Genomic DNA, 122,988 nt, shown 5'->3' on the forward strand with positions numbered 1-122,988 from the left:
TTAGTGCATCACCAATTACCAAATGCCATTACTTTCAAATACAATGAAATGTTTTGGTACCACAAGGTTAAAGAGAAAGCCTATTTGGAATGAATGAAAGGGCAGAAAATGTCACATACAGAAACAGAAAGACAGATTGAATAGTTACAGCAGAAGTCAGAGGTCCAAAGCATAGATGAGCTGGTTTCCCCAGCCAGACTGCTGGCTGTGAATGAAAAGGGATATTCACCTGAGATTCAGGAGAATCTGCACAGTAAAGGATGTTGAAGCAGATGCTAAATGCTTTATGCAGGCTTCTGTGAAGGAGGCAAAAGGTTTGCACTTTTATGTGCAATTGTGTTTAAAACATGTCATAGAAAAATCTTTCACTTGAAAGAGTTCTGCTGTGTCAGTTCAGTCTTTCCATATTTCAATAGTCTTTAAATGTATGGATATTGTTGGGTTTGGGATTGTTTGTTTGTTGCACTTTTTTTCTTTTTCTTTTTTTTTTTTTTATGAAACAACTGTGACAGATTTACACATTTACAGATTTATATTCTGTAATGTCAACACTGCAGTCTGTAGGTAAGAATTACCTTCAAGAAGTTTGCCTTCTGTTGTGTCACATTTCCCTTTCACAGAAGGCATTTTGCAGTCTAAACTGAAATAATTTCAGATTAAAAACAGTTAAAAAGTCTGGAATCCAGTTTCCATGAAAAAGAGTTTCAGCTTGAAGAAGAGGTATAAGGCTGGAGCACACAACAATCAAACTGACTACAAAACAGCCACTATCTTCAAAACAATGAAATTATTAGATATATAGGAAGTACTGGTTTTATGTAGGTATACACATTGCCTATCAAATCCTAGAAACTTCACTGACGTCAGAAGATAATTTCCAAATATGTTCTCCATGATCTGTCCACAATTGTGAGTAATCACTAGCAAAATAAAAGTAGCAAGCATGTAGGCAGAAATCAACCGTCCAAATTATTAAAAATAAGTAAGCCAGGATATTTTGTTTCTCTCCACCCACAAATCTGGCTCTGTAAAATAGCTATAGATTTTATGTTTTGTTGTTATGGTTGTCATTTTAAGCTGTACTAGTGTGTATTCCCCAGCACTGCCATCTATTTGTCATTTCATTTCCCTCCAGCTAGTGATTTATGCTTTCCCTTCTGGCTAATGGTGTCTCACTTCAATTACTTCACTTCCTAAGTCCAGTTGCTACAATGAATTGAAAATGGATGTTTTCTTTATTACCCTGGGCAGTTTATTTTAACACAGCATTCCCTGTATCATGGCATCTCAGAAAGCCTTGTACCTACTATCTAAAATTGTCTTATCTGTATATTTTAGCATTCACATTCCCTTTTCTGTTTGTTTTCTCCCTCTCAGACTCTTTTGAAACCTCTTTAAAAACTCTACTTTCAAAAACAGCTTTCTATGGTACATTAACATGTGAAAACCTTTCCAGGTCAATTAAAAAGATACTGGGACAGTAGAAATTTAAGACCAGAAGAGATCTTATAACCTGCAAAAATTTGACTGTGCAGTGGTAGGCACAGCCACATCCATGGAGTATCTATCCCCTCTTACTCCTACACACCATAAAACATTTCTGCAAACTTCCCTAACAACCTTAAACATCTAATAAAATACACACAGGCACAACTCAAAAAAAAAAAAACCAACAAAAAACAAGATTAAGAGAGCAGGTGAACTCAAAGACATTGTTAATGCTCCAGGTTCTTTCCTTAGCAGAGAAATTGTATGACAAACGAGATCCAAGGCTGTGATCTCATCCCACACAGCCATGCAGAAAACCAAGAAGACATGAAGCATAGACTGGCCACTCTGAGCAGGAGAAAAAACTTCCCATCAAGCTCCAGCCACACGAAGGATTTGTTTAATTAGTTTCTTTTTCAAGTTCACGTTATACTTCCAATCGTGTGTATGAAATTTACTAATTAGAGAACTAGTTTATGCACTGTATCATATAAAGTCTAATTACCCTGCAGGTAGTGCTGGGCATTATTTATCCCTGTTGCTGAAGGTGTATTTTACTAACATACAGTTAAATAGGAGCCTTCCCTGGAAAAAAAAAACAATCCCTTGGTATATATGTGGAAACCTGTGACGCAGGCTAATTTAGTTGACTGAAGGAGTATGTTCAAGCAATGCTGCAGTGCTACTTACCTAGAGAGCAAACAGGACTACCTTCATTCAGAACTAGTCCAGTTTGCAGAGGTGATGAAGCTAAGCTAACTTTGAAGTCCTTTCACTGTCCATACCCTGGATTCTCCCTGAAAGATAATTTTTCCACCAAGTAACACAACTGGCTATGGGAGAATATTTTAGCATGGAGAAGCAGATAGAAATATAGATATGGTAACTGAGGGATCTGCATGGGAGGTATTCAAAGAAGAATGATGTGAGGCCAGTGCAACTTTTCTGTCCAGTTAAACATGTAATGAGGCTATATCTTATCAAGTAAATCCTGCTTACCAATGCATCACTTAAAACAGCAGCTAAGAGCTTATTTTTAAAACCTTACACCCATGACAGTGGCCCTCATAGCTGAAGAAGGAAAAAGTCAAGGAAGGTATTCAATGACATGAGTGATTCAAGGGGTGTAAAAAGATTAATATTGGAAAGATCTGGGATGAGACTCAGTTTCAAACACACTAACAAGTCTGCTGTATGTGCCTTCTGAAAGCTGACTGACAGCTCTCTCAGTGGCCAGCCTGCCAAGCTGTGAAGAAATGGAAACAAAAGTACTGCCTTGTATAACACCATCAGATCTATAGCTAAAAAGAATTAAAACCAGGAATGAAAGGTTTCAAAAGCCCAATAATTTGTGTTCCGAATTCCTTTATGTGCTTTTGATAATCTTCCCCAAAAGACATTTCATATTTCTAGAAGTAGATATATGTATATGTCTAGGTTTCATCAAGCTTTTAAGAGTGTAGGGCAGCTAATAATTTGAAAATGTAACTGAAGCAAAATAAAATTAAAAAATAAAATTACTGGCATCATCCCTTCCTTACTAGAAGGAAAAAGAAAGAAAGGTACTGCTGGAGAAGGCTGGGCTTCATCCCTCTTAAATAGAAGTCACTGCTTGTTGTGTTAAATATTTACATGCTAAAGACAGGCTCCATGTGATCAGGACTGAAGTCCGGAATCAAACATTAAATGAAAACTGCCAGTGAGATGCAGAGCTGTTGTTGTTAATGGCTCCTGAGCTGCCAACCATACCATCAAACCCCCTGCTGTCATTTCCAGCCACTCTTCCTTCCCCAGTGATGAAAACTGGGAATACTCTCCTAAAACCAAATAAACAGCAGGAAAGTGAATGCTAGAGTAATGACATGGCACATCAGGCCTGTCTTTCAAAGGGCTGTTCCAGAGAGACAGCAGCTCTGAACTGTAGCATGTAAGGTGAAAAAGAACAAAACCTTTAAAAAGAGTAGAGGGAACAAAGTAAACCACAGGCAAAGCGTATTTCTCTCTCTGTAAAATTACCAATTTTTTAAACTTGCTCTAATATGAAAAAGATCTTTTGAAGCTTGAATTAAAAAAAAATATTAAAAACAGAGCAACAGTTTTTGCTTTTTTTTGCCAATTATTTGCTCCAACTTGATTTAAGCTTGTTTCACAGTGTTCTCTACAAAATAATCCAAAAGGATAGGAAAAGTACCTGTAACTGAATCAGAGCTTTGAACCAAAAACCAAAACCAGAAAGATATAACAGTTTCCTTATGCATACAGCAATCATTAAAGGAAAATGAGAGTTTGATCACAGGAAGACAGCTGATTTTGGTTTTACGAAGAATTAATTTTTTCAAAGAATAAGAACCTGTCCTGTTTGCTAGATCAAAAGATACATCCTGATACATCAGGATAAAAAGATACATGCTAGATACATCCTATAATGCATCTTCTCTGTAACTATTCCAAACCTAAAATCCATTGGAGCCAGTGCATGTTTAAGAAGTATATTCAGTCTGAGTCTTTTCTTTCCATACTCACTGCTGATATTGCTGGTCATTGTAGCAATCTTCTCTAACCTTTGCACAGTTTTTAAACAATTTCAGGAGCGTATCCCTGCCTCTGTTTTTAATGGGAAAAGAGAGATCATCATGCATCGGGAAACATCACTTTAAGTAACCAGGAGAAAATAACGCACCTACCTAGCTTTCAGTTAATCAGTGGGAATATAATCTGTAATGGTTGCACAGAAATCCTAATAATTTCCCTTGTTTCTTTCCATCCTTTATGAGGATGGCAGCTGAACAATTTGACAAGCCCTGAGTATATTAACTGATATCCTTGGAAACTGAAGGGTGTAATGGCCGGGGTGCAGACAGCTGGAACCATTAGGCCTAATTTTTATACTGTATCACATAAACCTTCAGCACTCCCAGTGCCAGCTCACTTCATCTCCCTGTGCATTTATATATACATTAATTATGGGAGCAAAATGGGAGTAAAATATCTCATACGGGTGCATTGAAACTTAATTCATTGGTGTTTATAAAACCATTTGAGACATGCAGATGACAGCTTATACATTAAGTGTATAAATAGTTATTATTTTCGTAACCACTTTCAAGGGCTGACTTCCCACTGCCTCTTCAATTACATTTGTATTTCAGCTGCTTTCCTAATGGTCCTCAGCAGATGCAGTCTCAGCCTGGTTGCCAGGTTCCCATGTGTGCCAGGACAGACACTCAAACAGTGGGTATTTTTCCATGGCCACTATGTCCTTTTCTTGATGCATCATATTGCTGCCATAGAATTAGATGTTCTGTCAACGACAGATTGACAGCAGCAAGGGTTGGGTTCAAATTTAAAGCAATCACTAGTAAAATACTAGCTGGAACATCTCAGAAACCTCTGGAAAACAAAACTCAATTTTCTGCCTTGACTTTCTCTTAGGCAAGCAAATCAATTGACTTGACAATATTATCTTATTACCTTAAAGGGAGGAAAGAAAGGGGTAAAAATAAAGGAGATAAGGAGAGCAATGCACAACATCTAATTCCTGAAGTACAACAGTATCAGGTAATATCAGGCACCTGTTTGGCCAGTCTACAGCTTTCTTCCTGCAGCAACACTGCCACTCCAGCCATCTACATTCACAGCTCTTTTCTTTCTGTAGGTCTCAAAGTTTTGGAGAGCTCAAGGTGAAAGCATTTTTGGGTGCACACAGTAGGACTGTATTCTGTTCTGCCCATCTCCCAGGACAAGCGCAGGCTAAGGGCAGCTTTAACTCACTCTAATGGAAAGTCCACACACCATGTCCTACTATTTTCACAACCTTCCTGCTAAAGTAGCTAATAAAAACACCTAAATCTATTTTTACTCAGTAAAACACCATAATTTGCAAAGTGGGGGGAAATCCTGGTGTGTATTTATCTGATGGTGAGTTGCATGTCACCGAGCACATTAATGCATTCAGTTAAAGAATAGATGAGAGAAAATGATGGACAGAGATAGGTATACATAATCCTTCCTCATATTGTTTTATCTACTTTAGCTTGATTTTTAGCCTGTCCTGAGGTTGTTAGCTCTTTTCTCATTCTTCCACACATTCTTATGAAGTGCCACAACAGTCAAAATAATACAACTAAGTTTATTCCATAAGGTACCCCAAAACTTAGTTTAGCCTGATTTCTGGTCCATCATGGATCAATCTGCATTTGAACCAGAATTAATTTGAACCAGTGAACTGGCAGACAAAGACTTGTTTTCTAGGTATTACTAGTCTTTTGAGTCATCTGCCTCCTGGTTTATCATGGAAAATATTTATTCATTGTCACTATAATTTTTCTGATCCATAATCAAGGAAAAGCAATCCTGGCAGATGGTCTGGGACTGTCTAGGTACAGATAAACACCACACACAGGATTGTGAAACTCCCTGAGCTGTAACCTTTTGTATTATAAAAGGATTATTCAAAATTTTATAACTGTTCAATAAATAAGAAAATGGGACTCCCCTACACATTACCTGCTACCAAAAGAACATATTAAAGATACTGAAGAGCTCAAACAATCTGAAATTACTGAAAAATACTATGCCTTTCTGGACAAGTAGTCTTCAGAGTAAAAAGGGTAAGGAATCATTTCTTAACACAGCAAAAGCTCATTGAGAAAAAAATAATGTTTGAACAAAGGTTACTTGGTGCCAGTAGAAGAATTTAGAGTTTAATTTTGTGTTTTGTGCACATGCTAACACTTTTTCGGGGTCTTCTTTCTAGAAAGTAGCCAGAATACATCTTGTCACACTCAACTACAGTCCTCCCTAAGATAGGTCTGAGACGGAAAATCACCAAGAAAAACTGCTGAAGACCAAGATCCTATCAAAAGAAAAATTTAATTCATGAGCTGTTGAAATTCTAGCCTGCTTTTTCAGTTCTTTACAAAGTGGCATTTTTGCTTAATATGCCTGGGTTTGGCTTGTGATTGATCTTTCAGCAGAAAAATTCTGATTTTCAGGAGTGTCCAGAACTCCAGCTGGGCTCCAACAGAGGTGAACTATTCATCCTTCTTAGAAAATAAGTGCTTATTTGAACCAATTGTGTGTCATTGCTTCTTTCATTTCAGCATTCTGAACAACCTAACCTATGTGGTTAAACTCTGACGCCCTGAAGGTTGTACCAATATTTTACTGGAAAGGTAATTTACCCCGGATTAGGAAAAAAAAGGTCTCCTTTTTCTCCCGTGACCTTTCCACCACAACATCTTAGCCCTGGCTGTGCAGGGTAAGTTACTGTGTGGGGCTGGGGGCTGAGCAGGTGAATCGCAGCTGCTCCAGACCCCAGCCCATGCCAATGGGCAGCAACATGCCTGACTTTACATAAGCAAAGAAACCTTGGCATATTAAATGTTTTAGATTTCTCCCTGCCTTTGTGCTAAAAACTCGTTTCCTAATTTTCTGTTTCTGTGGAAAAATTATAGAGTAGGCAGGGGAAACAGAAGGGAAATCAGATACCCTTTTAACACACTCCAGTGGAAACTCACAGGCTAGTGTGTCAGATTTGAATTGTATAATGAAATTAAATGGTAATGACAAAATAGCAGCCTGAAACACAACAAAACACAAAGAAAATTATATTTATGTAGCCATTTCTTTTCTCCACAATCACTGGTGCCTGAGTTGGATTTAGATAATATGATCAAATATTGCAGTGAGGAACATGAGGGGAAATCCATAAAAGATGGGGAAAAAATGGATTGCAGCGCTCCCAAAAAACGCGCAGGCAACTCCTGCTTAGAGCAATAGAAGGTTTTATGGATAATGAGAGATGGATAAGGAGATCTCAGTCCATCTTCTAGAAGTCAAATATCCTCATGACAGAGCTCATGGCATCATTCAGAACTATTAGGACAAAACTGAAAGGACAAACTTTTTATTACTGCAAGTATTTCTTCTGCTTCAAGTGTAACACCAGTTGAAGAAAGCAGATGTCTGTGCTGTTCACCATCTTTACCTGTATGTGTCCTGCCTGTACTACAGGTAGCCAGGAGAACTAGTATTAGGTCTCAGGTCTGTTGACTTCTGTGTCACCTCCCAAATAAAATATCTCTAAAGTTTTTCAGATACAAGTGGTCACACAGGTCTCCTAGCTCACTTCCCAAGGACTGAATACTTGCAGCTCTTACTGAAACCAAGCCTTCAACAGTCAAGTATTTCCATTTGGATTAATTTTAGCCTTAATCTAATTGCATATCACTTCCTAGTTTTGCATCTCAAGGATGTGGCACTTTGCAAAATGGAGACCTTGAGGAATTTTCAACTCTTTTAAAAGGCACATACTTTGTGCTGCAAGAAATATAGAACTATTGAAATAATTTGAGCTACACTGATTTAATATAGCTCCTTAGGCCAAATAATAAATTTTACCCTTCACTTTCACCCAAGCCTAAGGACTGTTTTTCAATAAACATGAAATTGATATTGTCTTGCTAAAACATTATGAAGTAAATTTCATCCAAAAGCTACTTTCATAATGGATGTTTCACCCAGCTCTCCTTTCATAAAACCTATGCATAGCTAAAAAAGTATCTAAGGTGACCGAGGAAAGGGGTGGATTTTGTTCCTCCTTAAAATAGGGGGAGTGGAGTAAAAAACCTTTATAAAGTGTTGATACTTCTGCATTCAAGCATTTTTGACAGGATCATTCTTATTGTTTCTTATCCTCAGTGGATTAAGTGACTTCCCATATCCCTTATATTTCTTTTCAACTTACTCAATTTCTAAATAATGATGCTGTGGCTACTAATAATGCCATGAAAACAATTACTAGTTTGATAATATATATAGGAATCTGAAAATCTAATTAGCTAATAAATGAAATTATTTAGCAAACTCATCTGATAGGTTTTTCAATTTTAGCTTAAAACCGTGTCTTTTCCTCTCTGATAGGAGGAGAACTTTAAATATTTTTCTTCTTTTATTCTGAAGTGACAACTTCAAAAGGTACCTATATTGTATAATGTACCATTAAAGTCTTGATCTCATGCTTGTTAAAGTTCATACGTCTTACTACTGAATTCAATGAGATTTATCTCTGACTATTAATCTATAATGGTTGTTACTAGCTTATTTTTTACCAGTTCATTTAACGTAATAAAGCATAGTGGAACATTGCTAAAAATATCATAAAATGCAAAAGTATTTGATTTTCCTACTGCTGCCACGAAACCCTCCCCTGTAAGCTAGCAGTCATTACAAACAAATCATTGATACATTCTTCTCTGTTTATCACATTCATTGCTTTTAAACAGGGAGACAGAGAGAAGAAATGACAGGGTGATGTCTATGATGATCTTCAGGCTTTCTGCAAAATCCCTGCCTCCAACACTTCAGTAACTGAGCTCTGTGTCCCAGACTTCATGAAAATCTACTATTACAATCCATTGGACATTTTGCTGTGGATGTAAAACATCATCTGCAACTACAGAGCTGTAGGTGAGGATGCTGTTGTTCAATTGTCTTCAACTGCGTCCAGAGGAGCTGAAGTCACTGGGAAACTTGCTATCAAATTCAAGTGGGCAGCTTTGCCCCAATGGTTACATAGATTTCCTTGCAGAAGTAGGACCTATTACAGTTTAACAAGAGTGATTTACATGCAACTAATTTGCAATCATGTGACAATCTATCTTCTAGTCTATCAGACACTTCCTCCCCTAACAGGATTTTCTCCTCAATTTAAATAGAGGGAAATTGAATATTTCATTACTTCTTTTTTTTTTTTTTAATGATTGCTATTTTTAGGCAAAGAAAACTGAATTTTAGTCTCTGGTGCTCAGACAATTGAGTCATCTGACAATTTCAGGAGAAAAAACTGCTGAACTAATGCAATGCTGCAGATTATTCAGCTGACTGCTTATGCATTTGCAAGTGCCAGTACCACAGAACGTATTGTGCAGCGTTCAGATCTAAGACCTATTCTTCTCTTTAGAACTTCACTATAAGAGGGCTGGTTGTCTGTTTACTACCAGGAATGTGTCTGTGAGTAGTGCCCATTTCCATCTTCCTTGAAACCTGTCTTGCTGGCTCATTGCACTGTCAGGAGACAAATATATTCAGAACTTGAATATAAGAAGGGGTAGAAAGAGAGCATTCACATCCATTCACTGTAGATGGAATTTTCATAGGAGAAATAATTACTTTCATGTATCTACTAAAATATATTTCTGCTCTTGCTCACATTACTTAGTTTCCTGCCATCTGAGCTTTAAATTAAAAACATTTCAGCTTTGCCTGAGTATTTCACCATAAACAAACACTTGGTCACCATGACAACCATGTTACTTATTGCAAGGCTTTAACTTTCAGAGTTGGCCAGGAAAAGCTTCATTTGCATTCCAGAATTTATTTAATCCTTTTGTTATTCAGTTTTGCAGTGAATCAAATTTTTGAGGCCATTTCCATTTTATTCCAACTCCACTGCAACAACCCTGGTTCTACCAGAAATTATACTTTATCCTTTGTTTTCAATATGCAAAAACAAAGCAAAGCTATTACAAAGCAGGAGACACACAGTAAATCCATTAACATCTTTTGTTACTCTATATTAGTAGTCTGGATGCTCCAGCTTTAAGCAGCACTGTGGTGCCATGGCTGTGACTCAGACACAGCTCACACGGTGAGCAGCCTTGGGATGGGTCACTCTTTGATGGAGCTCCAAGAAACACCTACATGCTGCAGGAAATGGTGAGTCAGGTGTCAGTGGCTTCCTTCTAAAACACCACAAAACAAATACCTTAGTATGGTGCAAGGGTGATGGATTGAAAATTAAATTAAAGCTTGAGCTAGATCATTTCATACCCCATTGCAGCCCAAGGTGATAAGCTGCCTATGCTGTAGGCTGTTATACAGCACCTGGATCAGTAAGAAGTCACTTCTAGCCAGTAATGTCTCTAAAGCCCTTTGGCTGATGAAGTATTGTGGGGCACAGTGTGCTTGGGTGTCTTGGTGTGACTTACTAGGTAGTAGCCTATGTGTCATCACCACATAGCACATGAGAGAAGCAAGAATTCAAGATTTTAAACCTGAGGTTTACGAAGCTCTGGTGATGGTGGGTATAAGGTGATACTGAGGTATGAGGGCCTTGGTTTTGACCATAGATATTTTCACCTAGTATCTCCTGCATTTTTTGCACAAATGTAGGTGCACCCACGTACACGCCTGTCCACTCCATAAGCAGGAATAACAACTTCGGTGCCTGGAGCAAGCTCCCACTCTAATTCCTCAGATTTCCCCTTACAGTTGCAAACTCTTGTATCCTTGCTCACAGCCTGCCAGGTGTTAGGCCATGTGTCTCTTCATCCTAATTCCAAAAAGTCTGAAAATGGGTCCAGAACGAGATTCAGTTGCAGAGGTTCGAGAGACCACATTTCACAGCATCACCTGCCATTACAGACATGGAAGAACCATCAAGCTTGATTTCTGTCATGACCTTCACAGACTCCAAAAGTGAGGGTGGCAAGAAATGATACTCATTTATCTGAGAGATAAAGAGGCCCTGATTTCAAGGGTCTTTGACACTGAGGGTCTAGGAGTATCTGGGCTCCATCCTTCACATGTTTCTGCTCACATACCCTCCACACTGCAGCTATGTTTACTGTAGTGATTTTCTTTTGATCTCTGAGACAGAACATTTCCCTGCTTTACTGTAGTTAGGATGAGAGAAAGCAAGAGAAAAGACCACATTTAAGTATTTGTATCAAATAATCCAACTGTTTTAGTCTGCTGGTTTAAGTATACTTACTATTACCTAGAGACTTTCTGGTGACAAACCCTCCTTTTAGCAGGCTGTGGTCTTGTCCTTAGTAGCATTTATAATGTGTGAAAAGATAACTGTCAGCCCAAGTATTATCCAAGGAAATACTTCATATATTGCTGCTTTTGCTTGCACTCTATGGCAAGATATACTATAAATCTCATGTTATGTATGTAAGGACAGAACATGACTCCCATAAATCACCTCGCTCACTCAGCTGCTTATTTATTGCATTACACATCAATTGCAGCCTTAGAATTATTCAGTAAGTAAATTCACAAATCTAATAATTAACAGATCCAAAACTTTTGCAATCTGTCAGTCAACAATTCAGGAAAAGTGGAAATCCTCAAATTACCATTCAGTGAAAATCCTGTTTCCTCCATTGCATACAGGAATGTTTTAGTGTCACACAGTTTGTATGGAATAGTAGCTACTTTCATTCCTTACACATGTACCCATTCCTTCTCATGTACCCATTCAGTATGTACCTGTGCAAGCCAGTCTCCAAATGGCTGCAGGGAAAGTGTTTCCTCAATATCAATGTTTTGCTCTAAGACTGTGCAAAAATGATGTGGAGGTGACAGTGAGAGGGGTAGATTAGAGCTAATACTGAGAAAAACAACATGTAAAAAATATGCAAATGCCTAATCTTTGTAAACAGGAATTATCCTAAGTAATTCTTTTTCCATTGGTCTCTTCTATCAAGAATAGATGTTTAAAAAAAAAAAATCTATAAACAAAAGTATCACCTAACCACTGGCTATGCTTTTTTTTTTCCTCTAGTGAGAACATGCACGAACAGTTTAATGTGTCTGTCACAGAATATTTGTGTTTAATGTACCGTTGAAACATATTGCAAGATTCATTCATAAAGTCAATGTATTCATGTGGACTGTCTCTTGGGTCTTTCATTACCTGAATCTGGTACATCTTGTCTAAACACAAATGTTGTGTAACACTTCTGTTTAGAACTGCAGGTGAAACTCCCGATTGCTGTGCCAAACTCAACTTGAAATAAACATAGTTTTAAAATAAATGTAAATAAAGATAGCCTTAAAATAAATATAGCTTTCAGTTCACTTCCTTCTGACTTCAGACATGTTTGCTTCATGATTTCAGGATACTGGAGTCTCAGTTTTGGTCTTGGTCTTTACAGAATGCCTGTCTATAACTGCTTGTGCAGTAGAAGCCAGTAAAGGGATTTCCTGCATGGTTACTGTTCTTTAATTAGCTTTAATTTTCTTTAAATTAATTTTCATCAGAATACCTCTCTGCCTCATGGACCACGCCATAAGGATTGCTCATCTTGACCATTCTGTCCACAGTTCAGTCTCTGAACACCAAGAGAGCACCAAATCTGCTAAGTCCTATACAAAAAGGGAGAAAGACAAAAGCGTCTAAAACTCTCATTAAGGAAAAAAATGAAATTAAGGAAGCCAGAATTCAGGTTTGATGAAGTGAGCAAGGGAAAAAGTGCTTTCTCAAGATATCCATTTGTAGATCTCAAAGACTCTCGGTTTCCCTTGGATTGATTCTCCAATTCTCCATTTGCCCATCACCCAGGAGGTTTTAAAGAGACTACCTTCAGTCTGGCAGAAGCAGGCATGTATGGGCTGTTTCCATAGCCATCTCCTATAAAATAAATTCTCACAACCATCTTCTTCTTACTCCAGATTTTGTTGTCTCAGAAGTCATGCAGAACCGTTGTCATTCCAGACACCAGACGGGTTACTGTTGACAGGGGATGTGAGTGGGAGGGATCAGGACAAAACAGCTAAAATAAAACAGAATGAACTTTGTAAGCCAGCCATATTTGGTAACTGCACATTTGTGGTTTTAATATTTGTTAGGAACACAGTTCAGCCTTCTACTAAATGCTGGCAGTTTAGTATGTGGAGTCTCATAACAGCTTTAATCATGACCCAACTGCTTTAGTCATACAGGAAGTTTCAATCCATGACTTCTACTGCTCATTTTGTTTTCTTTTGAAAGCAATGTCAAGAAGACATACAGCTGCAAAGACATCCTTCTCCTCCCACTGCCTTTATGATTTCCTTTGTCTGGAAAGCCCAAGAACTGCTGTGATTCATCAGGTTTTGAGTACTTATTGTGTGTGTGCATCCTTCAAATCATTGTAACGTTTACACTTGACAGGGAATTAGGTGGTACAAGGTTGGCTATCAGTTAGAGGTCCTGTTAGGTTCCTGTCACAGAACCCTTGTCTGCTAAAATCCCTTTTGACCAACATCATTACCATAAGTAGTTCTTTTCCTCTGAACAATTTAAATAACTGTCCCTTGTCTGCCATATATTTTTGCACCCTAGGAAGCCATCAAAATGATTCCAAATTTCTCAGAGTAAAAGCAGGAAAGCAGTTTGGATGGGCAATGGAAGCTGGACAAGCATTCCACTAAATCAAAAATGCTTCTACTACATGATGTTGAAAAGCAGAAACAGGTTAACTATGACTGTATTTTCCCTTAGTGAAGAAGAATTATGATAATTCACATAGACAATTTCAGGACAAAGCTTACTTTTATGTCCATAATTTAGAGAAGAGGAGGGAAGAAAAATAGAAAACTAAGATAAAAGCTTTGATCTTATATTATTAATTGAAAACAGATGAATAAGTGTCTCAGTATAAGGCTGGATATTGAAAAAACCAATTTATTCAAAACAAAAAACAAGTGCTTTGTGATAACAGATCATGGAGTGATTATTTGATTTTATTAAAAAGGCATTAATCATAAGCACTTCAGGTATCACACAGCCTTCACAGCATATAAAGTAGTAAAATAGTCACATAGTAAATTAGGAGGTAGCCTGATTTAATAGCAAAGTAACAATGCAATACATAATTGACAGTAAAGTCTGTGGACAAGATATACAATTGATTGTTTCTGAAAAAAGATGATGTTCCAAACTCAAGCTAGTCAACAAATGCCAATAAACTCAGGACTTCATGCCTCCTGTCTGGCAGGCCTACCATCATTTTCAGACTGAACACAGCTGTGGAAAGTGTGCTCAAAACAGTCAAGTGTTTTTCTGGAATTTGGTTGTCCCTCCTATCAATTATTTTTGATTCCTTCTTTCTGTAGGAACCCACAATTGAGGCCACACATGAAAAATGCTCTGCAGGGCAGATACCGGACATTGAGCATGACCTACCTCATCCAGACTTTTTCTATCTGTGTCACTGCATGCTTAAGTGGAAAAGAGGGCCCTTTCAGTGGCTATTGACAGACTGTCTCTAAAATCAAAACTTTCTAGAGGAGAGACTGGACGCAGTCAAAGCTCAGGCAGCTACTGGTAGATGAAAGAAATTGCATCCAGTAGATGAAAGAAATTGCATCCCAGGAAGATATTTGCCCTACCTCCTGGAAGGAAAGATGGGGTAGAAGTTGAGGAGCTGCTCCCCATGAGGCCTCCTGGTTCACACAGGCCCCTGAGATGGGCTTTTCCATCTCTGTGAGAGGCTGTACCCACCTGTCAGTAGTGGCTGCAGTGCAGAGGGGACACGACCTAGAACTGACATGGTTGATAGCCTATTTTATCAGGTCTGTTGGAGAGAGACAGACAGCAACCAGCTTCATTCAAAGTAGGCAAATGAGGCATGACCAAGTCCCAAGAAGGGCATACTATTAGAAATGCAAGGTTCAGTGGAAAAGGCAGCACTAGAATGAATGGTGGATACAACACTTGTGCATGGCTTGCAAATCCAAGTACAGGCACAGACAGCATTTCCTAAGGCAGTGTAGATACAGCTTCCAGCATCATCTAGAGTTCAAAGAGTACCCAACCCAAATTATTTTTATTCTACATAGATTTTATTCTATAGTGGCATTACAGTTTTTCAAAGCTGTAATTTTATGATTCATCTAACTAGACTGTTACAATAGCAATTTTTTTAATTAGTACAGTATATTTGCACTAAAGAAGTGGGAACCATCGTGTGAAGTAACTTACTAGCACAGTATGGCATTTTTCCTACATTCATGCCAATTCAAACAGATGTATCAATCCCATTAACATTTTAAGTGACAGAAGATATCATTTGCTGACATAGAGGGAATATATAATTAAACAGCTGGCTAGTAAAAGAAACAGCTCACTGAAGAACATATTGAAAATAAACTGCTAATAAATACATTTGGAAGCATACAGTAGTATATTAACTCATTTATATGATCCAGAGGGAACTCTGATTTGCCATAATGAGATACCTTTGGGGAGTTTTGGTTTGTTTTAATTTACCTGCCACACTACTGCAATCAAATGGCATTAAGGAGGACTTCAGAATACAAATTCCTGTCCAACTGAACAGTGTTTTAATCATGAACTTGACCACACATTTATTAAAGTTTCGTCCCACCACTGCAAGCTGGCAAGGCAAAACTGTCTTCCCTCTTATATGGTTTCTGTTGGGAGACAGATATGATTATTAGGGATTGTGGGGAGGCATGAAATCCAGCAATATATTACGAGCAGAGAAATGAAGATCATTCATCAAATATCTTGGAATAACTTCATGAAATAGCTATTCCATTTGCAGTGTTTTCCATTAGAAAGTCAGTATTTCCCCTAAAATATTCCCCTGCACCTACAGGAGATGCTGACAGATATTGTAAGGGCATATCATATAGGTAAGAATAATTTACATTCTGGATAGCAGGGGAAAATTACTGTATTATTTAATTCTGCAAAATATTAAGAATGTATACTACATTTAGAATTTGTAAACATGTGAAAAGACCTCTGTTCAGCAATGTACTGATTCTTAAGTACTGTTGAAAGTTGGTCTCCACTACACGAGTTCTCCAGCAATAGGCCAGGCCCCACCTTACGGAGAGAGTAAATATCCCCTGCCAATATAAACCAGCTTTGATACTGAAGAGGAAAGCCCTCAAGAGACAACAAAAATTAAACATTATTTCCTGCTACAAGTGCAGAATACTAATTGAAATCATGGCTGAGTATTGCTGCAATGCACAGCCCAGAGCAGAACAGCACCATATACCTGCAGTAGCCACTGAAACCTGAAACACTGTTTATTTCTCAATGATCTTTCAACCAAAACTATAGGAGTGAGTTTGTTGGAACTTCCCATTTTCCATCTTTATCTATCATGGAAGCACCTGTAATTTCAATTAAAGTTTTACTAATATGCTTTTCCTATGTTTAGTCTATGTTTAAGAATCTGTCTGTATCAGCTGGTATTTCTAAATCTTAGTGATGCTTTCTAACAAGCAGTGTATTGGATTTCATAACCTGTTTCAACATGAAATATCACAAAAATATCCTTGTTCTTTTGTCTTTTTTCTGCTAGCTATAGATATTTGGGAATACTCTGCTGTCTTTTCTTCTGCTTGTCACAGAATTAAATCCTTCAAACAAAACCAGCATGACTTATACAACAGTGATTATTATTCACAAGAAAATTGGCCCACACGGTACGTATTCATTTTTGATGTATAAATGGGGAGTTTTTGAGGTTTGAACATCACTGTAGAAAGACAGAATCCTAAGCATCTCTGAACTCAGTACCCAAAACTTCTGCAACTTGGCCTTTGCATACATTCAAACCAACAGCAAACCTTTTAAATCTGGCTTGCCTGGTGGTCTCCAGGTAGAGCTTTGAAGAGTGAGGTAGTGAATAACCATGCTGTACATGTCTGCCACATCAACATTGTGGCCTGCTGAAATAGCCATCTTTGGATAGGGTTGGAACAAAGTGAGAAAAGGTGAAGCGTAGGAGAAAATATCTGAAGCCTTCACTGAAAAACTAAATACATTGAAGATTGCAAATAAAAATGGCACTAATAAAAAGTGAGATTCAAATATGTCCAGCATCAGAGGACATTTGCAATCACTGCTACACTATGCTATACATGGCTCAAGTTCACCTCACCTTGAAACATAGCTTCTCCTGAGCTTCCAACCGTTGCTGTAAATTTTATTCCTTATACAGGAGATTGTGTTGATCTGAAGAAACCAGAAAGTATCTTGGAATAAGTGGTCATAGCAAAAGAAATTTGCCACATGTAAGCAGACATCTAAAAAAGATTTTAAGGCATGTTTTCTCTTCTTATTTCCTGTACAGTCTCAGCTAAAATTACAACCATGACAAGAAAGTAAGGAGAAGAGTGAGCAGTATTTGTTTTCAGAAAAGGCTGTTGAATGCAAAGGTGTAATCCTTTGTTTGGAGAAAGAGAAAATTTAGGAACAATCTAGGCATCACTGCAGTGTTTATTATTAAACCATCCATCTGAAACATGGAGATATTATAAAGTAATGCAGAAAAATGGGGTTACTGCAGGAACAACAGTAGCCCAACTGTCCTGTTCAGTGATGGATGAAGAATGCCTCTCAAGAAGCTGATCAAGAGCTAGCTATTGCCATAGACAGATGAATTATTTTTCAAACAGAACTTAGGGCAAAAAGGAGCCTTGAAATACCTACTGTGCATTTGTTAAACTGTTGGCTTTACCTAATTCTAGAATTGTTCTTATCAACAGAACAAACTATTTGTTAAGGATTGCAGCTGGAAGAACCTGGTAAAATATGTCTCCACAATCCACAGGCATCAGTGGTTAATAGGGCTGAGCAACTTCATTTTTCATCTGCTGCTTCTGGCTAGGAGAAAAGAAAAAATCAGTCAAGAAACATCATAACCTTCATTTATATCAAACTTCCATTAAAGTCACTATTACCTGCCAGCAGATATTCAAGACTATTACACTGACATTTATCTTTAATGCTTTCTACATTTCTGACATTGTTCCAGTCCTGTATTTTTTTAGTTGTAGGCAGGTGCTCCTTCTCAGCTAGAGCTTGAAGTTGAAAACTCTGCCTACATATGTGAGCAACATCAGCTGAGAACATAGTTCTAAATAAATTCATATATGATTGTGTGCATATGAATTGTAAGACATGTCCATTTTAGGATTGACATATATCAGCACAGATAAGCAGACAACCAGGGAGAACTGCACTTTGGAGAGCAGAAGATCCTTTATTTCCAGTCTTAGGGAGAGTGAGAATTCTTGGTTTCTGCTTCCAATGCAGATGAAAAAGGCAGTTCAAGAAGGCTGTTAAAAATTAGACCAACTGAATTGTTGGTCTGAACTTTGGGAAAATTTACCCTGAATTTACCTTTTAATTTCATTGGATTTTAAAATATTTGTTGTAAGACACCAGCATTCCTTATTGATGCTTAAGAGGATTTTTTAACCTCTTTCAGTGTTGACTTAGATGCACTTGAAATAGTTTCTAAAGGTTAAAATTTAGCAAGGCTTGTTAAAGAGCCTCTGATTACTCAGATCTGTTTGAACAACCCTGACAACCTCGCCTGCTACACTTATGCTCCATTTGGGACCTTGATGATTGAAAGCCAGCAACTACTGGTGGGTGAAGAAAGAAGATAACCTGCTCCTTTACCTGGAGAAGTGGCTGTGCTGGAAAGGTGATCCTTCCGTGTGGCTAAATGCAAAATTTCTTAGGGAAGGAAGCAACAGATCCTGTTCTCAAAAATAAAGCAATTTGTGACCCAAGCAAGTCAATACTAGCAGGGATTTCACTACTCTCTGTGGTAGTTTTTCAGTTGGCTCCTTTTCTCTTCCCGTTCAGAGAGAAATATCTGTAGTTCTTGTAGTGCCCTTCTGAATCAATCTTTGTCACCACCCTGGTGGTCCAGAACTGAAATGGGATTAATCTCTTTTCTGCAATAATATCCCTCTGTTCCACTGGAGGAGAGGCACAAGCAATTTTTTGTCTGTGTTGTGAACAACTTCACATCATATAATGAGGAGAAAATAAGAGATTATATAAAGAACAATGGGCTATGATCGATGCTTTTTTTTTGCGGGGGGGGTTGGGGGAAGAAACTGTACAAGCAAGAAAGAACACATTTTTTGAAGGAGGGAGAAAGAATAAATAAGCATCCTACTTCTAGAAACTTTCTTTCCAAAGATGTATCTATAAAAACTACATCCACTTCAGAGGCAGTTTTCAAGTTCTATGTAACATCCACTAATTAAGACGGAAACTCCTTTACCATATCACCTCAAAATATAAATTTAATATGATGCTTTTGATACCTCTAAAAAGCCGCGCATGACACAGAGGAGCATTAGCAAGGTCAGAGAAGTGTCTGCACAACACAGTTCCTGTTGGTTGAGTTAAACAAGCGTAACCTGTATTTGAGCTCTTACATCATTCTAAAACTGACTGTTTTCCCTAAGCTTGTAAATTTATGAAAATGTCAGCCACAATAACAAATCTGTGCTTTGCAGGTATGCCAGGAGCACGTGCTCATAACTTTCCAAATGAATCTTTGGAATGCAGTTCAGCTGGACTTGAGCTAAGGGTAGCATATTCCCACAGTCACTCATGTTGAACTAGGTTTCTCAAAGTAATTTAAATTTAAATTTTATATGACTACTGTTTAAGTACCATGGATGCACTTCCTGGGAATTAATTACCAGTTTAGATGAATGGACAAATCATTATCTCCACAAAATAATTAATTCCCCCCAAAAATCTTCTTTTCCTGGTCATGGATAAAAGCAGCATACATGCTCATCAAAGTAAATATAGCAATTAATCACCATTCAGGAAGGTTTGGGGACTGTGGTTTTTTGTTTGTTTTCTGACTGGTCTTTCAAACCCTTGTTTCATAAGAGTTTGGTCAAAACTGCTGTTAGTTTTGCAACGTAATGGTCTTTTATGTAACCAGTTGATGAAATTGAGAGAGAAATGATACCAAGGCCTTATTTTGGACATTCCTACACGCACATTAAGGAAAAAAAAATCATAAACTGGTTTTAATGTAATTTATTAGGCACATAAGAAACATTAGTTCTGCATATATATCTAATCTTGTTGGCAGCCTAACCCTTCTTTGGGTCTGAGGAATAGCTTGGAAAAAGGATGGGCAGGAATAGACTGCTTCCATCATGGAAATCCATTAAGGAAATATATTTCTGTGCACTTGTCTCAGGGCTCCTCAGTTCTGATTTGTATGTCAGTTTTTCCAAGAGCACAGGACTAGGAATCATACCCAGACTGAGGCCCTCTTAGGCTACTATGTGCTACATACAAATCTACTTGGAGAGAGTCAAGGGGAGGTCTACGACATATTCCACTGAACAGCACAAGCCATTTCCCAACACCTTCAACAAAATTAAAATCTGTGGTAAAGATCAAAAAATTACAGCTATGATGTACCATAGGAAATGGTAAGGAGACATCAATATGACAGCTGATGCCCCAGGTCTCCAAATCAAATTTTTGCTATTATAAATCAAGCTGTATTTTGAAGACCCCAAGAATCAAGAGGCAAAAAACACACATATAGTTTTCAGGTCAGAAATATTAGTGCTCTAAGAGAAGTTCACACAAAGAAACTGACTCTAAAAAATAACTCCTCTCACATATTTTTCCCCCATCAGATTTATCATCTGTGTCACAACTAAAATGCTTCTCTTGCTTTAAACATTATTCTTCTTCCATCAACTCATCTTGTCCCTGAAATACCATTACAACAACTCATTCTAGCCCTCTCTCTGGCTAATTAGGCTAAATAAAATGGGCTATCCTTCAAATACAAAGTTCCCCAAATCACCCTAGTGGACTTATCTACATCTATTCTAATTTAAATCCATTTTTCACACAGTATGCAGTATTCCAAGTCAAAGCTTACTGCACAGTAAAAGCATGTACATATCAGCTAAAATTCCTTTTCAGAGATGAACCAGCTGAACATTTCTTGATCATACCACAGAATCACAGAATACGCTGAGCTGGAAGGAACACACAAGGATCATCAAGTCCAACCCTTAGCCCTGCACAGGACAATCCCCAAGAGTCACACCATGTTCTCGAGAGTATCATCCAAATGTTTCTTCAACTCTGTCAGCCTTGGTGCCATGACCTGAGGAGCCTGTTCCAGTACCCAACCACCCTCTGGGGGAAAAACATTTTTCTAGTATCTGACTTAAACCTCCTATAACACAACTTCAGGCCATTCCCTCAGGTCCTGTCACTGGTCACCACAGAGAAGAAATCAATGCCAGCCCCTCCTCTTCCCCTCACAAGGAAGTTGTAACCGCAATGAGGTCTCCCCTCAGTCTCCTCTTCTCCAGGCTGAACAGAACAAGTGCCCTCAGCTGCTCCTCATCCAGCTTCCCCTCAAGGCCCTTCACCATCTTCACTGCCCTCCTTTGGACACTCTCCAATAGCTTAATACCTTTCTTACATTGTGGTGCCCAAAACTGCCCCAATATTCAAGGTGAGGCTGCCCCAGTGCAAAGCAGAGCAGGACAATCCCCTCCCATGACCGGCTGGTGATGCTTTGCCTGATGCCTCCCAGGACACAGTTGGCCCTCCTGGCTGCCAGGGCACTGCTGACTCATATTCATCTTGCCATCAACCAGGACCCCCAGGTCCCTTTCCATGGCACTGCTTTCCAGCATCTTGTTCCTCAGTCTGTACATACATCCAGGGTTGCCCCATCCCAGGCGCAGAATCCGGCACCTTCCCTTGTTGAACTTCATGTGGTTGGGGATTGCCCAGCTCTCTAGTTTGTCAGGGTCTCTCTGTAGGGCCTCCCTGCCTTCCATGGAGTCAACAGCTTCTCCAAGCTTTGTGTCATCTGCAAATTTGCTCAGTAACCCTTCCAGTCCTGTGTCCAAGTCCCTTATGAAGGTGTTGAATAGCACAGGGCCCAAAATGGAGCCCTGCAGAACCCCACTAGTGACAGGTCACCAGTCTGATGTCATCCCATTCACTATTCTGTGCTCGACCCGTGAGCCAATTACTCACCCACTGCATGTTGTGTTTATCCAGCTGTTTGCTGGACATTTTGAGAGACATCATCATCCAGTCAAGCTACTCCCCAGACTTTTCTCCTATTCTTCAAATTGGCAAGTCCACAATTTCAGGTGAAAATTGTTTTTCTCAGTGTACTTATTACGTGATCTGTCATTTTATGCAGGTGAGTTCCCGTTAGAACTCCATCTAATTCTGCTTATACAAGTCCCTCTTTTGGGGCCAAAACCTCCCTAATTTGTTTCTTTCTGCCCTGAACAGCATTAGCAGACAAAAAGCTCCAGAGTTCACACTTATTGTTCATCTGCTCTACACTTTTGACAGAAATGAGGGGTCCAGGTCACAGGCTAGTGCTCTGTGCAGGACTTATCTAGAAGAGTGCTGCTACTAATACAAATAATAAATAGGAAATGCTACAGAGTAAGCAGCACTGATGGACTTCTTAAAGCCTTTTTTTTAGGCTGCTTTATAAAGTAAGGCTTAAGAAGACTCTTAAGCTTGAGCTTTATTACCTCCTTTTGACCTGAGATGAAGGGAAATGTTCTCAAGCAAGAGGAAGAACTAGAAGTGAACTTTTCACCTACACATTAGATAGGATTCCAGAATGAGATCTGACTAGCTTAGGTAACCACAGATACAAAAATAAACCTGAAGGTTAGAACTAGTTTGCTTATCAGCACTTTGAAAATTTAGCTACACACACTCATACCTGTAATGATGAAACTCTCCATTAGAAGTCAGGTAATAATGATGGGCCATGCACAGCATCCCTGTGCCCTGGGACTCACAGTCAGCCATGCTGAGGTTCCTGCCATTGCTACCTCTCAACTTTGCAAGCCCAACAGCTTGGATGGGTTCAGCACTAGAGGCCTAGACACACATTAGTACTTCTCAATATTGCAAAACTTACAAGGATTCTAGCATGAAGATGCTTATCTTCATGTGTTAAGTGTGCGTGTGATTCTACCTCAAGCATTTCTTTAACGTAATATCAGCTTTACAGTATTTCAATTCACTGTTTTCTATTATTAACATTTTCCATAAACTTGTCATAAAATCAGATCTGTGGGGTTCTTCAGAGGAAAAAGGACATTGATTCCTTTCATTTTGTGTCCCCAGCTCATTTCTGGGATCAGCACAGTATTTCAGCTTTGACAAACAAACAGAAAATGCTTGCAAGTGGGTGAATATCTGCCTGTGGACGAGGGGGAAAAAAAAAAAAAAAGAAAAAAGAGAAATCAAGATTTTGAAATAAGCTGTTTAGCAACCATGAGACAAAAAAAACCCTTGAATGTCACAGCTATGAACATTAATCTGAAACTACAGGCCCACAAATTCCTTTGGGTAGGTTATCTGAAGAAAATCGGTTATATGTATGTAACTTCAAGCATAAAAGTTTTTTCTGAATTGGTTTAAACTAAAAACAAATACAAATAACATTTCCTCCCTTGTAGTGTTCATATTCAAGCAGAATTCATCTGTCCTAGATTGAATTTTTAAAAAAAGATTGTTTCAGTACATATATTTCCTTTTTAATGGTTCCCTCTTCCTATAAAGCAAGAGTTTATTATGTTTCCACAATTCTCTTGGGAGCAATATGGAAGTTTTTTTCTTTTATAATACAGCTGTACCTTCTTCTAATAACTTGCAAAACAGCTAAACTCTATCTACACTGGAGTCACATGAGTTTTCTCAGGTTGCGTCATTACTCTCCTGGGAGAGTCAGGTAGGTGTATCCAAAATAATTATTGTTTACAATGAGTTTCTACATTTCATAAAAAATAAAATCTTATTTTCTGTTTATGCAAAAAGTCCCACTTACATGAAAAAGGTGGAGATAAACAGTGTTTAGGAATAACAGAATTAACTGGTTTCATCAAAAGCATCTGCATCCTTAAATGTTTTTTGAAAAATAAAAAAGATGATGGGACTATTGTCTCCCAAATCCTTTATCTTCATATTCTCATCTTTTAAAAAGTCCCTTAATTATATATTGTGAGGTTTTGCATTCAGCCATCAGCCCTGTCTAGACTCCAGTTGTAATATTATCTCTCTTTTTGAAATAGATTCTCATATCTTTCCTCCATCACCTCCGTGGAGGATGAACATGATAGCATTTACCATTCCAAAGTGACCACCCTTTTATCTCTGCTCACAGCATTGGAAAGTGAATTGCTCATAGCTTCTAGCCTCTTGTGCACAGGCCAGGGCAGAAGACAGTTATGAAATCACCATCCACTCTGGAAAAAACACTCCACCAAAAACATCCACACCCTACAGTCTGACTACTTTGTACAGTAGTACCTTCTCAGATGCCACCTTTTCCATCAGACAAGGTATAGCTGTCTTGCAGCCTTACCAGCATTGTCCCTCCTTGCTCATTTGAGATGCCACATTAACTGACTCCTGGGTGCCTTTCCCTCCTTCCTGCCACTGCCGCCAGCTCATGGCTCTGATTTCCCCACGACCATATGCTCTTTCTACTCTGCACCACCCACACACAAGAAACATTTGAGAACTGCCATAAAAGAGCTCCTGAATGTTTTCAGGAGAAAATAAAAAAAATGGAGAGAGAGAGCAGGGAAAGACATGTCTTTAACTCACACCAGGGGAGCAAAGAACTGCCCTTCCTGCCTTCCCCCGGACCGGCACGCAGCCCCGTGCACCGTCGCAGGGGAGGGAAGGACGTCAGCCAGCGCTGTCAGAGCTGTAAGTGCAGGAGGTCTCTCCCCGTCCGCCCCAGGGGCAGCGCCAGCGCCGGGGGGTGAGTGGGCTGCAGCCACGCTGCTTCTGCAGCCCTGCCCTTCCCAGCCCGTAAGTGCAGACAGGCAGCTCGCCGAGGCAAAGCAGCCCTGCCTCCCTTCTCCCTTTGCACGTGTGAGCACCCCTGGTTTTGGAGAGCACATGGGGGAGCTGCCTGGTGTGAAAGTTCACCGCAGCTGGTGAGAGGCTGCCTGCCGAGCCAGCCTTGATGGTATGTGATGCCTCAGCCAGCAGGTCCCCATCGAGACACCTACCTTTAGGTGTGTACTGAAGCACTAAATATGTTATGGCCATTGGATACCCAGCAAGCACAAGCAATGGAGCAGTTTATATCGCCAAGACCTAAGCAAACACTCAGAGCCCCTGGAGCATGAAACACGATCTGTGTGTCTAAATTCTCACCTAATGAAAGGTTCTAACCACTGCTGTCCCAAGCTTGAAATGAATCCCCCATCTCACTTCCCTACCTTTCAGCCATCTAATGCTCTTACAGTGCCCCTTACCTCTTAGTATCTTGCTATTCATAATACCCCAAGGGATGTCAGAGGCATAAAAAAGTAAAGCAAAGTTGTGGCAAGTTAAGGAATTGCACACAGATTTACCCAGTGGCATGGTCAAGTATGGTTCCAAGGACTATTGGGCCACTGCAGGCTTTCCAGGCTGGAATCTTAGCAGAGCAGACAGCTCCTTCAGAATCTGGGCAAGACCTAACATAAAGAATAAAATCAGAATGTTTAGATATTTATGACAGTCCAGATTGATGGAGGCTGAGATTTCAGGTGCATTTTATGTTTTTCATATATCTGGCTTCAGATGGGATCATCACAAGCAGAGACAACTTCCCACATGGAAGACAATTTCCACAGAGCAGCATATTTATCTGTTCTCATAATTTGTTTCCCTTCCCAAGGAACCAGATGCATCTATCTCTGATAAAATTTTGGCTGAGGAAAAAGAAAAATGTGTATTAAAATTGATTCCATATGTCATTATAATAAAGGATAAGGGAATGTATCTTTATAACAAGCTTGTGCAAGACACATGGAGACTTAGGCCTGCCTGAGAATGTCCACACACGCGACTAAAGGTGCATGGCAGCAGAAATATGTGTCCCACTGCTCTCACCTTGCAGCACAGATAAGAGCAGGCATCAAGGACAGTGCAGACACATGCACTCCCACACAGCTTTGCAAGCCAAGCAGAGTGCAGAATTCCAGAGTTGGAGTTGTTTTCCTTGGCACCAGTTAGCTGATGTATATATTGAAGTCTTCTGTAACAGAGCCCTCACCTTCATTTTCTAGGTCTGCTCCTATTTACTTGTGCTAGCTATTATGAAGCAGCTACAGGGATGCCTAGCTCTTCTGGAATTGCTTCTGCTATATTGTTTTAGCACTAAAAGTTCCACTATCACTGTGTTATCTTCCAAAGTTCCAGCTCCTGCTACTTGCGGTACTAGAATAAAAACGCTTCTTTGTTAAATCTAGCAAGGAACTAATTTATTTTAAATTCTTTAACATTGTATTTTACACTCCTGCCCTGAGCCATCTGGATGATAAGTAATAATATAAATGATTGCTTCAATTATTAACACTGGTGACCTTTGCTAAAATGCAGCACAGAGGAGAAAATTATAGTCAGGCTGCTTTGCTAATAGTAATAATCAGCCAGGAGGTCTCAGTGGGAGAGGGAAAACGTGGAGCTATATTGTCTAGTTGTTTGAGGAGGGAGGCAGGAGAGAAGCAGAAAGCAGGAGGATTTGATGCATGTTCCACTTCTACCTCTGTATCCTGTGGTACCGTCATGTAAAATGTTACAGTGAGTTTAGTGAGACACTATGGCACAAGAGAGACACTTGGTCTGGCCCAGCACAACAATATTCTTACTTGGTATGGAGAGCTAAAGCATATTTCTAAAATGCTCTAAATGCTATAAATCCCAAATTGACAACTAGCTTCTGCAGTATTTATTTTCCTTGGATTGAACCTCTGAGGACTACACACCTTTACAAACCACTGGAGTCAAGATTATTTCAAGGGTTTGGATTTATGACAATGCTCAGCCAAGGGACTGAATAGTTAAACTATCTTCTCCCTCTGGGAATGATGGCCTTGGTTTGTGCAATGTGCAGTGTTCCCTCTTTTCTTCTTCTGATTTTAAACTCCATGCTGAGTGGCAGGTGGGGGAGATAATGCAAAGGAGAGAACAGCAGGTTTCCCTTCCATATCCAGCTACATTTACTCCACTTTGGGGTGAATGCTGTAACTCTGTCTTAATCTCAGTCAGAGAACAGCCTGAAAAACACCAGAGAGTGAAGATTAATAAAATAGGAGCCCAATATGGCAGGTTGCTCAGGCAGAGTAGCTGCTCTTCTCCTCAGAGAACTTTGTAATTTACCATCTGGTTGTTCTCTAGTTCTCAGTCAGTTTCAAACACATGATTTCCCCAAGGAATATCACAGCAATTAATGGTGATTTTCTCAAGTGTGGATATTGCTATACTGTTATCACTCATGGATGAAGTCCTGAGTGCTAGCCAGAGCAGCAGTGACTTGGGTGAGCTCTATGCACTGGCCCTAAGCAGTGGGGTGAAAGCACAGCTTTGCTTCCCTGTGCATGGAGCCGTGGTAGCTCAAACACAGAATAATGTGAGACTACTTGGATTTTCAAACTATCTCCAGTGAATATTCTGGTGAAATACAGTAAAGAGATAAATTAGGGGTTTTTTACTGAATTGTGAAAAAATCTCTCTTCTCCTGTTGAGAAGCTTTGGTTTTGTTGCTACCAGAGACATCATTGCTATAAATAGCTGTGCTAGAAACAGTGCCCAGGGCACTTGAGCCTCTTACCACTCGCAGCTAGAGCCATCTCACATTCTTGGTTTCTTCCCCTGGCTTGTCCAATTCCCTGGCACGCAGCTCTTCCTAACCCAGGGGATGGGGAGATTCTCCTCATGACCATTCTCCCCTTCCACTCTAAACTGAGGGAGAAGCACCCCAATGACTAGGATGGAGTGTATCAGATGGACCATCCAAGCTGATCCAAGCACAGCAACTTTGGGGAGAGCAAATATAACAGCACACTCAGCTGGTATGGATGCTCTGTGCTGCTGCAGTGGCTCTGAGGTACTTGGTAGCAGTGGAATCTCCTCAGCTGAACATTGTGGGTTGGATTTCCCAGATAAGAGTTTTTATTAATTCAGTCTTCCTAGTTTTTAGCAGGCAAAACATGAGACTTGATTTGAAGTGCTAATCCTGCTCCCCCCAGTATTAGTTTTCTTCTTTGATGGGATAGCTTAAACTGCATTTAGGGCCTTTGAGTCTGGGGCAAATATTTGATGGATGCTTATCACTCACAAGTCAGTCTGCTGTCTGGAGGAGAGATTCCACTAAATGCCTGACAAAGACTTTCACTCTTTTCCTCTCCTGGAACAGAAAATCTTGACAATATTGACTTATGATACCAAGGCTCTCCCTCTCCTATAGGCTTCTGAATTAAAGGGGTGATGACTGTCAACAACACAACGGGTTTTGCCCATGATGCCCACAAGCATGTCCTAGCAGTGCTCCCCCCCTTCTAACCCCAGCAGGATCTCTGTCCAGACACCAGTTGACTGATCAGTGACCTTCCCTAGAAGCAGGTGGCAGCTCTCCTCGGCTGCACTTTATGCAGCACCAGGCACTGCAATTAGCTGTGATGTAATTAGGAACAAGGAGCAAAACATACAATGCAGAGATGGTTTGGGAGCCTGAGGCAAGAGGCTTTTGTCCATCGGCTGGTGGCCTGAGTAATTTAGAAATTCTTAAATAAGTGGTGCTGGGCTCTAGCAAGAATTCAGATGAACAGAAAAGGAATTTAATCTCTGTCTCATCTGAGAAAACAAACAGTAAAGGGTGGTAATAAGAAGTTCCCAGTGGCTTCTTTTAAAATAATTTTATCATGAACAACATGAAATAACATCAAAAACTTGTTAGAAAAACCCACACAATCAATCTACATGTGCATTGACTAGAGACTTTCCTCTGATAACACAACAGTAGAAAAGCTATATTAGAAGGAAGTAAGTACTCTAAAAGGTAAGATCCAAGGAAAAATTACTTCATTGCTATGCTTCTAATGAGTTCAGACGATGACTGTGGTTTTCCCCACATTGAAAAATGAGGCATTTTTCAAATGACTGGAAGAGCATCTGCTATCCTCTCCCTCCTCATTGTTGAAGTCATGAGGACACAGCATGGGAAGTGCAGGTGAGGATGAGCTGCGGTGCGGAGGAGCAGCCACCCCAAGGAGGGTCAGGGGAGAGACACCAAGCAGCCACACGGGATCACCCTCGCCAAAGTTGGCAATAAAGCCCAGAACCACCCCAGTACCTGCAAGGGCATATTCATGCAAAAATTGTCATCTCATCTTGGTGAGTAGATTCTGCTTTCCTTTCATCTGTTTGTTCTGTATGTACTGTACGGTGATGACTGAAATGTATTAGAATAAGTAAGCAAAAGACCAAGCCATATGGGTCCTTTGAATTGTCTGCAGGCTCATCAGGAATCACTCAACCATCTAGCTGAACACTGAGACCTCAAGGAGCCAGTGACACTTCTGCAGAGACAATTCCATCTCTCTCCCTCTCTCCTTTGGGTGCCCAGCGCATAGAAGGAAGCCAGTTTATTTCTTCGGTGTTGGGGAATCTCATGCATCAGAGCCACAACTAATCACCACTGCAGAGCGGAGGGGGTACCAGACAGGCATGTACAGCACTAAGCAATGGAGAGCAGAACAGCTTTCTCATCTCCTTGTTTGCATAAAACCACTTTACCACAAAGCATCTGGCATGACACAGAGGACAGCATGTCCCAGGTGGTATACCAGGTTCATGGTCAAATGGAGAGCTCATCCCCTCTCCTGCTTTTTACTGCCTTCAGACCTCACTTTCTGGATACTTTGGTCCTCATGACAGACAGTCAACACCTGCCAGGCACAGTGACAGTACAACCCTCTGGATGAAACAGCACAAGCCCTTTTTGAAGTTAATCTTCAGTAAAAATGTATGAAATCCCAAGAGGGGGAGGGAGACAGGCAGCCTCCTGGGTCTGGTTGAAAGAGGCAGATGTGAACACCTCTAAGTGACATATTTGAATTTGGTTCCTTTCATTAACCAAAGGTCTTTGTTGCCTTTATACCTGCTTAGGAGACAACAGAAAGGAGGCATTCTTGTCAAGCCATTCTGTGCAGCAGGAATCCACATTAATCACTCCATACTGGCTGCGGACAATCTCAGACAAAAAGGGCACACCCCACTTTGAACTAGCATAATGGTTAGAAGCCACTTGTTAATTAGCACAGATAACCTCAGATGACTATGACTGGCTAACACAAATGTGGTGAGTCCAAAAATGAAAAAATAAAAGAAAAATGTAATAAATAATTCAGAAGATTTCCTGAATGAGATATGATGCAGTGAATTCCAAACTCTCAACTCTCATCTATTCTCTTTCTCCTTACAGCTCACTGAAGCCAGTTAAATATTTTTTGCTCTCTTTCATGCATATATAAACAGCTACACATTGAAGTGGCATGACATGATGACATGTATTGATGATGCTGGACATGCACAGCCCTATTTTATTTATCTATTACCATTATCAAGTGTCCTCAGAGACATACTGCCATATTGTAATGAAGTCTCCATCCTATCCAAGACACAACACTGTATACTTATACTGATATGTAAATTCAGCATCGTAATTTTAGATTTACATACTTAAGAGTATGCTAACTACTCTTTACACAGTATTCCAGGACCTCACTTCTTGAAAAGAAGATTTGATTCAAATATTTCATTTTATATACTGTAGAGGCTATCTACTTTTCCCCCAGTCCTTATCCTTTAATCCCACAGAAATATTTTTGGAAATGTGATCAAAAATCTGTATTTAATTTCCTCATTTTGAAATGTTTCCCTGTCACCATTCCTACTTCTAAACTCTTCAGTGGAATGGGTATATTACTGTTACCAGAAGGAATAAGACCTGAGAACACTGGGCCTTGGAGAGAGGCACCTAGTTAGTAGGATTTTTCCCCAGTGCCTGCAGGGCCTGTTCTAGCTCAAGCTATGGGAGAATATGCCCTCTTCCCAATTTAAATTAATCTGACTCCCAACATAACCCTGCAGGTAAGCTAAGCAAAGTTGTTGTGGTTTTCCTTCAACCTCAATACCTGTCTTCATCTCTGCATGTTCCAGTTCATTGATAATAAAAGGTGTTAAGTCAAAAGACACTGCAGCTAGAGTCCTACTAAAAGCAGCAAAGAGAAAATGCATAGGTACTAGTGGCCCAAACTTCACTGCCAAATCCCTGCAGTTTTGGTGAATCATTAGTCACACCAGAGACAAGGAAGCATCTGAAAAATCCTGTCTCTTCAGATGTTTAGATCTCCTGCTTTGGGTTCCAGAGAGAACTCACTGCATTAGGGGGGGAAAGTAGAGATGAAGATTCCTCTGAAAATAGATGTCTCTGCCATCTATTTTTTCTCCACAAAACACAAGGAGGATGGATGTATACTCAGAACTTCACTGCTTACCTTGAATCCATACATATATATAGCCCATAGTTAATCTCAGCTGTGTGATATAACTGGAAGGAATTTTATCCCTCATCCCTGCCCCTCTTCCATTCCCAAAACCCAAATACCCTGCCACTCAATTTTCTAGAATAGGGTTCTTTCAATTGCTTTTTTTGTATAGCACAAATTAAGTATTGTCTGGGTCAGAAAATGGATGCCTAACTCTTTGGTCTAAATGAGGCAGCAAGGAGAGATAGGTCCTGACCAGACCCCATTCCTGACAAGTGTCACATTGTCTCTGCCATGCTCAGTCATCAGCTAAACATGAAAATGCAATGCACAAAGAGGTCTTTGAAAATGCTGCTTCAATGTCTTTGCAATTTATGGCTGTAAATCAGAATATTTCCTGATGGTACTGAAGGGTGAATTTCCCTATCTCCATTCCTTTTTGCTCACTGACGTCCACAAATGTTTACATTAAACTTAAACAACTTATATAAGAAGTAAAATTCCAAAGAAATTTACTCCCTTGCTTCCTCCATGTTGTTCATAAAGGATTGAAATGTCCTTTGATAATACTGTGTCCAAGTCATTTCCTCGATTTGAAATTGAACCAAACATTTACTGTATAGAAATTTATGGAACATAAATCAGAACTCTTTGAAAAGCTTTCTCTTCCATGATTAATAGACTCCTGGATTCAGAAATAAAGGTTTTTAAAACGCAGTCTGTTGGAGCTGGGCAAGAAGGCAATTACTTTTTTATTTCAAATCCTTTAAGTTACAATATTTGTAATAAACCTTTAAAAGTTACAGGATGAGCCTTGAATTTTTCTCCCTGCAATTTTACAGGTGATACATGACATGTTCTGCCCTCTTCATTTTAGAGAATATTTCTGCCCTAGAAAGGACTAAACTGATGCATAAGTGACTCAATCTCTGCTATATAAAACTGGTAATTGAACTTGTTCACTTTGCGGTGTATATTCCAAGCCATAGCAAAGCAGTGCCAAAACTAAATAACTTCTGCTTCTTATTCCTGTTCTCCCAGCACAATTACTGCAGCTCAGTGAGGGGAAACTGGACTCAGGCTTTTTTGTATTTTACTTGAACCTCACTGAAATCAGTAGAGTGGCTCAACCATCACTGGAGTTTCAGCTGGAAGAGGTAACAGCCTCTTAAGGCTGATAGATGTCTAATAAGCAGACCTTCACTAGGCTATTGAAATAAAGAAATTACTCTGTGTGATGCTCCAGATCAATGACTTCAAGATCCCTCTCTGACAGAGCCATATAAAAAGCAGAATTTTCTACAGAGCTGCCAAAGGATGAACTGGGGCATTTTTATGACAATTTAAAACCAACAAACAAACAACAAAAGAATAAGCAATCACAGATCATAGAAAAGGAGATGCACTAAAGAAAAAAACATAGATTGCCACTATAGACTATATAATGCTTTAGAAAGAATTACGTATGAATAGAATGAAATACAATGAAATATAAACAAGTGAGGCCAAGCAATAGATTTCCAGCTTCAAAGCAAAATGCTGCTACACTACTTAAAGTCTTTATTGCAGATTACAGAAGTGCAAACTAAATCCAGTTCTCACCAAGATCTGTGATGACAATTGATTTGGGAAAGAAAGATACTTTCCCTGAGACTTTAATGCAATTTTTTTCTTCTTTTGTAGAATGAAACAGCAGAAATGTTATTGGGTTAAGTCCATCTGAACTTATAAATAACTAAATAAATAAAAGGAGGAAAAGAAAAGGAGACTGCTACTCAATGTAAAGCTGTTGCCATAAGGGTATATGCTCATAAAGGACTTCTCTGGGAAGGACGAAGAAGGGTAAGGATAGGTCTAGTTGATAGGAGGGGCTTTCAGGAGAGGTTTGAGTATCAAGCTTTGAGGAAAGTGTACTACACAGAAAGCTCTATAGAAGGACAGCATGAGAGATGAATATGAGGGTCTCCACTTCCTGCAGGATTGTTCCATAAGCAGCAGAAGAGGCACTGGGGTGCACTGAAGAGCCCAGTCCCTACCTTGAGTGATGGGCCTGACTGATGCAGGAGGGCACTTCTGTTTGTCATCCTTTCTTCCGCCGGAAGCTTGTGTTCTTTTCCAATTGACAGGACGACTGACCATGTAAAATCAAGGTCTTATATCAAAGTCAATACATCCCTCATCTTCTAAGGGTCAGTTTCATCAGATGGCACAGTTGAAAGGAATACTTTCACTCTGCACTGGTAACATCTGATATTTACAAAGATTTGGGGAAGGGGTGACGAAAGGGTACTTCAAAAAATATTGCTCTTGGCAGGACAAAAGAGGAAAAGTGTTCGAAGAGGCTGGACACTTGTGTAGTAGAATTCTCTGGAGAAGTGTCCTATTTCAGGATCTCTCTTGCTAACTACTCACTTACTTCTCAGTTACTACCTTTGCAGGTCACAGAGATGTACTCATGAAAAGATGGTAGCGGCAACAGAATGTTAAGAAATGAGGGCTCAGTGTATTGACTGTGTGGGAGTTCAACAGGCAGTTCCAAAATTGAGTCATTGTTTCCACCTTTGATAAAAGAGTAACTCAAAATCCATGAGCAACTTGTGAAACATTTCTGTGGGGAAAAAACCCCCGAAACATAGTGCCTTGAAATTGCAAAGACAAAAAGAAAATTCTACTTGAAGAGAGAGGAGTTCACTCTCATTCCAGCGAAATATTTCCATTATGCTACTATTTTTCAAGCAAGAGAGTGAAGCAATTTTTGTAAGCCCTCTACACTGTATTTCTTTCTTACAGATGAATTAGGATCTTTAGGCACTGATATTCTTCTTTCCCCATTGCTCGGTCATGGGTCAGGATAGATAGGGCTTTTTATCCAAATATCTTTTTGGAACTTGAAAAGAACTTCAGGACAACTCCAGTAACTGTCTTTGGCATCTAAAAGGTTGGTGCTATAATATCAAACAATTTTTATGCCTTACCTAAAACTAGGAAGGAAAGAGTAAGTCTTGAATGTCATTCCTCAAGGATTTTGCTCAGAATCTCATGAAAACATTGGCACCCTTTTCAGGATGTGATATGGAGATCTTTCTCCTTTGAATATGAAAAGTGCCTCAATTTAAGGAACATAAGAAAGCTTGCTCTTTAAAGCAGGGAAAGATTGTATTTGAAGTATCCGCCCTCACTCTTAAGGAAGAAAAGGAGGCACTATAAGGAGACAGAGGACTTGAGAAAATTAGAAATGGAAGAGAAAGGAACATGGCACAGTCTTCTCCAAAGTTTCTACTGCAATGAATCTTATTTGGGCCACAGAACAGTCCTAGGGATGAGTAAACACCATAGAGTAAAGAGGACTATTGTCTTCAAAATCTCTGATGCAGAAGCTACAAGAGGCCTCTTGGTTTAAGAAATTAAATGCCATGATAGAAAACTGTATCTTTCTTTTATCTCTTCTTGGAAATGCTGAACAAATCACATAACCAGTATTTTCTAAGGTGATCAGAATTTGTTTCATCCTCATTTCCTGGGCACTTACCCCTGGGGCTGTTATATCCCAAGGTCTGAAGTACTACGTGGTACTACAGTAAAATCTCAGGTTCCCAGCTCCTCAGACTGAACACATTGTATTAATGGAAAGACGCTTTTTGTGCTTCATCCTCCCCTCTGTTCAAGTGGAGGAATACCGTCTTACCTCCCTGTAGCACCACAAAAGAGCAGTCAATACTTATGAATCATTCCTGATACACTAGTGAATCATGCTACCAACAAGCCCATGAGAAAATATCAATCTGCAGAGCATGGGTGGAAGAACTTTCAGTAAATAAGGCCAGGGTTTATACAGTAAACAAGAAAAAAAAGATAAAATACTCAATAACTGAGCATAGTGCAGAACACACAGCATGAGACAGAAACCCCATTACAAGTATGTGATGATACAAACCAAAGATTGTCTCATAAATCAGACATGAGAGGAATTAAGGTGCATAAACAATCTTAATTCTGACATCTCCTAGTTTTGTGAGTGCCTACCATTTAGTAATGAATTAAAAAACGAAACAAAACACCTCATAAAAATAGTACTATTGAAGTTTAATCTGGCAGTTTATTTAAAGGGAAAGCTGTGCCAGAGGCATGGTATAGTCAAGAAAGGCTGGCTGGCCATCCTTTAAAGAGTCACAGTTAAAACTCTGGCTCAGGCATAGGTTTCTGTGTTACCTGAATTGTCTAATTCATTTCCTAGTAGGAATAATGATATTTCCTCTGTATTTTTATTTTTATAATTTATAATTAATTTTTACTTCCCGGTACATGAGATCTGATAAGGAAGTGTTCCATTGGGAAAAAAACCACACAAAATGTAAATAAATAGTACTCATCCCATCACTAACAACACTACAGTTTGTTTTGTACTTCCCGTTTTCCTCTCTTACTGCTTCATGAAATATAAAGCTGAAACAAGTAACTCAAGGAAGAAAACATCCTCTGCCTAAAGTTAAAGTTAATAATCAGGTAGAATTTACTATGCTACCAAAATAATTTAGATTATCAAGATTTCATACATGCCCTAATCTTAGCATTGGCTGTTCACATGAAGATTGGCTCATTAGATAAAACTCCTAATGAGAAAAGACTACCTTTCCAAAACACTAGCTTGTTTTTCCTAGTGATTTTGTTCAATGAATACTGAGCTTCAGAGCTGCTCAGAGATTTAGTGTACAGCAAGAAAGAACCAGCCTGCTCCTACTTGAACCATATATGCCTCCTGCTGGCTCAACTGTCCAGCTCTTCTCATTTGGGTTGACAAACCAAATTCAGTTGGATAATATGTTGATTTTTTGGAGGAAAAAAAATTTGTGGACCAATGTTTTTTTCATTTGAAGTAATAGATGGTTCCTTTAACTTTCGGGGGAAAAGTACATTTTAAATGGAAATATGACTCTTTTTTTCAGATTGAAAAGATATTTAATACCAACTGAATTTGACTGGAGTTTTTTTACTGCTTTTGTGTTTCACTGAGAAGACAATACTTCATTTTGGTTTGACCCACAAATTGTTTTTATTTTTGTCTTCCAGAGTTTGTCTTTGAACTGAAAGATCAGTAATTCTGACCTGCAGTTTTACCAAGATGTCATCTCTTTTCCAGTCTGTCCTTAGCCCAGGTTTTCCCATAGCATCTTGCTAACCCTGTGCAATTTCACACCTAATATTTGACCCCTGTTTACAGTCTGACCCAAATACAGCATCCCCTAATCCAATCCATTCCCATTTTACTTTCCTAAAATTAAAAAAAAAAATTAAAAAAAAAAATTAAAAAATCTTATTTAGCAGAGTTTGCTTCTCTGGAAAAATATTCCCAGTACTTGTCAAGATATAACAGAATTTTTGTTACAATTTAAAAAAAAGGTAAGAGTTTTGGTTTTATGGTCATTAAAACACTCAGAAACAAAGTGAGTATTTCTGCCTTCTAAGTGGACCAGAGATGCCAAAGAAGGGCTCCTAATACAGTAGAAGAAACCCTGCTTCTGCCTGCTCTGCACTACTTCTCATTTAATGTTGGCACTGTAGTGTCCTGATCTCCGCCTGTGTCATGGCTGATACCACGTTCAGACCTTTGCCTGGCCGAGGGACACTGACGTATCCAAATTTACTGCTTGACAGGTTGACATTTCAACCAATGTTTTCTGACCTTCTGCACTCCAGATACATATTGATTGTGACACAAGTGATTAATGACTACATTAATGGACATGAAAACCTCCTCCAAAGAGTCTGCGTATTCTCTCTACAAGCCTTTTTTCCTGTCCAGACCACACAGTATTCTTAAACAAAGTCCCTTTTCTGGGTCCATAAGCACCTGTAGGTCTCCTTCTAATTCTTTGTACAAACTGACCAGCAAGCTGATTGAATAACTAAGCAAACACAGAGAGGAACAGATTTAACTATTTCCTCTTATTGAGCTACAATTTTTGACATATAACACTTTATTTCTTTGAAACTTTTTTCAGCACCTGAGAGCATCCCCAATGTACTCATTTCCCCATCATCCAAATGCTCAATGGGCATTTACTACCCATATTAATAACAGGTAAGATCCACACAGTGTAGAGATCCACACAGCATACAAGATGGTCACTGCTTAAAATAAACAGCCTTGGGACCACAAATATGATGCTCACTATCATATTGATAGAAAGTACCTTAGCTTTCTTGGCCTTCACATCTTGACCTTACACATGAAAAAACATACATCAGGAACTACCTTGCAGACAGCTTAGATTAAACTTAGGTGGGCCCCTTGCTAGGGGTGTTAATGAGGAGCAGACAAGCAGGAATCGGAAACCCAGGAAGAAATGTATGAGTGATGATGGGCAAGAGAAATTGCCAAGCACAGCCTGAACCTCTTTTGCTGTTGCATTAAATTGGCTTGTTTGGAAACTGCCAAGTAAGATCTAATGAGATCAGATTGCTTCATGTAGTATTGGAAATGTGCATGGCTAGTTTATTAATGCTCAGCCTGAGGGAAGGAGGTCCAATCTACAGAGAGGAAGCCACCTGTTTTCATAGATTAGAGCAGGCTTAGCAAGGCAGGAAACTTAAGCAATCAAAAGCAGAAATTAAATTATTTAAAACTCTTGTTAAGCTGTGAAAGATAAAATAAGATCCTGCTAAAAAGGAATTCACAGTTGCAGGGTGAGGTAGTAAAAGTTTTATTTTCTAATTTGTTTTAAGACAAGCCTAGATTTCGGGGGGATTGAGATTCCTCCTCTTTTCCTTCCCATGAGAAATCCAGTCATACACATTTCTCCAAACAGCAATCTTGTTGTTTGTTATAAATCATTCTCAGCAGGCAACTGTGCAGAAGGAATCCAAGGGGAAAAAAAGTGACAACTGCAGCCTGTAAAAGGGTATTTATTGCTATTTTGTGGGGGTTTTTTGTTTTGACAAAGTACATTTAGTTTGTCAAACTGAGCTCCATCAGAATGAGAAATGGAAATGATATAATTGGCTTCACAGCACAACATGCATTCCCCACAAGATGGACTCTAGGAAAGAGTCTGGGCTAAACCCTTGAGCAGGTTGTTGTCTTTGAGACCCCCCCGGTTGGAGGGTTAAACATTTCTGTGCAAATCTGACAGCACAACTTGTATCTTTCTGCACCTAAGGCACACCAGAAATCTTGTTGTTACTCAGATAATGCACATTTCCCTTGTTACAAAACATGCAGTCATCATAAGATATTAAACTCTTAGAGAGCATCCAAAGGAGGGCAGCAAAGATGGTGAAGGGCCTTGAGGGGAATCCGTAGGGGGAGCAGCTGAGGGCACTTGGTTTGTTCAGCCTGGAGGAGACTGAGGTGAGACCTCATTGCAGTTACAACTTCTTTGTGAGGGGAAGAGGAGGTGCAAGCACTGATCTCTTCTCTGTGGTGACCAGTGACAAAACCCAAGGGAGTGGCCTGAAGCTGTGTCAGGGATGGTTTAGGTTGGATATTAGAAAAAGGTTTTTCCCCCATAGGGTGTTTGGGCATTGAAACAGGCTCCCCTGGGAAGCAGTCATAGCACCAAGACTGAGAGAGTTGAAGAAGCCTTTGGATGATACTCTCAGGCACATGGTGTGACTCTTGGGTGCATTCCTGTGCAGGTCAGGAGTTGGACTTGATGATCCTTGTGAGTTCCTTCCAACTTGACATATTCTATGATTCATTTGTGCTCAATCCCTCAAAAGCCTGCTGCACACTGTGGAGGAGTATCACACCGACTCCAGCCTCTCAATGCACTTCAGCAGATGTGACAATGATTGCAAGGGCTCATGTTTTTTCCTGCTGCAACATCTTAAAGTCATTCCCAGGTCTGTAATACAACATCATAAATATGAGGTTCCTGTCTGTCTCTAATGACTCTTTGCAAAACAGCCTCAGTTTATGTGCTGTTTTGTTTCTTTTTCAATCATTGCATTCCCAGCTTGCGCCCTGGAACATGCTGGGTATTTCTTTCTCACAAACCCTTGCAGGAAGAAGAGATCTGCAAGCCAAACTCTGTCATTTGTAGAATTTTCTGTCTGTTCTTCAGCCCAGATATTCACGAAAGGGGAAGCAATTAACTTGCAACTGTTAGATCTGTGCATAGTATATACAAGGGATTAACAGCCAGGTGACTTTCTCCTTGCTGGATTAGCTCTGAAAGGTTAACAAGAGTAAAATGCAGCCTGCATGTATTAATTTTCATTGATGCCACCCGCAAAAGCATGAAATGTATAGAAGACCAGATATGTTCAGTGAAATACTGGCATAGGGAGAAGATTTTGGTCTGGGTTTGTTCTTGTTGGTTGTTGATTGTTGGAGGGAGTGCTTTGGTTTGGTTTGTGGTGGGTTTTTGGTGGTTTTTCTTTCCCCCAGGAATTACAATAGCCATATTTTGCCTTGACTTTTGGTTGCACATGAAAGTCAGTTGTTCACCTCAAGAAATATTCATATTTCTGCCAAAAATTAGGACTATGTTGCTCATTTTACAGTCTTCTTTTTTTTTTTTTTTAAGTTATTCTCATGGTTCTAAATCTGAGAGGACTGCAGTTTTTGACTCCCACCAATTATTTGTCCCACAACTTATTTGTCACATTGTGGTTTAGTGTAATGGAGTGGATAACATAAACACGTTCCTCATATGCACAACTAAGATTCACAGTCACAACATGCTCTGGAGTGTAATACAAGGTTAATTTACTGCTTTATTCTTCTTAGTCTTATAATAATACTTAGAAGGAAATAGCGGCACAGGTCCATTTAGTTAACTGCTTTGAGTCAAACCTATGGTGTCAATCCATCCTGTTTAAATTGGGTTCAGTAATGACATTTACATTGCACTGCCTCAGAAATGGCACTGCCAAAAGATGTTCAAGAAAAACATCAGCACCTTGTGCCAGAAAAAAAAGAAGGGATGATCCAGAGGCAGCTCCTACACTGGAGAAGGTCCCCTGTGGAAATGATCTAAAGCTTTGCTGGAAAGCAGTGAGACCTGCCAGGCTAAACAATGTGTTGTGAAATCTCTGTGAGATACTCCTTCCTGCACTATTCACTTTTAGTATGTTAGTTTATTATTATATAATAATTTATTATTTTTAAAGCAACTTTAATAATTTTTTTACCATATAACAATTTGTTTCAAAAATAGTTGATGTTATTCAAAACAGCAGTCTGTACTGAGAAAATGATGCTTCAGCAAGAATTTTGGTGCAACCCTCAGCATCCTGCATACAGATTTTGGAGCACAAAAAGTATTTCACAACTTTTCACACATCCACCCTTTTGCTTTTTGTTGTTTTGTCAGGGGTTTTTTCTTATTTTCATTGTCTTTCTCAATCACCTCTAGGAACAATGACTTGGGTCAGCTAGCTAAATAGGTCAACTTGCTGGAGGACTCTAGAAACTACAAAGCTGTCTGTATATCCCAGGCAATAGGTCACAAAGTCAGAGCAAACAGCTGTAGCTTGATAAAAATCTGGCCCTGGAAATGAAAATCAAGTGAACAAGCAGAATGAGGATGTGATAAACCCAAAAATGCAAATAACCAATTTTGCACAAAAAACCAAGAGGGATACAGAATAGCTAAAGAAGGTCCAATTAAAAGACTCATGCTCCTGAGGGAAAAGAAATAATTTTGGAAATGGAGGTGGACTTTGGAGAAATATGTCTTGACTTACACAGTTAATACAGAGTAAGTAGCAAGAACCAGTATGGAGCATGTAGTATAAACAGCATATAAAAATACCACATAAACAGGAGTTTTTTTGCTCAATCCAAAGAAGGCTTTTTTCTTATTTTTTCTTTTTTCCCCAAAGTCAAGTGAAGGCTCAGTTACAAGGGGTCTCTATACAAACTATACAGACATATGAACCATGCTTGCTGGAATTTTTATCACCCCCATCTGCTGACAAAGAAACCATACTTCAAGAGTTTGCACCCTCTGAGTACACTGGCCTGTGTTGCAGTTTCCCAAGGTGATGGAAAAATAATGAAGCAAGGAAAACTGAGGCCTGACATAGAAGGTAGTCAACATGAAGACATCAAAAAAGCTGCAAAAAGACAAAAGATTTCATATTAAAAGAGAACCCCAAGCTTGCTTGTGGTTCCCAAGGTCAAAAAGCTTCACCTCCTCACTCCTCTCTGCATGAATAACTTCTTCCAGTCATCCAGGCAAATAATTTCCATGGGAAGAAACTAGGAACAAGAGACAGAGCCTCCTCAAAATTCTGTTTCTTGCTTCCCTACTGACTGGTCACTAAATGCAGAAATGGCTCAGTATGAGTAGCGGTATGGCTGGAAGTTTGTGCCTCTCTTGAAACCAGCCCAGCACCATGGCTTCCCAAATCAGACACCCAGAAAATAAGGCAAACTAGATTGTCAACTAAGGAGAAAAACAGAAGTTTAATTACAGTTCCTTTACCCTTTTGGATGGTAGGGTAACAGAGAAAAAAAAAAAAAAAAACAAACAAGAAAAGCGAGTTTATCCAGACAGTCTTTGTTGCAATTTTTTTTTTTTCAATCTTTGCAAAACATTACATCATAAAATAAAGACAATAGCAGCAAAACTTTTCAAGATGGTACAAGCACATTCTGCTCTGTACCCTGGTAATGACATTTAGGAAATTGTCCTTTCTCTGAGAGTTCCTTTCTAAAGCACCATTAAATCTTACAGAGAGAGTGAAAGAGGGACAGAGACAAGAAAGTAGATAGAACATCCTTGCAATTGGATTTGCTGATTGCTTATAGTATCATTTGATCAGGAAAAATAGTTGAACAGCATCCCAAGAAAATGTTTCCCCAAATTTTGAGAAAGTTCTTATTCAAATGCAAAGCTGAAAATTACTAATAATGGCTTCTCGGTCCTGTCCAAGGTCCAAATCAAATTCTATTAGAACTCGGAAAAAAATCAGTCTGAAACTACATTGAAACACTGTCTTGAATAAATTTAAATTGTTGGGAAGCTGAGATCTAGACATAAACCCTGCCTTTGTCTAATTATAGCTAATACATGACTCTAGGATCTGAGAAACTGCTAAATGGTAGGCTGAAAGCTGTTATGTTTGGCTTACATCTCACAGTAGACATCATAAGCTTTACTCTTTAAGCACCCAGCTCTCACAGGAAAAAAAGACTGTGAAGGTAGAATATATTTGGGAGACAAAAGTATTCTCTCTCACATGCGAAGTATCACCTGCCTGTGGTTTGCTCTAAAGATCAGCCACAGAAAGCAGATCCTATTTGCCTCAAAAAGCCACATGCTATAGAAATGTCCACTTTCCCCCAAAAGCAGCAGCACTGGTATTTCCTGGTAATAAGACTTAGCTCCTATGTGACCTGTAACCAGAGACAAGGGAGCACAACAAGTTCACATCTACCTGAACGGAGCAGGGAGGCATCACCAGTAAATCTGTGTGCAGGAACCAGTTACTTGTGCCATGCGAACGCTGGGCATGCACACGTTTGCACGGGATCTTTCTTCAGCTGATTCCTGAACTCAGCAGCGTTGTGGATAAGTCCTGCCTTCTGAGTGACCTTCCCAACCCACCATGATCCAGCTCACAGATCACGTGCTGGTTACATCAGGACACCCCAAATTAGCTCTCTCAACTGCAGCAATGGTATTAAAGAGAGTAACTGCTACTGGTAGTAAAGGAGATGGGGACCTTGGGAAAACTTTGGCAACCTAAAGGAATTTTCAGATCTACACTTTTTTGCTGATATATTTCAGGCAACCAGTTTCATACATTAATCTACAAGCCTTTGCTTGAGTTCCACAGATTTGTGTTGATTTACCTTGCGTTTTCATTGATATTTAAATGCCTAGGGAACTGTTTCTGAAGCTGAGCTAATTTGTATTTAGTATTGATATAATGCCATTCCAGTAAGTATAAATGGCACTGTAGAGATGAGTTAAAACAGCAGGACTTTGCTATAAAAAGCTTAAAAATAACAAGCCACCTCCACTTTACTGCACAGACTTGATGGGAGCAGATTTTGGCCTTAGATAGACAAAACATAGTTCAGAACAAGCAAATGTACAGGGAGGACTGAAGCATTTCCCAGTTAGCTTTAATCTGTTTAGTAGAAGACTTCTTGTTCTACTTTAGTACATAACAGTTGGTCTTTGCCTGTAATTTATTTCTAGTGGACGATGGAAAAAGTGAGAGCAGCAGACATCATGCAATCTGACAACACAAATAAACCCCTGAGAAAATGAAAGCTGGCAAACAAACAGGCCATGTACAGCATAAACACAAATTCTTCAGGAAAATGCAGGGTTTTTTTAAGGACAGGGTTTTTAACAGCCTGAACTCACAGACATACACTTTCATTTATTATGGGTTAGAGAATCTTATAGAAAGTCTCTGGCATAGTCCATTAATGGCTTTGGAAGAAGCAGACTTGTACTAGAGACATCATAAAGCCAAACAGCAGAAGCTCAGATGATTTATAATGTCAAAGCAACAACCAAAATCAGATTTTATGAATATAAATCACTGGTGTTTTTTAAATTTTATTTGCTATTACTTCTAATAAGACTTATTAGAAATAATGTTCCCTATTAAAGGGTAATGTAATTCACAGACTGCCACATGGATGAAGTTACACATCTTTTTGAAACCACTCATGCAATATCTGCACAAGTTCAGTGATGGTTAATGGTTCAGGAGGATCACCAAAGTGGCTTAGCAGAATTCTCCTGCACAAGGCAGTGGACAGTGGGACTGCAGAGCTGAAAGCTGCGGGAAAACAGAAGCTGAGTTGTCCTCTGTGTGTGAGGGCTGTGGCTACAGAAAAACACGTTTCCTTTGTTCTTTCAGGTCCCAGTCCCCATGTCAAGTTATGTTGTGCTCAGGGCACGATCTCAGTGCTAAAGTCGGTACCCACACTTTTGTTTGACTTCTTATTTTCAGGCTGCTGTGAAAAGCCCTAATTTAGAGCAAGGAGTTTTGGATATGGTTCAGACTACTTTTGCTAAAACTTTCTATAATGGTGGAACAGCCTCACTAGAAATAACATAATAAGTTTTTTATAGGTATTACTAAATGCCAGAAGATGAGAATTTTATTCATAAAATTCTTGATGTCTGAGCTGAGATTCTCTCCCAAAATGTTGCATATAATTAAAACAAAGGGATGTCCTTTACCAGGGGAAAAGCAATTTAGCTCATTAAAATGCCATTTTAGGTGTCAGACATTTCTGTCTGGCCCTCCATGCAATACACCATTTGCACTTCTCATATTATAGTAAAAATTATGCATATTGAGGTATTTAATAGGCAATCATATTATAGAAAAAAGTATTTACTCTGGTAGCAGCCTGGCAGCTTTCTCAGCAAGTTTCAGAAATGGAGATGAATGAAAGAGAGCATTTTGCTTTCATACAAAAGGTCATCAAATGCTCTGCTCAGTATCTCACTGAGAGTTTATTCAGTATCACCCTTTGTCCTGAACTATTATATCCCAAACCAGGAGGTGCTGAAGAAACAGCTGATAAAATGTCAGCCAGGGGCTCCTGCATGGCATGACAAGCAGACAGTAGAATGAGACACACATGCACCATCAGCTAGAATCTGGACAGGGAACAGGCTGAGAACTCAGAAAGTTTAGATTAAAACTATGACAAGATTTCATTGACCTTCTATCCCACCAGAGCAAACAGTTCTGAATTTGCCCACCAAACTTTGCCTCCTCAATCACTTGTCCACACTGACTTGTTTTCCATGATTTGCCCGCTGTCCAACTCCCTGCTCACAGAGACAAGTCCTACAAGACAGGGTTTACTTTCCCTGATCCTAACCAGCAGAAATGCCCTGGCTATGACTAAGTCCTATGTTTCACATATAGAAAATGCATCTCCATATCATTACATCTGTCTGTGCGACTATGCAGAACTTTTCCATTGCAGGCAAGCATTTCTCATGAGAAGAACTCAGTTGAAGGAACAGGTAACACCGCGTGCATGATATTGGTCTTGGCATGTGGTAACCAAGGAGAACTGTTAGCACTGTTGCATGCTTTCAGAATCAGATGGAATGCTTTTGGGTGCCTGATCCTTCATAGATGCAAAGCATAGAATGATGTAACGAGGTGATACTTGAATTCCCAGAACCCAAATCACATGTCTGAGCACTTCTGAATCTTTTCTGGAATTAAAAGCCAAACCTAAACTGTAGATTTCAATCCTAACCTCCCACCACCACAATAAAACCCCAGATCTGAACATAAAACCTTAGTGCATCCAGGTATGCTTTATTCATCCTGGCACTACAGAATTAGCAAGTGATGCTCTGTGCTTCTGCATGAGACTTCAGAACATTTGCTCATATGTGATACTCAAGGCCTGCCCAAAACCAGGAGCAATAGGAAGGCTGAAGAACTGTGATGCTTGAACAGACCTGCATCTTGATGGTGTATGCCTGTGGCTTGAGGAAGATGGGATCTGAGGGTGGCCACAAGTTGCCATTTGCACGTTTATGAAGCTGAGCACAGGGCTGCCTGGCATAAAAGTCTCCAGAAGCCATGGCAGCTCTTGAGTCCAATGAAAGCTCCTCTGGAGACTGGGCTTACTGCCCTCCCCCTGGTAAGATAAAGCCAGGGCACAGCCCTGCACCTTAAGAGATTCATTGGGGAACTAACCAGAATTCAATTTCTGTTGGATCTGACTGAGTTAGAGCAATCCCAAATGACCTGAAACTTTTCAAACATTGCTTTTTCATCCTTAATTTTCAGACAGATAATGAAATTAGAAAGACAATTTGACATTTCAAGAGAAGTGAACCAGCAGACAGAACGTACTACGAACTTTCCTCCTCTGCACTAGTGGAATTCAGCTTACTCCTGCAAATCCTGCAGTCATTAGATATGCAAATAGGCATAATCAAAATTTGCATTTGCATAGCCATGCTTCCATTCATAGCCATGGCAATCATGTATCGTGGTGACCAGTTTGATTTTGAGTTGGCTCATTGTGCATAAAATCTCAGAAACTATCACAGAATGACACATGCATTTTGGGGGGCATGCAATTCCAAAAATCCATGTCTGTATGATCTGCAAGTATCCGTATGTTTGACTAGCTTGCAAGAGTCAGTATGTCTCTGAGATCAATATCCATGCTCACCTTACCTATAAGCCTACAGTTTGAATTGTAGGAATATTTAGGATTTTGTGAAAGCACAGAGAAAGCATTGCTGGCACAATCATGTGTATCTCATTTCCAGCATGCAAAATCTTCTGTCTGAAATGGCACACACAGTAGCCCACAGGCTGAGGCTATAAAAAATTTAGTATGTTTTGCAATTCCCATTAATTATTTTGCAGCCTTTTCTTTGAATATTTACTGTGAAGTCTAGAGACAATTCTATTTCTTATATCCATATGTCCAGACAGCACAAAAGATTTTTAAAAAATGCCCACAGTTTGGATATATTTCACTTTACTCTAGAAATGCAGAGAGCTCATGTTTAGTTTTTATCAGGAAAAGAGATAGCAACTGTCAAACAAAGAGAGTACCTGAAAGGAAATAAAACAAATAATTCAAAGTACTTGTTTAAAAAGTTACAAAATATGATAGCATTAATGGCACTTAAAGCTATAAGCACTTAAAAGTTTACCACCATTTCTTAACTTCTTCTCCTAAATTTCCTTTTTCTTTTCTTTTTTTTTTTTTTCTGAGATTATGACAGCAGCTTATGTCTAAACCCAAACCCAGCAAAAGGGGCAGAGAACCCTGAGATTCTATGGTAGCCCTGGCCCTCATTTGATTTGTGTATATGCTCTTATGCCTAAAATTCAGATTCAGCTACAGAGAACAGCAGTTTGCCAACACACAAAAGCTGTAGCTTCCCTTCTGTCTTCATAGTCTTACAGCATTAAAATTGAAGGGTTTTTTTCTGCGGTAGAAAGTGTGACTGAGAAATTCTTTAAAAAAACCACTTGGCCCACTGTTTTATACACTTAGCCAAATACTAAATTGATGTTTCTCTCCTTTTAAACAACATAGCATGAGATGTTGCATTTTCTTCATATGCACTTTCTTGTGAGAAAAAAATCCATTTTTCTTTTTTTTTTTTTTGTCACTGCTTAAGATAAATACCTATGGAGTTTTTTCTTTTCTTTTTTTTTTTTTTTAATGAAAAGAGTAATCCAACCCTTACATACACCTGTGTTGATTTTTCAAACCAGCACCCAGCTGGTGGTTGCGTCCATAGACATTCTTTTGGAGTTTAGAAAGGTAATGCATCTGACTCAAAAAAAAGGAAAAAGAAACTAGCTTGTATCACGTGCCAAAACATAAACTAAGCCTTACTGAAAGTTTTTAGTTCACTCCAATCATTTCTCCTTTTTTTAATCACCAGGGGAAGGCTTTATGGATGCATAATCCCCTACAAAGATACACTCTTTTTCATCCATTTCACAGGCTCTTCTTGCATAGCTGCCCTTTGTCTAATATGCCACGGCAGGAGCACTCTGGTGATATTGCCATGGTTCAATTCCTTCCCTTGTATCTTGCCCTGGTAATCTTATACAGGCTGAAATTTCCATGTGCGTAGCTTTCTGTTGCCATTCTGCAGTGCTGTGTTCCTGGTTTGTTTTGGCAGAGCAAGCTTGAGTCTTTATGGCACAGTGAAATATTCCTCGATGCTATATAATTGAGATTGAATAAGGAGTCTGTATAAGGCACGTGTCTCAATATATATATACATATAAAACCACTAACATTGTTAATTCAAGTCAAGCATCTTTTATATTTAATTTTTGTCTTCAAGTAATGCTTTGTTTTCTTGTTCCCTTTCTTTGGTTTCATTGGGAATTTCTCCATTTTCCAGGTCTGAGTGCTGCTGGATACAGTTGGTCAGGACTGCAGTGCTAGAAGAGATCTCGGAATTACACATCTTCTCTGTCTCCTCTTCCTTTTTTTCTTCATCCAAAGAACAGTTTCTGAAGGTCTCATAAATTTTACGCACATCCTCAGGGATGGTCTTTTTGAGGTCTTTGTTTTTCCTTTTGGTCATCTTAGCGGATGATCCAAACTTGTTAATGATGTTGTCCTCGGATGCCCCCTGCCCGTGCTTGTTAAGCTGATCTGGCCCTTTAAGGCGCAGGTTGTTGGGCCTGTTGTTGATGCTTTCCTGAGAGGAGGCCTTGAAGCGCCCTGTTTCCAAGGTAGCAAAGACAGAGCGCTTCTCTGGGGAGAGCATGTCTAAGGAGTGGGCTCGCTGGTCCAGGCCCAGGCGTCTGCGCTCCATGCTCCGGATGGTGGCTGCCCGTTGAAGTTTGTCATGGATCTCCACACTGAGCCTCCTCCGTGTCTCTCTGAACTCAGCCGTCACATTTGCTTTCCACTCCGCTGCATGGGCTTTTATTTCTCCAACCTTTACAGAAGAAGAAAGAGAAATTAATTTTTAAAAATTAAAAAAAAAAAAGAAAAAGCAAAATGAAGCTACAGTCTTTCCTTTAGAATAGCAGCATAAACACTTTTTTCTCTGGCACAAAATCAGAGAGTGGTCCCGTCTCCACTGCATCCATCTCTAAACACACCATCTCCATCCATCTCTAAACACACCAATTAGTGACTAGCTGATGGCTTATGGGGCATATAACTTGTCTGCCTGTGTCACACTTTGCCACCTCATGCGTTTTATAGCTGTGTTACATGATGAGAGTTGTTCGTGCTAATCCCTCCTTGGTAAAGAACAAAATTCCTGATTCATAAGGTCAGCAGTAGATGGTCTGGAGTGGGCAAAATTAATCACATATAATTAAACCAATATGCTTCAGAGCAGCACAACAACCAGTGCAGCAGTACAGTAATGTATCTTCCCATATTGATTATGGATGGAGCTGTTCAGTCCCACCGAAGGTCCTGTTCAGGGCCACAGAGTCACAGAGCAGTTATCATTGGAAATGCCCATTAGATAATTTCAACTGGCCCTCTGACTGAGCCAGTCTAGAGTTCTCAGGGGCAAATGCAGCTCTCTTTAATGGAGGTTTGCATTGCACAACTGTCCAAATACCACTCAAGTCACCTGGAGGAGTTTTCAAAACACATTCTGAGAAATTACTAATCATTACCTCTTCTTGTGTCTTCTTGGACAGGACTCTTAACCAGTCTCCAATCATACTCAGGACAGCAGCAAAGTAAGCAAGGCCGACAAGAATCCAGAACCACACTAAGGGTTTGTACCACTCTCGGTAATGTATGTCAGCATTTCCTCCTGAAATAAGCATATACTTATGCTTAGGAATCATAAGATGCCAAAATTATGACAAAATATCTGCAATTCTGAGAAATGCCTGAAAGTATTTAACTCTTGACAACATCACTGTAGTTCTGATAATAGACAAGAAGCCTGTCAGATGGGAGGAACACAGTCTGTTCTTAATTTAAAACTCTTCAAAATTACCTATTTTTCTGCTTCTGTGTGACCTGCCAGAGCATCTAGTAAACACTTTTCTTTATACTACTCGTACTCTGAAGCAAGTCTGAAATTTCCGCTTTGATAGTACTTGCAACAGCACAAACACACGTCCAAGAAAAAGGTTATATACAGCTAATCTTCCTTATACTGAAGTGCCTGCAGCCTGGTAGTTGAGAAACTTTACAGATCAACCCCTTTAGGTTATAGAATTTCCAGACTTTTTGGTTTTAGCTACAGGATTAAGAGACCTATGTGCAGAAGAAAGATATGTAGCTTTGTATCCCTTCCAAATCAGGATATCTAACTGAAAGCCAACCATGCATCAGACCTGAAAATAAGGATATACAGTATACAATCTGCTTGGGTATCATTTAGAGGGGTGCATTCTCTGGCCAGTGAATTGAGAGGAGATATGGATCAAAGCAAGCAACAAAGATCCTGTATGTTCTTCATGCAAGTCTCAGGATGAGCTGGCAAAACAAGAATGAGACATTTGGCAAATTTAATGGACTACAAAGAGCCTAAAATAAGTGCAGTAGCAGCCAAACTGCTGCCTACCACAGAATAAAATAAACTTTTCCAAAAGACCACCACAGCCTCACTTTTGAGACTCTCAGTCCTACCACAGTGCTATGTGCACTGCAAGAATGAGAGCCAGTGATAGCAGGCACAGCCTTGAGTGGAAGAGAGTCAGCAGCAAAGAGTCTGCACAGCCCCATGGACACCACTGTATTCCTCAGTGCAGGTAAACAAACACCACCTTGGTGGTACTTGTGTAAATCTCTGCCTGCACAGCCAGCCTACCAGGAGACTCAGGCAGAGGACTGCATATTTCCTGGACTCCAGGCCTGGTTAGATAATAGCTAGATACCTACTGATACCTCTGCATGACTGCAGAGAGATTCTAGGATTTTCCCCTGTTAAAATCACCATACAACACAGTTTGGCATTTTACTCTTTCCTTTTTGCAATCTGAGACATTGCTATGACTCTTTAATTTTATCAAAACTCAATATAAATGTAGGTATGGTATTTGAACATCCCCATGGAAGGTCAGACATTTGAGAATTGGCAGGGACCCAAATATTGGTTTTGATGTTAATCTCTCTCCATATACTGCCTGAATCACACTCTTTTCTTCCAGTCTTTAAGAGGGTGAAACAATGGGAGGCGGTAACTGCTGTTGCCATGGTACAAGCCTCTTCTGATCATACGTGTCCCTGAGGAAGCTTACTAGGAAACAGATTGTCTAGGTCTATCTTACAGAATAATGAGGTGATCGAGAAAGCATGAGACCACTTTTTTCAGCCTATCAGATATTCTGGTTTTTTCAGGTTTCATCTACAATTATATTTCTGATAATAGTACGAAAACTTACTATTTTACCAAGAGCTGGGAAATGTTCTAGGTGGAATAAACCGGCATAGCTCCATTGATGTTATTTTACCCATTACAATGTAGTATTTTTGATTTGATGTTGAAGGGACAGAGATACTGAGAGATTAAAGTGACAGAAAATAAAAGGGACAGAAAATCTCTCTCAAAGCCAACAATAAAACCCAAATCTCCTGGTGATCACCTGCCTTAAACTCTTATCATGAAATCACCTCTGAAGTTTTCCTATCCAGGGTCTTCCATTTGATTTTTGAAAAACTGTGCTTGTTAGTAGCCACCCAGCTGTGGATTATATTCTCCTAATCATGTTGCATATAGAACAATTTAAATTCAGAACTTTTTTACTATTATATTATTAAAGAAAACAATACTGAAGTGTGATATGATTAAGAAAAATATGGTGAATTATTTTTATTTCACAGCATGATACCACAAAGACAGAATTTCAGTGAGCTTCTCTACACATTTAAGTGGTTAAAATGAACCAAGCTCATACAATCACTTCTGTAACTGAATGCTCATTAAACATTTTTTTCTTCACATCTGAGTCTTTCTTTGTTCTGTGCTTTTTCTTTTCCTCAATAATTCATGTCTTCTATACCACTATGTCATAAAAAGAGGAGGATTAGTCTTCTCTACAAACAGACTTGTCTGCAGTTCTTCAGCAAAGAAAACTTTATATATCCCTGTAGTTTTATTTGATGTTTTTAACTCATTCATGCTTTGTTGATTCATAGAAAGTAAGAAAACAGTCGCATATTATGACTGTTTGTAACATAAATATCTTAATGCCTTTAATTAGGACTGCTAACAGGAATGAAGAGTAGAGATCATGCACTGATGGGAAAAAAAAACATTTATTTTAACTACCTTTTTGTTAGCAAAGCAGTTGTGTGAAAAGAAAATATCGCTCGTCTCTCTAGCCGACTATCTTGATTCCCTCTTTCGAAACTGATAAGGGTGGATATTTACAGTTTCTGCTGGTACTGTTTTAATCTTGGAGAGTATCCTCCAAGCACTAAAAAGCATACCCCATTAGTCCTTCTCTTCCACATAAGCTTTCCTTAACAATTTTTGCCAAAGTTAGAGAACAAAATGCAGTTTTTGAAATGCTGCAGCTCCTGTAGTAGCGACCCACCACTGAGACCTGGGGCTCAGCACTACTTTGTAAAACCTTCCTCCATTCATCATTTGAGCTACTTGCTTCTGTAGTCAGCCTCAGATTGAACCCTAATGGACTAATACAAATCTTGACCTCAATGGGAAAGTAATTTGACTTGTGCATAATTCATTGCACAATAAAGGGTAATCAGGATTTCCCAGGCTCCTGTTATCTACGCTGCTGAAGGCTTGTAATCTGCAGATGGCAAGGCACCTGGATCTTAAATCAACCTGGTGTCCTACTGCACAATAACCCCAACAAAAACAACTGGCATCATTTCACTGGAATAGAACACATTGTGAAAAGCCTCCTCTCTACACCAGAAAACAAATTCTGAGAGCCAAGGCCCTCCTGCACAGCATCTGGGCTTGAAGCTGCTCACCTGCTACAAAGTCACCAAAGCCAATGGTAGTCAGAGTAACAACCACAAAGTAGATGGACTCCAGCGCTGTCCATCCCTCGATGTGTTTGAAGATGAATGCAGGAATTGTCACAAAGACAATGCAGCCTGCCAGGATGAAGAGGATAGTAGAGATCACCCGGATCTTTGTTTGACTCACTTGCTTTTTCTAGAAAAAGGAAATAACAGAATAAGAATTTTGAGTGGATTTTTGGTCTCTATACCTTGTGAATGGCAGACTGATGGTGTCACCTGGTAGGTCTTTTTCTGTCTTTTGTGAGCTTGTTAGGTGGAATACAACCCACCCTCCCTGTTAGTCAGAATCCTGCCCAGGTAATACTGAACATCTATGTCTGGACCCAGAATATCACAATTTTCATTTTCCATGCACTAGGCAGTGACTAACCTACCAGAAACACCACCTGGAAAAACATTTCTGAGCTTCAGAAAGGTTCCAGTACACTCCAGTTCAGGTTCAGTGTTTAAGAAAAAGTGGACATTCCCACCTCCATACACGTATGTGTACACCCCCATGGGCTCACCAGCACCAATCATTCAACAAGCAAGATCAAGATTAAAATGAAAATAAACCCTTTTCCCCCCTCTAAAAGGCTGAGATTTTATGTAGAAATAATTCGTGGTTTGGGTTTTCTAAACTCGGGATTTCCAGCTTTCATTCACAAATATGAAGGTTAAATCTGCTTTTCAAAAATAGAAAGCCGTATTATTGGTTTACTCCAGAAATGAAGGATTTATGTCAAATACCAAACAGTGTGAGATAAAATTACCTATGTAAATCCACATTGGTAAGATCTTGAACAAAGAGTATGGGTGGTACTGGCAGCTATAAACTGAATAAAAATTTAAGCAGTGTAATTGCAATATTTTACACTCCTAAGTCATATAAACTCCCAGTGTATTTAATATAAACTTAGATTTCGTTGCTATTAATATTGATGAAAGCCTGGATTAATAGAATTGACTCTGGCAGATTTATTTCAGATTTTCTCTGCTATAAATAAACTCAACATTCAATAAAGGTTCACAAAAAACCTGGAAATTACTAGAAATCTTAGTGTGGACTAATTACAGTGGCAGTGCAAATTGTCTATTTATCCTGGAAAAGCAATGTGGAGTTCACTGTAAGTCACATATATCGAAATTAGTTTTCCAAATCAAGCACCTCAACCCAGAAATGAGATCTCATTTCCGATTAGGGCATTGCCTAGACAGGAAATAAGATCTCAGAAGTTATCTTTTCAATATACAGAAGGGATATTGCCTGAACTGGTTTATATCTAACCAGCTTGGACTGTGCTTCCACTAAAACTTGAGCATTTCTGTTAGAGGCGCAATGTCAGACCATCACTAGGCACTTCTCTGATCTAGGATGCATTTAAAACCAGGTAGCAGCATAAATATGCCATGTTTCATAGATACTTTTAGTTCTGAAACTGTTTAAGATGATCCTTACACTTGATTTTTTTATTTTTGTGTCTATGTATTGTTTTCTGTGTCTGGATGAACACAAATAGCTAAACAGGATTTGTAATATAACACCATAAATAAGAATAATCAAATACAAGGCATGGAAAAAACAGCCACTGAAGTATCAAGGGGAAAAACAACACAAGAATATAAAACTTGACTTAACTTCTAATTTCCTCTTTTTATGAAGAGTCATTCTGAGCAATTTCCTAAAATACTAACAGATGATTTAGTTTCTTTACAGGTATGGACACGCATTGACAATGGCAGGATTTCAGACTTACTCTGTGTGTGGTGAAGGGAAAACAACTGATCACACAAATGTTACATGGTATTATAGACTGGCACCCTTGCTTTTTGTCATTGTGGATGACAACTTAACCAAATTGTTGTTTATTTATTACTTTGGCCGAGGTGACTTGTCTACTTCTCCTAAATGCTTCAGTCTCCTGATATATAAAAATGAATTGTCAGACAGCTTGCTACAGTGGAAGTTAGGAAGCAAGTGTCACTTGGGAATCCTTGGACAAAAAGTATTTTGTAGCTGCCTAGCACTACTAGTAGAAAAAAGTTACACATAATAATCCTTCCTCCATCCTCCATATAGTAACATTAAAATGCGTTTCAGTGTGTGTCAGGATTGTCTTGCCTCATGAGAGAAACAGAAACAGAAAGAATGGCCTGCAAATCTATACCAAATGTTCAGGACATCCCCTTGTTCATGAGTGATAAATTCAGCCAAAGTTTGTTGGGTTTTTTAAGTAAAAATGGTAATGATGTTAATGAGAGGATCTGTAAAAAGGCCTGACTCACGGTTATTGTGCACCTCTGTCACTCACACAAAAGCAGAGCAGCTGAGGGTCTTTTTTTTTTATTATTCTTTCACTGGTAAAATTGAAGTTAGAAAGTAATGGTGAATCAGGCACAGCATTTTTAGAGCTACTGAAAAGAGCAAAAAAGCAGGACTCAGAAGAAGAATTACTTAATGGACAATAACACATGAAATGCAGGACACGACTGAAAAGAGGGGTCTTTCTACAGTTAGACATGCATTCAGAGGACATTCACAGTAGTGTCTAACTGCTACAGATAAAAAAATGCTAAGGCATAAATGTAATTACTCACAGAATATGTACATTGTAATAATGACACATTACAAAAATGTAAGCCACTGCAGTGTTACAGGAAGTCATTATTTAAATAAATAAATCAGTATATATAACACTAAAGGCTGAGAAGTCTGAATAGGTTCATACAAATCTCTCTTTTAAATAGTATTTTCAGTCTGGACCCAAACACTGACAAATAGCTAAGCAACTTCTGCCATGCTAACACATCCTCTGAACCCATTTTGTGGGGTAAATACAGAATTTTCTATAGATGTCAAAAAGAAATAGTATTTTTCTCCAGAAAAAGTAGTTAATCTTAGAGCTTCTTAAGTAAAATGAAAACATTTTAAAAAGAGATGTCTTCTACCTTTTTTTTAAGTTTGTTTACCAATAAGTTCTCTCCACATTGATGAAGCAGATTATTTATAAGACATTCATCAAATATAAATAAATTAGTGCCTGCTAATTACAGCAATTTAAATTCATCTACAGCTAATCTGGAAAACATTAAAGAAGGAATCAAGAACTAAAACTAAGAGTTTTCTGTGATATAACCACCTATCAGAGGTCACTTCCATTTTTCAATGAAGGTGCTGATTTTACTCTTAAGGTGACTAAGTGCTAAAGTGACAACATCACTGATATCATGTTGCTCACATTAATTCAAACAACCTACTGTCAACCTGCTCTAGTGCCAACAGAGGTGAGGACAGGCATTCTCATGAAAACACCTTTATCAGTGGAATTTAGTTCTTAAGCATCTTTCCCATGAGAAAGTGTGACGCCACTTTCTCCTTATTTTCTATTGCATAGTGGTTTTGGTCTTATCCAATAATTTCAGAAGTTAAAATAAATCTCTTTTTTCTTTCTTTCTTTCTTTTCTCTCTCTCTGGTCCAATAGATCAAAGCTAATGTACTAGATTATTTTATGTCTCCTGCCCTTTTTAGGTGAATAAACTCAGGTACAGTTTTTCAGACCTGATGGTTGACCATAGAATAGAAGGACCAAATGACACTTTTAAGTTCACAAAATGAGACCACAAGGATGATACATATTCCTCTGAAAAGGGAAAAGGAGACATTAAGTATGGAATCAAAAGATGCTACAGTCATTTATTAGACTAGACTAAATGCTAAATACATGGAATATATATATTTCCATGAACAGCATATTTCAAACATGCTTATTCCAAGACTCTGTAGTGTCACCTCTCATTTCACGGAAACTCCCCCAGTATACAGTACTACTTAACCAAAAATAGCACCGGAACATTTGCTGCTTCACAGTGAGCTCAGATGGTTTCTCCATCTTCCAAACGTTTTCTTTTCTGAATTCCTGACAAATATCCCCAAGACTCTAGGCGAGTTGTTTACCTTTTTGGCTAGATGACCAATGGCATATTTTTAGAGATAGTATAATGTGGCTGCAATGGAGCATGCTGTCCTCATCTCTCCACAAGTCTCTGCATTTTGGAGCAGAGAAAACACATTTCAAAGAAAACACATTTCTTTAATATTTCTTTTGTTCCATTCACCTACTCTTAACTTTATGCCCTTTCCCCTGCTGCCAATCATTCTTGGAACAGATTGTCTCTGCTCATGCACTAATTAAACAGCTTGTCTTCTAAATCACCTTCTCCAGATCAAAATGTTTTAACAGGAAACACAGCCATTGTACTCAAACCATAAACCAGAATATCACATATATTGGTTCAAAAATGTTAGCTATGTCCTTAGTCAAAATGTTTGCTGAGCTAGTGTAGATGGTGCAGATAGTCATAGGCTCACACTGCTCGTCTTTCAGCTCAGCCAAATGCAAGCCAGTCCTGGTCCAGAGCCTGGCACATACCTCAGTAAGGTGTGCTGCCTTTCTCAACAGGCTCTATGGAAAGACTGGCACAGCATCACGCTCACAGAGCTCCTGGTGATCAGCGGTATGGTCACATCAACCTCCTTGCTGCCTATACCAATCACTGTGGATTCCATCCTAGGTCCTTCACATTCACAGTCAGACTGAAACTAAGTATATTTTAAATATCACTGACTTGGAGATAATGTCTAAGAACAATATAACAATCTTTTGTTCTTCTCCGTTCTCTGAACACTGCTGGTTCCACCCACCACAGAGCACTGTTGAGCCACTCAGGTGAGATGGTGGCAACTCCAGGAAAGCATATCTAAGAAAGGGTAGAAATGCTGGACAGGCAGAGGATGAAGGAATAGAAGAGAGAATGAGGGAATAACAAGGTCAGGGGAGTGGGAGCTGCTCCATGGCAGCGCAGGAGGAAGAATGAAGGACCAGAGGAAAAGGACACTACTATGTCCTGACCCCAGCCCCTGTGCCACTCGCTGCCGCACTGGAGGGACTGAGCACGACCCACAACTACAACACAGGAGGAGGAGAGGAGTCTGGAGTGAAGTGAGCCTAGGAGTGAAGCTAAGCCTGAAAAAAGGGGAAGAAAGGCATTTTGAATTTTTGTGAGCTTTTTCATTTCCAAATACTCAACTCAGTAATTAAATATTTATGCTAATTGTCAATAAACTAAGTTAAATTCCACAAGTCAAGTCTGTTTTGCCTATGACAGTACTTTGTAAGTGATTTCTCTGTTATTATTTTGACCCATGAGTTTTCTCACTATTGTCCTTCCCATCTTCTCCCCATCCCACTGTGGTAGGAGAGTGAGCGAGTGGTTGTGTGGGTGCTTGCTGCCAGCCAGGGCCTAGTCAACTTTCGCTCACATCAGTGAAGAATACAACACCCTTTGAAAGCACAGCAGCAGAATTATAATATATTTTAAAATATAGATGACATTTCAGACACCTCCAGGAGTTATGAACAGTGGTTTGAACCATTCCACTAGAGATGGGCTTCCCCTATGCTCTAACCAGCTCCCTTGGTACCTCAGTGTTATTTTAGTTCTCATGTTTTATAAAGAATGCTGCTATTGCTACACAAAAAGGTTCAGAATCCATCCTGTTTCTTAACTGTAGTCAGCAGCAGGGACAGATATAAAAAGCTGTAAGCACTCACATTTGTTACTAAGCTTGGCAGAGATAATCCTGAACTCATACAGGGCACAGGTCAGAGTAAAGAAGGATTTTTATTTTTTTTTTTTACATTGCTATTTTTCCCCATAAACCACACTTCTGCAGGATGTTTGTCTAGACCCAGATGGAATATGTAATAAGTTTCTCACAGAGCAGCAGCTAACTCTAATGTCATTTTTGTAAATCTCTAGGCATGGATCTTTTTGCAGTCATAATGTGGGCAAGCACAGTGTCATGAAAATACAGAAACACTGGCTCAGACATTTTCTAGGATTGATATACCACTTTCCAATCTTCTTCCCTCTATAAAGCACACAGGGCTTTCTGATTTGCACCACCTAATTTTTGCATGTTGCTTATTATGCTACCAGAGAAATGAAAATAACAATAATGATACCAAACCGCTGTTATGGCTGAGCTGTATTCAGCTCAAGGCAAAAAAAAAAGAGGAATCCATGTAAATATATGCTTTTTACAGACATCAGGGCAGACAAAAGACAATAGAGATTCATGGCAGAGACTTAAGCAATTTTCCAGAGGCTGACTTTGTAATGTGCTGCTCCTTTCTTCCCTCCTCAACTCCCTTGTGAGCTATATCTATATTCCCTGCTCCCAGGGAGTATGCAAGAATGGGTTAAAAATAATTGTTCCACGTCACCTCCCTGTACCTGAATGGATTTTACCTTGCCATTCCTGGTAACCCTGATTTCGATCAGTGTTGAGTCAATGCTTTCATCTTGTTCATAAGTGAAATTCAGAGAAAAAAATAAAATGCAGTTATGACTGTGCAAAGTGCTACAGCAAACCTACATTCATGAGTATATGCTGAGCATCTAATTAAGAAATGCACTGAGATAGAGAAAGAAAATTAGTGTAGCTTGATCAATGAGAGATCTAGTTATCTATAACATGATATGGCTGTTTTCAAAGACTTAGCAAGTAGAAGAAAACTGAATCTCATGTTAGAAAAAATTCCTCTTAGCAGAGTGGAGAAATTCGACATCCATTTTTTTAGCTCTGTTTGGGCTTTCATTTTTTGTTTTGTTTGGGTTTTGGTTTCCTTTCTTCCTTTGTAGTGGAATAAATTCAGATTCCTTCATACTGTAGAGTTTTCAGAACATTTCCCTATTGATTAGCAATGTAGCATCAGCATTCATAAGGCTGGAGTGGATACTTTTTTGGACTAGATGCTGAAAGGTTAAACAGTGGCCTTTTAAAACAGGAAGTAGATCTTCAAGCTAGAAGACTTGTTTCTAAACTGCAGCTTTCAGTTTCTGCTTAGTTTGGAATAACTGGCTAAGTAGCCTTCCCTTGCCCTTCTCAGGTACAACTGTAGACATCACTCTCTGCAAGAAATTCTCACAAAAGCCTACAAAGCATATTTTGCACTTACCATGATATTTCTTACAGCTATTAACAATAAAAGCATTGCAATATTGCGGGCTTTCTAGATAAGAACACTATTTGTGACTAGCCAAGTAACCAAAGAGCATTCTCTCAAGTAACTAGCCCACCAGGAGTGAGTTTTACTGTAGGTGGGATACAGATCCCAGAAGAGTGGAAGGAAAGTAAGAGGAGGAAGGCAGAACAGCTCCCACTGGGCAAAAACATGGAAAGAGTGGAAAATGTCTCACCCCTGAAGTGTCCATCCATGTCACAACTCTCCCCCTGCTCCTCCCTGCCACTGCTTATCTGCAAAGGTAAAAGGAGGGCAGGGAGCCCTTCAAAAGCAAAGGTAGGATGAAGGGTGCATCAAATACTCACATGGCTCAAAATGATTCTTATTGTCACAATGACACAAGTATGTGCCAAGGGAAAATACAAATATGTCAATTACATTAGAGTAGTTTGGTGGTTCATAAGGTAGCTTGACAATCCTAAAAGGTGAAGGTTGAATATGTAAGGCAACATAACACTTAAATTTACCACCTCCATGCTACATGTTCATAACACCAAAGCAGCATCTCTTAAAGGAAAAGGTAGCACAGTCCTCCTGCCTAGGATGAGGCACCACGTACTGTTACCCTTGTGAATTGTTATCTATTACCTTTCAAGATCTATCACTTGCCTCACGCACAGTCTCTGATGCTTCGCCCAGGGCTGTCCCCAGGAGTTCTGGAGGATATTCTCAACAACATTAACTAGAATGGGTCTAGGGGAGATCAACAATCACTGATTTTTGTGTTGCAGTTGCATTTCTGTCTTGCTTTTCCTTTATTCCCTACATTGCAAACTTAAACAATCTTGAATTTTTCAGAGATGGCAGGCAACATTTTCATCAAAAACCAGGCACACGTGATTTGGTACTTCAGCACTGCACTATCAGGAACACAGAGAAATTTCCACAGCAATATGACCAAAACTTTAGGCAATAAGAGAAGAAGGTTATTCACTACCAATGCTTAGAAGAGACTTTAAATTTCAGGCTGCTGCTTGGAAAGTTCACATATTCTTTGGCATTAATCAGCAACTTCCACTGGAGTATCTTATTTGCTAAGCTTCATACACAATATGTAAGAAACCCTAGCTGCTCAGTAAACCCTTAATTATGCTTTCATCTCCTGTTTGTCTGGTGTTTCATGAGAAATTGCTTCAGACTCACAGCGTTTATTTCCAGTGCACTTCACTGCAACTAGAAGTTATGTTATGACTAATACTAATTAAAGCAGGAGGCAAGCAGGTATAGTTTCACTTTCTAGAATAGTGGTTCCTGAACATTTCAAAACACAAACAGCATTGAACTCACTTCCCTAATTAGAAGGCTCTGCATGGAAATGCAACTCCTTACCGCTGCTTATACTCAAATCATTCTGAATACTGACTTGATTTCAAGCCGAGAAGTGACAAAGATTGGCCTTTGATATAGAGAAAGAAATAGTACTCATCTTTGTTCACCACAAAAAACCAGAAAATAAACAGACAAAGGGAGCAATAGCTAGCAAAAAGACAGAGATCATATTCCAGAAATTATCCCTGATGTACATAAAAAAAATAGCCTGAGTACATTAATAGTGGAAGAAAACTCCTTCCTGAACACCTAATTCCTCATTATTCTATTGTTTTTATGTTCTTAAGGATGATAAATTAAACCGTCATCTCCAGATCAATCCATCACCCATAGAAGGGTTTGAAAACCCTTTTTCTCAGTGTCAATTGCCAAATACTCTCTTACTCTGCTCTTAGCTTTTTAACCACTAATTGCCTGCTACATCTGTCTTTGGTTTATTCATTATTTCTGCATAAACAGTCAAACAGGTACTAAAATATTAGGCACCCTACAAAGAAAAAAAGGACTAAAGCAGATGAAGAAAAAACCCGAAGATAACAGAGGATCTTGTGTTTATATACTATACTAGCTGCTGCCTATCCACAATCAGAAAGCAATACAATGAAAATTGCATCCCAAAAGAAAAATGAACTATTACAATTTACTGCAATAGGCAGATACCTGAACAGTGATAAAGCCTTTGTATTAATCATGGATTCTTGACCATTTTTTGTGTAATATTCTGTTTCTAAGAGCTGCAAAATATTATGAATACTGCAGCTCAGTGACAAAAGTATGACTCTAGTGAGAAGTATTAGTGAAAGCTTGAGCCTCTAATAGTTTTAAATAATTAAGAAGAAAAAATGAAAAGAGAAAGAGATGATACATTAATGCCGGTGATAATTATTTTGGGCGATGGACTTCAACGCATATTGTGTTTCGGTTTTGGTGCACTGGGCCTGGCTTGATATTTCCGGACAACACTATACTCTGGATTTAAGCTAGTTTTAAAGCCTGTGTTTAGAACAGTCTTTCCTTCCATGTTTACACTATCAAGTTTTTAGAAGACTGATTTGATTCTAAAATTAGAGCAATTATTATCTCTTCCTGGGGTTGACATGTTTACAAATCTTAGAGCTGCTGAATTCTCTTTCTATGCCCTTTCAACTGCCACCAAGCTCAATACCTCCTGGGGCTCTCTTTACAGGTAGACTCATTTCAAGACCTTTCATGATCCTCTCTTTGAAGATGCCTCAGGCTGATGCTATACCTCTTGCAAACCCTCAGACATTGTAGGTAAAACGAAAACATTTAAAAGATCTTTCAAAGATGTCAAGATCTGAATTTATCTGTTCGAGTTAATATTAACCCTTAAATTATATGCCAATTTTCAAGATGTTATTGACTTGAAGAATTAAAGAAGGATGTGTTACACTGCCAGCTCATGAAAACTTTAGACATAACATACTCACCATCAAAGACCAGAGGATAAGAACAAGTCAGCAAAAGATCTGCTACACTTAAGTTTCTTTTCTTGAAGTGTAGAATAGCTATAAGCATCACTAACTGAATTAAATACTCAGTTAGAGGGCATAAAATGTCAAAAGCTGGGATTTTTTATTAATTTTTTGTATAGCATACTATCTTAGGTCCATGCAGAAAGAAATACTTTCCTAGAACCCAAATATAATGGAGGGGGTAAGACATCCGAAGAGTAAAATCAACATATTCAAGACAGCGGCTGAACCAAATAAAGAATTCAGAGACAAATTTGGCTCTGGTTGATGAAGAGTCACCACACATAATGAAGTCACAACCTGCACCATCAGTTGTTTCGTTCATCCAGAGGGTAATTTTTCGCTTGGATGTTTTATTGGTACTGGAGCATGAGAACTACTAAAGCGGGTGATGATCAAAAGCTAAAACAAAACTTCCTGCTATCTTTCCATCACCATAATTAAAGCACAGATTAGAAACATAAAAAATATGTGGCCTGCAGTATCTCAAGGAGAAAAGTATTTCAGACACAGGCATTGTAAAAACACCATGCCTGCCCTTCATACTCCAGTTCAACTTCGTAAGATCCTTCAGTCACACTTCTGCCATTGCTAGATATACTCCAGTGAAGTGTCCGGATGGCCCTGTGTCTGGTTTGCTTTGTATCCAGGAAAAGCAATTAGAACTACACTTGTAAAGGAGGGCATTGAAGGAGCCAAGGTGGGAAGGAGCAGAGAAAGGCATACATTTGTAGAGTACAGAGAGAGATTAGCAGTTCCCTTTGTAACAGGCATGTTACTGACGAACCAGAGGAAAATGCAACTAGAGTTTTCCAAGCTGGAGCACACATCTTGACAATGAAGTCCTGGATTTCAGGAGTTTGACTTAAACAGTTGTCAGAAAACGCTTTTTGAAAGGACTGAAACATTCTTCCTCACCGCACGCTATTGTTTCTGCATTGCTGAGACTCCTTTTCAAGAGGATGGAGGGAGGAGTGCACCCACCAGAACTGGTTCACAACCAGTATCTCCAGTGTGGTGGGATATACACTGTTTAAATCACCATATGCTTCAAAAGTCATTGTCCCAAAGTCTGTTTTCCTGAGGAGAGCATGTCAGCCTTAAACTGCAAGAGACAAATTATCCCAAAGAGTCTAACATCTCAGCACTGACTGTGTTTTTAAAGACAGTTCCTTTTGGTCTAAATAAAGTTTGACAAGGAAGACAAGCTGAAATAAACAGAGGCAGAGCATTTGCAGAGCATGGTGCATCTTGCTCACCATGCTAGCTGCTGTATTTTGCTCTTCCAAGCTGCTCTTTCTGCCATGCTCTTTGTATAGAACCTACACAGTTGCTGCAATTTGAGGATTCTTACAGTACCTGCATTCCTTAATTTCACTTTTATCATAATTTACAAATGCATGTCTTCAGATTTAAAACAGAAGAACTGAAAACGAAATTGAAATGCTTATCATATTAGTGAGGCACTATGGATGTATTGGTAGCAAGCACTAGAGTGTAACAACATTTTTTATTATTCTTATGTTATAAAGTTAATTTTTAGCCAAATATGCTTTATCAGGATTATGAAGAAAAACACATTGGCTGCAAATCTCTTCTGTTAGTGTTTGGCTGTGTGTGTACCCATAAACCTAGTGTTAACTAACTGCAAAATTCAGAAGAGGAGGAAAGAGAAAGAGGAGAGATAATAGAGCAAATGGATGGACAGAGGGGAGACTAGTTAAAAAGACTGTATTTTTAAGTGTTCCTCCTCTGCCCAGCTACTCTCACACAAAGTTTCTTTCCCTGGTTCTGTTTTCCATTTATTTTTAGGGAGGGTATTAGTAAAAACAATTCCTGTCACTTATACAGCAAGAAAAGAGACCAAAGAAGCCAAAAATCTGTAAAAGGGAGTTGAATCTCTAAGAGAAAAGGTAGCTAGGGTAAATCACATGTATTCAGAAAGACAAACAACAAAGTTTAGGAAAGGTAGAGCTTTGGCAGTTGCTAAAAGGAAGCTTTTCACCAGCTCAGTTGGACTACTCTCACTCCTCTCCCCCAGCCTCATCTGATAACTGAGAACTACTTTTCCTAGGACTGTTCTAAGGTTAGGTGATGTGTACTGCTGTCTTTCAGAAAAAAATTTTAAAAAGTGTAGATCACTTTCACACCACGTGTCTCAAAACTGGAGCAAAACATGTTCCTAAGCTGAACCCTGAAAGACAGGTTAGCAGATGTGTCTGTTCTGACAAGTCCCTGCTTCAGTGAAGCCTGAGTTGCTTACAGAGGCATTGCCTTTCAGCACCAAGAATTTTCAATGGTGCAGCCTTGCTACCACCCATGTCTCTGGCTGCTCTTTCACATCCCTGTGTTGCAATTCACACTCTACCAGCTGTGCTGCCAGACCCATCCCCAGCATCCTGCTGTAAATCAGGAGTGAAAGCAGTAACCAAATCCAAGAACTGTGTTCACACTGGCTTTACCTCAGAAGCCATAAAATCCTGGAGTCCTCTCAGAAGCACACAGTATCCAAGCTGAGTGCCTGCATCTGTACTGAACTGCAAGATGAGGGAAGATCGTTCAGGTTATGCTAATCTCATCTACTTGTGGTGAGAATCTAAATACTCATTCAAAGTTTGAATAAAGACTATCTGAATTTAGCCTATATTTAACACATGATAATGACAGCTGCTGTGTTCTGTAACAGTGTGCTCTGCCTATGGAGTGCTTTCCTTTCTATCTTTAGATGGTTGCAGTCCCTGTGTGTACAGAGCAAGCCTAGAGAATGGAACTCGTTGTACTGTTTATTATAGACACATTCACAGGTTGTTCATAAGATCCCTCATATATGTAAGACAAAAATACTACTTTTATGGTTTTATGTCACCTTGAAATGCATATTTCATTTCTGTTGTGTCTGGAAAGCTTCACCAGGTGAAAAACTATTTATAGAAATTGCCACTTTTTAAATTAGATTTTAAGTGTGTACTTGCTTTTCCCAGATGTGCTGGGAGAACTGATTCATCACTGGACCTAGAAATTGAATGCTTGTGATCAGTGTATATAGTGAATCTCGTGGCCCTGTACATACCCATTTTCTGGAGAATCAGACTTGTATGCATGTAAGACCAGACTAGGAGCCAGGTTCTCCCCCAGATTACTGAAGATGGGTCATACAGGAATAATCAGTAGCTGAGAAGATAGGGCTTGTGTGGGGGAAGCTTTAGTTTACATCTCTGACCAGGTTGATATTTATTTACTTGTACCAAACATAATTACTCCAGTAGGACAGATGGCATAGACTAATCAATGCATGGTGTTCAGGATACCTCCTTATATCCCACACAGCATCACTCTGCCAGTGCTTCCCTTTCCTAAATGGTACATGAAAAGTTCCAGTTTTCACAAAGCATTACTTTGCAATTAAATATGTCCAGCCCTACCTAGTCACAAATGAATAGTTCTTTCCTTGGTTGGTTACACACTGAAATTAGTGGCAATATTTTGGATTTCAAGATGAGTGGTGGCATGTGTCCAGCTCCTCTGGGGAAATATTCTGTCAATACTGTGAGGGTACTGTATATTTGATAAGAGCAGGTCTCTTTCTAACTTCATGGAGTTCAAATTGTTCTTAAAATTCTCACAGAATGCGTGGACTGATCACTGAAACAACTAAATGTGGATTCTAAGGCCCTCATTTGTGCTGCTAATTAAGGTAGGTTTGGTGGGGCTCTGCACAGGTCATTTCAGAGGCAGCAGAAGTGCACTAGCACAGCTCTTCTGGGAGGAATCCTCCTTTCATCTTTCCAGCTATGGCAGGGGATGCCAGAGGCAAGCTGTCCCTTGTGTGGCATGGGCTCCATGCTCATGTTGGATAGCACAAGAGACTTGTTAAGGAAATGCTTTGGGTGAAAAGACTGCTGTGCCAACAGAGAAATCTTCCTCTGCTCCCCACCTGCCAGTGTATGCACACTGCCTCTTACCTAGCTTCAAAAATATCCTAACCTCAATGAAAGATCAAGTTGCCTTCAAATCCCATCTACCTCTACAGACAATGACAAAGTTGCAAGGATTTCAGGAACTCTTGGCTACCCTGACACCAGCCACGCAGTAGGAGTGAATGGGATAAACAGAGTCAACTGGATACAGGCAGAAGCAAAGTGCTGAGGCATATGAACATGGAAACTTGACGCAGTATACACATGCAGTTTCTTCACATTCTTTCTACAAGAAACAGGACTGTCCCAAATTGACCTTGAGGACAAATAATACAGGTAGTTAGAGAATTCCATCATAGAGACTCCACTAAAAGGCCCGTGGGGGAGACCTAGCACTGATTTCCATTTCTGTTAACTGCTTTTCAAAACAACATGCCTTTTATGAGAAACTTGTCACAGGCTTTTTGAAAATTCAGTTTGTGATATCACTAGATCATTGATACACACTCAGTGACCACTGAGCTAGCTCCAGAAGATTTGTCAGGCACACCGCACGACATTATATTATGCTTTTTAGTATCTTTTTATCCTATGTCTGTTCCTTCTAGTTTCTTGCTAACTATTCTCCTAATTTTTATGTTCCTTCTTTAAAGGCTGTAGCAGGTTGTTTTACGCCCACAAACATGCTGAATTTGAATGCCTTAAGGAGACAATTAGGAAGTAAGATACAGGAGTTACATATTGAATTAAATTTTGTTAGTGCTCAGAATTAAATCAAGAACTGTTAGTCCACTTGTGGGTTCACCTGATCAGATCCAAATATTTATGAAGCCCAAACATGTAAACACAATGTGATAATAAATTATATAATTACTAACATTATAATGATTATTATATCCTGCATATGTAAAATGTTATGTAAATAATAATTTAAAGTGAAGCTATTGGTATTTAGTTATTAAGATGTATGTAAATTGTAAACTCTATCAGGAATATTTCAAATAGCTGAAACCTATTACTAAGAATAATGAAGGAAATTATGTATAACCCTGTCCACCAAATCACAAAAGAATAGATGTAATGGATTTATGAGAATCAAAATCAAAGGAATAAACATACATCTTTGCTAAACAAGAAGACCACAGATCTCTAAATTCCTCTGGAAGCTGACAAAGTACCAAGGAGAAAAACAAATAGTTTAGATGGCTATAAACAGCAAGCAACTGCATTAACTCAAGAAAAGGAAGGAATACTTGGAATACCAAGAGAACTCACATTATTTGCCAAAGGGCTATATTCTGTATGAAATATTAGTATCAGCGTTCATCTGTGAATCTTAAAATACTTTGAGTATGTATTATGCTTTAGCAGGGAGGTCCCTTCCAACCCCAACCATGCTGTGATTATCTGATTAATCATTAACTATCATGCTGACACTTTACTGGTCTTTCCATGTCACTAGGAAAGTCACTCAACAGACAATTAATCAAAGTTTTTTGACTCTCCATTCATATCATGACTTCAGGATTGTTGTTTTTCTTGGGCAGAAGCAGGCTGGAAAGTTCAGAGACTCCACTGAAGAGAAGCAAGTATAATAAAATGGTAGGCAAAACAGAAACTAGAGATCTTGCTACTTCTGTTTTTGCAGAACTAACCTGAGACACTTTTCAATAACCTTATTTTCATTTAATGAAAATACAGGCCCTTTTCAAGTGCTCCCCAGACAGGTATGTAGATGCTTACTCACCCATAATCACTAGTCACCTTTTTCCACATTTAGTCTGAGAGATACTACTTATGGCTGGTCTGGGACACTCCACTGTCATTTAATCAAAATAGAAATTGCTCATACTCCAGTCTAATACTTAATTACTTTCTTTCAAAGATAGTTACAACTAATTTGCTCTCATCTGTGGGAATGTTTTAGAAATAGATGCCTATTAGACTAACCAGCTTGGACAGCTTCTCATCCACTCAGTCCCTGGAAATTCTTATCTTCTATTATGTCACCTCCAAGGGAAGCATCATGCAGGTCACTTCTATACCTTCTGCCTCAAAGAGAGAATCCTTGAAGTGAACCATTGGCACTGCTTGTGATAAAACTGCTTACAATGATACAGACTCAAAACCAGAGGGTACTGGCAATGAAAAAGGGAAATTACATATGAGAAAATCTATACAAAAATTTAGGGTAGGTACAGAGGTAAATACCGTAAAGGTGATTTCAGTTACTGGCACTACAGCAGGTTTTTGTCATAGAGCTGCGGATGTACTCCAACACATCTGTCTGCTTGCAGTGAAGACATCACTCAGCCATCTCTCTTCCCAAGTTCACATTCACAGCAGCAACCCTACTTTCCAAGTCTTTTAGGCTTTATTAGTAATACAGTCAGGACCTACTCTGCATTCCTGTTCCTCCAGAAGTTATACTACCACTACCTTCTCTCTGTTTTCAGTAAACGGACATTTATGTCCAAAGCAACCTGTGGTGTTTTGAAGGCTATTTTACAACCATTCCTTGTAAAGAATATAGCTTAGGAGATACATTCCCCAGAGATACCCTCAGTAAGGAAATTCAGAGCAAGACCTATAACCCCTGCATCACCATCTAGAGAAGTCTGTTTCTCTCCACTGGCTACGGAGGCCCTTAAAGACATTAACCATAATCTCAACTAGACATGTAAATATTTCATGGTGCCCAACATGTAAAAAGGGTTGCAGGGCTAATAGCAACAGAATTAAGAGCTATACAACAGTAGCAAAAAACTGACAGTGAACTTACTCTGAAAACTTTTTCCACCCTTGCAATACCCTTCCCAAAGATGGTTCCAAGTTGGTCTCCAATCCCAGCCAGCAAGAAGCCAAACAGTGGAATCCCAAAAATGGCATACAGGATGCAGAAAACCTTGCCTCCAACAGTGCTTGGGGCCATCTTCCCATACCCTGAGGAGAAAAACAATTGTCAGACTCTCATGACTTATACACAGCTTTTTAGAAAAAAACTAATAGGATTTAAAAAACTGCTCTTCCTGCAGGCATATCTGTAATTCCTGTTTATAGACTTTCCATGGCATGATGTCATTTCCCAGGCAAGCTACTCCCTGCTATTCCATTCTTCTTTTAGCCTCAGTTACCTAGATTTTCTATAGATTCAGCCTATCTAAAACTGTTGTTTAATTAATTAATCTAGCTTGACATCATGGCACAAAAATCCCTCCATGCTGGCCTAGTGCCTGCATGCTGCTGCTCCTCTTGGCCTGTGCCAATGGTCTCCTGATGGGAGTGTGATTCACCTGGAAAGAATCATTTTCAGTGGTTAGCTCATAATTTCCTAAGCCCCTCATCATACTGATCAGTTACACTGCAGCCTCCAAACTACCCACACTATGCAAATCTGCCCTTGAACTCTTTATTCAGTAGAGCATTATGATTCCAGTAGCCATAGTATTTCTATTAAAATGTTACAGAGAAAAAACCCAAGAATTGTGACAGTAATAGTTGCAATGTTTTATTTAAGATCAGGTATCTTTATTGAAATGTTATAGATATTTGAATTCTAACTACACATAAGTACTAGAATATTAAAGATTATCACACAGTCACAAATCACTGATAAAACAAAGCATCCAGAGAAGTGGAGATCTAAGAGAGTGTCTGGTCCTCATCCTGTTAGGTTAGTGACACTGGCACTGGATATATCTCTCTGTCATGGGATGGTGAAAGAACTATGCTGACATACAACACTGTGTGTCCCATAACCTACTGTCCTTTTCATGATCCCAGATTTCTCCTAATAGTCCAAAAAAATCCAGGCTCCACAGGTCACTGGACTGCAGTTGACCAGCTAGTCTGCTGATTTTCTGCCTAAGAGGAGCCCTAATGGGCCTCTCTGGTGGATAAACTAAAGTCATTTTTATGCCCTGACAAAATACACAGACTTTATGCAGCCTATAAAAGTCTCATTCATGAAGAATTTAAAACAAATACGGGCAAAAATCCAAGGTCTTTTCAATACGTTATTTAAATAGCAAATGTCAATGAATATACCTAAATAAACTATGCCTACACAGGGCATTTATTTTAATGAGTATTTTAAAAGCTTGTCACTTGGGTCTATTGAGTAAACAAATATTAAGAAAGGGTTTTCTTACATTTGAATCAGAAATGTTTCCTCTCTTGCCACCCGCTGGTTTTATGCTACCATTAAAAATACATGGTAATGTAGCTTAATATATAGGGTCTTTATACAATCACTCTTTCCTCCTCACTCTGACAACAAAGAAAAGGCAGAGCCAAAGGCACAGACTCCAGTTTGAGATGATCACCACAGTAAGTATTCCAATTGCCACAGGATTTTTTTGTTATATTACCTGCATAAAAAACCTGCAGAATTTAGTCAGATTCTCACACTTCAATGAAGGGTTATGTGATTGTCAGGTTATTTGTCTGTACAGTCACCAGTGTGTGCATCACAGCTTTAATATGGAGAATCACTTTATCCACTATTTAAAGCAGAATAATACTCAAAGGCAATGCAAACAAAGAGCAACAATTTGCCAGTTGTTTCCAAATAATCAGATCTCTTGCTCTCTAACTATGACAGCACTGAGATGAAGCTTAAAATTGTAAAACTACTCTATAATTATTAGGGGATTAACTTTATCATCAATGTTATTGGTTTATTTTCTTCTTCCTTCAGACTATTCTCTGAAATCCCAGCTGGCTGAACACTCTTCAAGAGATGAACTGGCTTACAGAGGAGAGAAGCCTTAGGATATCTAAGGCTAACATTCAGAGATCAAGAGACTTATTACATGGGACACAATGCATGGAGAGACAGATGATAAGGGCATGAATTATCTTAGTAAAATTAGTGGTTCAAGAAAAGTGAATAGAGCAGTTCAATATACCCCTTCATTTAATAGAGAAAAATGCGTCAATAATTCAAGGCCATGAATTCTAAAATGAAAAAAAGGTGGATTTTTTTACACAATGTATAATTTGTGGAATTCCTTCCAATTATTCATATGAAAGCAAGTAAGGATTTAAAAAAGGATGCAATACTTATGGGAATATATTTCCAGTTACAGGGAGTAGGATATGAGAAGAATTGCTGATATTAAACTTCAGAGCAGAAGCCAAAATTAGCTGATGTACTTAGGAAGAAAGTTACCCTTATGGGCAAATTCATCTATAACATTAAAATCCAAATTCCCAACAACCACAGAATTTCACTGGGTACTGCTTCTTCATCTTTTTAGTGAAAATTGAGACTGTGTGCATGTACATCAAGAACAGGGTTATAAAGCCTGCATCAGTATTACCTGTTTTCAGCTCAGCATTGCTGTTCTATCCTACTTGTGTAAACTGCTTCTGACACTTCCCTAGAGACCCAATGCCCTTGGCACATACCAGAGGCATGCCTTCTGCAAACTGAGAGGAATACGGTTCAGCTACTTTATTTCTTTGTGGCCTACCTTCCTCAAATTTATTTCATTATTCCGGTCTCAGTGTGACTATGTATTTTAAAAAATAAACATACCTATAGTTGTGATGACTGTTCCAGCAAAGAAAAAGGCACCTCCAAGGTCCCAATGACTGCTGGTGTTAGAAGAAGGTCCTACAGGACTGACTCCTGCATTATCAGCATCAACAGCATGCTGCAAAGAGACAACAAATCAGCCTTATGCATGTCTCACTGTATCCTATGCAAGCTGGTATAGGCTACAAAGGGAAATTTCTAGGACCATGGAAACAGCTTAGGTTTAAGCTTTTCAATATGTGCTCAAAGGATAGTAGCATCTTCTGTATGCAGAAGTTGAATATATGACTGCACTGAATAGCCATTAAGGTGGAAGAAAGATACAATGTATTAAAAAATTACAAAAGATACAAAGAAGTTGAGAAGTAGAGGACTGACGCCACAAATTGATCCATAAATACCATTCTTGAAGCAAGTACTGCCAAAGGAAAAATTCCCCAAGGGGAACAGCTGATGTTAGAAGCAGCTAGAAGGGTGGTAAATACAAACAACATTTGTGAAGTCAATTGAAGCTAATCAGCCAAGGATTTTAATTTCCAGACAATTAATAATTGATTAATTTATATTTTATGCTAACTAGAGAAAAAATATGGTGTGTGTATATATATATATTCATCTGAATTGCTCTAAGTTCACTTTTGAGATTCTCTTTGGCACATATTCTCTAGTTGCTTGTAGATCTCATGCAAGTTACTGTCCATCATAGAGAAACTCAGATCTTACCTTGGAACAACAGCTAAAATTACTGCCTTTATCCTTCACAAATGTTCCCAACTAAGTTTAATTTCCACAAAACCACTGCAAAGGAACTAAGCTTTTCTCTTTCTGCCTCTTAACATTTCCAGCTCTTTGCCTTTCTCCCATTCTGCTCCAACCTCACTTCATGTTGCTGTTATCACACTACTCACACTACTGTCAGATCTTTTCCTCTTCTCTCACTCTAGTATTTGTTCCTCCTTCTAAATATTGCCACCAGTCTTTAGCCTTGGTAGTTTTGGTGAACTTCTTGCTGGACTCAACAGGAGAAGCAAAGTGCTACCTCTTACATCCTCTCTGTCTTTGTCCACACAGAATTCCCACCTATCAATACAGGTTTGTTTTCACTTTTTCCATTTTTTTAACCACTTCTTTTTTCCCCTCTGACTTATGATCTATAAATTGTCACTGTGATTTTATATTTCACCTTTTCCTATACAGTCCATGTGCAAAGCAAGGGTAACCATTTTATTTTACCATTGTCCCACTTCTCACCTGTTCATGTCTATGATTTCTCTCCTGATCTTCTCTATAACCTCACATTCACTTGGGTTTTAGCACTGACTTTTAAATACATCGATCTAACACCACTTCTCTCCCTAGCCTTCATGATTCACTTTTCATTAATCTCTTCCCTCCAATGGCTTATTTACCATACTTTTTTCTTTTCTTCCTCTTCCATTTTGCACTTTTTCTCACTCATTTTTTGCCTATATTTCCAACTGACTTCATGCTCATAAATATTCCTCTACTGCTTTTTTAGCTTGGGCTAGTTTCAGCTAATCTACTTCCAGTTTTTAGTTATTCATCACACTGCCCCACAAAAAGGGAAAGGAGTGGGAGAAGAGGCACATGGGCAAGAACAGAGACAGCTCTATCTAAAGAGATCAGTACGGGGCAGTCTTTTTTAAAAGCAGAGTGGTTACATGCCAGGCTAACCTGATTGTGAAACTACAGCACAAGCAAGCTTCAGGGTGGACTGGTTGCATTTCACATGGGCAGAAAGCCAGGGTTCCTCAGGCACCTGTCCATACCTCAAGAAACAAGGATATAGAGAAAGGAAGTGTTTAGGACCAAACCCTTTGAAAGGGCTTCTGTACCAGTTGCTGACATATTGCAGGTGGTGTTAAAGCAGAGATCATTTGTTAGTTTATGCAGAAGAGCATAAATCACCATAACAGACAGGTTGCCTGTTTAAATAGGCCATGACACACTGTCAGCTACCCTGGCATGCTTCTTCTGCCAAGGAATGCTGCTTGCCTTCCCTTTCAGTGAGTGAATGTCAGCAAGCTAATTACACTTAAATTGCATTTGAGTTTACACAGTTTAGCAAGTCTATTAGGGCCAAACACTAACCCCTGAAGTGAAGGAGTGTCCCGTTGCCTTAGATAGCTTTGAGATTCTCCGGCTCCCTTCTCATCCTGAATATATTCATTTTTTCTTTAAAGCTTGACTGACATCATTCATTTATAAATATCCAACTATTCCAATGCTATATTTTAATACATAGCATTTTGCATACAGCGATGACAGGACAGAAAGCAAACAGCAAGACAAAATCAGTCTACAGTTAACAGCACTTAGTTTCAGGTCATGCAACAAGCAAAGGATGCCTTACTACTACCACCACAAGTCCACCTACACAGAAGTATCCTACTAGATGAAAACTGACACAAAACTCAAACAGGAACACTGTCACTGGCAAGACTCTCCCAGTTCACACAGACCATGAAATTTTACAACAGTTTCCAATCTGTGAAACCTCAGATAGGCTTTCCAGAGTTCTAACCACTCTGTTGACAAACCTTATATATTTAAGATATTTTAAACTAGTAGTTTCAGCTATTTTTATAGCTGAAGTATCATTGAAAGTAACAGGTCATCAAAGTACCCAAAGCTGTTTCACACTTACTCCTCTCCTGATCCCTTCTTCCTTCTCAAAAGGAGCTACAAGCACAGTACACAAGCACACAATATTTTTTCACTATACTTCATTAATTGAAAGAGCAATCTTCTTTAATGAATAACTACCAACCTAGGGTAATTCTTCTTTTGAAATTCAAGGAAGGCAATAATTTGAAATACCTCAAAGGGATGAAATTGTCTTCCTTGCTGTTCAAGTAATGAATGTATGCTAAAGCCAACAGGCAGGTTGGAGTGAAGGAAATTAAAAACTACCAATGTAAATGCAAGCACTAAATGTTATTTGTTTTTAAAATCATGTATTTCTGATCACAATTTTCAGTTTGGTTCACTGTCATTGTACAGATGTGTATTTTACGCTCGGCCCCTTTGGTATCGGCATACTACAGTCTCTCTGTAACCAAAAAGACGTGGTCTGGTGACATGGTCTGCATGGGACTGAAGGCAAATCTGCCAGCAAAAGCCCAGCATTTGTGGTGATACTAGGACAACTGAATCCTGTATTCCCAAAGAGAGTGCAATCCAACTCCATATCAGTGTGGAATAGGCTTTATCAATTCCACTTGTTGATATTCAGGCAGCAATATTTAAATACTTTTAAACGAGGGATGGCTCCATACTGGGCTGCTTAGTTGTTAATATATAGGACTCAAAGCCCAGAGAAAAGTACAGTGAACATTAATCTGTATCACCAGGTGTCAAGAGTTCTTCCCCACAACATAAGGACACAATAGTATCTCTTCTCAATGGATATTAGAACAATGATATTCTCCTTATACCAAACAGAAACTACTGGGGTTTCACTGTCCCTGCCCCACAGCACCATACAAGTGTGGGACTCCAGCTTGCTGCAGATCTGCCCTGCCCAGCCACAGGCTCCATCGAGCTGGGGCCTGATCTGTGGGCTGGTGTCCTGGCCCAGCCTCAGCTTGTCCCCATCCCAAGGGAGGCACCTCATAGTCTGGACTCGGGGATGTCCCTGACTGCTCACAGCCAGCCATCCTCCCTGGTGGAGGTTGGGGTGGGGTCCACAACTACCAGCTCCCTGTCACCTGGGGTGTAGGTTGTCCTCACTGTACCCAAATCCTCCTTGGTGTGTGAGTAAGTACATGCCAGCTTTCACTAATATATTAGGCACATTCTTACATACTTATTTAGATCACTAAATAAGATGGATGTATCAAGAAAAAGTCTAGAGTTATGCCCATAGGCAACAAGATAGATGTGAGCTAGTGCAGCTGATGAGGAGACAGAAACCTCTGGGAAGAAAGGCCTGGTTCATTTGTTCATGTTTGCATAATTCCTCTAGTAAGATCCCAAGCACAAAGAAGACAAATCTTTTCCAAGGACAAGTATAGTAGCCTTCTTGAGTGCTGAGCCACTCAAAGGATGTACCTACCCTATGTGTAATCAAGGATAGGAATTTAATAAGAAAAGAAGATTCTTGACATTTTTTTTACTACTTCTCTTAATTTCTCTCCATAGATCATGCTAATCTAATAATGATTATCTCCTTCTACAATTCTTTTCCAAGTAGATTCCTGTCAGGCATACAAAAAGTTGTTTCAATTGCCTTTCATGCTCAGATGTTTCTCTATTAGGATTATTAGGATGCTTCTCATTAGCAAGAAGCTTTTAATAACTAATTCCTTAATAACTTTTCTCTATATGCCCTACCTCTCTCTTTACTCTCATCACTCCTCGAACTGTGATTAAGGGCTTCTCATTATAAATTTCCATTTATTCACTTTTCCCCAACAGCATTTTTGAAGGACCAAGGCCAGTAATTTTTGTTCAGGCATAATCAAAAGTAATAAGCTTTGAATGCCCATTCCTTAAATACTTTTGCCTGCTTCGTAAAGGTCTTTAAGTGGCAATCAGCCAGAGTGACCTCCTTGCACCTACAATGATTTGATTGTCATGCATGCACTGTGTTTGAGGGCAGACCTACAGCATTCAACAAGCAATATGCACATAGATCTAAGTCCAAAGGGTTTAGCTCCCTGCAAAATTCTCAGCTAAGTTTTGAAAGCAGCATAGATACAGGACAGCTGCAGACTTGTGCAGCATCCTAGGTTCCATCTGTCTCCTCTACAACTGGAATAGCTCTGGACTGAAGTTAAAAACTAGGGTGCCTGCACCAACTAGGACAGGATCCAAGAGATTTGAACTTTTTTTTCACATCCTCTAAGGTGGAACAAGCTAAAATAAAGACAAGGGAAGAAGAGAAGCTGGGATAAGACAACCTTCAGAGGCACAGCAAAAGACTCAATAATCAGATATTTACCACTTTTTTTTCACGGTGCAAATAGTCTTTTCCTGTCTTCAGCAACAGGCAATTCTTTCCCACAGTTAATTCAAAGTATTTTTTTTCACTGCTCTATTTAGAGCTTTCTTCTAGCACATGAAAGTTCTTTTCATTTTACATGGAAACACCCTTAGAAGAGAAGCTGGCTTACGACACTAGAAACCAAGCAAGCAGCTGCAAACCGAAACATCTTTACAGGATGTTCCCTTTCTTGCTTACCTTCAGGGCAAAACTAGTTCAGAACACCAATCAAAAGTGCCTATGCAAAATACAAACTCTTACTAATACAATTAGCCAATAAAGCCTAACTAGCTTATCTTCAGCTCTGCTTCTTTTCAGCTTACAGTCTAGCTCTAATGAGTTGCTGTAGTCATTAGTGGACATTGATAATGTGACTTAGTTTCCAGGTGGGTAATATTTTTTATATATATCCTATTATCACTCACACTCCTAAACTAAACCCTGGTGTACAAGGGAAAAGAAAGCAGCCCACCAATAACGTAAGTCACTTCTTACAGTAGCAAGCCACTCCATCTTGCATCATTTTGCCAGACTCATTATGAAAGCAGGGCTCATTATGGAAGTTTTTACTCATGCACAGTGCACAGGATACATAGAAACAGAACATGAATACCCTTATCAGGTCCATAGGAATTACTTTGCCAAAACACCATGATAGTCTTCCTGCCTCTCTTAATGATGGATAAAATTAGAAGCTTCGAGAGGCATAACCTCTCCATTATACACACTGTGTGCATTATTACAAAGGCAAGATGAGTTGGTTTTGACCCCAGCTACTAATAAGCCTCTGTTATGACATATAAGAACAAAAGAAATGGTTTTAGTATGTTAGCAAATGTACCTACCAATGTTATTTTTCTTTTGAACTCTGTCTAGTCACCTGAGTCCTGCTATCTTCTGCTACTTGATCTAAGAGGTACAATACAGCTAAATGTACTTAAAGCACCTGAAGTTTTATTGTCTTTTATCATATTCTAGGTTTTAGTTCTCTCCAACTCAAAAGTGTTGATATAGAACGCAGGGTTTTGTCATTTTCTTTATCTGGTATTCACTGTTTTCCAAGCTGTAGATCACAAAAGGCATTAAATAGTGCACTTGCTTCACTGCAACAAATATGTTCAGATGCAGAAATGTGCATTAAAAATGTGCACTTAAGAACTTCCACTTCAGGAGAGTTTGGACTGCACTGTGAAATACTTGGTACTATTAAGAAAAAGTTACCTGTCATTGTGTTAGTATTAGACAGACCTGAACCAAAACTCAAGAGACAAATACAAATTTAAAATACTTTGAATCTTCCTAGGGATTTGCACTGCTTTCATCACTGTATTACTTCTGAAGTCTATGAATTAACTTCCAAGTCTGGACTCAGCAGTTCACAGTTGTGCTACCAGTGCCAATATGTGCAATTGGTTATTGGAGATAAAGATTGGAAAGGATGTCACATCCCCACTAAATTTTAGCAGCTTCCTCATACGGTGCTGTACATCTTCCTCAAAGGTTTTCCAAAGGAGAATCCTTTCAAAAATTGAAATTTAGGCAAAGGTATAAATTTTTCCATCATTAGTCTTGTAAGGACCATGATAGTCCTTTCCTCTTCTTCAAAGACTGAGAGCTATCCCCACAGTAAAATAATACAAGTCAGTTCTAAGGTCTCCCTTTTTGTATTTTTCCATATTCTCCAAAGCGCAGAGGTGAATCAACATGGTCACTCTGGAGAGTATGATCTGTGTTCATTTAAAGGCTTTCAGGTAGTCAAATAACATTAATTATGAATAGTTCCCCTAGTGATAGCCAGGTGCTGACTGCACACAGCACAGCAGCCAGGACTCATGGAGGTTGCCACATCAGTCTCAACTCACAGCTGTAAAGCCAGATGCAGCATTTGGTGCAATGCAGAAATGGATTGTGCCAGGCAGGGGAATGTCACTTTTGAGATCATCGACATGAAGGCATGAAAGCACAATGTTAACCCCCTGACATTATCTTCAAGCAGTGATCCACTGTTCTTCTGTGCAAGTCAGTTACAATCAGAGTTTTCTGCATCAGCATACACAACTACATTCCTGGAGCCAGTTTCACGCCTAGACATATAGAAGAATCCAAAGAAACTTCTTCTTTATTGACAAACCTGTTTCAATATTTCACATCACTTGGCTTTAAGATATTCACATGCTAAGCTGCTAAGACCCATTTAATTTACCTTTGCAAAATGACTTCCAGTTACCCAGTGTAATGCCTGAGGACATACTGGAGTCTCAGGAGATTATAAAATTTGTTCAGAATATCTGCCTTCTAATGACACAGTATGCCTGTTCTTTATTTTAGTGTCACCACTTTTGAGGTGAAAGAAGGAAAAATATTGTGTAAAATAGGAATCGGTTTTGCTACATAGCTTAGGCTAGACAATAAGGACTGTTTAGAAATCTTACTGCTGCAGTCACTATGCAGAACTCCACCAACTTGCTCAGGTGCTTTGCTTGTTGTACCTCATATGAGTTCTGCTTTCTGCTAGGAAAGAAAGCATTTTGCATATCTTTTACTAGTGACATTCCCATTGAGGGAATACAAATTTCTTGCTTTTAGTGTTTTCAAAAAATTCTTTAATTAGCCAGCATACATTATCCAGTATCGCTGAACAATATACAATATCCAATATCCCTGAACCTTGGCAGCCTAACATGTTCACCTGTCTTTTGCAGACGCATGAAGGATGTGATGTAAGCCAGCCTTGATCCAAAACCTATATAGTCATAGCAGTGCTTATAAATTTCATTCACATAGGTGGAGAGATAGACACAATAATCCAGGAGACAGCTCTGTGTTCTTTCGAACAGCCTGAAATCACAACAGAGCTCTGGTGCAACATCCCAGAGGGAAACACTCTGTGCTCCTGGAAGGCTCAGACACAAATTCAGATCTGAAACAAGAGTCTGAAGTTCAACTTTGGAATATATTCCTTAGGTATCTTGCATTTCTTATCTAATTTTTATTTATTCTAGGCTAACTGAAAGGTTTCTACACGGAAGATACTCTTCAGAAGTCTCGTAAGATCCCTAATATTTTCCTTGTCTAAGGTTTTAATCAATGAAAGATAAATCTATCTTTGAAAGACTTTTTGTGCATGCTTCTAGATTTTCCGCTTATCCTTGCATACTTAATATTTCCTTAAAAATTTCATAGCTTTTAAATTACAAGTATTTTCTATTTTTAATGGTATACTTCATCATCCTTCATTTATTTAAAAGTCACTATAGTAAACTTGTAAGTTAATACACCAGTAAGTTCAGAATTCTTAGCTGAATATTTATTTCAAAAATCCCACCTGTCATTTTCTGTTTGCTTTTCCAGTTGCCATGTTTAATTTGGAGGAAGAATTAATAACGCTTTTTGAAAATTTACAGAGATAATAGGCAAATATCTTGCAAATTTGTCACCTCTCACAAAAATTTCTTCCAGATACTAAGTTCTGCTTTTCTTTGCACGCATCTTTCTTTATTCTAGTGAATACAAGCACCGATCTCTCCACTTATATGAACAGTGACAGGACTCAAGCAAATGGCATGAAACTGAGTTGGGAGAGGTTGAGGTTGGGTATCAGGAAAATGTTTTTCACCCAGAGGGTGGCTGAGCACTGGAACAGACTCCCCAGGGAAGCGATCACAGCACCAAGCCTGACAAAGTTTGAGAAGTGTTTGGACAAGGTTTTCAAGCACATGGTTCAAAAACATCTCGGGATATTCTTCATAGGGCCAGGAGTTGGACTCCATGATCCTGATGGCTCCCTTCCAATTCAGCTCATTCTATGATTCTATATTTACAATGCTTTGGAGACATAATTTCTGTTTCTTGACTTTAAAATGACTGGGAAAGAGTCTGCCCATTCCAAGGGCTCTGTGAACAATTTTGTTGCCCACCAACTCAGTTGACCAATGAACCACCAAGCTGTTTATCCTAACTTCCAAGAAATACTGTCTTCTTCATGTGGCCTACCTGAATCAGTGTCTCCAGCTCTATCTCATTTACACACGTGTGCTCCCGAAGAAAGTCAGCCTTCTCTAGCGCGATTGTGTTCTTCTGCATACTTTCGAAGGGCTGCTCCAGGGAATGGAAGACAAGTCCTCCCGTCACCAGGTAAACTAACACCACGACAAAGACGACCATCACTGTTTTCCAACTCATGACTGTCTGCAGACCTTGAGAAGGGGCTTCCATGGCAGCAAAAATAGTGGCTAGTGAGGAAACAGTGAATTCTGAAGATGGATGATGCCCGTTAGTTTTGGGCTCGGGCTCACAAGCTGGCACCGCTGAGGGAACAGCCACTGAAACACAAAGCAAAAAATCTTATTCAAAATCAAATTCCTTAGGGTATGACTTTGATCTTCACATACAATTTTCCTCAACACCACTTTCAAGACTCTCACATAACCATGGTCTTCACATAAATATAATTCACAGATTCTTCTCATCTAGAAGGTTCAATGTCTGCTTTGTTCATCCATACACCAGCTACCTCAAGGGGCTGCTTCACCCATTACCTCTAGAGCTCGACAGTCCAGTTACATGTGCAGAAATTTCAGAAATATGCCCAAAACCATTTATTAGAAAAGAACATGAAAATTTTTACTAGTTAGGATACATATTACACATGGCGGTGTTTGGTGAGGGAACCTGGCAGTGATTTATGTCCTTAAATCATATTACTAATAGTATTAATAGTGCTAAAAAATTGAACTGTTAATGATCAGTGATCACTACCTGACCTGGTATTGACAGAAACACAAAATGCTTTACAAACCACTATGCTGTTTGGTTGGCTAACATAAATAAGCTCATATTATTTACATGGATTCACAAAGCCATCACTTCTAAAAATGTTCTCAAAGCCTGGAAGCCTCAAAAATTTTAGCATAAATCATGTGTCAGACAAAGCATACTAGACATCTGAGGTCAAAGTTACATGCCAAGCACAAATATGGGCCTCTCAGCTTGGGATTGAGACACTGTACAGCCCAGATGACCTCAGCAGTACATCAGAGCTAATAAGCCCTGACCTCCAATCAGACTTAATAGCCTGACCGCTGTGTCAAGCTACCAAGGCATCCAAATCAAAGCTGGGTCACCCCCAAATAATTCAGGTGTCTCAGCATCACACCTCCCCACTCTCTGTTGCTAGTGTTAGCAATGGCAGGATGAGGCCAGGTTCCTCAGCATCCACTGCTTTAATGGCACCACATGTAGGCTTTGAAGATGCTGGATTCATTTTAAAACTAAGTCCTGTGTAATCTTACCATGTGGCAGCTGTCACTGGCCTGTAATTTCTTTGAAACTGGATTAATTTATTGCACATTAGACCTAAATCAGATTCCAGTTAAAATACAGTGACTTTAGGTGCATTTTTTGAACTTATTCACAATGTGTCTTGCTGTTTTGCTTAGAAATTAAAGCAGAAAAATATACAACATCCCATCACAGTGGCATCATACAGCAGTTCTATATAATTTGAACATAAAACGTGATTACATCTTGAGTCTGAAGTGAGCTACAACTCTTTCCCAATATAAACCATTTTACAATACTGAGAAATTTAAGAACTCAGCTGTTTAATACGGGCATGTTTTCCTAGAAGCAATACATCTCTGAAGCATTGCATGGGGTACAGAGTTTCCAGCTTACTTGATAACCAACAAAACACATAAATCTATAATTGCTTTACTATTAATATTTCATTTCATATGTGACTTGAAGGCTCCAGATACCAAATAGAAAGAATCCAGGATCAGAGGAAAACCTTCTGTGGTTGATTTCTTTTTTGTGTATCTCAATTTTCCAACACTCCATGGCACAGCTGCTCAGTTTATCCATCAAAAGTCATTATGGTTCCCAACACTTATCAGCCAGGATGGAGTAATATCAAACTTAAAAAGGTATTTTCCCTTACCTCCAGATACATTTCATGTAAGTTTTAATAACTTGGAGTAAGAACAGGGAGAAGAGTGACCGTGCTAGAAAGAAGTCACATTTTTTGTAAGATATCAATATATTTATTCTCTAAATCTCCTTAAAGTATTATTGTAATAGATACAGTGAGTTTCAGCAGGATATACCAGGACAGTATTCAGAAGAAACATAAAGTAGTGAGGTTGTGTGAAGCAGTCAGAACCTCTCTTCCCCTGCAGGCAAACATCTTAAATCTAAGTTACAACATCTCCTTACTGAACTACAGAAATCTGAGTACTCACCGAAGTGGCTCAGCTGATGTAACTGTGTAACATAGCTTCCATGGATTCCATGGATTCCATGGAATTCAATCAATTTGCATTAGAGCCAGTAACTACCATGTCTATTGTGAATCAACACAAAATCTTGAAGCCAAGAGGGCTGATTTTGCACACTTGAGATTACTCAGCAAAATAGACTCAAGATTCAAGGCTCACATGGCAAGAAGAGTGCAGAATTCACGTGAGAGAAAGAGCATGCTATGATTTTTTTAAATAGCTATCCACCTTACCACAACTGGCATAGTCCAGTGTAGGCTGGGTGAGCCTTTCAGGGGAAAGAGATGCCTGCCTTTGATATCCCACAAATGTAAGTCAAGAGGATGAAATTCAAGAGCTGGTAGCAGGAAAACAGCTTTTGTGAGTTTTCTTTTCCTCTCTGCTAGTATAAATGTTGTTTCTTATTCAAATCATGTTTCTGGCAAAGTGTTAATAAAAGCTTTACAGTAAAATCATGGCCTGTTTGATTCTGTCTTCTTAGGAAAATGTGTTGTACTGATTTAAGAACCAGATGGACAGTTCAGGTTAGAGAATGTAAAATGTTCTTATAAATATTTTCTCACTTAAACAGCTCAGTGGATTACTGTGCTCAGCTTGTTTATCTCTAAAATAAAATATAACTCTTTTCTGAAGAACTGTGTTTGTCTTTCATTTTCTATTAGTAATAGCTACCCTAAGTGAACGTAGAACTGTTGATTCTGAAGTATTTTATATTATATAAACAAATACACAGGATGACTCTACTAAAGCAGCGAGTTAAGCAATTGATGTATAACAGAAATGGTCTTCTTACAAAGCCGATGCACAAGGCACAACTACAGTCAATACTCAGAGATTTTAAGCAGCAGCAGTTAGGTGTTGAAAAAACAGTGTAGATACTCCATCTAGCAGTTCTCTCACCCTCTACAACAGGACAGTGGGGTCAGTGACTTAAGCACATGGTAAAAAGTCAGAAATCCTGATTTCTAATCGGAACATTGCCTCTGTGAAACTGTGCTCTCACAAAAGAGCTGCCATTTGTCTTTAAACCATGGTTTCATCAGCTGCAAAGAGATAAAATAGTGCTTTTCTAGCAAAAGTGTCCTGGAAGAGTCCATGTCTGAATGTAAAACATAAACTTCCAGAAGTTTAACAAGTAGTTTTACTGAAATCAAAGAATGGACTACAGTGGCAATTCAACAGTTTGCAGAGGTATGTAAATAGTTTAAAAAATAAAGGCATACATAAATTCTTGGATTTGTAGAACTGGTTTAGACATGTTTACAATAAATGCAGAACAATTCCTACTTTATTTGTTCATGTTTTTTCAAAACAAGCTGGTGTCAGAACAGCCTTTTCCCAGACCAGAGTCTCATCCATATGTGTTTGTTAAATCATATCAAAGAAGGTTTAATCTACCTCAGTGAAAGTGATGATGAATCTCTACTCACATGCATGCACTATATTAGCAGACAGGTAATCTCAAAGAAACAGGAACCCTCAAATTAACACACCAGTGTTTCCAAACAGGCCTTATCCCAGTAAAAGGATGACAGAGGGGAAAGAAAGGTGAGTTGCTGACTATTTGGATAAGCTTCAAAATAAAGCAACTGAAGACATTAATGTTAGAAATGAAATTGCAATGTTAGGATCTGTACAGTTGTTCACATCCAAGATCACCATGCTACCTGCACTTATACAGGCTAACGGCAAAGCCAGGACTCCCATTGATATGTGAGGAGCTTAAATACCTGAGAATACTGCTAATATTGATGAGAATTAAGGAAGTAAGACTTTCACTCACTGTCAAGATGACAGGGGCAAAGGTTAACTCGTTATAGTTGTAGGTGTTTCCCTTGTAAGATGAACAGAAGGCCCAATACGTTGACCAGGCCCAGACCATAGGGGTGTCTGGTGTCTCCTGAAGCCTGGGTTACAGACGTCTCCAGGACACTTTTCAGCTTGGTACGGCCCTCAGACTACTGCCTGTTCCTGATCTTCCACGTAGAGGTCAAGGAAGTCGCCACACATGGTCCGAGACTAATCAAAAAGGACTTCTGGGCCTTCAGACGTTTGGCCAGGGAATCTGGAGCATGAGTTATAGCCTCCTCTGTAGTTACAGTTGAAGGTAGCAACATGGGAAGAAACGGACAGACTGAGTCTATGGCTCCATGGCTGGTGTCACCAAAACCAAAATTTTGGGGGTTTTGACAATGAAATGACCTCCGCAGCACCAGGCATGTTGGCATCAGACAGGACTCACTTTTCTCAGCAAGAGAAGGAGTCTTTGCTCAGGAACTAGCAAGGCTCACAGGCAGAGCTTTAAACTAGATGAAAGGGGGGAGGGAGCCAGTATCAGGCTCGACCCTGGCAAGCTGTGGGATGATATGCAACTAGACAGAGAGACAGGGTGCTGGTGAGGGCACTTTGCCAGTCACTCCAAACTGTGCTAGGCACATTGGAGCACACTAGAAGCCTTAGGGAGATAAGCCAGTCAGTCCTGAGGTAACAGAAGCCACAAGAAAACACCAGGGAAATATCTGAAAGGAATAATGGGGTGTTTGGCTAGGAAGGCAACACACACAGCAGCCCAGCAATCCCCAGGAGCAAGATGTTGGGCAAGGAAGGCAAGAGTCTGGCATAGCTGAAGTTGAGTAAGGAAATGCTGGTCAAACTAAAGGTAAAGAAGCAAATGCACAGACAGTGGAGACAAGGACAGGTTAGCTGGGAAGAGTATAGAGACGAAGGTCAGTTTTGTAGTGATGGGGTGAGGAAGTCCAAGGCCATGGTGGAACTGAACCTCACAACGCATGCAAATAATAACAAGAGTTTCTACTGGTATGTTAACAAGAAAAGGAAGGTCAAACAAGGTGTAGCCCCTCATAGAAACAATGGTGGTAAACTGTTAACAATGCGTGAGAAGGCTCAAGTACTCAACCACTTTTTTGCTACTGTCTTCAGTGACAATCTCTCTACTCACACCTCTCAATTAAGCATAATGGTGATTGGGAGAGAGCAAAGTTCTTTTGTTTCTTTAGCAAGTGCTAAAGATCAGGTTCCTGAATGTACAGAAGTCTATGGGACCCAGTGAGATACATCCCAGAGTCCTGAGGGAATTGGCTGACGTAGTTGTCAAGCTACTCTCCATGACACTTGAAAAGTCATGGCAGTCAAGTGAAGTCCCAGGTGACTGGAAAAGGGGGAACATTGAACCCATCTTTAAAAGGGTAGAAAGGAGGACCCTGGGAACTACCGACCTGTCAGCCCCATCTCGGTGCCTGGGAAGATCACAGAACAGATCCTCCTAGAAGCTATGCTATGGCACATGGAGGACAGGGAGGTGACTTGAGACAGTCAGCACAGGTTCATCAAGGGAAAGTCCTGTCTGGCAAACCTAGTGACCTTCTATGATGGAGTGACTACATCAGTGGCCAAGGGAAGGGCTACAGATGTTATTTATTTGCACTTTGACACACAATATCCTTCTCTCTAAATTGGAGAGACATTGATTCCGTGTTAGATGGATAAGAAACTGGTTGGGCAGTCACATCCAGGGGGTAGTGGTCAGCTTAGAGTCTCAATGGGTATCAGTGACAGGTGATGTCCTGCAGGGCTCCATACTGGACCAGTGTTAATTAATATCTGATTTCATGACACAGACAAAGGGATCAAGTGCACCCTCAGGCAAATTTACAGATGACACCAAGCTGAGTGGTGCGGTTGACACACCTGAAGGACAGGATCCGTCAGAGGGACCTGGACAAGCTTGAGAAGTGGGCCCTAACTCCAGCCTTCCAGCACCTGAAGGGAGCCTACAAGAAAGATGGAGCAACTTTTTACAGGGCCATGTAGTGATAGGACAAGGGGGAATGGCTTCAAATTAAGTGTAGATTTAGATTACATATTAGGAAGAAATCCTTTACTGTAAGGGTGGTGAGGCCCAGGAATAGGCTACCCAAAGAAGAGGTGCATGTCCCATCCCTGGAAATGTTCAAGGTCAGTTTGCATGGGGCTCTGAATAACCTGGTCTAGGGGAAGGTGTCCTTGCCAATGGCAGGGGGGGTGGAACTAGATGAACATTAAGGTCCCTCCTAGCCCAAGCCATTCCATGATTTTACAAGGATTAACGCAACTGAAGCAGTTCACAGTTGGACTAGATGACTGTTGTAGGTTCCTTCCAACTGAAATATTCTACTCTAAAGCAAAACTATGCAGTAAAACACTGGAGCTATTGAAGTAATGAAGTAACCATAAGACATTGCTTCAGGTCAAACATTGTCCTTTACTACTGTAGGTATGCTTTTCTTCAGGAAAACAGTGTTTCTAAGAACAGGTTAGACTTATTTCTGCCAGAAATATCTAGGTATAGTTGGCCCTGCTTTACAGCAGCAGGGTGAGCTACATAACCTGTTAAGACTGGAAAGCAGTTCTAATTTAAAAAGAAAATCTCCAGACAGGTTCAAAGAACAGACACCTCAGAACAGCTTCAAATAAGAACCAAAATCCTGAGACGAAATTCCAACTGGCTTTTGACTACGAAAACATTAAAACATGGCTTTGCCACACTGATCTATATCCTGGCAACTATCTTACCCAAATATGCCAAGAACACAGATACCAAAGAAACCTGGTTTTAGAGGAGAGTTTCTCAAATGGTTTAAACCAAACGCAATTTTTTAAAATAAACATCTCCTCCTCTGGACGACATAATTTCTGTCTGCTGTCACAATTTCTATCTGCAAAAAATGTAAGTCAGGTTTAACAGTGTGTTATTTAGTAATTCATGTTCTTCCATAGCCCTGTGCTACGTGGGCACCCAGGAATGTATGTACATTTTAATGAGAGTATAGTAGAGTGTTCTTGACACATCTAATAAAAATGTTGCTTTCACAGGATTCAGCACAGAATACTGTGCCACATATACTTATGCATTTATAAACTCAGCAGCTGGCTTTAAGTTTGAAATATGAGGTGATCAAGAATGAAACTGGACATTTGATCCCCCATTTTAGTGGCTCCATTCAAGGAAGACAACAAGGTACTTTTGGCTAAAGTAAAATGGCTCGTTGATGTGCATCTGAAGGTAAGTAACAATATGTTTCCCCAAAATCCTAATAATATAATGGGAGGGTTTTTTAAAAGAAAGGAAATTATGCATTCTTGAAATGTTTAAATCGTCGAGTATCCAAAATTTCCCATGTCTTATGTTTGAATTAAAACTAGAAATTTAGTTAGAATTATAAAGTAATCTTATCATACAGTCCAGTTTCACTGAGAAAATTCATGAGCAAATCATCCTCCCTACAGCTTTCACAAGATCCTACACTGGGTTATCAACACTTCTACATCCTTCCTATAGCACTACTTAATAAGCCAAAATTTCTTCCTGAACTAATTTAGAAATATGATATTTTGTCAAGTGTATGATGTTTCAGAACAGAACGCTGGAGCACCAAGTCTCAGAAATGTCTGTAAGGTGCTAGCAAAGTTCACTAAACCTTCCCTGAACTGACCACTAAAAGGAGGTGGATCCACCTTCTTTATAACGGATCATAAAAGATTGGGGGATGAAGGGACTCCACTGGCCATAACTGTTTTAGAGTCCTAGCAGAAGCCTCATTTATTTCAGTTTAACTGGATAGAGTATTCTAGGCTTTTGTTTCCCACCCCAATCACCCTTCAGTTAACACACTGAAGTTAAGATCAAAAGGCTTCCTGACTAAACAGTGTGGAAAGGCAGGAAAATAAGCAGCCCATCAGTGGATAACATAACATATAATCTTGCAGTCACTTCAAGGCTCTAGCTCATCTCCAAACAGAAGAGTCTGGAGGATGTGGGTATCTAGCATTTGCTTCCGATCTCAAAATGTTCCCACAGACTCCCCAAAGTGATTTCAGATACCAGCTGCTTGGATTAAGAAAGCAGGGCTGTGCCTGAAGTTAAAGCAAGGACAAGAGGAATGTTAGAGGGACAGCAGAAGCAATCAGTGTATAAAGGGATCAGCTATATAAACTTCTCAGGAATATGTCACAAAGAGAAAATGCATGCAAGTTTACGGATGAAGGAAATTGGACTGTCCAACAGGAAGCGGGTGGTTGCTATATGCATAATGGAAGCAATGAAACATGGAAGTTTCTGTCCATGTGTAACCAAAAAATCATTAAACCATCAAAATTTTGCATTATGAGGACATAGCAAATCATTTCCAGTACTTGATTTGCTTGTTATTCCAGCCTGCTCCCCACCCCCATTCTTCATCTCTGTCTGTTGTGGGTTTTGTAGAGAGCATTCATTTAACCAGAGCAATGAATGTTGAATTTTTATAAATGGGCATTCAAAAATCTGATGCTGGTTTAGAAAGTCTGGCTTTTAGAGCAAAAATCCCAGTAGACAATGATTGTGTCTGCCTTCGTGTTTGTGCAGCATCTTTGCATGATGTGGGCTAATTAACAGGTGACATTACAGCTGTGATCAAGAAATGGGAGAAAAATCCTGCCTGCAGGCTACGATTACATATGGGGCAGAACACTGGTATCCCTGTGGCGGTTGTTCTGGTTTGAGGCACAGGAATAATAAGCATTGCTGTCTGGGGATCACGGGATCCATACAGCCATGAATCAAGAAAAACTGCTATCAGTGCTGACATGTTTTACACCAGTTTGGCCCTAGTCCCTTTGCATAGCCCCAGTGCACACAAATTGAGCAGAGAAAGTCATCGCGAGCTTGCCACACAAGGGGAATTTCGCCCTACTGTTTGTACAGCATTTTGCTGCAAACTGCCACTGAATTACTATTGCATTTACCATTTGTGAAAGCAAAGCTCGACATGTTGTTTGTTTGGGAAACACAGAGTGCCTCTGAGAACAGAGCTTTTCAATGCACTGGCACCCCATGGGTTAAATCTAACACTATTTTCCCTGAAGTGGATTCTCTAATGCAGCATTAGCGCTGCTGACTTCAGCAACATCTCAGCCCTCTGCTGTAAATGCAGTCATCAGCAGGAAAGCATTCGATGGAGTATGAAAGACAGACAGGTAAAGGCACAAAGGGCAGTATACAATAAACAAAATAGATTGAACATGCTGTTGGAACAAATGTAGCACTGATTCATCCCAATTGCTCCTTTCCCTGAGTGGGACAGGGAGAAGGGCAGTATGACAGGTTACAAAACTGCATAAAGAATAAAGTCACTGTTTGCTTCCTATTGTAGGGTAACGCTAGTGAAATAAAAGTTCATATATTGAGTTCTCCCTGTTGGTTGGCAGAGAAATGTCAGCATGTATCAAGAGGGAGTTATATCTGACCATTGCTTTGCCATCCCTGGCAGCAGATTTGGGAAATATGTCATATCAAAAGGGTTCTGCAATTTCTGTACCATTTGTCATATATTCCCATCTAGTGCTCAAAATGATGATTCTCAGTAAGTTTCCACAAAAATCTACATAATTCTGCTGCAACAGTTATAATTGAAACATACTAATTAATATTTCTTGGAATACCCTAACTACTTAATTAATCTGGAACACAGCTGTAATGAGAAAACAAAAACCCACTGTTTTATAATGTGGCTTTCATTCTTCTTCATTAGAAAACTATAGTTTAGGCAAAAATAAAAAAATCTTAAACAGTCTAAATTGGAACATGGTAGAAATTAAGAAATCAGTGTGGTCTGAGTTAAGGCATCTATGGAAAAAATCTTCCCAACTATGGCAGTCTTCACACAGTGGTGATGCTGGTGGCCCTGTAGATCAGCAGAACTAAGGGAAACTCAAGCCTCTTCTTTCTTCCCAGAGAGCTTCTTTAGTGGCAGACAAGAACATTAGCTATGCAGTAAGAAGAATGAATTTTCTCTTCTACTGAAGGACACTATCACTCCTATCTGATACCATGTTTTTTCCAAAGAACAAATCTTTTGGGAATCTTCTCCAGTTTCTACCGTCCATGCTACCAGAATATTGCTGCTCCGATTTAGCTGTGCAGCAAGTGCCTGACAGAAACAAGTACCTGGCTATCTGGTCTCTGAGACAGTGTATTTCATTTAGGTGGCAAGGTGAGGGTAGCAGGGTGGCTACAGTAGTGATCTCTGTGGAAGGCCTGGGGCTGCCCCATTCTGGACACAGTCAGTTCCTGCTGACTTAACAGACCCACCACAGGACATAGCTGAGCCCATCAGTGAAGCTGACAGCATCTCTGTGAAAGCATACTTTATAAAAATAATGTGCAGACAGTAAGGAATGAGGAAAAAAGTATGAGAAACAATCCTGAAGACATCAAGATCAGTGAAGGAGAAAGAAATGGTCCAGGAGCTAGGAGATATTCTCCTCCAGCCAGTGAGTTATAGAAGAGACCATGGTGGAGTAGGTGTTTCCCTGGAGCTCATGGAGAGGACCACACCAGAGCAGATATCCACACTGGAGGGCCCCAGTCCAGGGCAGGTTGATATTTCCTGAAGTACTGCTGCCTGTGGAGAGACCATGCTGGAGAAGGTTTATCCTAAAGGACTGCAGCCCATAGTATGGACCCATGTCGGAACAAGGAAAAAGTATAAGGAGAAAGGTGCAGTCTAGAGCAGCTAGGCCCACCATAAACCCCTATTCCCCATCCCCCCTGCACCATGTGGGGTCGGGAGGAGGAAGAAGAGTCAGGAATGAAGCAGTGAAGTTGGGCTTGGAAAAGCAAAGGAGGGGAAAGGTATTTTAACTTCCACCTTTGTTTCTCATCACTCAAATCTATTTTATTTGACAATAAATTAAATAAATTTTCCTCAAGTCAAGGCATCATTTGCCTGTGATGGCAATTTCTAACTCATCTCCCTGGCTTTATCTCAATGCACAAACTTTTCCAATGCTATTTTCTCCCCCTCTCCTGTTGAGGAGGGGAGAGAGAGAGGACCTGGTTGGGTATCTGGTAGCCAGCTTAGGTCAACCCACCACAGACAGTTTGCACAGAGGCAATAAACATAAGGACACAATTCAGACTATATTGTTCAGCGCTGTTTTTTCTCTGAGTCTCCCCAGCTACCTGCATATGGATTTTGGTGAAAAAGTCATCAGTCCATTACAATCACGCCCTAAGAATATCAATGTACAGATAAGGACTTAAACTACAATGATGAACATGAGTTAGCTACAAAGAGAGCAAACATCCTTCCAACAATAATGCTTTTTGTCACTTTCTACTGGAGTTGGGTCACTTGGGAACAAAAACATTCATTTTTCTTGTTGAGTGGATTTGATTTTTTTCACTTTTTATCACCTTTCATTCTAATTTTCTCTTCTCGCACAGAAGCATTTTATTTCATGCACTTTCTACACATATTGAAGAAAATGGATGTCAGCAGCACACACCTTGGAATAAAGCTAAATGTCAAATTGATTAAATATTTCATGCTGGCAGGAAGTGCATATACACTTAACCAATGAAGGAAAAGAAGTAATACAATATGATGTCTCTGACAATTTTTAAAAAGTATAAGAAAATCACGATCTTCTTGTAGATGCTAAATGGCTTGAAATTGGGTGCTGCGTAAACCTGACTGGTTGGATTACTTATTAATCTAGCTTAATCAGTTTAAAAAATGTGTAAAAGATTAAAAACTCTATGCAATTACCATTCCCTTGAGCTATGCCATGTCCCTTTGCTTTGTGAGGCTGTTGAAAGACTCTCTGCTATTCTATAATTTCACTTTAGGAGTTCTGAACCTAGTCTCCCTAAAGAGATAGAAAAATAGCATGTACCAGCTAATTTAATTTTAGTCAAGAAAGTATAGTGAGAAAGAGAAGAGGATCTCAATACCATTTTGATACTTACTGTATTTCTGAAAGACTGCCATTTCTAATTGTACATGCTTTAAAGGAAACAAGAATGGCAGTTCAAGCATCCATCTCACAGGAGCTTTCAAAGCAGGGAATGGAAAAACTGACAGTGGCTGCCTAGGAAAATAAAAAGTCTGCAGGGCTAAAATCTCAGTGCTCTTAAACACATAAACCTCAGAAAATCTCACTACACCAATGAATTCAATCCTAAATCAGTTTTTGTATATGTCTTTTTAATAGTCACGTATTATAATTATTTACTTCATAGGGAATAAACTCCTCTGGACAGGGGTCCTAGCATTAGCAATGTTTAGAGAAGGAGTATCACTCCTCTGAATATACTGCAAATAGCAATAATTGCCATATATCACTGTCTTTTAAATAATTCTGGAAAAATTGGATGCTGGACAACAATTTAAAAATATTTTTGTTCTCCTTGTAGATTGATACAACTTTCATTAAGATTTGCAAAGAAACCGGGTTCAAGCCAAGAAAAGCTGAGTAGCTTTGCTAACATAGTGCTGAGCTTCTGTTTATAGGCCTAGTCACTTAGCAGGATATATTTGGCTTAAAACAGTGCTGTACCAGATAGGCAGAAGTTCACAATTTCCTTGGGCTAGCCTAGCTCAGACAGCAGTGTTCAACTCTTGCCTAATACAACCATGTAGGTATAGTCTAGACAAAAAAAGAAATTGCTTAACCAAAATCATACAACAAATGACAAGGCTGGACTAGAAATCTGTCTCCTGTTCCCAGACTTATGTGTTCTAAGACCTATTAAAAAAGAGCCACTCCTGTTTTGGACATCTGTACTTTATTTCATTAGTTTTATGTCCATCCTTGGCTTCTGCACAACCTTTCATACAACTGCATATAGTCAGCAACTAGTGACAATGAAAACATGTTTTTCTTTCCTTAGACTAAAAGGAAGCTAACTCTGAATGGCACCACAAAGGCTGCTCTAGTCAATATCTTTCCCTGCCTCACTTATCACCAAAATATTGAACGGTGACTAAATATTGACATGTTTCATTGTAACTGAGGATCAAATGCACAGGAATATAGAAGTAGAGAATGAGTTAGAAAACTACTGCAGGCAGATACTGGATCTGTATTTAAAGAATACTGGAAGTATCAATCTTCCTTCAATCAGTTTTGACTGATCTCATATCCTGGTTTGAACTACAGTAAATCAAACTTCATCACATATTCAAATGTCATTTGTCCATGACACAAAATGATTGTCAACATAGTCATCTTTTCAACATCCTACATGAATTTTCATTGCAGTTTTCCAAAGTATTCTTAATATAAATGAACATGCTGTTTCGTTGAAGTGCAGTCTCACAAACGAAAATAAGACACCGAGTAACTAAAGACAGTGATGAATTCTTCCCTAGATCCCTCAAGAACAGGGCAAGAATAACTGATTAATTTATACCAAGGAAGAAGGGGATTATATATTAGAAAAAAGTCTAGCTACAAGGATAGCTAGGCATGGGAACAGCCATCAATATATTGAAATGTCCACTACTGGAAGTATCTAAGAAGAGAGCATAAAGTCATCTGCCAGAAATTATTTGTCAGTGTTTTCCATATGTCCTGCACACCAATATGAACTTGAGAAGAAAAACTACCAGTGAAGGTAACAGAGAAAGACAGTCTAATGTTGTATTCAGCATCCAGGATGTGTAAAAAAAATGGTGGAATACTAAGGGTTTATAAAAAAAAAAAAATTCAAAATCATTCATTCACCAGTTCCGATTCCCAGCAGGAAAATGCTCTTGAAATCCTTTCCCTCCCCTTCTGTCTAAGATAGTCAATCACACCTCAACATTCCTTTTTGCATCAGTTGTGCCAAGTCTGTAATAATCTTTCATGATTATCTAAATATCTCAAAGCATTTCACAAATAACAGATAAACGTCTGTGACACCGAGGATCCTAACAATACTGTATGTGTTCACACTTTCCCTCATGTAAACACTGCCAAGAGATCTTAGGAAATTAATAAATTCAAGAGTAATTTCAAAACCTGATTAAACAAGGTCTTTGTCATACGTGCATCAAGCAGGTACAATGATTTGCAGATTTTCAAGTTCTTTTAGGGGACATGCTCTTTTCCACTATACATTACAAAATGCCGGTCCATCTGTTACAAGATTAATAGACAGCCATAAATCAGACTCCTTTCTTTTCTTGGTTTTAAAGGAAAAATATGATAACCATATGTAAGACGGTCTTGATGATTATTTACAAGAACTTCCAGATTCTGACCCAGCCTCTCTGCTGTCAGCACTGCAGTCTGAGTGTGCCCATGAACCTAAAATGGACTGCCCAAGAGTTACTCTCTTGCAAACACAGCCTTAGAGCTCCTGTTACTGAGGCTATACAAATGGCAGGGAAACAACAGGAAGCCCAAGGCCAGCTGGAGCAGGTATCCGCCAGAACTGACCCACTGACATTAAAAAAATCTCTGCAAAAGTCACGGCCATGGGATGCTGGGATACTTTCCCCTCCCTCCTCCCTCTCCCAGGCACTGTACTTTTCTAATGCATATGTGACAGCTCACTGGTCAAAAGAATGGATGTGCTAAGGCAGGACATGAACTCCAGGAATAGCTGAAAGCATCAGGCTTTTTTCTAGTTTGGCTTCAGGACAGCAGTCCTCAGGGGAGTTCCTAGCTAACACTTACTGGCATTAGCATGAAGATGCACTGCTGCTGACACCATTTGTAGCACTACTTACAGAGCTGCCAAGTCCGGACGAATACTTGAGGGAGGTTTGTCTTGTGCTGGAGTGAGATTGTACACTCTGCTGGAGGGCAGTTCGAATTTTGTTTCCCTTGCTTTGCCTTCTCTCTCTCCTGACCTCTCTTCCACCTTGCCCTCCTCCAAATCCATCCATCTGTTCTTGTCCCTCACTTCTCTCCAACTGTGCTGGCAGTGTGGGAGGTAGCATACCCGTAACTCCCTGTCCAGCTCCTCTTCTTGGCACTACCCTTCCTATTGCCTCTGATACATGAGCCCATATTCATGTGTGACAGGACTCATCAATGAACTTCAGGTATGGGAAAATGAAAAATAGAAGAGTATTACAGTGAGAAACAGGAGGAGTTGAGGAGAGAATAGAAGTGATTGACAGGGGCAAGTCCCAAATATGGAACCCTCCTGCTTCGAGACTGGTGACTATGTTTGTTCCAACACACTCACTGGCTGCAGTGCTATCATCAGCTTTATGGAGCTATTTATAGAGACACTGAATACAGAGAAACCCATGAAAAATTCTCACCTTTCTCTTTCTGAAATAAGACTAAAACCAATAGATCACTGCTAAAATCTGTTTCCCTAGCAATAGATTGGTATTTCTTGCTCTTGATAAAATTGGGAGTTCCAGTTTGTGCAGGTCTCTGCTGTGTCAAGAGCCAAATAGGAAGCAAATGCTTTTGACTCAGGATCTTGGGGTATAAAGATGACTTTATGAAAAGAGTTCCTGTAAGAAGAAATGAACAAATATATGTTTCCTCAGGTAATATACAGAATAACTGCTTTCTTGTCAGTATAGTACAAGCACCAAGGAATAAACAGCTGGTCTCTGGTTTTCTGCAGATTTCACCCTTCAATGAACAACAGATATGTTGAACAGTGATGATGCTGCTTATCCACAACCTTCTTCTTAAAGACTAAAACAAAATTTTTCATTGCACCGTGACATGCTCTGGATGAAACAAGTTCATTACTTTTCCTCACCAGGAAGTGTCCCGGGGTTCCAGTAACATTTAGGAAGAGTCTGAATCTCCCACCACGGGATTTCAATGTGTTCGGCTTCCAAGTACTCACAGGAAGGGTCAGAGCTTTTGCTGGAATCTTCCAAATATCCTATCTCAAGAATTCAGAAAAGAAATTCAGTCATTGGTCTCATGGGCAGACCAACTAGTGAAGGAAACCTAAGTCCCGCAATTTAGTGTAAGAAAGCCTGTGTACAAAGAGAAGAACATTCTTAGTGAAGGAAACCTAGTGGTAAAACAAGCCAAGTGGAGGAGACAACAAAGCAAAGATTCACACTGGCTTTCAGGAAGTTATCTAATCTACATTTGAAATGTGATTGATGCTGGCTGTCTGCCAGGGGTACAGCCTAACAGTGGACTGGAGGAATTTCTTGATTCACCTCAGTCATGCAAAGGGGAACTTAGAAGCATCACTGACTATGGTATAGACTGGAATTGTGAGATGCTCAGCTGGGGCTGTACAATATCTCCTGCAGGACTCTGTTTGGTTACTAGCCAAGGTCACATATGAGTAAGGCCAGAAAAACACACACAATATAATCTGTAATCCCAAAATAACAATTGTGTAAGCACTTATTGCTCCCCTCCAAAGATATCTTGTGGCATCCTTATGGATGTATCTGCACATTACTGACCATACCTAAGGAGCTCATACTGATGATCATCTGTAAAAACAAGAAGTAAGAATTTCTGCATCAGTCTAGTGGTGTCTTCCCCAATCTGACTAATGATTAGGATGTACTGAAAAAGTTTGAATTCAAGTAAATCTCATTAATGATGTTCCATTTCAGTTAGGTGATAATTTCTCAACTTTTTTGTGCAACAGCAATAAAAGTGGATCTTTCATCATGTGATAATGGTCAGAAATCTTGTAAGAAGTACATCATAGAAACATAGAATCAACCAGGTTGGAAAAGACCTCCAAGATCACCAAGTCCAACCCTTGATCCAACACTGCTGTGGTTACTAGATCATGGCACTAAGTGCCACATTCAGTCTCATCTTAAAAACCTCCAGAGATGGTGAATCCACCACCTCCCTGAGCAGCCCATTTCAATGCCTGATTACTCTCTCCCTAAAAAATTTCTTCCTATTATCCGACCTAAACCTCCCCTGGCACAGCTTAAGACCATGCCCTCTTGTCCTACTGCTCGTTGCCTGGGAGAAGATACCACCCCCCACCTGGCTACAACCTCCTTTCAGGGAGTTGTAGAGAGTGATGAGGTCTCCCCTGAGCCTCCTCTTCTCCAGGCTAAACAACCCCAGCTCCCTCAGCTTCTCCTCACAGGACTTGTGCTTGAGTCCCTTCACCAGCCTCGTTGCTCTTCTCTGGACCTGCTCCAGCACCTCAATATCCTTCCTGAACTGAGGGGCCCAGAACTGGACACAGTACTCCAGGTGTGGCCTCACCAGTGCTGAGTCCAGGGGAAGAATCACTTCCCTGCTCTTACTGGCCACACTGTTCCTGATAGAGGCCAGGGTATTTTTTAGTTCAGTGGAGCTATACTATTTGCATAACCTGAGGATTTAACCTATTTAGCCGTCTTAAGTTCCCACTGTCTCAGTTTGAAGAGACTGGAATGTTTGCTAAAGAGGATGAGTTATGAGACAGACCACACTCCCCTCTCTCAGCAATTGTAAATTCAAAATTAAGGGGCTTTAATCGAGGAAGTGTGGAAAAGAAGAAGAAATAACAACCCTTTATTAAAAGATATTTGTATGTTGGCAAGAACAGTAACAGAACACAAAAAAACCCCTAAGACAATAGTCCTGTACCCAAAAGTCCCCTTCAAACAAAAGAAAAAAAAAGTCTGAATACTTCTCTGTCTTTTTTCACGCAGTTCTAATCACGGCCGGCAGGGGGCGCTGTTGGATCACTGGAGGTGCAGAGCCTGCAGTGCTCGTCGTGGCCTGTAGGGGGCGCTGTTGGGCTCTGTCGGTCACCACACGGGGAGGGGTCTGGGGGTGGTCTCGGGTCGCGGGAGGAGCCGAAAAGAAAATGGGGACCCCTCCCCCAATGGGAGAAGGGGGAAAGGAAAACAGTTCACCCCCAAGGAACTCATTGCTGTCCCCAGATGATGGTGCCCCGAGGCTCCTCTTTTCTTCTCCTCCCAGTGAGCACAAAAACCCTCCAATGAAAATGCAGCAGGTCTGGGCTGGAGACAAAAACCAGCTTGCAGGCAAGTTGAGGCCAGCAGTCAGGGCTGACCAGGATGAGAAGCCAGAAAGACAGCTCCCTAGGCCTTTTCTCCAAATGCACCCACGCAGACCCTCGTCTCCATCCCAGAGAGAAAAACCAGCAAAAATTGCCCCCCCCCCCCAAACTCCTCCCCTCTCCCACTCCAGCCTTCGTTGGGCCATTAGCTAGGAATTCAGCTTTGCCAGCCAGACCTTTTGTAAAGCTAATCGACTCCCTCCCCCTTCAAACTCCATTTTTCTTACAGTGGAGGCAGGGGAAGGAAAAATTCCCTCATTGGAGTTATAGCCTATAACACCCATACACATTAACACTCAGATAAAGTTAATGAAAGCTTTCCAATACTCTAAAAACCTATTCTGGAATGGGGTGAAGCATACATATAAGACAGCTACTACAAAATTACTCCGTGTAAAAACGATGTTTTACAAGGAAGAGGAGGTTGCTGTTTGAATGTTCTTGTTCAGCATAGCCACTTTTATTTTCTCTTATTCTGAATGCCTTATAGCATACACATTTTTCTTTTACACTTTGTGTGTAAGTTTCACCAGTAAAGCTGCCACAGTCAGAAATTATTTACCTGTTGAGTCTGCATGTATGACAATTACTAGAAATTGACTGTAAGTCAAAGAGGGATCAGTTAAGCAAAAGGAATTAGGTTAAAGAGACATCAGACCCATTATGCTCTTCATGACATCATCACTAGGAGGCTGGTTGGGTACATGGGGCTCCAGGTCACTGCCAGGTTGCACAAAGTTGGCTTGGAGTTTGCTATATAGTATATAATTTAGGGTACCTTAGATGATAAGGAGTCTGATACAACACCTGAATTACATAAGAATGTTCAGCTTCTATTCAGATAATAGTGTAAAAATACAGTTGTAATTTGAAATATAATAAAACTCGATAGCTATATAATGATACCATCTGCTGATATGGTATGGCTTCTAACATGTCACAGTACTTCACAGTGTTGCCATACTGCATTACTGAAATGTGGCTACATGCATTCACAGATCACACTTAACAAAGAGACAGTAAAGGAAACCTAAGGCCCCACAATCAATTTTGTCCACAATTAAGCTCTACCTAAGCAAAAACTTGCCTGCACAGCGTATAGCAGGTGAACATGAACTCATTTTCCTGCAGTCAGAGCTAGGGAATACAAATGAAATCACTGCTAACAAAGCAAAGCTCAGATTAGCATTTTATAACTTTCAGCAGAGCTGCACTAACCATTACAGTGTAACTTCACGTAACATCAAAGCAAGTACTAACTGAGAATTAAACCAACAGGAAGAAGTGGTGTACACCTGCCTTAAATCCTCCTAACAAGAGGATTAACCCAAAGCCATTTTAGCTGAAGAGTAAAATACAAGCAGAAACAACCTTTGTCTCATTTCTTTCCTTTGTTATAACTTGGAATACATACCATTAGCATTAATACAAACGTAGTCAAATTGGTCAGTGCAGCCCAGAGAGTGATTTTGCTGACCCTAAACCAGACATTTGCTGAGAATTCTCCAGGCTTCCTGAACCATACTTGACTGTATTTCCCCTAACCATAACAGGTCCTTAGAAACTTAGAAAACCTTAGAATTTCAGACACCTACCTATATTTAGCTGTTTTATTCTCCAACTAAGTCACACTCAAAAAATGTAATTCAATTGTCCATCCATATTATGTACCATGCAAGAGATTATGGCATACCATAATTGGCCTTTTGCTCCAGTAGGGCCTTTTGCTCCCTTAGGTCCATTATCATATATACCAGGCCTATACAAACATCTCAGCTACCTTAAAGTCTCTTAAATATCAGCAGATGCCTATTTTTAGAAAACCGAATCAACAAAAAATGCCTGGTGGCAATAAGAAATTCAGGTCATAAGGTTACATGTCAGTATATCATTGTAACCTAATAATGGGCTCTGCTTCTTATAAAGGCAAATTAGGATGGTGGCTGTAGCATCATAAAGAAGTAGTGCTGCTGCTGTTTCCGTAGCTGTCATGATTGCTGGTACTCAAGGCCTGTGTCCAGTGCTTTCCTGTGCAATCCAAACTTAGCAGTCTCAACATATAAGTAATCAGTGATGGATCTGAGTTATCCTAGAAGAATGCCTTTGAGATGCGTGCTTCCTTCATTTCAACTGTGAGCTTCTGCAGTACCGTTTCTTTCATAATTCTTTCATCAGTGAGGTTTTTCACACATAGTAGCTAGTGACTGCCTTTTGTTTCTTGAAAATGAAAACCTGAAACTCGAGAGGATAAAAGCCCTGTACAAGCTGTCAGTATGGATCTTCTGTTTTCAAATCATGCTGGTATTATCATATTACAGTATCAAGTAAGAGAGAAATAATCCAAACAACCCTTCAACAACGTATTACTGAATTTTCAGAAACTCAGTGGCACAAGTGTAAGGTGCCAAAATCCAAAATCCTCATGCAGTAGAGCCAGTAGCATGTTGGTTTTTAATTCCTAGGGAAGAAAAGATGAGTCAGTCCTGCTGAGATATGGACATATGGCTCTAACAAATCTCAAAGCCTGATGCTTAAAGCACTGTGATGATCCTGTAGGATAGTGCTACCAAAATAACTTGTATTGCTTTCTAAGAAGATTTTTTAGGGTGTTATCTTTTGTTATCCCCTACTACTTAAACAGTCTTCAGCAAAAAAATAGTCACACAGTCATAAATAATCCACAGATTATCAGAAAAAGAACTGAAGCAATTTAAAGATCTGTTGAATGCATCTGTGTGGGGACAGAATTGAGGAACAAATGGAAGAGTCATAAGACTGTTTCTCTAATGAGAGACTAGCCAAATAAACAAATCATCATCTATGAAAGATACTTACTTCATGAGATAAAAATATTCTGTAATATGTCCATGAGATTATCTATACTGCGATTTAGTTTTGCTCACAGAGAAAGACCCTGATACGTGCCTGAGGAACCCACAGAGGACATGAAGATACTTCAGGGACTTTATAAATTTGACCTAGGTTATACACTTACTTCTAAAAGGTAGAAAGAACATCATGTGCTTGAAAACAGTGAATTTTAGTTGAAGGCTGCCAAACTTATTTTCATGTCCACACTTTCTTTTTTTCTGAGCATTTTCAGCCTTACTACAGGTACACCCTGTTCATTCTGCATTTTCTGCACTTCTGGCAGCAGATCTGATCCTGTCACACTTGGGACTCACTCTTTTGTAATCCACATTTTCTGAAGCACCTTTGCTTTGTCTCTCCTTGTTAGGTCTTTATTTCTTTTTAAACATCAAATTTCAAACAGCAAACTCAAACGAAACACTGGACCTAACTATGTCAGGATTAAAAAAAAAATTGAACCCACATCCAGACTTTGCAACTGATCACTAGTGCTATTCAGGACTCCAGATGCACTCCTAAGTGCAACAAGTTTCACTCCCTTTCATATAAGTTATATTTCATGCCCCTTGTCACAACTCTAGCTCTGAGCAGGATGGTCCCTTTGATTTTAAAAACAGGAAATTAAAATTAAGCTAAGCTTCTTTATTCTCTTCTACCTCTTTTTTCCCCTCATACAGATTTTGATAACAGATTCTATCACCCTACTGGCCTTCATTTCAATTTCCAATACCAGGATACACCCACTGAAATTTCTGCCTCAACCTCAAAATCATACCAGTGTTCTCCTATGCTTATATTTTAGGACAACTGGATAACACATAATAACGCATGCATTTGGGACACTTTGACAATAGTAAGACTTGTAATAGCTTAAGAATTTTATTAGCAATTAAAGAAAAAGATGAAATCTGAATTCTTGGTCTCAGCATTCCCAGACTAACGACACAGCCTCTAAATTCTGTGATTCATTAACATGATAAGAGATTCATAGTTCATATATGAAATATAATTTTGTTTAAATAATCTTAGTTGATGTTTGATTGTGTGAAAAGCAGCCCAGAAAGTATGTTTGGAGAATAATAATGGTCCATGGACTAAAAAGGATTGGCACTACCACCCTGAAGTACAAGAGTATAGGATATGCACTGTTCTCACCTGTTGTTTTACCTCATTGGGGTAACCAGTGAGAACTGCATGACACATTATTTATGAAAGTCAGCAGGTTCATCTTAGAGCACATTTTCCATTATAGATAAAATGTTTTCCTATACATGCTTTATAGACAAACAACAGAAGTTTAACCAATGGCTCAGGAACTGGAATATAAACAGCCTCTGTATGACTAAGGGAGGTGCCAGGATGTTTTCATCCTTACAGAAAACAAAGACCAGAGACATTCCTATAAAAAAGGGTATTAGAAAAATTAGTATTTAGCCTTTTGCTGAATGTCACTTCTTTTACATAAAACTTCCCTTAAAAAAAGAGGCCACTGTTCAGCATTCATATTCTCTCCTTCAGCTTTTGCTGTTACACTGAAATTATTACAAAATAAAGGTTAGGCATTCCCATGACACTGAATTCTGTAATACTCTACCTGTTGAATAATGTCTGTTGGTTACCCCTTTCTTATCCTCACCTCCTCATTTTTCCCTCCCTATTTCACTCCAGGTGCTTACCCTATTTCGAGCACAAAATCTAGGGCCTCTGTTTTCCCAGTGATTCCAGGCACTCTCTTATTTTTAACTCAGTAAAGCCTGCGGCAACAACACGGTTCTTTTAAAATGAAGAATTCATGTTGCTCGCACCAAAATGAGTGGTAAAATTCCCAGTTCTGGATTAAATCAAGAGAGTAAGAATTAAAGTGTATCACCATTAATATGCACTTCTGTCTGAAGCTGATACAGTCCACATAGTAACTACATAAATCCACATAAACACCAAAAGCTGAACTAAAGCCTACCCAATTACAACTGGTATCATATATCTTTATCCCAAAAGCAAACTCCATCACTTCAGTAGCATCAGTTTTCAAGAGTTGCCCAAGGGACTTTTCTGTCCAAAAGCCATTAACAGATTACTCTTGTACATGTGGCAAAAAAGAGCATTGGTATTCTTCACTGAAATAATAATTCTGTCCTAACCTCTCATACTGCTGACAGTTCTACTGCTCTTCCTATCTTAGACTTACGGCTTCATATTGCCTTTGATTTTTTCATTCTCCTTTTCTCACAGTACAGATGACATCTTAATGATTCCCTACCCTTCATCTTTCTTACCTTAACTAGAGTTCAGTCTTTCTCCACTATTACTAACAAAGCTGCTGCCCAGTCCTTTGCTCTGCCACCTTCTTACTACTAATTTTACATTTCTGAGTCCTTAGTGTTACCATTTCCAGGGCATCCTAAAGACAACATTGATGAAACTAATAGCTCTCTGCTGTTTTTCTTCCTCTCCTCCTAATTTAATTGTATCTTTCTATCTCTTACCACATTAGGGTCCACGGTACTTATCTGTCTCCCCTGTAGGCTCCACATAGTTCTGATTTTTTCATTCTTTTCTATTTGTTTTCCAAACTCTTCAATTTTTTCACCTTACCGTATTTGGCACTATTGTGCCTACACCACGCACTTCCAGGACTGACCTCCTGTTTACTCAACTTCTATTGGGTAATTTTTCCCTTGCTTACTAGGCACAGCAGAGTCCCAGTCTATCAGATGGGTGGGCCAGTAGCCAATATGATTTTGTGACACAACTAGCACAGGGTCATTGACCATGACCATGGGTCATTTGGTGGCATCAGAGCTACTTTTTCACACATTATAGCTTCCCAGAACAGTCTTCATATACTGAGCTACTAAGAACTGACTTAGCAATGCAGAAAGACAGTCTAGCTCACAAAGGCATTCTACTTCTTTTCATATATCTTCTTGAAAACAGAGCACTGAAATGAGCACCTTTATTCTACTCATCTACATCTTTATAATTAAGTTTGCCTTCTGCATTGGTGTCTTTGAATAAAACAACAGAAAAAGCAAGTACTGCAGCAATTTGTAAACTCCACCAGCAGCATCAGTTTAATCTGTACTGAGTAGCTGATGCTGAAGATTTTTCAAGCAGTCCTCAAGGGATGATCCAATCCTGATATCTGCATGAAGGCACTTGAGACTCAGCTCGTTGTCCCACATATAGGTGTCTAGTAGTGCTTGAGGTGCCTCAGGCGAAGTGAGAAATCCCATGGCAGGTAATAAAGGACCTATGGAAGACTTCAGCCCCTCTGGAGCAGCAGCCTGGGAATATCAAAGGTGTTTAGATACTTCTAACGGGAAACTCAATTGAATCTTCAGTGTCTGTAAAGAAGAGTAAATGATACTAGTTTCCTCTAGTTGTAAATTGCAGAGACTACCTTATTTCTTAATTGATGTGATCTGTGTATGATGACAGGCTGTTTTGCTCCCTCCTAATTGTTTTAGCATTTGATTGCAATACATATGCTCTTCTTTCAATAGCAGATCTTAGATTGCTCTAAACAAGTTAATTATATTCCACAACACCCTTGTGCATTAGGAAAGTATTAATATTCTTGTTTTGCAGTCAAGGAAAAGGAAGGAAAAGAAAGGGTAAGTAGCTTGCTTAAGGTTAAACAGTAAGTCAGTAGCAAAATTTGAAGAGGAACTCCAGACTCTCAACCATGGTTTGAATTCCCCACAGACCACTAACTCCCACACTAAATATAAGGACAGTAATAAAGGCATGGTTTCAGAATTCCAAAGTGCAGAAAGCTATCCTATAAAAACAATATATTTGTAAAAGGATGCAGGAACTGGTATCAAAACTTTAAAGTTCCAAAACATCAGTGTAGAGATAAACATTGATCTGGAAATTCGAAAGGCTTTGACAATCCGTATCACTGCAATGACAGCAAAATCTGCAGGCACAAAGGATGGAACAAAACTGATCTCCACTTGCTGCCTACTAAGAGCATCAGTAAGGCAGACATACTTCCCTTGGAAAAGACATCTCACCATCACCCTGCTAGACAGTCTCACTTGGGAATCATTTTTGATCTTATGGGAAACAGTCTCATCTACCTTTCTTTTCTACAAAGAAACATCAATTTTAAGCAGGTAATTTTTAGGAAAAAAGTTGATATTGTTTAACATCCAGATGTCTCAGACAGGATGAGGAACATTTTGTGGTTTAGGTACTGTATAAAAATATACGTGCAAAGATATAATAAGCCAATTAAAGCATGGACAACAGGGGTGTAACAATGTAACAAACAGCAAGAGGAATACAAGAAAGGGGAGAGATACAAACAACAATTATGAGAATTAATGTCTTCATATGCTGCTATAAATCCACTTTTATATTCTGAAAATCTATAGATGAGAAGTTGTATGAGGTATGAAACTAAGAATCTGGTCTTTCACTAATTTCAGTTATTGCTTTACCTGAATTGTATCAAATGCGACAAGCAAAAATCAGAGATAGGCAGATCAAATGTTTTCTGATTGTGTATATACAGGTTGATTCCACCAGTAAAACAAATGGCAAGCTTGTTTTTTAAAATGTAAGGCCAGGTAGTGTGATATCCTGTACCCCTACTCTATGGGTCCCATGCTCCCTAAAACATTCTTGAGGTGCCTTCTTGGTTTTCTTACTCATTTCTTACGCTATTCATTCACTGTATACAAATCGTGTGGGTTTTAGTCAATATATATGGGATTCTAGGGCATATTTCACATTGGATTGTAAGGGACAAGACCCAGTTACTTTTGGAATTGAGTTTGAACTGTTTGTTAATGGATTTACATAGTTTCATTGCCTGGGATAACAGTGGACTTCACTGTAGGAATCTGGACCCTATACAATTCCAGATTGTATATTTTGTTTATCTAGAAAACTCACTCATCATTTACACAGAACACGCAGGTATACTTTATACCAGACCCATAAGATAATATACAAAATGACAATATCACAGTTCAGTTTCCAAGCCCTGTTTGACCCAGTTTAATGGCCGAGAAATCAGTCTCCCATTAACCATCTGTCAGACACCATCTTTCATGACAATTCTATTCTTTTGCACCTCTTCTCTCCACAGAGTCTTTCTATGGTATATTGATCTTTGCTAATCTGAACTGAGAATATCAGTTTTACATCAGATGAAAATTACCAGCAGTCTCTACTCTGTTTATCTATGTAAATATTTATATTCAGTCAGCATTATGGAACTGAGCATTAATTCATTTCAATGACTATCATTCTGACCTGGGTTCAAACCAGCAGCATCATCAATTCCAAGCCAGCCATACCTCCACAGCAAGGGCCCTGACCTTTAGAAATGTGTATAATTTCTAGAAAATATTGCCTGGAATAATCAAATCTAAACAAACTTTGAGATACCATAACTCTCACTTTTGTCCTTGGGCTGCTAGCTTGCTTGCCAGGAGCATCAGTTGATATCCTTCGAGTATGGTTAGCACAATTCCTACTAGACAAAACTATGGAAAATGTGTTCTCTGTCTGATGACCAGAACAGGGCACAATCATACAATACAACCTGAAATGAGCCTGGTATTGGAGTGTGAATACTAACTGGAGATGAGCTGTGCTTTTAATATTCAGGACTCTCTGCATCCTTGCACCACCAACTTTTTACATGTTGATCTTTGTACCTAAGAAAAGCTGCTTCAGTCCTTAACTCCAAAGATACCACATAGGATGCAAAACATGACATCATTCTTCACATGTACATGCAGAGAACAGACTACATATGTAACCGTAAATTAAATTCATTTTAGAGCTTTTAGCTTTTTTGTGTAGATCACTAGTAACATTTATATCTACATAAATATATTTTTGTTTCAAAAGTAATAGAACTCTGATCTACCTTGTCTTCTACACACACAACTAATTTTCCAGTGGGAGTATGTGAGTACAGTGTCACTGCACTGTTCCTCTACTGATTAAAGGATTGGGCCTTAGACAGCTTTTCCTTGCCCATTTGCCTTTTTTCCCTTTGACCAAATTTTATCTATTTCCCGAGTCTCAAAGAGAATTAGAAAATAACATTCCTTGGCTATACATTAGCATCCATTCTGCCTCCCTAACAAAGTCAATACACTGAGGAGAAATAACTAATAGGATTCTGCAGTTTTAAGCAGGCATTCAGCTTGGCAGAGAGGAAACCTGCTGGGTTTGTGATCTGTTAACTGCTACAGTATTCTATAGTTCTGTCACATCAGTAAATTGTGGCAAACCACCTGTTGGAACCATACACTTTAAAGCTGATTGCCAAGCAAAGGAGCTCCACACCGAATGTCATCAGTTCATCTTTCTGTATGCCTTGTCAGAGGAAGGAAGAGCTTTTTGCAATAAAAGGCATTTTGCAATACATAAAATGAATAAAAATGAAGCTGCAGCAAACACATACCCAGAAAAGCACCTGGGAAGGGCAAGTTTTCACAGAATTTTGACCATAGCATAAGGGATATACTGTTATTATAATAATCAAATGTGTGTTAGCACTACTATCCATGTGTTCTTTGGGAAGCTGAGGGCGGAGAAGGCTGATGTGTCGTTTTCAGCCTTCACCTAATTAGAGATGTAGTAAGGCTTAAACTAAAGCTTAATTGTGTATACTGTTTAAACAGCACATCAGATCTGCTCAGAGGATTGTTCTGCCGTATCCCTTCTACACCAGGAGAAACTGTTTCTAATGTTTCATTTTGTGAATGTGAGGGCATGTAGGATGACAAGCAAATTGACCACTAAAACCAAACCTGCGGAATAAAGATGAATAATCAAAGCCTGTGCTATCACTTCATACTTCCTGCAAGCACTGCTGTACAGTGACTGGCTGCCAGCAGTTCTGCTGCAAACCTGAGCATATGGCTTCAAGTAGTTTTGCTTCTCTAATGATGCACAGAAATATGACACACCAGTATACGAATTACCAGTAGGGTTTTTTCAGTCACTTCTGTAGGATGCAGATGAACTTCCTCCCCATGCCAGGAAAGGAGAGGATTTGATTATGATTTTCAAACACCACTTGGATCATTTTATTGAAAACCACTGCACTGGCGTAAATCTCCTTCCACCATCACACGAACACACTCCCCAAGTCTGACTCCAAACCTACCTATATAGTTAATCAAACTATCCACTTGGGCCAGTCAGTTGTTAACAACACAGAGTAAAGAGTGTAAAAGTCCCTTGGGGCTCTATTATTTAATGTGTCTTTTTATACCGTCCACACTAAGGGTTATATTGCAGCAGCATTTTGCTCCTGCCAACAAACATGTGCCATCGAGGAGCCCTGAGCAAGCAGTCACATCTGTGTCCACTCCTGTACCACCCATTTAGCAGAGACAATGATCACTAGAAACAACAAAGGAGCTACTGATAAAACAAACAATGCTGTGAGCCAGAGATCACTGCCATCCCAGGCAAGTTTACCATGAAAATACTCAAGAAAAAGGGAGAAGAGGGGAGGGAAAAGATATATCAAATATAGAACTGTAAAACTTACACCTTGAAGAGGTTTTACCCACGCAGCCACCCAACCCCACATCTGAGTAGCATTTTGTAATGCACTGCTAGGACTGAGCAAGAAAGACTCAACAGCGCACATGGGAAGCAGCCAAGCATCCAACGCCTCCTCCCATTTGGAGTCACATATTCTCCTACGAGTCAACAGACACAAGAAATAATAATAATTGTTATTACTACAGTAATGATAGTAATAGAGAATCACCAACCTTGAGGATCCCAGTTCACCTGTTTTCTTGGAGTCTCGATTGGAAATTTCATTGCTTCCTTTTTGCAAAGGGAGTAAAAAGAATTAAATAAATTCCCAACCTTCCTGTCTCGATGCTGCAGTCAAACAAATTAATTTCAAATTATAGGGAGCCTGCGCTGTTTGACTGAGGGGAGCTGGTGGTTGCCAAGGAAAAAAATACACAAATAAATCGAAGAGGTTGGGGAGGGGCGGGCAGGGGAGTGGAGGCGTTGGTGCCGGCGAGGTGAGGAGGGGTGCAGACACCCCAGCAGAGAGAGGGGTAGAAGGGATAGACTGAGGACCGGAGAGAATTTGGGGGAGTAGGAACAGAGCAGACTGAGATGGCCAGCGGGTCCAGGATGCTGCTGGCTCCAGGAGAGGCTCCCGCAGCTGTCTCGCTCCATCCACCTGCAGATGTCAGGATGGCGGGGTCCCCGCTGCAGCGTGGCCCCTCTGCTGCGCCCACCCGAGGGGCCACCCGGGCTGGCGAGCAAGCAGGCTTGCCGGGATCGGGGAGCCGGCCAGCCCCCCACACCCCCAGGGACACCTCCCACACACGCACACGCTCTCTAGCCTCAGACACCACCCGAAAATGCGCCCACCTCAGTTCAGCCCCGGGCACTAGAGGGGTAACAAAAGTCAGCCATGGGGCGTGAGCCGCAGCAGCATGGCTAGGGCGAGGCAGGGGCGAGGCTGGGGACCACCCCGACTGAATGCAGCAGCAGCCTGGCTCGCCCAGGAGAGCCGGAGCAGGAAGGGGAGGAGGAGGAGGAGGAGGGAGCCACCCTATAGCTTTGGAGGGAATTCACGGACCCCCTCTCTGCACTGGCTTAAAAAGAGGGTGGAGAGAGGCTGTGAGTCCCTTTGTAAGAGGCGGTGGCGGGGTTCCTAGGGAGGGGGCAGGCTCTGGCTAGTACTCAGTGGGTATCTTTCCCGAGAGGGGTATGCAGGCTTGTTTGGCAGAGTTTGCAGCCGGAGACACGCTCGACTAAGCTACGAGCAGCAGTAGCGGCGGCGGCAGCACATGGCAGGAGTACGGCAGCATCCAGAGCCTCTGCAGCACAGGGGGAGGGGAAGGGCAGGGGTCCTCCGAGCCCCCGCGGGCTCTGGGGACCAGAACCGGATACCTCGAAAGCCAGGGAATCCCTGCTCCCCATTCTGTCCCCAATCCGCACGGTGGGCAGGGTTAGACACTTCGCGTCAAGGCAAAGCCTGGTACAGCAGGGCTGTAAGTTGTGGCCAAGCTGCGGGGAGGGGGCAGGAGGCTGAAGGCCTCTTGGAGCCCCCTAAGGTCTCAGGAGGCTTCAGGGAAATGGAGGACACGTGTGCAATTACCAAGCACTTGCTGCTTTCCAAGTCTGCATTCTTCCCTCTTCTCCGTCCTCTCCAGGCTTTCCCTCAAACCTAAACCAGGCTGGTAACACCAGAAAGGTCTCCAGTTCCAGTTACAATACATGCCCCAGCTCCCCTCCCTTACCCAGGAAAACAAAACCCCAGCCCCTCTGGGGGCCTGAAGGAAAACTGTAAGAGGTTAACCCTGTCCTGCCTATTCTCTTCCACAGGGGAAATCAACTCTTTGTGTGAAGGGGAGCATTCCCGGGGAGTTTAGTGGAGAGATCCACAAATTTCCGTGGGTCATGGTCAGACACACATACCAGAATCAATCCAGAGGTCCATAGATGATCTGAATTTTTAGGAAACATGGTTGTGATTTAAACCTGGTGCCTGAGATCATTTATTCCCTGCTTTTTGCCCTGTACTTCTTTTTGCTCAACTGCCCTTTTTCTGTCTTGCTTTCCTATCTGTTGCTCAGATGTTAGCTAACCTTGTAAGACCAAAGAGAGAAATCTGCCCTGGTGAGGAGAAAAAAATCCCCCAAACCAAAGCAGCCTGTAATGTGTGGCTCTCCTCAGGAAACTCTGTGGAGATTGGCACACTCTTTTCACATCCACATTCTGAAGCTAAATCTGTGCTTGTTCCCAGTCTTTGTTCAATCCTAAGCAGGAAGAGGAAATCAGTATTTGTGAATCCACACTTCCATTTGGTGGTGGTGTACAAGGTCCTGTAAAGCAGTATGTAGTTCGAAGAAACTACATGGAAGTAATGCAGCAAGTTTTCCTGGGGGGAGGTGCTGGGTGTCTCTTTTTTCCCTAATCCAAGCACCCTGTGGCTCTTGTTTTGTACTGTACGGGAGGAGGCGGGAGAGGCTGCTCTAAGGGAGGACATGGTGAGAATGATAATGAGCCTGCTCAGTCAGACCTGAATTTGAGATGATTGCAATGATGACATCAGGAGCACAAGGTATTTCCTTTTCAAGCAAACCACGATGCATTCTGAACAGGCTTCGGGATTTCTGTTGACATTACTTCTGCAAACTGAATGGAAACAAAAGTGAGGGTAGGCTTTGCTAATTGTGCTTGTAATCACTTGAATCATGTTTACAGTAACCTAAAAGATTTCAAAGAAGCCTTCTGAATGCCTAACAAGATCACTTATCAAATATGTATCAATAAAGAGCTATTCATGTATTTATACACACACATATATAATATATATCCATGTAAATAATTTTTCCTTAGCATTCAAAAGTTTCCAGTTCATTGGCATCTACCTTGTACATTACTGGGAAAAACTACAATATAGATATATACTACTCAGTTGTTCACCCTAACCCAAGCACTACCTTGACTTTGTGCTGTAACTACTAGCAGTTAACTGATGACATGTGTATTGTGCCACAGACACCTGTCCACTGAGAACTCACCTAAGACAATCAAAATGAAACAGTCCCCTGAAAGGCCAATGGTATTAAATTCCTGCTAAGATATGCAGGAATTCTATAGTCTAGAGATGAATTCTTCAGGTAGTTCATTACCAGAAAGTCATCCTGATTTTTACAGTCTAAAGAAGAGGAATTTTCATGTGGACATATGAACCCTTTATTATTAAAATGACACAATAGAGACATCTCATATTTGTTTGACTTACTGTAACACTAAATAAATAATAATGACACAATGACATATTCACGTTTCTTGTATTCTCTTAATGTTCACATATTCCCACAAAGTGTCTGTAAGTTCTACATAAATGTTTGGCCTCGCTATATAACTTAAAAACCTTGTGGCAAATCAATTGTGATTGATCTGTCAGGCATATAAATGTAATGGTACATAAATGTCAGGTACATCATGTAATTGTTTCGCAATTTTTTTTAGTATGTTATGAGCATGAAAAACTTGCTCAATTATTTCAGTGCCTCAGACCTGCAGTTTTATCCAGTGGGCCAATTTATTCCCAAAGTAACTCATTTAAAATCAATGGGGTTACTCCAGAGATAGATTTGGCACAATGAGTGCATCTTTCACTTGGCAGCACAGCTGTTGCATAGAAACGTAACTATTATCTTATGCAAATAAAAGGCCTTTCACCCCTCAGTGATGTCAAATTCTTATGATAGGGAGAACTGGTGCCTTGAAGCTATAGTGTTTCAAGCTGTTACTCTGTCAACTTTTATAAGCTAAGTGGATTCAGTAATGTTTAATATTTAAATGAAAGCTCACTGAGAAAAAAAATAAATAAATGTAGCATGATCAATCTGTTTTAGTACCTGCATAAGAATTTTCAGGACTTGACTTTATATCAGTAGTTTATCACACTGGTCTTCCTAAATTCTTCCTTCTCATTTAGGGCTTATTGTTCAGCCTTAAATGTCCTCAGAGTTGGTGTTAGTTGAGAATCAATGCCTTACAGAACAGGGCCTGTGACAATCACAACACAATAGAAAATAGGTTTTCTATTACAAGCAATCTCATTGAAAGAAAAATAAAATGCTAAGTGCCCTTTTGCAGTTCATTAATAATATGGCATGAATGATTTAGAAGCTATTCTGATGTAACTCAAAGAAAGCCATAGAAAAACAAATGAATAAATAGTTCTTATACCTACCTAAATCCAGTGAGTGGGAGTGGAAACATGCCTTGATCCTTGATAGTAGGTAGAAATCATCTGTAAATTGTATGTTCCACTTCTTGGTTGCACTGAAGAAATGAAACATGGTTAGATGGAAGTCTAGACAGTCTTTGTGTCATTACTTTACAATGTACTCATTTGTATATATAACTATTTAGTTTATGGTTAACTACATAGTTGTTTGAAATCTGCTATTTCTAATTGTGAAGATAATTCTGTTTATTGCCACAGGAGTTCTGTTATTTACGAGACCAAGAGAGCCAGAGAATAACCCAAATGAAGTGCACCCTGTTCTTTATATTCTATTGATCCATTCTGCAGTAGTATTAATTTGGGCACAATACAGTGCAGAATCCTTTTCTAACTTCTTTAGGAAGCTTTCTCTCAAGGAGAAAATTTAAAGCTTTCTCTCCAGGATAACCTGAAGACCTTTTATTCAAATAGTTTTCAGAAAGTTTAGTGTCATTAGGAATCAGGAAGTTAACTAAGAATCAGGACTGTGCAAGGAAAAGCAACCTACTATTTTTATTGTCTTCTATTGCATTCAGTTTCTTAAAACTTTTTAAGCCATAGCATACAGTGCTGTGGTTTTATTATTTTATGGATTAACCCACAGAACAGAAAATTTACTGATTGGCAGAAACAGTTTCAGTGAAAACAGTGAGTCTACCTAAAGAAACTACACCTCCCTATAACCTTTGCCAGGATGGTACCACAGCCTCTGTACAGGTTCCTTTGGCCAGTGACACTAAACAGAATACACTATGGATTCTGCCTCTCATATCCTAACATATCAATCATCTAAATGCCAGAACAGATGAGGGAATACCTGCTTCACAGTTTGTAATCATCTTCATCATTCTTCATTCTTTTCTGGTACCCATTCCTCATTAGCCAGACTCCAGCTTTCAGCCAGCTGTTATATCAGTCCCTTTGTATAGCCAACAAGGACAAAAGTGGAGTAGTTACCTCACTTTTTTATTCTATCTGAAAAAGTGCATGCACATTATTATTGTATTAGTATGTTGTAGAATTTTTTCCAGTAAAAGATAATGCCATGTAAAGCTGCACAGTACTGAGTCTGTCTGAACCCACTTACATTTCTTTCACATTAGTTTAATTTGACTTCAGTACAATTACTCCTGAATCGTAGTCATGAGAGAATTACAATCTGGCTTCCAGTTTTTCCATGATGTCCCTGAATAATCGTCATAAGATCAAAGGCTGATATCTGACAAAAATAGCAAGCCTGATTAATAAAAACAAGCCACCAAATTCATTTTATAGAATTCCCTCATGTAATTTTTCTAAGATTTCTTACTTGATAGATACATGACGGTTTATTTTAGCCAGCTGATAACTTTCTTCTATATTAAACAGGAAATTTGGGAGTTAGCTTTCGGCGATCCCAACATTTCTTTGCCGTTCACACCAGCAGCAGAGCCACGAACGGAAGGATACAGGCAGGACCCAGCCCAGCTTGCTGACAGCTTTCAGGACCATGGACAGGGACACCCTGTGCTTCCCGGCTGTCTGTCACCCACCGGTCCCACCACACCGGGGGCTGGGTGGGGGAAACAGGGGTATGAGCCCCGCTGGGGCATGAGCGTCCTGGCCCCGTGTGAGAATCTGGCCTGCCAAGGCAGTGCAATGCCAGTGCAATGGCAATTTAGACTTTGTAAAAGAAAGTAGCAGAAGGCACGGGGGAAGAATAGCACACAAAATATCCGAAAAGTAAGAGGCAGTGGATGAAGGGCCATCAGTGACAGAAGTATGGGCAACGATGCTAGTGACAACGTCAAAAGGGAACAGGAAAACCCCAATGCCCATGATACAAATGAAAGATTGGAGAATAGATGGCTTAGACATGAGAAGGGTAAGGATAAATGGGTGGGACAGACTCCTTATTTTGAAGACAGAATGAGGGATGAGTGGATGGGTTTAACGCACTACAGAAATATATTAATATATTTATATTATAATGCAGGAGTCATATAAGGAATAGTATAAAATTGCACTGCTCGAGTAGATCGAGGAAAACAGAGCCAAAGAACACAGTTTTATGTATATGCTTGTTCTTCTAATGCTCTTTTGTTTAAAGCCTCCAGATGTAAGAAATAAACTTAAGAAGCTTTGTACTTAGAACACACAGAGATCTTGGGCAAGAGTTCAGGTAATTTTCTGTGTTGCTGCATAGCCTGCATGTTTTCTTCTTAATTAGCAGGACTAGTAGAACTAATACAGCTACATGGAAGAATGCTTGTCCTGTGCTCTGACCTTACCTCCCACAAACATGACATCAGCCTTATCAGCCAGTGGGGCAGGGTCAGGGGTCATACACACCAGAGACGTTAATGCTGGTCTCAGAAGCATTGTCTTACCACCCATTTATGGAAACTTTCATATTTCTTAGAATCAACTATGCCACTAACTGCAGCTGTTCATTTCAGTGTTTTTCAATGCAGTATATTGTATAAACAGCCTATGAAATGTGAGGATTAATGCAACTCTAAAACAGTTAAAGTAGAGAGGAACAGCCTGCACAAACACCATTCACGGTGACCAGGCCTATTATAGTTGTGCCTATTTCTTTTCTACTCTGAACAGCAAGGGAAGAAAGAAACTATACTGAGCATTTGAAGGGCTGACTACAACTCTTGCATTAATCATCATCACTTTTACAGTACTCAGAAGAGCTTTACTACTTTCTAAATTAGGTAACACATTTCTCACATGGCTCATGTGTAAGAAGCTGTTCCAAAAATGTGAAAGTAATGGAATTGGAGCTGTGGAATAAGGAACAAGGTGGGGCTTCCTATTGAGTTTAACTCCCAGCACTGTCCCGCACTTTTCCTCAGCCTTGTAGCCCAGGACATGCATCTTCTCAGCCACAAAGATGTAGAAATTTTTCAATCGCTAGTTCAGCCATTGTTTGGAAGGCTAACACTCTGAATTGCCTGTGTCTCTGTATCTGCACACCACTGGCATCTTCAGTGCTGGAACTCTCAGGAGAAAATTACTTTGAAATAGGATGATATTTCAAGTAAAATAGAATCAATAAATTATTATTCTGTTGTAGGAAGAGTGGGGGCTGTGTTCTGAGTGTAAATTAAAAATCATTAATATTAATTGTAGGAACAGTGTGTCAGGCAGTATAACAATCAGGAAAACAGCTCATGACTGATTGTCTTAATATACTAGCAAGGAAAAAGCTATTGCTGCATTTCTGAAGATATGCAGCCCAAGAGTAGGTGCATCCCAGTTTGAGTTTCTACGCAAACTGTACACGCACATCCATATAGAGTCACAGAAAAGGAATAACAATACAAACCCACAAGTGGAATCTAATGGATTTGGTAGAAAGAAAGCACTGAAAAGACAAGATTCATCCTAATATATAACATCATCTTATACAACAAGTACCATTCTCGATTTCATTAACTGTTTTATAGTATTTTGTGGGAGAAGGTGAAGTGGAATTACAACAGTTCTGATGTAACATTGCAAGAGAATGCAGAGTTATTCACACATGGCATTTTCTCAGCAAAGTGAGAAGCTCACTGTGAATCAACCCATAGGCAGTGACTTCTCATACTCAGCAGATCTGCTACAGCCTACAGACCAACAGGTCATTCAGCTACCCATTAAAAGAAATATGTCACCATATATAATTATAATAAGGTTCTAGACTATTTATACTCTGGTAATACAAAGACAATAAAGAGGTTATGTGAGTTGGGAATTATACTGAGATAACATCTCTTCATGTTGGAGAATGGAAAAATGTAATGTACATTAGCCTCCTAAGCTAACAGTTGCCAGTTTTCTGCAGGCAGCCTCCTTTATACATTTACATTTTGAATACACACTTGCTTTAAGCCTTTTCTGGAGTAATTCAGGAATGCATCCTTACAGCTGTAAAACAGCTGTAGTTACTTCTGTATGTAATGCATAGGAAAGCCTTGAGATCTTCCATTTAAAAGGAACAATAGAAACCACTGTATTTTTACATCTTTACATTGTGTGTGTCTATAAAAATTCCATTTAGTAATTCTGATCTGCTTTCTTACTATACTAAATAATGTGATGCAGGTAATCTCTAGATCCCAGATTTATTGTGGAACAGTCAGATCAAAAGTATTTGTATTACAAAAGGCACTTACAACTCAGATTAGCAGTCTGAAAGCACTCTGGATATTTTTTTTTCTTTTTTCATTGTCTCAAAGAAGTTGTTTCACAAGTTCCCAAAGATATTCGGGCAAGCAACTCTGAGTCAATAACAGCCACCTAAGTATCTTGTGGTTCTCTTAAGCACACACCACCAAATCTATCCATCAGTATTGTAACCATGCTAATGGAATTAAAGAAGGAAAGAATTTAGCACAGAACTACATTGGCCAGCATTTTGAGTAAAGAAAGGTGATGGAATGAATGAAGACTCTGCCACCATCATAATTAGCTTCTGCAAAAAGTTTTTATAGTAGACTGCATCGTAGAGTTCAGAAGTAGCGCAAAAGTGTACATTTACGGTACATATTTTCTGAATGCCAGGTTGGAATTCAGAGCAGCTATGACTATAAAAATATTGACAGGAATTTGACTCAACTAACATTAGATGTTGCTAAACATATAAACAAGCATGAAAGTTTGCTATTACAGGTCCTTGCTAGATAGATCGATAATTTGCTTTTGCCAATGCATGCTATACTGAAAAATATTGATATTAAAGAAATAACATAAGAATCAAGACATACACATAACTGTAATTATCCTTTTGCTTCATAATAGCATACCTCTTATTCTGGCAGTTTATTCTATACAAAATCTTTGCATAAAACCATCCTCCCCCTCAACTACCACAAACGTCTATAAATTATACTTACTGGCAGTTTCATATTACTTTTGGTAGTATAGCATCATTTTTTAATTATAATAAATATCTCATCTTGATTTTGTAACAGTCCAAAAAGAATAAATCACAAAGCCTCTTTAATTTTTCATTTTGTGTAATCACAGAAATTTATACGTGTCAATTTATCCTTGTATGTCAACATCCTTTTTCCCATAATGCTCTTTGTCTTTTTGATCTCCTTTCCACTGTCTTGAGAAGCAGTGGTCAAAACTGAATTAAACACAGGTCTGTTCATTAAAGACCTACTGCTACTTTATTTAATTAGAAAGCAAACTTTTTTTTGCATTATTTTCAGTGCTTTTAAACATCATTATTCATTTTGTTTCTCTCATAACTGGGTAAAGACATTCAGTCAAAGCACACTACAGATGAGCTGGGATCCTACTGTTTGCCCATTTCTTTTAGGAAATTCATGGAAACATTGAAAGCAATACTCACTTAAGCAGTGACAAACTCAAAAAAAAATGAGGTGATATTTAGTATTTTCAACATATGCTTTCTGCTTCAGAGTTGTGGCATGTCCATGGCAGATAGGACTCAGTTTGGTTCTGCTTCACTCTGACTTGGGATGGATAAGTTTACAGCTGTTTGTCATGAAGTTTTCCAGAATGAAAAATATTTCAGTTTTGGTTTTAGGAATGATGTCATTAAAACAAACATACATTTTTGGCCTACTTTATCCTCTGCCATGACATTCACTATTCATTGATCAGGGGTTAGCAATAAAAGGCAACTTCCTTTTGTTTGTTGTTGTTTCTGATTCACACATAGTGGTAGGAGGAAATCCAGCTGTTGCAAACATTGGATACATAACAGTCTGGCAGCCAATACCATCTTTAGAGCTGCCATGGGAACTGACAACAGTCAACCAATATAGCCATACATTTTATTGTTTTGGAGAAACGAGTTTTACAATCAGCAACATTGCAGCAGTCACAACACAGCAAACATGAGTTAGTTAGCAGTAATGTATTCCTCAAAATCTACTGAGATTCAAAACACATGGCCAGTGAAATCTTCAAATGAAAATTATCAGCCCAAAAGAGGCAGTCTCACTCTACTTTCAGCAAATTAAATGACATTTTTTTACACACAGTGAAAAAGCAGCAGAATTGATGTGGCTGAACTGCCACCATCTCCATTTGTACATTGTATACCAAACATTTTTGCTACTGTCTTGATCTTTACTAGAATAACCAGTTTTTTCTTCAGTCATTTCCAAAGCAACAAGGAAAATATACCTCTATAAATGCAAATCTAAAGACTTACAGGGAGTCTTATATTCATCTCCTTTTTATTTTGATCATGAGTGTTTTGTTTTACATGTCATCTTCCTTCTTGGATTTTTTATTCCACCTAAAAAATTGCTAATATCACTAAGACCAAGAACAACTAAGGTTGTTTAAAAATTACATTAAGCTTTATTCAGTTAAGCAACTTGTGTCTTCAATTGCTATCTCCTCAATCCCTAGACTTACAAGATATGGTTAACATACACCAATTAAGAACCAAATTACTACACTTCCAGTAAAGTGAATAAAAATTCTTTTCCCATTACTTCTGTTGAGGTGGAAAGAACCTCCTAATATTTTCTAACCCATAGTATCAATGTACAGTTCACTGGGTACATACTGAAAAGCATATTGCCTTATGATTGTAGGTGTCTTAGCCCTTCAAAAATGAAGGTGAGGACACTGGTTCTTATCTATCAGACACAGGAAGATTATGAAGTTTCTCCAGAAATCCTTCCATAGTTCTACAAAACTGAAAAAAGGAAAAGAAAACTGTATGAGAGAGAGGGACATGATTAGCCCTAACCAAGCTACCAAGCTCAAGGTGATACTAAATAACTGGAAAACTGTGAATATAATCTAGAAAGGAAGAAAATTATCCAGGTAGTGACAGGCCTGCTGGTTTGACCTCAACACTCTTCAAGGATATGTTTTAAAGAAAGTAGAAACAAAGGACTTATGGAAGTAATCAGTAAATGCAAAAAACCCTAATAGGTTTATTAACCAAATAGAACCTGAGGGGTTTTGAGATGCACTTAGCTAAAAGGCAGACAAAACAGATTTTCTTGATAGATAAACTACAAGGATTGAAGTTATTGGTGATGATGCTGGAAGACCAATGTTGAAAAACTTTTGATACTTTCACAGTACATTTTGTAAAATAGCTAATTGTGCATATTTACAACCTATGGGATGTGGGAATGACAGAAATTGAAAGGTATTGCCAATACATATTATAATTTGAAAAGTATTTATTAATACTGCAAATTAGAACACAATTGGTATTAGCAGCACCAAGTGCAAAGGCATTCCTTGGAGGACAAAGAATTGTTGTTATGAAAAGCAGATGACACAGGAAGAATGAGACATGGGAATATTAAATGAACATGGAATGTCTTGGAAAATAAAATTCATATGAACCAGGTAAATGTTTCTGGCACAGATGTAAGGGTTTGTATTCCTCCTAGGAATTGAATTTTTGAGCAAAATTTTTAAGAGGGCTGCATGCAAATTTTAAGACAGAGATTTAACAGCTTATGGAAGAGATTTATAAAATGATGTTGTCTTTCATTAAATAAACCATTAGAACACATAAGACTTCCTACCCTAGTCATATTTTTCTTTCTTTCTGCATAGTATAACAAACTGATTTGCTTACTCAGAGTAAATTCAATTCCTTCTAGTCTTGTGTGGAATTGCTATACTCCATTACAGATATTCATGTTTAATATTAAAAATCACAGGCCCTATTGGCTTCTATGACATTACATTAGGGATAAATATTCTAAGTTTAGGTCTCATCCATCTAATGTAATCTGCATTTCTGATATTTATTATGTTATTTCTCCTTCTATTGATGATAAGCATAGTGCAAAAAGATTCATCCCAAAAATGCAGACAAATGCACTAACTTTAAATGTCTCCATTTTTACTACCAACTATGAATTAAGGTGATTCAGACTGCAGCCTACTGAGGCACCAAAATTGCTATACTCAAGGTCACGTGTGGCACTGACAAAGCTATAAACACATCCTGAGCATCCTGACCCTTGGGCCTGTGAAACATCCATCAAACTGAAGGTCCTTTCTTTTCTGATACATGTAACATTAATGGAGGAGGGGAGAAAAAGGTTTTATATCAAATTTTAAAACAGTACATTTCAGATTCTGTCTAAATCTGAATGTTGGCTATTCCTGAAGTCTTATGATGTCAGTAACAACATACAAGTTTAGCATGTAGTAGATGTTTTCCTTGGAACATAACATTTATGTGAAAGGAAATCCTAAACAATAAAACAGTTAGGACTTAGAGTAATTCTTCCTAATATTTTTTTCTAAGTATTAATGAAATTATTCTGCAGAAAAATTACTCTTGGAGGATTTAATTGCAACAGTTAAACTTTACACACTCCATTTTGATTCCTACCATTTTCTTGCCCATTGCTTTCTTTCATTTAGAAGTGGCTAATGTGACCGAAATTGCTATTCCTTATGAAATGTTCTCAGTCTGTTTTCTTCATCTTCCAGTATGTGTAAACACAAAGGCTTTGATAAAGTTAATGTATAAACTTTGCGGTACCTTTTTAAAGAGAAATAATACCCCCAAACTCTTCCAGTTGGGAATTTCAGCCCATTTCTAGTAAAACTGTATTTCACATTCATGCAGATATTAAAAATGTATGAAAGGGCTTTGGAAAATCAGAGTATATCTGTGTCTTCTTTTGTCAGCAGTTCTAAAGCTGCCCTCGAGAATTTCTCTTCTTGACCTTCACAAAGCTGAAAGAACTCTCTTCAGCACAGAGAATCCCATTTGTTTTAAGCATGTGGATGGGTTAATACAGCATGAGGCAAGCCTGAGCATGCTGTAGTAGCTGCATAGAAAATGGATGGGCCACACAAAATGCCACACTGACATTCTTCTGTCTGCCTGACATGGGTTCAGTAGCCATAGATGATCCATCTCAGCTAAGCAAGAATAGCTTCATTGAGTTGTATCATATATATATGTCTAATGTGAGTCCTTTTCTCATCTTGACTGAAATATTAAAAAAAAGTTTTCATCCTGCTTTTCATTAATTACTATGACAAAGCATTTCTATCTGGTACAATAGGTAAATAAAATAGAAAGTGAAGTATTTCTTAT

At 39.4% G+C, this 122,988-nt stretch overlaps 1 protein-coding gene across 6 annotated transcripts; it reads right to left on the minus strand.

Moving 5' to 3' along the window:
• Positions 1-40,529: 40,529 nt before the first annotated feature.
• On the minus strand, positions 40,530-110,629 carry KCNK10 (potassium two pore domain channel subfamily K member 10). Of its 6 annotated transcripts, XM_032691576.1 has the most exons (8): positions 110,552-110,629; positions 109,930-109,987; positions 81,215-81,543; positions 72,214-72,331; positions 69,454-69,614; positions 52,808-52,994; positions 49,522-49,664; positions 40,530-48,821 (listed from the first exon to the last, which is right to left on the minus strand). In XM_032691576.1, exons 2-8 carry the CDS (start codon positions 109,979-109,981, stop codon positions 48,198-48,200), a joined length of 1,614 nt encoding a protein of 537 aa, XP_032547467.1. In that variant the 5' UTR covers positions 109,982-109,987; positions 110,552-110,629; the 3' UTR covers positions 40,530-48,197. The 6 variants fall into 6 exon arrangements, with proteins under 6 accessions (XP_032547467.1, XP_032547470.1, XP_032547469.1 ...); XM_032691579.1 differs by lacking the exons at positions 109,930-109,987; positions 110,552-110,629 and adding an exon at positions 85,742-85,760; XM_032691578.1 differs by lacking the exons at positions 109,930-109,987; positions 110,552-110,629 and adding an exon at positions 85,283-85,638.
• Between the last annotated feature and the right edge of the window lie 12,359 nt (positions 110,630-122,988).

Source organism: Chiroxiphia lanceolata, chromosome 6 (genome assembly GCF_009829145.1).
Source record: "Chiroxiphia lanceolata isolate bChiLan1 chromosome 6, bChiLan1.pri, whole genome shotgun sequence".
Classification (NCBI taxonomy): Eukaryota; Metazoa; Chordata; class Aves; order Passeriformes; family Pipridae; genus Chiroxiphia; species Chiroxiphia lanceolata.

Excerpts from the sequence above, each read along its gene's own strand:
- KCNK10 (XM_032691576.1), bottom strand. The coding sequence starts at position 109,981 with ATGAAATTTCCAATCGAGACTCCAAGAAAACAGGTGAACTGGGATCCT. Across the intron at positions 81,544-109,929 it reads GGTGAACTGGGATCCTCAAG|TGGCTGTTCCCTCAGCGGTG; the intron begins GTTGGTGATTCT and ends TTTGTGTTTCAG. Across the intron at positions 48,822-49,521 it reads CCAAGAAGACACAAGAAGAG|GTTGGAGAAATAAAAGCCCA; the intron begins GTAATGATTAGT and ends TCTTCTGTAAAG.